Genomic DNA, 144,179 nt, shown 5'->3' on the forward strand with positions numbered 1-144,179 from the left:
CTGCTCCAAGAAGAAGCATTCACCCTTTCTCCTGGGATGTTTCAAGAATTGTAAAACTGAAAAGGATGTAACTGTTCCACGATTTTTGCTATCAGCAAGAAAATGTTATTTTGTTTAATGTAATCAGATTTGAGATATCAAACAATTATGCAAAATTTAATAGATATTGAAGACAACAGAAAGTCGTCAGTTTTGTTCTTTTGATTGTTAAACATTATGCAGAAAGATTATGATAAGGGATTTATTTATGGTTTTATCCACTTCAACACTGGAGAAGAGCCATTGGAAGAGTTTGATGGGAGTTAAAGACAGATTTTTCTTCAGCTGACATATCAGATCATGGTTTTACTGGAAGAGAAGCTATTAACACTTTTGAAAATTTTTGTGGAAGTTGGTCTGTGCCTACAGTTTCTGGCTGCTAGTGGCAAAGATCTGTTGCATTGATGGCAACATTACAACAGAATTAGTTACTATGGTTACTCTCATATGACAAACCCTTGAATCTGCTATCGTCATGCACAGCTAATTTCTGAAATTTCAACAGGTCATTTTTCATACAGTTTCAATGCTAATTTAGATTATATGGTTAAGTGTTGAGTCATTAAGTAGGACCAACTTAAGCAATTTTGTCTTTTGAGGTCTGTAACACAGTTTTCAACTTCATGTTAAAGTACTAGCTAATATTACTTTCACCCTTTGGTAGGAACATGTATTGTCAATTTTTAAATTGCAGTTAGGGCTTTTCATTTATGAACAATTAAGTAGCAAAAGAGGTACCAAATAAGCTGTAATTGCAATGTTTGAAACCTGTAACAACTCTGTTTATCATATTGTCAGCTTGCTATACTGTTGGGTAACATAACAATCTATAATTACCTTGTAATAACAGCAGTTCATAAAACAAAATCAGATCAACAATAAACAAAGCCTTTATTTGGCCTGCTGTATTATGTATTGAAATTATGTTTACACTAAAATTTAATACACTCATATCTGAAACAGAAACACTTGGGGTAATGTAGTTTCAGTGTATGCAATGGCAGTTAGCAAATTTACTATATGCAACAATACATAAATACACTCCTGGAAATGGAAAAAAGAACACATTGACACCGGTGTGTCAGACCCACCATACCTACTCCAGACACTGCGAGAGGGCTGTACAAGCAATGATCACACTCACAGCACAGCGGGCACACCAGGAACCGCGGTGTTGGCCGTCGAATGGCGCTAGCTGCGGAGCATTTGTGCGCCGCCACCGTCAGTGTCAGCCAGTTTGCCATGATATACGGAGCTCCATCGCAGTCTTTAACACTGGTAGCATGCCGCGACAGCGTGGACATGAACCGTATGTGCAGTTGACGGACTTTGAGCGAGGGCGTATAGTGGGCATGCCGGAGGCCGGGTGGACGTACCGCCGAATTGCTCAACACGTGGGGCGTGAGGTCTCCACAGTACATCGATATTGTCGCCAGTGGTCGGCGGAAGGTGCACGTGCCCGTCGACCTGGGACCGGACCGCAGTGACGCTTGGATGCACGCCAAGACCGTAGGATCCTATGCAGTGCCGTAGGGGACCACACCGCCACTTCCCAGCAAATTAGGGACACTGTTGCTCCTGGGGTATCGGCGAGGACCATTCACAACCGTCCCCATGAAGCTGGGCTACGGTCCCGCACACCGTTAGGCCGTCTTCCGCACACGCCCCAACATCGTACAGTCCACCTCCAGTGGTGTCGCGACAGGCGTGAATGGAGGGACGAATGGAGACGTGTCGTCTTCAGCGATGAGAGTCGCTTCTGCCTTGGTGCCAATGATGGTCGTACGCGTGTTTGGCACCGTGCAGGTGAGCGCCACAATCAGGACTGCATACGACCGAGGCACACAGGGCCAACACCCGGCATCATGGTGTGGGGAGCGATCTCCTACACTGGCCGTACACCTCTGGTGATCATCGAGGGGACACTGAATAGTGCACGATACATCCAAACCGTCATCGAACCCATCGTTCTACCATTCCTAGACCGGCAAGGGAACTTGCGTTCCAACAGGACAATGCACGTCTGCATGTATCCCGTGCCACCCAAAGTGCTCTAGAAGGTGTAAGTCAACTACCCTGGCCAGCAAGATCTCCGGATCTGTCCCCCATTGAGCATGTTTGGGACTGGATGAAGGGTCATCTCACGTGGTCTGCACGTCCAGCACGAACGCTGGTCCAACTGAGGTGCCAGGTGGAAATGGCATGGCAAGCCGTTCCACAGGACTGCATCCAGCATCTCTACGATCGTCCCCATGGGAGAATAGCAGACTGCATTGCTGCGAAAGGTGGATATACACTGTACTAGTGCCGACATTGTGCATGCTCTGTTGCCTGTGTCTATGTGCCTGTGGTTCTGTCAGTGTGATCATGTGATGTATCTGACCCCAGGAATGTGTCAATAAAGTTTCCCCTTCCTGGGCCAATGAATTCACGGTGTTCTTATTTCAATTTCCAGGAGTGTAGTAAGCAAAAGTATATGAGTCCCATGAGAAACCATGTGGGAGGTCTACTGTAATGCAAGATCTTGAGCAGTGATGTAATAAATTGTACACCTGGAATAATAACTGACTTTTCACTTCTTTTGAGAACCATGGTGTTCTCTGGCCTGTGTGCACTTAAGAAACAGGAAAAATCAATAGCAGTGAAGCAAAAAACTGAACATAAGTTCTAGTCAGCATTTATTATTTTTAACAAACTGAGGTACACTCACCAAATTCCATTAAGAAGGGTAGTAGGAGTAATCCATCGAACTACAGACCCATATCATTGACGTCGGTTTGCAGTAGGGTTTTGGAGCATTACTGTATTCAAACATTATGAATCAACTTGAAGGGAATGATACGTAATCAGCATGGTTTCAGAAAACATCGTTCTTGTGTAACGCAGCCAGCTCTTTATTCGCACAAAGTAATGGCCGCTATCGACAGGGTATCTCAAGTTGATTCTTTATTTTTTGATTTCCGGAAAGCTTTTGACACCATTCCTCACAAGTGACTTCTAATCAAGCCACAGGCCTATGGGGTATTGTCTCAGCTGTGCGACTGGATTCGTCATTTCCTGTCAGGAAGGTCGCAGTTCGTAGTAATAGACGGTAAATCATTGAGTAAAACTGTAGTGATATCAGGTGTTCCCCAGGGAAGTGTCCTGGGACCTTTGCTGTTCCTGATCTATATAAATGACCTGGGTGACAATCTGAGCAGCTCTCTTAGGTTGTTCGCAGATGATGCTGTAATTTACCGTCTAGTAAGGTCATCCGAAGACCAGTATCAGTTGCAAAGCGGTTTAGAAAAGATTGCTGTATGGTGTGGTAGGTGGCAGTTGATGCTAAATACCAAAAAGTGTGAGGTGATCCACATGAGTTCCAAAAGAAATCTGTTAGAATTCGATTACTCAATAAATAGTACAATTCTCAAGGCTGTCAGTTCAACTAAGTACCTGGGTGTTAAAATTACGAACAACTTCAGTTGGAAAGACCACATACATAATATTGTGAGAAAGGTGAGCCAAAGGTTGCGTTTCAGTGGCAGGACACTTAGAAGATGCAACAAGTCTACTAAAGAGACAGCTTACACTACACTCGTTTGTCCTCTGTTAGAATATTGCTGCATGGTGTGCGATCCTTACCAGGTGGGATTGATGGAGGACATCAAAAGGGTGCAAAAAAGGGCAGCTCATTTTGTATTATCATGTAATAGGTGAGAGATATGATATACGAGTTGGGATGGAAGTCATTAAAGCAAAGACGTTTTTTGTCGCAGCAAGATCTATTTACGAAATTTCAGTCACCAACTTCCTCTTCTGAGTGCGAAAATATTTTTTTGAGCCCAACCTACATGGGTAGGAATGATCATCAAAATAAAATATGAGAAATTAGAGCTTGAACAGAAAGGTTTAGGTGTTTGTTTTTCCCGTGCACTGTTTGGGAGTGGAATGGTAGAGAGATAGTATGATTGTGGTTCAATGAACCATCTGCCAAGCGCTTAAATGTGAATTGCAAAGTAATCTTGTAGATGTGGATGTAGATCATCTATTTCAGCTACCACTGACAAAATCAATATTTTGTAAATACATTTACTTTGAATTATCTTCTGCTGACAACATCTATTCTAGCAAGGTGGTTACATCACATTTTGAAAGGAGATTGAAAAGAATTGTCATACAATTTCAAGTGGCTCAGTTCATGAATGGACTGAATATCAGTGCAACATCACAAACCTGAGTTGTGTGAGTAATTCCTTGAAAATGTCAGTGAGTCCCAATTGTGAATCAATTAGGGCTTTTAGTTTGATCCTGCCAACTGTAACATTAACTGCTTTGTCGTCTTCAGGCAAGAACTGTTCACAGCCAAAATCTGGACAATCTGGTAAGGGAAGATCATTTCAGAAGTCTTGGTTCACCAAATACGCATGGCTAGAATATGAGGCATCTACTGAAAAATGTTTTTTGCAAAACTTGCAAAGAGGCATATGCTAAAAATCTATCACAATTTTCTTCAAAAAAAGGAGATTCATTTACTTCCATGCGGTTTTATAACTGGAAAAAGGCCTTGGAAAAATTCCATCTTCATGAAAATATGTTTACTCATAAAGAAGGTGTTCTGAAGCTAAAATCTGTCACTAACCGAAGTGTGGCCTCACAGTTGAATGAACAGTTACATAGTGATGTGATGAAAGGCCATTTAGATCTTGAGACAATTTTTACTACCATGCTGTTTCTATGCCAACAAGGACTAGCAATTAGAGGGGATGAAGATGTAAACTCAAAGTTTTTTCAATTGTTTGAACTCTGAAAGAATGACATACCTGAGTTTAAAGATTGGTTAGGACATTCGGGGTATAAGTGGATGTCCCACGATATTCAAAATGAGATCATTGATCTACTATGAACGTCTGTGTTGAGAAAGTTATTGGCTTCAATCAAGAAGACTGAACATTTTTCTATTATGGTTGATGAAACAAGTGATTCTTCGATTCACTAGCAAGTGTCATTTTGTATTTGTACTAAAGATGATTTCTTAATCATCAACGAAGACTTAATTGGCTTGTATGAGACCCCCAACACTGAATCACAAACTCTGTTTAGTTTTTTAAAAGACATATTTGCTTGTCTTCATTTGTCAATGGATAACTTAAGAGGAAAGTGCTATGTGGTGCCTGGAATACGAGAGGTAAGTTCAAACGAATAAAAAAGTTAGTTTCAGATATACAACGCATGTTATGTGCACTGCACTGCTCACAGTTTAGATTTGGAAGTTGTAGACAGTCTCCGCCATCTTATGTCTATGAGGGATGTTATGGCTTTAGCCAAGGACTCAATAAATACTGTAAGGGAATCCAACAAAAGGATGGGACTTTTCAGAAGCATACGCTGTGAGGGTGCCAACAACCAAGCTCGTCTGTGACCCCTTTGCCTGGCTCAGTGGACTATGTGAGCTTCTAGTATTTTGAGAATATTGACAAACTTTGAAGAACTTCTAGAGTTTTTTGAAACATTTTCTGCAGAGGACAAAACAGAGGCAGGTTGCAAATGTGCAGGCTACCTTGAGTCAATGTTACAATTCAAGACATTTGTTTTTATGTGCTTATTGCCATACAATGAACCCAATAGAGGATGTCAATGAAAAAATTCAGTGCCCTCATCTAAGTGTTGCTGATCTGGAAAAATATATGAGGGCTTGATTTATATATTGAATGGAAGGCATGATAGTTTTGAACACTTTTGGGAATTGTGTTTAAAAGAAAAACCTTCACAAGTTGATGATCCTTCACTTCCTCAGAATTGAAGTATACCAAAGAAGTATGAAAACAATGAAGTCAGCTTACCACACACTTTCAAAGCCCAAAAGGAATATTATAAGGCTATTTACATTGAAGTTTGTGAAATGGTGCAGTCTTGCATTACTGAGCGGTTTGTGTCAACTGGATTCACAAAGGTCACTGCAGCTGAACCGCAGTGCTTGCTTTTGGTAAACAGAGGTGCAACAAATTTGGAAAAATCAATTGAGTTTTTCAAAAATGACCTAGGCGTTGAGAGACTGCACTTACACTTGAATGTGTTAGCTAATATTGCTAGTAAAAAACAACTGGTCTTAAAAAACATGCATGATATAAGAAAGTACATTACACAAGAGCCTGCAGTTGGAGAAATATTATGTGAAGTAGTGAAGTGCATTAAGCTTCTTAAAGTAGTTACAATTATGACAGCAACAGAAGAATGGTAATTTAGTGCCCTTATACATCTGAAGTCATATCTATCATATCTCCAATCAACACTGGGACATAGGCGACTGAACAATTTGGCTGTTCTTCATGCCCACCGAGATATTTTGGATGAATTGGATGTCCAACCAGTCATCAATGACTTCATATTCAGTAATCCAGTCAGATGGTCGACTTTTGTACATTTATAAAGACACTCTAGCCCTAATATTAGCATTTAGAGCAATATTAAAAATCTTTATGAAATAGAGAATTCAATACATAAATAATGTTAAATTTTCAGTTTTGAAATATTAGTACTAGTTTAGTACTGTATTACTATAGTACTGTTTTAGTTATTTTGAAATACTTAATATTTTTAGGGAGTAAGACTCAATTAAAACTGCTATTTAGATACTTTTTGACTGAAAGTATTAAGCATACTGTATTAACTTTGTTAACTGTGTTAAAGCATTACCTTTGAGATATTGTTTTTATTTAATGAATTAAGCTTAAATCAGCAATTTCACTTATTAATCTAAGTGCTATTACTGTGTGACAGCAATATTTTATGTTTTATTCTTTTAATGATAGTTTAAGATTTATTTAAATATAATTTCAGTCTTTTCACAGCTATGTATTCACTGCGCTGTAATAGTCAATAAGCATGATTATTACTGTAAATTAAATTAGCTTTTTATGGAAATACCATGTGTGTTTATATTTTGTTTCTTTTTTCAAAGATAAAGAGTGTGTCAGGCTTGTTGAGTTCCCTGGAGTGTCAAGTTATTGAGAGTCCAGTTTTTGGGGTTCTAATGTTGATCATATGACTCTAAAATGGTTAAACAACTTTAAAACTCACTATTTTTCATCTAAAATTTAGAAAATTTCCTGGGGCAAGACTCCCAGTATGCACTCCCCCCCCCCCAAAAAAAAATCCATATTTTTTAGAAGTTGGCGTCCCTGATCTATTTATAAGAATGAAAAAACTTGAAAACAAAAATTTTCATTCCATAGCTACATGACTACTCTGCAACTCACACTTAAGTGCCTGGCAGAGGGTTCATCAAGCCATTTCAAACTATTTCTCTACCATTCCACTCCATAACAGTTCTTGGAAAAACGAACACATGAATCTTTCCATGTGAGGTCTGATTTCTCTTATGTTATTACAATGATAACTTCTCCCTATGTAGGTGGGTGTCAACAAAATATTTTCATATTCAGAGGAGATCACTGGTGATTGAAACTCCATAAAGAGATCTTGCCACAATGAATAACATATTTTTTCACTGATTGCCACCCAAACTCACACATCATATATGCCTCATTCTCTCCCCTATTTCACAATAAAACAAAACGAGTTGCTCTTCTTTGTATATTTATGATGTTCTCCATTAACCCCATCTGATGTGTGTGCAACACTGCACAGCTATACCCCAGAAGAAGATGGACAAGTGTAGTGCAGGTAGTCTCTTTACTAGGTCTGCTGCAAGCATTGTACCAATAAGACACAGTGTTTGGTTATCCTTCCCTGCAACATTTTCTGTGTGATTATTCCAATTTAAAACTGTTCTTAATTATCATCCCTGGGTATTTAATTGAATTAAGAGCCTTCAAATTTGTTATTTATCACATGAGTGAATTTAATGGATTCCTTTTGGAACTAGTTTCATGTGGAATACCTCATGCTTTTCATTATTTAGGGTCAATTGCAACGTTTACACCATGGAGATGTCTTGTCTAAATCGTTTTGCAATTATTCTTGATCTTCTGATGAGTTTACTACACAGTAAATGACAGCATTGTCTGCAAACAATCTGAGGATTGCTTAGTTTCTCCCCTAAATTGATTATATAGAGTAGGACCAGCAGCAAGCCCAAAACACTTCCTCAGTGAATGCCAGATATCAGTTCCATTTTTCCTGACGACTTTCCACCAGTTAACGTGAATTGTAAGCTTTCTGACAGGGAATCATGAATCCAGTCACGTAAGTGAGATTATACTCCATATAAGAGTGCCAATATGATAGTTTGTAGGGGAGGGGAGACCTGGTGGTATTAATACTTTTCATAATTTCAAAGATGAATGGTGACTAACTCTTATTAGTTTATTTGCTTTAAAACTCTCCACTTCTTTCAGTAATATTTCTCTGACTCTAAGCCACATCTGGTCTACACCTTCATAGTTAGTTCAGAAGGAATGGAGGCTCTCACTTAGGAAGGCGTCAACCAAATTTGATCTGTTTTTAGGTAGACATATTTTTCTTTTATTTTTGGTGGATTTGAATATTATGGCATTCAGTCTCGCTGCAATGGCCTTTTGGTCACAAGACCCGGTATTCATCATAACCTCCCTATTTTCTTGGAATTATTTTTTGCTAACATTTTGAATAGGCTCCTCAACCAGTTGTTCAAAAAATTTCTAGGTACCGAAATAAAGAAGTTCAAATTTTCTGATTATTGTACCAACAAAATACAGGCAAAGTTCTCAATAACTGGTCCTAGTGAACACTCATTAAGGATGGAAGTCACAGAGGAAGTAGTTTTCTTCTTCCTCAGCACTGGAATACTGTCCATAAACTCAACCATGACAAGGTACACGGCAGATCCATCCCTCCTTCAATAATGAGTCTGAACTCAGCTTATTAAAAATGTGCTTGCTTTATCTGGGTATTTTTCACCTGGTGAAATCAAAGAATATTCATTTTTCAAATTTTTTTTGATCTGGTCTAGTCTTCCCAGCTGTCATTTTCTTCATGGCTTGGCTGTTCTGGTTTTTCCTCCCCAAAAAATTTTTGATTCGAGTTTTTTTTCTTGTTGCTCTTTCCTGTTTTTTCTTCAGCTTAAAAATAATTTTTGTATGGAGAGGAGGTCAGTACTAGTGTTTTGTCCTTTTTCCTGTTAGTGGTTTTCTTTGAACTTTCTACTAATTAATTCCTTGGAGCAGCCATTATAGGTTTCAATGACACAACAAATAATGATGGCGTACCAGAAGTTCCAGCAACTGCAACCAATCCATCCAAAGTTATTTCTAAACTACAGGAACTATCACCAGTTCATCTTGTGATTCTATAAATTTTCCTGTTGTATAAGATTGAGAAACTTTGTCCTGGAGCACATTGACTTGATGGAAATCATCTTGAAATGTCTCAGCTACTGATACTTCCTCTTGTAGTGCTTTGCCTTGTGGTTCTCTTTTTTTTTCTGGTACTAGTATACCAGAACAAAACATGGTGTCAGAAAGTTATAATTCACATTATGTTCATCATACAGACATTGAAATAAGCTGAAAACATGCTTAATCAAATTAATTGTGAATCTAATTCTTTTCAGGAAATGTTTGCCTTCAAAATACTTTTCCAAGAAGCGTCAACATCAGAGAAAATTTCAGCAAAGACATTAAAAATATCTAGAAGTAAAGAAACAGGCATCCAAGAGTGATGATTACCTAAAAGTTCCCAAAATGGTGACTGCTAGTAATTCCAATCACTCTCAGACCAATGTCAGTGATACACAGTTTGACAGTGATACACAATGTCAGAGATACATAGTTTGACGTACACACCTGGCTTTACCCAGTTCTCACCTATTGAATAGGTACATGGCTGGTCCAAGTGTGTGTGCTGGAACTGAAGTGATGTAAGCAACATTCAGCTGTTTTGTCTTCCAATTGCATGTAAACAGAAGCAACTTTGAATTATTTCATGAAATGTATGGAGTGGGGATGGTTACTATGATGCAATTCTTTGAATTAACCTTCATGGTAATAATATCAAGAACAATGTTTGTCCACAAATTCAGTTCACAACTTTTATGGTTAAGTGAGTGCATTGTTTTTGACTTACTCAGAAATCAATTTTTTTGTCTGCTTTGGATTGGGCATATACTTCACTTTGGTAGCTTAGTCCAATTGATTGACTGTGGCTTACTCTGAGAACAGTATTGTTAAATGCCCAAAAGTAGCTTCACTATGAATTCTTATTTACTTCACTTGTGGTCTAAGTGTTAGTAAGATCAACATTCATTTGATTAATTTCAATGATGAACTTGTGAACATCTTGTTTTACTACACTGATGAGGCAAAACATTATGATCACCTGCTTAATAGTTTGTTTGTCCATCATTGGACCAAAATACATCACTGATTCTGTGTAGCAGGGATCTGACAGTTTGTTGGTAGGTATGAGTAGGTAGATGTCTAAGTAGATGTAATGTTATCCACATAAATAACGGGCTGCTTATTAGCGTATGTGGTGATGGCGCCCAGCAGCAATCCAGATGTGTTCCATAGGATTTACTTTTGGCAAATTTGGCAATCGAGACATCAATATGAGTTCGCTATAATGCTCTTCAAACTCAGTGACATTCCATTGGCGATGCAAAAAAAAAAAAAAAAAAAAAAAAAATGTTTGGTAGCATCGAAGGTATTACGGAATTTCGTCAATAGTTCATATATTTTATAAGACGTTATAATGAACAAAACGTACCGGTATGGGGTAATAGAAATAAAGAACTATTACAGTGGTGCCCTTTTTACACCCAGTAAGATTTTGATATATTCCTGGAGAACTTGATAGCAAGCGTTTGTATAAGACCAAGTTATTTGTGTGCTTTGCGCTAAGCTTGTTGGTTGTTTCCTAACCTTGTTTTCAACACAGGCACATACCCAGACATACAGAAAACAGAGTAGGCGCTCTGCAAATGTTGAATATGCGCGGTGGAGTCGATACAACTGAGTACAGTGCTATACTATGCCTCCCGATCAGTGCAATTGCGCTAGGTGTTGGCATCTGTACTACATTTACAAGCAATTTTAGAACACGGAACGAGAAGTTACGTCATTATCGCATGGGTAGAACTGATATAAAAATATCGGTAGAATTGTGGAAAATACGTAAAAATTGAGGGAACTTACACCAAAATGCGGGGTAATTGAGGAAGTACTTGCGTGTCTTCTGGTTGGCACAGAACAATTCTTGTACATGGGAACAAGTATACGACAGCAAGAAGAGTCCGAGAAAATGTTGACATGGAAGCGAAGGGATCCAGCGAAACACACATATTTTTTCCTTCGAGGCAGCATTCTACTGTATTTCTATTGAGGTAACAGTGATACACGTGAGTTGACTACTGTATTTGACGCTTTTCAGGAAGGCAGAGAACCATCTGCCTCTAAACTTACATGTATCTGCGTTAAAGTATGGAGTGGTCAATTGAGGTGGAGTTGTAACGAGGTATGATTTAATGGTAGATTGATGATGCATTCTAGAGAGAGAGAGAGGGGGGGGGGGGAGTTACTGCAGGTCATTTGACAATTTTTCTCCTGATGTTCTGTCGGGATGCATCATTTGTGTGCCGGACGCGGTAGCCAAGCGGTTCTAGGCGCATCAGTCTGGAACTGCGCGACTGCTACGTTCGCAGGTTCGAATCCTGCCTCAGGCATGGATGTGTGTGATGTCCTTAGGTTAGTTAGGTTTAAGTAGTTCTGAGTTCTAGATGTGATGTTTACAGGGTTAGTGGCGGCATGACTTGTAATTTCACACGTCAGGCGCTGTTGCTATGCATTTATCGGTTTCCATGTAAGAGGTATTCTCCATTACTAACGATCATTTTATATACCTAGGACTGATGTGGGCATAGTATAATTTATGAACCATGATTGGGTGTGAACAATGGACACTATGCATCTCAGGAAATCTACACTCCTGGAAATTGAAATAAAAACACCGTGAATTCATTGTCCCAGGAAGAGGAAACTTTATTGACACATTCCTGGGGTCAGATACATCACATGATCACACTGACAGAACCACAGGCACATAGACACAGGCAACAGAGCATGCACAATGTCGGCACTAGTACAGTGTATATCCACCTTTCGCAGCAATGCAGGCTGCTATTCTCCCATGGAGACGATGGTAGAGATGCTGGATGTAGTCCTGTGGAACGGCTTGCCATGCCATTTCCACCTGGCGCCTCCGTTGGACCACGTTCGTGCTGGACGTGCAGACTGCATGAGTCGACGCTTCATCCAGTCCCAAACATGCTCAATGGGGGACAGATTCGGAGATCTTGCTGGCCAGGGTAGTTGACTTACACCTTCTAGAGCACGTTGGGTGGCACGGGATACATGCGGACGTGCATTGTCCTGTTGGAACAACAAATTCCCTTGCCGGTCTAGGAATGGTAGAACGATGGGTTCGATGACGGTTTGGATGTACCGTGCACTATTCAGTGTCCCCTCGACGATCACCAGAGGTGTACGGCCAGTGTAGGAGATCGCTCCCCACACCATGATGCCGGGTGTTGGCCCTGTGTGCCTCGGTCGTATGCAGTCCTGATTGTGGCGCTCACCTGCACGGCGCCAAACACGCGTACGACCATCATTGGCACCAAGGCAGAAGCGAGTCTCATCGTTAAAGACGACACGTCTCCATTCGTCCCTCCATTCACGCCTGTCGCGACAACACTGGAGGCGGGCTGTACGATGTTGGGGCGTGAGCGGAAGACGGCCTAACGGTGTGCGGGACCGTATCCCAGATTCATGGAGACGGTTGCGAATGGTCCTCGCCGATACCCCAGGAGCAACAGTTCCCCTAATTTGCTGGGAAGTGGCGGTGTGGTCCCCTACGGCACTGCGTAGGATCCTACGGTCTTGGCTGCATCCGTGCGTCGCTGCGGTCCGATCCCAGGTCGACGGGCACATGCACCTTCCGCCGACCACGGGCGACAATATCGATGTACTGTGGAGACCTCACGCCCCACGTGTTGAGCAATTCGGCGGTACGTCCACCTGGCCTCCCGCATGCCCACTATACGCCCTCGATCAAAGTCCGTCAACTGCACATACGGTCCACGTCCACGCTGTCGCGGCATGCCACCAGTGTTAAAGACTGCGATGGAGCTCCGTATGCCACGGCAAACTGACTGACACTGACGGCGGCGGTGCACAAATGCTGCGCAGCTAGCGCCATTCGATGGCCAACACCGCGGTTCCTGGTGTGTCCGCTGTGCCGTGCGTGTGATCATTGCTTGTACAGCCATCTCGCAGTGTCCGGAGCAAGTATGGTGGGTCTGACACGCCGGTGTCAATGTGTTCTTTTTTCCATTTCCAAGAGTGTATATTGTGCATGTATCACACAGAGCCACTGTTTTAAGGAAGTATTTTTTTTCCTTTTACAGTTTGTTGCCATAGTAAATCGCAGGGAAACCTGCAAAAAGGAATATTAACAGGGCTGCATTCCACATGACTGATAGGTCAGTAACTCAAGTGCTCTAACATTATAGTCTGTTTTACTGGAAGTGCAGAACCGTGTAGCTTTAGGAGTGTGGGTGTTTATGCCCTCTCTTACCAGTGCCCTCCTCGTCCTGATCCCAGACACTGAATAATACTTTAAAATTGGTAGGGTAGTTGATTTACCTAAAATGCTTCGAACTCCATCCGTCTGGACCTCCATCATGCATAGAATTCACCTGTTTCTTGTTCGTCTTAACTGTCTGCTATTACTTCACAACAATTTCAAATCTGATAATATACATCGATAAGGAGTGCTAACCTCCCCGGCATGGGTTCATCTGGAGAAATCTTGTGCACTTGGATGGGCGAGGACTTGGCAAGCTCCACTCATTCACAAGACATGGAATGTAGCAATCTACTTCTGGTTGGCTGCAGATTAAATCGGTAATGGTGCTCTGCAGCACGAGTTGGTCAAAGCAGTGTGAGGGGAGATAATTTTAACCTAAGACTGCAAGAATGCTCTGGGACTCCCATCTGCATAGAGATATACGAGGGTCAGTCAAAAAGTAATGCCTCCTATTTTTTTTCTACGTTTAATTGTCAGGAAATTTAAATGCAATTACATAGGTTGAAAACCACAACATTGAGGATCATTTTGTCATTTTTCAATGTAATCTCCGCCCATCTCTACAGTTTTGGTCCATCTTTGAACAAGGGCATGTATCCCAGCACGGTAAAAATCACAGCTCTGCTTCCTAAGCCATTGACCCACGGATGTTTTGACGGCCTCCTCATCTTCAAAATGAATCCCACGATGAGCTTCTTTTAGTGGCCCGAACAGATGGAAGTCTGATGGTGCCTCGTCAGGGCTGTATGGGGGATGAGGCAAAACTTCCCATCCAATTTTGACAATCTCGTCAGAGGTGTGACGACTGGTGTGTGGTCTTGCATTGTCATGCAAAAGAAGAACATCTGCCATTGATTTTGTTGGGCGAACTCGCTGAAGACGTGCTTTAAGTTTTTTGAGGGTTGTGACGTATTGAACAGAATTTATTGTGCATCCCTGCTCCAAAAAATCAACCAGAATCACACCCTCTGTATCCCAGAAAACTGTTGCCATAACTTTCCCTGCCGATCGCACAGTTTTGAATTTTTTCTTCCTCGTCGAGCTTGTGTGACGCCACTCCATTGACTGCCTCTTTGATTTGGGTTCAAAAAAATGCACCCATGTTTCGTCCCCGGTCACAATTTTTTTCAGAAACTCATCTCCCTCCAAACGGAAGGGCTGCAAGTGTTGGGAGGCTATTGTTTTCCTTGCCTCTTTATTCTGATCGGTTAACATTCTTGGAACCCACCGTGCACAAACTTTTGAGTACCCCAATTGTTTAATAATCGTGATCACACTGCCTTTACTAAGAGAAATAATGCGACACACTTCATCTGCAGTCACCCGACGGTCACCACGAATGATGTCATCAACTTGCTGAATGTTGTGTGGAGTCACTGCACTCACCGGCCTGCCGCTCCGCTTTTCGTCAGTCAACGGTGTTTGCCCTTCAGCTTCCTTACAACGACGAACCCATCGTCTAACAGTGCTGACATCCACTGTCACAACACCATACACCTTCTTCAGTCTTTCATGAATGCGTATGGGCGTTTCACCTTCTGCATTCAAGAATTCAATCACACAACGCTGTCTCAAACGAACATCGATGTCGGCCATCTTACAAACTTCTGCTGTGCTGCCACCTGTTGACACAGAAAGTTACTACTGCAGTGGATTGCAGAAGGAGGTTTGAGGAATGGCGCCAAATTCAAATTTTTCACTTAACTTAATTTTTTTAAGTAGGAAAAAAATGGGAGGCATTACTTTTTGACCGACCCTCGTATCATAAATTAAGCACTATGCTCGAGGTACTAGAAATGTGTAGAGCGCTGTCTGGTATACTTTGATGATGTATGTGTTCAAGAATTAACAATGAATGGATATACTGCACAGTCATCTACCTATATTCGAAATGATACTAACCAAGTAGGAAAGGGGTGGTTTAGCTATGACACTGAAACTGGGAAACATGTTGTCACATCATTGGTTGGCGTTGACATTACTGTAAAATTGCTAAAATTGTTTACACTATCAACTGATGCTTATTATTACAGTACATCGACGGTGTCTTTTCCATCTCATCCGTCCATTGGTATGCTGTTAGTTACCACATAATAACTGACTGGCATAGCTTATTTGAGTTGGAGAAAGAGTTTTGGTGGAGGGGCAACACCTTCTGGGGATGGCTAGCACCAAAACAGTGATCGCGTACATGACTTTAATATGAGGAATCAGTCGAAATGGAATGCAAAGCCATCAGCTATTCCGTCACTGTCACAGATGAGTTTAATTGTAGAGGTCATCAATCACCTTCAGACAGCAGTTTGGAAACTCTCCACAACGCCACCAGACCCTTCCAGTTTCCTTACATTGTAACTTTCCTTTATTTAAAATCATCGTGTGTGTGTGTGTGTGTGTGTGTGTGTGTGTGTGTGTGTGTGTGTGTGTGTGTGTATGTGTGTGTGTGGTGTGTTATGGTAGTAGCAGTAACAGCATGACTTAAGCGTGCGACTTCTGCCTCTTCGACTTATAGCATAGTTTGTGTGATACGGTCATACTCCTACAGTACAGACGAAGCAACTTTACACTGGTCCATGCAGTGGATCAATAGCTGTATATTTAATAGAATCGTCACATGTGCTAGATGCCGGCATCCAGACGGAATTTATTTTCGATATATGGGAGCAGAGAGATGCAGTAAAAATCTTATCAAGTTCTCTATCGGATGAAGTTGTTGGAGCTTTTATAGTTCGTAATTTTTCTCTGTTGGATGGTACAGAATAACCAAGACAGCATGTTGGGGTGATAGATGTGAATGGGTCGTGAGGGACATGGATCTGTTTCGGAGACCAGTACTAGTATGTAGTTTGGGGATGTACCACAATGTAGTAACAAAATTTTCGTCCTTCTCCTAGTTCCTGTACTGTCTTTTATACTACTCCATGTTGCAGGAGCGGGCTTCATTTGGCGCTGACCTTACACAACCTGCACAGTTGGTGGAGCTACGACAATCTTTTCCTCTTTTCATTGAATGGTGAAAACACAGTCTTGTCGCACTAACTCAGCTTAGCCTGTTTCTACACAGGTTGCAGAAGGTGGTAGATATAGCTCTCTCTGACTTCTACTCAGTTCTGACTTAAATTGGAACGATCACATGTGTAAAGCTGCAGAAATGGCAGCAGTTGCAAATTACATTCCAACGATGTTAGAATTTTACTGTAGCAGATAGATTCGAGAAAGGTGACTCGTTTCGAGATATGAGGGTGCCAGAAATATGATTCACTAGTGGCTGTAATCATTTAAGGACTTCTCCATAGGATCCAATGCAGGCACGTGCTTGAATGGAGAGATTTGATTCTAAATCCCAGACAGCATATCTGGCGGATAGCGTAGCACTAGAGATCTGAAAAGCTAGTGTACATTTCTTACGATCTCAATCAGCACACCACCTACTGTTCATGATCCTTCTCAATCAACCATCGCCTATAACCCAGTCGATATATCACCGAACCTTTGACATCGCACCGAGACAGAATGCTTTACACATACTGGAGAAATATCCAGTGACGGCGGCGTGAGGGAGCTGCAAATACCGGTTTCACACCACTTTCCTTAGCCGAATCACTTTCTAAATTGGGAAATTTTATTACGAGGTTGCACTGTCAGTGATGCGTAGCTGCACTGTTGGTCTGATACTATACACTCCGGCGATCACCGTCTATATTCAGTGTCATGGGATTTGTCTGGGAAAAACCACTTCATTCACAGGTAATGCCATACCTCGATTTAGAAAGCCAGTATAGCTTTTAACATGGATACTTGTATGCATCTGTAGAACCAAGACCGCTTGTGATGGTAATATGGTTGCGTTTTTTAACATCTGGCAGTTTCCAAGACGATTACACCTTTCTTTCTAAGACACAGTGGTATCACTCGCAAGAAAAACTTATGAGACATGTCCACCGATCGCTGATTTTCATCCAGTATTATTTCGTATCACCGGCAATCAGTTATTGGAAAAATATTATAATTAGTAATAGGGGCTGTATGATAGGTTTGCCATGAGCAGAAGGCTTATAAAGTATGTGTGTGTGTTCTGACATGTGCCAAGAAAATGACTATGTCCAGTCATAAGGAAGGTCTGGATTTGACGTGGAATAGTGTGATAGCAAAGAGAAGAGTATGTCAAGTTATAAGAATGGTACAGATATTTCCATTTCCCGAGCCACAGCCATCAGCATGGTGTATTTCCGATACTTCTTTCATTGTCGAATGTTGTCCTATTGAGACTGCCATCGTAATATTTAATTGTATGTACAGGGATAAATATATAGGAGGCCGGTTTTTTCCTAGCATGATTCTGTCTATGCATGCTTGGCGTGCAGCGCCGGTGACCTGTGGCGGTAATGATTCATGATTCCCGCTATCGGTAGGAGCTGTCCGAATGGAGAGTCCTGTTGGTGTGTAGGAATGTAGCTGACTTAACTGTGTCGTTCTCTAGACGCCCGAATAGCGAACTAATACTTAGTATGTGTTGGACAGCTTTAGTAATCACATGGAAATTTGAGAAGATTCAATATGGACATGTGCTGGACCATTAATCCCCCCATGTAAATTGTTCAGTTGACTGTTTCCGCACATTTCGCGCCTTTATTTAGTTGAGGGAACATCGGTTGTGGTGTGTGCATCTTGCAGGTGAAAGACAGGTGGAAGACACGTTTGCTGCTTCTCTAGACACGAGAAACATCTTACTTGAGTTTGTAAATTATTGGGATGATTTGGAATCTCTTATATCACCGACATTGGTATCCGTGAGTGGAAATGTCAGTTTCCCCTATTTTTTTCGAGTTCTCATGTAAAGATCTTCGCAGACAGGATAAGTTTCTAGTTACTCAGTAGTTTACAGCACCCTCCACCTCGCTAAAGTTTCGGGTTTTTAGAGAAATAATTCCAGTCTATGTCTTTGGAATTTTGTTGCGTGAGCAATTGGTAGGATACTGCTATGTGCTTGATATCGAGAAGTATCGTGTAAATGGTATAATAATCTGGCAAACCATGCGAAAATACATGTGTTCTTGTAATCCCAGAGTCCGGAGATGTGTGTAAAAAAGCAAGCAAGCAAGCAAACAGGTCGGGTCCAGAAACAGTAACGCGTCTCTGCTGAGGGGACTCCGAATTTGTTGAACAGTTCTGAAACTGACTGATGACCTCAGATGTTAAGTCCCTTAGTGGTCAGAGCCCGTTGAACCATTTGAAATTCGGTCCACTGACGGTGCCCTTGTCACATGTCGGGAGCGGATTACTTGTGACCATCGGCTGCAGGAAAATATCTAGTGCTGCGAGGAGTATATACGGTGCTGTCTGTCTTCGTGGTATATGTACGAGTGTCTGATGGTCGATAGCTATAAGAATTATGTAAAACGGGCGATTTCTTATGGTGTAGGATACGAATTGTATGTTTACTACATTGACACAGTACATGGTGATGTATTTCCAGGTTGGAGATCGGTTTGATGCTCTAATACTCAAGCTCCCACCCTCACTGGCAGAACGGTGTAATTGAGTAAGAGCCTTTCTGTATTTGACGATCTGTAGGCCACTTTGCAGGGTTTAATTGTTGGTGCAATATGGTGATCTGTACAGAATAATTTTTTGCAGCTCAAAGACTTGTCTGCAGAAATGAAAAAAAAAGCTGGACACTGCTTCCACACCTGTGGCATCAGTAATTCCACGGATAAATTCAATAAGAACCAATCATAACGCTCCATTCATTACAAGACATCCTTTGTGCCAGGACATAAGAGTCACTACAAACTGATTCGAACAAGATGGAGGTAAGGTATCTACAGAGAGTCCTGAGAAAGCAAGTGTTCAAAGACAAGTTGAAGCAGACCATCAATCTCTGGCATGGATGCCGTCACTCATCTGCCACTGTGGCATTAGTAGATCTCCAGACCAGTAGCTGTAGGATACAGAAAATTCTTGCCAATTTTCTCTACTGTAGGACATTGCTTCGAATTCTGTTTGTGTAATTGTTCTGATTTCCCCCCGTCTTTGCTTAAATAGTGCTCTCTTTCCAAACAACAAGAATGCTTTTATGATTAACAGTGTTTCCATGAGCATGTACAGACATGGTGAAGGGTTTTAGCGGTGAGAGCATTTAACGTTTCTGAGACGTATGTTGACAGCAGCACGTCACGATTTACAGGAAGGGAACACATGGTGTCTCATTAGGGCCATTGGGAAGAATGTAATCGGTGTTATTCTGGGCTTTTTTCGTAAACAGGTCCTGGTCGTTACGTGAACATTTCGCAGTGGTGCCTCAGCCATGCTGGGCAGGTAAGCATGCGTGCATGGCTAGGCACAGGTCACATGTCTTGTTAGGATCGCTAGGAACAATGCAGCCTGTGCTATTCTGGAAAGCAATGGAATGGATTTCTGTAGCACCTGTGAGGGTGAGTCGCTCGGCAATTGGGTCTTTGCTGGATCACAGGTAGAAAGAGGGATTGTGCCAGCAACGGTGAACATGACTGTGGGTGACTTGGAGCTTATTTAAATAGACATGGGACATCAGTACAACACTCAAAGAACTCTAACTGGAGACGTGACTGTCACCTGCTGTCGGCAATGGCGTGACAGTGGTGTCTCGTGTCTGGCTGGTCCTGCAAAGCGCATGCACGTGTTGGAACAGTTTACTGATATCTTGTGTTTGTTATGTTCACTGAGTGTTTGTGCACACTACATTATTTTTTCGTGTTTAAGCGTTGTGAGAGTGCTTGAACAGCGTTACACGTGCATTATTTGTTGACAATTTACGAGTTGTTTGCGTGACTGCTGCATTATTTTGCGAGCAGGTTTGCAGGCTGTGCAGTGCATGATTTCGACACTTGATGATTAGCAAGCATGTCTGCAGAGCGTTTTACATGCATTATTTTGACAATTTAGGCGTTGTTTCCGTCTCTGCACATCAGTGTAATGCATTATTTCGGTGATTTTCGAGTAGTTTGTATGTCTGTAGACCTCAAGCACGTGAGAGTGAGTGTTTTGTACCAGTGTAAATTACGTGAAATCCTTCCCAAAGTATATTGTATGCATTATTTCGATAGTTTATAATTAGTGAGTATGTCTGCACATCAATGTACTGCATTATTTCGGTAATTTACGAGTTGTTTGTGTGTCCATATGCTCTGTATTGTCACCCCAAGCATGTCAGGACGAGTGTTTTGTATCAGTGTAATAAATATGCTATGTCAAATCCTCCCCTAAATAAACTGCTAGAAAATAAATTAAGTACATCCCTCCCTCTCTCCAGCAGCCCGGCACAGGCCAAGCCATTTTCCCTCCATTCCCCCCCCCCCCCCCCCCCCCCGACCTTCATCTTGGATTATGTCATGGAAGGGTGCCCTCTGGTGGCAGTACTGTGTACTAGGTCAGTTTAACTCCAGACCTCATGGTGAACACACTGTATGGAGCTACTGCCTCAAATTGTTTAAATAAAGACTGTTTAAATAAAGTCCTATGTCCATCATATCCAGAGACCTTTTCCCGCCAATTCCTAGGAAGAGGTTGCGGTCGGATGACTTAGGTTAGTGGAGGTAGCCTAAGTGACCTATTTCCCCGCCATTTTCTTAGGTTAGTGGAGGTAGCTGTGGTGTGTTGCATTGTCCTGCTGGAATTTGAGGTTCCCACCATTTTCTGGGGGAGGGGGTTAAGTTAGTGGAGGTAGCCCAGCTGACCTATTTTCCCATCAAAATTTGAACTTCCTGCCACAGTGTCATTGTGACATTGTCACATCTATCGTCGCCATCTTGCAGCCGCCATCTTGAATAAATCTGGCAACAATGCAATGTGGGGTGGTGCTCTCTTTGTTCTACTAATGAATCCAAACCGTCTACAGGGAAACACTGAGAATAATTATCGAACTGAGTAACATCTCCTAATTTAAGAAAGAGAAGGTTATGACGACGTGAAAGTCCTGTTTCCATCTTTGTTACAATAATATCCAATGCCTTGAAGTACATTTGTTTGTATTTTGACGTCAATCTATTGCAATGCATTTATCCATCATTTCATCTCTATTCATGGAAGCTACGCATTGCAAATTAGACGAGTGTTTCATGGAATTTAAAATGTCGATCAATTTATATTCAATTCTTAAGTATTTCATTGAGCTATGTGTTTCTTGCAGTCATTGGACTAGAGTCTGGGCTGTCAGTTACTTCATTTAAAATGTCAATTAGCACTAGATGATTTTTCTGGCGTTACAGTTCCATCTCGTTTCACTGTTAGAAGGAATGCGTTTACCAACAACACTGCTGAGAATTGCTGCATATTCGAAAGACTGGTGGGAGAAACCAGAAACACCCAGAACTGTGGAAAAAGGATCCTTACTGGTGTTTACAAGAACAGCTCGGCTGGAAAGCTAAATTTTGCAAAACAGTGAGTAAGAACAGCTTGGGGGGCTATTTCATGGACCTCAGTTTACAGGCCATTTAGTTCTCCATATTCACTGCACACGGGACAACAAAAGTAAGAGAAACCTAGAGAGGTGGCACCACAGCACTAATGCACATGGCAACATGGCTTTGACAGCCTGCACTCCCCTCCTCTGTTCCTTGGTAGTGACGTCAGGTTACCACAGCAACCACGAATTTGCAGTCACCCTGGAATGGCTCTGGCCTCCTCATCATATGCTTCACGCCTCTGGCTGCCTTAGGTTAGAGCTAAGCTTTTGCACTTTGACTTGCTTTCTTAGTGCTGGATGCTTAGAAGAAACAAATGCTAAAGTCTTTCGCTGTCTATGACAAAATTGCATGAAGTTTTACTGTACAAGAATTATCGCTGATACTACTACTACTAGTAACAATAATCATGAATAAAAGTGAGGAAGCCCTGCCTCCCTTTCCTCCTCTGATCAACACCACTGGAGTAAATACAGACTCTACTGTTGTGCAATATATGTACTGTTGTCTACTTAAGCGTGCTTGGGTCAGAAGCTTATCAGTACACTTGCTAGACGAGTACACTTGACTACTAAGAAACCCTGCACACAACTTATAAGTGTTCTGTTAATAGAGTTACATCAGCTTTATGGGGTCATTCTACCTTAGGTCGGTCTCATAAATATGTTTAAATATTTTAATGTTGTTACTATCTTCAGTGACTTATAAGCAATAGTATTTTCGAATGGTAATTGATCTTTTTCCCTATTTATGCACGATACTTACTTATGTAGTGGGTCAGATGCCTATCGCCGCACGAAGTATTGGATCTTTATAGATGTACCTGCATTTTATTGGTGTTTCCTGTTGGGTATCATGGATTCCAAGGGAACGAGCCGAGCACATGAGGAAACGCTGGCTCTACAATGTATAGTTTTCACCAATTCGGACCCTGGATCCACACTTTCTATATGGATGCTTCTATAGCATCATCGTCTGTTTCTCCCCAGGCACCACTAGGCGTTTTCCCTTGTTGATCAGAGACTTAAGGCGGTGCTCTTCGAAGAGGCTGATCTATTAATAAGACGGTTTTTCCGGACTTGTCTCCAAGGCTGTATGTGGAGCTGGCCCCTCTGACTTGAGCACCGACATGTTGATCGCCTGTCGACTGACTCAAGATTTTTTTTTGAGCACAGTAACGGTAGCAGTACTGTGGGCGAGTTATTCGTCCACCAAGGGCTGGTATGCAGAAGAGCTGAATTTTCTTGCTGGGCTGGTGCAAGTCAGTGGGTCGAGGATGTCACGTGACATCCGCAGGTGATCTCAGGTGCAGAGTCAAGGAGTGCGTTGCTGGAATCGCAAAGCTGGGAATTTGGATGACTATGGCTCTCCATGGCCTTTGTGCAGAAGGCAGTGTGTCAGACAAATGGAAAGATGGATTTTCACAGCTCTTTGAGAATCTATAGTAATTTACAAGTATTAACGTAAATCTGAATACACTTGAAATATCAGAAAAATAAGTCACATCCAATGAGACAACAATATGTTCAATACCTTTAAAACTACAGTAGTTAATATTTTGCAGTTAACAAATGTTTTCACCATGAACCTATGAACTAACAGCTTTTAAACGCTTCATGGCATTTCAGCATACGATATCTCAGACGACAGAATTACAGTACAGCTCTCATCTCTTCAGACAGATAGCTTAGCTGCAGGATAGTTTCAAAATAACGTCTGTAGGTGATGTACGTTATAAGCAATGTGCAGTCATTGAATTTCTCATTGCAGAGAAAATAACTGTAGCGAATATTTACAAACGCTTGCTCAATGTCTATGGAGCATCTGCTGTCGGCAGAAGTACAGTTAGTCTCTGGGCACGAAGGGTGGGGTCATCAGAAGGCGGTTCGGCGGAGCTCCACGATTTGCAGCGGTCGGAGAGACTAACGACGGCTGTCACACCTGACATGTTGCAGCGAGCTGATGTTGTCATTCCAGAGACGCATTACGACTCGGCAGTTGGCGCTGCATCTGTCAATCAGCAAAGGAAGTTCATACAGTGAAGCACTGGCGCCGCCACCAGGACAGGGATTGGTACAGACGGGGCAAAACGCCCTTGTTTTGCACTGTATTAAGGCCATAGAAAGGGATGGAGATTACGTGGAAAAACAGGATGTGTAGATAAAACACCATTCTTTTGTGCGTGTAATTCTCATTGTGTTCACTAAAGAATTGTTGAACAAAAAGATACAGTGCATTTCTTTATGGGCAACCCTAGTAACCTGATTGATCATGAAGGAAAACCTACTACCTAGATGCACTAAATGGAGAGACGACCGCTGCCCCAGAGTACAATCGACTTCTAAACCATAGTAGCGCCACTAAGGGGATGCACATCAAGTTTGCTTCAAAGACACGCTGTAACTGTCGTGAGTGTTATTTACCTTTGACATTGGATGTGGTGAGCTGATGGTAGTCCAGAATGCCTTTAAGGCGATTAAGACGCCACGATCAATACCTCACTGAGTTTGAACAAGGTCGTGTAATAGGACTACGAGAACCTGGATGATCTTCTGCAATATTGCAGAAAGACTTGACAAGAATGTAGCCTCTGTATATGAGTACTGGCTGCTGTAGTCACGGGAATGTGTGGTCGGAACAAGATCGGCCCCTCCATGGGTATAGTTCTCAGAATGATAGCGAAATTCCCTCCTTTTTGAAGAACAGACACTTCCTCTTCGACGAAGCGACAAATCAGAAAAAGAAATGTAGGATACGGCCTTTCTGCCATTCATTCCCAGAGTGACGGACCGAGTCGGTCGTATATTGCGGAAACATGGCGTAAAGATGATTTTCAAACCGACAAAGAAGATCAAAGAGTGTTTAGATCGGCAAAGGAGAAAAGGCATCCACTTGCAATGTCGGGAATATACCGCATACCATGAACATGCGGAAAAGTTTATGTCGGAATGACTCGACGAACCATCAACACCAGGATCAAAGCATATAAGCGACATTGCAGGCTGCGGCAGGTGGAGAAATCGGCCGTGGCACAGCACGCACTGTGTGATACCGACCACGTAATAAAATTCGCAGACACGGTAGTTATTGTTGTACAGAAGCACTATCACACCCGCTTGGTCAGAGAGGCTATAGACATACAAAAACACTGGAACAGCGTCAATAAGAAAGAAGAAAGTCTTAAGGTAAACAGATCCTGGTTTGCCATGCTGCAGCGAACGACCGTCGCAGGTAGCAAGAGGAGAACCACACCGAAATGACAGCGGAGAAGTCCTTGAACGTTGGCGCGTCAGGCACATATAGTCTGCGGCCGCGAGCTCGGCTCCAGTTAACCACCGGCTATGGAGGGTGAAGCTTTGAGAATGCCAGCTACTCGTGCTGGCGAAACGTCAGTAAAAACATCAGACGAATGTCGGCAGAAGAATCCGAAACAGAAGTTAATAGGCAGTTTGTTAATAAGTGGCCGCGAAAGCCTTAATAACTAGTGAAATACATTTACGTTTGCTTGCTTGCATTCAGCGTTTTGGGTGTTACGCCGGTTACTAGCGTTTCATATTTGCAGTGGTTTATCAATCTCTTACATTAACCTGTGATCTTGCAAAGTTAATCACTTAAATTTGTTATATAGACGAATGTATTTCCGAAATTTCATTACTCTTCATTAATTATTTTTTGAGTTTGCCTTACCTTTTCCCTCCAGTGTGTTTTACAGACACTATCCACACATGTCACTAACTGTACATTCACAAATATATTGTTGTATCACATACAGTTCTAGGGATACCTCTTAGTCTGGCGAATCTCCCCTTTCACTTCGAGACTGCAATTTTCAGTGAGACTTGCACTTGGTATCATAAGTAAAAGTCACAGGGGTAGTCTGTTAAATACTACGGAGTGGATTTGCTATCTCCATGTGTTTTTCATGGACTACTTTATTTGCTCAACACTGTACTCACCCAAGAATTTATTCATAGCTTCTGGACATTTAATTAGAAATATTGTTTATAATCCGCTCTGAGTTACATTAACATTACAGGAAATTTGTATTTTGCATACTACGTTTCTTAATTTGCATTCTATACTTATATATTTGCATGATATAGACATTTCTTTGTGTGACTGTTCCATAATTTCAAAGGTGCTTTCGCGAACACCAGGAAATGAAATTTTTAGGTATTGTACTGCAAACACAGCTCATTTTTGTTTTCGTATATAGTAAAAAATCGTCAAAATGAATGCTTTGACTATGGAGGGTTTGTCAGTTAATAAAAGCCGTTCTAGGTTAAGGTGGATTGCATGGGTTCTGATGAACAAACGACACCAATAGTTATCAAACCCTGTTTCTTCTGTAGACGTGATGCTAAAATTCAGCTGTACAGCCTGCAGGCGTGACCATTGGTTCATAAAGTGACAGTGGGACAGTTTAAAACTGATATGTTGACGGCGAGAAAAACGCTTTCACACGCCACTGCATCGTTGTGCTTTGTAACCTGTATTTGATAAACTCCGTTTCAGACTTTATATGCGATCTTAAAATTCAGCTACACAACGTGCAGGTGTGATTAGCGGCACTGCGACAGTTTCAAACGGACGACAGCGAGGAAAAGGCTTTCACGCGTCACGCTGCGTCATTTTGCTCTGTAGGCCGTATCTGACAGACTTCATTTCCTCCGCGCCGTTGGCAACGTTGACACCTGTGAGCACAGCAGGCAGCCGGCATTGACAGCCCGCGGTGCGTGCCACTTTGTGCTTTACGCGCCTGTTGACTTCAGGTGCTCTTGCACTGCTGCGTACGTGATTAATTGCGTCGCCTGTTCTCGGCGCTGCTGGTGTTTCTCTGCGGAGGTGGTCACGGGAACAATGCGACAGTACGGTTACAAACCTCGTGTCACGTAGAATTACGGTCAGAAGGCTCGCTGCGCTGTTTCGGATAACATTCGTAATATCCGAAGAGTATTGCAATGAGTGATAGGACGTCCCGTTTTTAGGTCACTCCATAGCAATGCGTGAAACATCGTCCACCATTTTTAATGGTAAGATATATCTTGACCTGTAATTTTCTGACAAAATAGAGCTGTGTCACCGAAAAGGGATTTTGACTTTTATCTACGATCTGAGGCTGAGCCCAATGGAGTATATTTGCTGATTCCTGTTGGACGGTAGTTATTTGTCATCATCTGCTATGTTGTGAACGTGTAACTCCGAATTACGGCGAAAGAGTAATCCCACGACACATACTGCGAATTATAACACTCCGCGAATACGACAAAAACATGTCGCCCTTGAGCCCTGTCGGATTTCATCTACATCGACATCTACATCAGCATCTACGTGGCTGCGTTGCAAATCACACTTAAGTGCCTGGCAGAGGGTTCATCGAACCACCTTAACAATAATTCTCTATTATTCCACTCTCGAAAAGAGCGCGAAAGAAAGGAACACCTATATCTTTCCGTGCGAGCTCTGATTTTCGTTATTGCATCATGATGATCGCTTCTCCCTCTGTAGGTCAGCGTCAAAAAAATATTTTCGCCTTCGGAGCAGAAATTTGGTGATTGAAATTTCGTGAGAAGGTCCAGCCGCGAAACGATATGCCTTGGTTTTAATGATGTTCACCGCAAATCCTGTACCATGGTTCTGGGATGGCTGTCTTTTACACAGAAAGTATCTTTTGGCGATTTGTTTGTATGTATTAGTTTTTATTATTTCGCAATGTCTCATAAGTGTTTTGGAAATTATTAAGTTTAGTTATACGCATTAGTTACAAAGGTGGGTAATAGCAATATTGATGTTATTCCAAACATTGCTTCAAGTATTTTGGCCGACAAAAAGTAAAGGAGAACATGGTAAAAAAAAGAATACGACAATTTCCGATGTTCTTACCAGTTGTCCGTGGTTGACTAGTTTGATATATCAGTATTTCATAATCATTTACATATTAAATCATTCACAAGGTAGATATTACTGGTTCTGACGTAATGAATATCTTGCTAGTTGGAACCTCGGGTATGACTTACTCTCAATGAACCGAGAGTTGCCCTCATCTCGTGGTCGTGCGGTAGCGTTCTCGCTTCCCACGCCCGGGTTCCCGGGCTCGATTCCCGGCGGGGTCAGGGATTTTCTTTGCCTCGTGATGGCTGGGTGTTGTGTGATGTCCTTAGGTTAGTTAGGTGTAAGTAGTTCTAAGTTCTAGGGGACTGATGACCATAGATGTTAAGTCCCATAGTGTTCAGAGCCATTTGAACCGAGAGTTGTGGTACCGATCTGTTAAATATGCTTTCCAAACTCGGCTGTTACGTAAGTTTTATATTGCAATTTTACCCAGGAGTGAAACAAAGAGAAAGAAATTCCACATCGACAGAAGGAGATCGCTAAGACTTTGCGCAAGCACTGGCACGATTGTTCGGTGAAAACTTCGTTTCACGTTAGAATACGCTGCTTATCCTGCTGTCAAAGAAATACGCCAAGGAAGTTGGTGCGTTCATGCTACGGCTAACAACAGCAGAGTGAAGAAGGTTGAACTATTCACGTAGAGAAGGCTGCTTCCAGTCGAATGGTGTCTACTAAATGCTTTCTCGATAAGGCAGAGTATCGCAGACTAGAAGTGGAATATGCCAGTAGGGCGAAAAGAAGAGCGATTACTCCTTGCTTTCCAAAGACGCGACATGATAGTGCAGCCTGAAGAACAGAAATCGTGTGCATCTCGAGCTCTCACTTTAAGGACACCTACGTGCTATCTCTTTCAAAAGCTAATGAGGATTCTAAGGTGGTCTAAGGGTCGTGGTTTAGCGCAAGTTCCGCTTCAAGCGCCGAGCGGGAATGTTCTTGTTTATTTCACTTGCCGCAGCGTTGCTTGTGTGAAGTTTTCCTCGTTAGTTTTGTTCTGTCTGCCGAATGAGTCCTAGCGTCTCCACTACACCTTACTGTCTGTGTTCGTCTACTTGCAGCCGGGTCGGCCGCACCGCTATAGCTACCATGGTTTCCACGTGTATTCTAAGAAAAGGTACTGTGAGTTTTACTTTCGATAAAACTACGCGACACATGCAGCCCGTGTCTCTAGAAATCCACGGTTAACTTGTCGATACAATTCATTTGAACTATGATCAGGTCCACACTGCTTATTCTGACGCAGACGAGTACGTGTTTTACGTGAAATCCCCTTCACGTTGAAAGATTACTGTCACGACATGGTTCTCAAGTCCTGTTCAAGCACCGCGATTATTCCGTTAGTATGGTGTCACTCGCAGATGCTGAAATGAACTATATCAATGTTCTAGTGTTCAACCTTCCACCGGAAGTTGTTGACAACTTTCTAAATGACACGTTGACTCCTAATGGGAACGTGACAAACGTCCATCGTGAACGCTGGTCTACTCAACACAGATTACAGTGTTTTAGTGGAATTAGTTCCGTGGAAATGCAACATTCCATCACATTTACGGTTATGTGGTTACCGCGTTCGTGTCATGTGGGTCAAGAGGGAACCTGCTTCCTATGTAATAAAAGTGGACGCGTTCGGTCTAATTGTACGCGGAGGGTTTTTGTATTAAAGCCGTCATTAGTGCAGCGTCGTAAATTGACGGCTGCTGATCTTGTTCCTCACACTCCCGCCGACGGACCTACTTCTACTTCGGATCATAATGAACAAAAATTCAAGTCTGATAATCATATCATTGAATTTCTGCCTTTCCCTCCGCGACAGGTTCAGAATCCTATCCCCCCCCCCCCCCCCCCCCCCCCCAGGACAGCACCAGTAACGGAGACAAACCAGCGACGTCGCACTCAAGATGGTGATGGTGAGGATTTGACTGTGCCTTCTGCGCCAGCCTCCTCCGCATCAAGTGTGTTCCCTGCTCCTCTCGATGCTACGGTACCTCCCGTCTGTGGTACGGTGGGTGGCGAAGAAGTTATCTCCAGGATCCCTCCTGCTCGCGAAGTGGCACCTTGTGAGCTGCTTGTGTGTGGAGAGGGAGCGGAATCCCCCGCTTCGTCTTTGCGTCCTCCGTTACAGTCTGAGACGATGCAAAGTCCTCCTGCTCCTTCGTCTTCAGCCGGCGAAAGTTTCCCGAATCTGCCGTCTACAGCAACTCCCGAGGAGAATAAAATTAGCGTCCACGTATTACCTGTTGCAATGGCAGTACCACAGAATGCTTCCGCCCTAGTGACTGAAACTGCATTATATGTTCCTTGTTCTGAGGGGCAAGAAACTGTGCCTTTGACCCTCCAACACCTTCGTCTGCAGAGGCCGCCCTGCCACGTAGCCGACAGAAACAGCTATACAGCCTGACAGTGCGGTGGCACGTAAGAAAAAGGTAGCTATTACAGGGGCTCTGGTCCCCCGATGTCTGATTCCTCTGTGGATTCCGCAGTGGGCCTTGACTCTCGGCTGTCTAACTAATTCTGCTAGAACGTTCCGTACATCCCTGTATAACTGTGACAATGACCCAAGCCTACACGTTCCTTTTCTTAGATGTTAATCGTGCGGAATCAGAATTGCGATTGGCTTCGCTGCGTCAGTTCATTTATGATTCATGTGCGGACATAGTCTTTTTACAAGAAATGCTATTTGGACGTTTCTCCTTACCTGGTTTTCGTGTGATCTTTAATGTAGCACCCGAATTTTCTATGGGGACCGCCTTGTTTTTTCGTGAAGGCATTCCTATTGCTGAGGTAGAAATGTTGGATTCTGGCAGGGGAATAGGTTGTCAACTTTTTAATCTTACTGGCACTAGTCGCGCAGTGGATCATTCGCGTTTCTATAAAGAGAATATTGTTTATCTGTTGCGTAAGAGTCCTCCGGGTATTCTGTTGGGTGGTGGTTTCAACTGTGTCTCGCGTCTTACAGATCAATCTCCAAATTTTAATTTCTGTCGCGAATTACATAAATTGGTCCGCTCCTTACGCCTGCAAGACGTCTGTATATGTAAATACCCGACGTTAGTTAAATTTACCCACTTTACTGCGACTTTTAATAGCAGGTTAGATAGGTTTTACTTATCAGACTGCCTGCGCGATTGTATTACTAATGTTGAAGTCATACCAGCTTCCTTTACGGATCAGTGTGCTGCGACTACAATCCTTAATCTAGAACAGCAACCAGTCAAATTATTTCGCACTTCGTGGATGTTAAACGTCGCTCATCTAGCTGACCCCTCTCTCGATGAGGTGATGTGAGCCGTGTGAGAACGTACTCTACGGTCTATTGGGAAGTACTCTTCCAAACCTTGACTGGTGTACATAGATGGATAAACCGAGGCTCAGGCAAACTTGATAATTTTCTGCGCTGCCAAAGCGCGAGGCTTTCGGTAAACTTACGAATGTTACTATTCCCTCTGCGAATTGCGGATTTTAAGCGTGTAAAGGCAAAATTGCTGACCTTGGATACAAATGGAAGGGTTCGAAATGCGAGCCATGCCACGATCATTGGTGACAGAAGAACTGACTTCCTTATGTCATTTGATTCGGCATCAGACCCATCGCCGACGTGCTTGTATTCACTCTCTCACGACAAATAATGGATGTATCGCATCGGTGCAAGCTGATATAATGCGTGTCTTACACCAATACTATGTAGACATCTGCGACATCGATGAGTCCAGTGAAACCTTTTGCGACCTTCTAGTCAGCGTCTTGGATACGGCAATTACGCCTGATTATAATGAAACGTTCTTAGCTGCATTTCACCCTGAGGAAGTTTACAAACTTATTGTGGGATCGCATTCTCAAAAGTCTCCGGTTCTGGATGGACTTCCCAAGGAATATTACATGCGCTTTTGGCCGTTGTTGGGAGTTGCCTTTACGTCCCTTTTGAATGAAGTGTTAGAGGGTAGAGTAGTGCCGACCTCTTTCAAAGTGGGAAAAATGGTTTTAATCCCGAAACCACCTGGACCGGCTTTCCCTGATAGCTTTCGCCCAATTATTTTGTTCAACTTTGATTATAAGACTGTGGCGAGGCAGTTAATAGTAGGATGTCGGCTCTGATGGAGATGATTGTTTCCAAATATCAAAGCTGCGTGCCTGGTCGTACCATTCTTACCCCCAATAGTCGACTGTCGTGGCGTGGTTTCGGTTGTAGCTATAACGTCCTTCGCTTGTACCCTTGCGTTCCTAGACTTTGATAAGGCTTTTGATCGTGTTAATCACGGCGTTTTGCTTTGGATGGTGGAGGCCATTGGTTTTACTTTTGACACACGGAAAGTGCTCTCAAATCTGTTTGCGGGGTATTTCAGCTTCGTTGGTTATTAATGGCCAACTGACGCCCTCGATAAATATTCGTTGAGGAGTGCCTCAAGGAATCCCGCTGTCAATAACTTTGTTTGTGTTGTCTCTGGAGCCGCTCAACGCATGTTGAAAGGTTGGGCGCTTTCCAAGGGACTATAGCTGTTCGTGCATACGCGGATGATGTGATGATTCTACTCTGCAATTCTGCGTAGATACCACAACTGAAGGCTGTAATCGATGGTTATTGTCGAAGTACACCTGCACTACTTAATGAAGGTAAATTCAGGCTTCTTACTTTGCGAGGTTTTAATGACGCCGTTGTTTCATGGGCTAATGCAGTGGATCGGCATATGTCTCTCGGTATCATCCTTCATCGCTGTCCACTCAAAATGGCGACGCTCAACTGGAAGTCTGTTACGGAAAAAAATCAGGGAGCGATACTGGAACATAAAAGGAATTCTCTTTCTCTGCTCCAGAAAGTCCGAATACTGGAAACGCATATCTTCTATAAAGCTTACTACGTGGTCCAAGTTTATTCGCTTACGTCGATGATGGCGAATAAGCTACAGCAATGGTCTGGTAGTTTCTTATGGAAAAGACATATCTTTCACTTACGATATGCGGTGGTCACGAAGCCTCGTTGCTTTGCGGGGGTTGGGCCTGGCTGATATACGAAGGAAGACGCAGATGCTAAATGTGCGTCGTACTGTTTCGATGATGACTCAAGAAACTCACACATTCACGTCTCGTTTATTTCTCACTGTCTGTTCTGCTAGTCTTGAGCCCCCTATTGATGTTGGTCGCATAAATTATAAGTTAAAACACATTCGTGGCTTCTATCTTGCGGTGAGCTATTGAGGGGCTGACATTTTATGGAGACCCGTCCTCACCATGAAATTCTTTCATACTCGTTGGAAAGCGGTTCCTTGCCCGAATCTAGTGAAAAGAGGATCGCCGCAAACAAACTGGATGATAGTTTGGTGCGTCCTCTTGGTATAAGGTAGTAAATAACTTGATTCCAACGAACAAGCGAGTTTTCCGTATTGGGCTTAGCGACACGGGTTCATGTATCGTTCTACGTCCCCATATACGATACGACCTCGCTTTACTTCTGGAAGTCATATGGCAAATTGGTCTTGGCTTAGGATGCAATTGGCCTTCCTTAGTCGATAGTCTGAGAATATACACTACGGACATCGTATTGGGCACAGATTGTTACTTCTTTCCACGGTCGAGAACCAATAACGTAATGTGGTTGCTAGGACACTTCGCTCATTATATTGTAGAAGATGAGGGGGTAGATCGCATGTACTTCATGCAGTACATGATCAACGCCTATTGGACATGCTTACGAATGCCTCGATATCGAGACCTCTTCGCCAACATGTTGTATCTTGTTTTCCTTCGGCAAGGCATTGGTTACTTTCATTTTATTGATTATAGGTGTTTACTTTGTTATGTATCCCATCTGATTAGTTTTGGCTTGTTCTTTCCTACTTTACCTGCTCGTTTTGGTTTTGCGTTTCGACTTAGTATCGCTCCAGTTCTATTGTAAACTGTGTATAGATCAAGTATATATGCACATGAGCGTATACAATCCTTGAAATCAGATTGCAATTTTTCTTAATTTGTTATTTCCAATATAATCTGAACTTGTTATCTTTCTGATTTTAAAAAATCAAATCGCTCTGAGCACTATGGGACTCAACTGCTGTGGTCATTAGTCCCCTAGAACTTAGAACTACTTAAACCTAACTAACCTAAGGACATCACACACATCCATGCCTGAGGCAGGATTCGAACCTGCGATCGTGGCAGTCGCACGGTTTCGGACTGCGCGCCTAGAACCGCGAGACCACCGCGGCCGGCTTCTGATTTTAGACGAAGTTTCACGATAGTACGAGGTCACTGTGATGATAAAAAAAGGGTAGCGTCTTTTATTAGTAATCGAAAGGTCGTTATTCCTGTGTTTGAACCCAACCACTGCTTAATTCTTGAAAAAAAAAAAAAAATTAATCAGCAACGGCAGCCGAAGACTTCGTCATAAGAAGTCATCCACATTCTGCCAACAGCGTTCTCAAAGAGGGCAGAGGAGGAGACAAAGGTTCAGGGCATTCCCTTGCCCTTGGGGTTGGAAACTGCCAATAAAAGGCGGAAGAATCAGCAGTGATCAACGGCATGAGGATCCAAAAGGCAATGCAAACTAAGTGCATCTTAGGGATGTAATTAAAAAAGTGTCGTGATGATCTCTATATTGGCAAAAGATTCGGGACTAGTCCGCCAGTCGTATTTCCAGGAGGGGACTGCCATCAGGGAGGTGATCATGAGAAAAAGATTTAATAACCAACGAATGGATAACGTTCTATGAGTCGGGGCGTGGAATGTCAAAAGCTTGAACGTGACAGGGAAGCTAGAAAATCTGAAAAGGGAAATGCAAAGGTTTAGTCTAGGGATATTAGGGGCCAGTGAAGTGAAATGGAAAGAAGACAAGGATTTCTGGTCAGATGAGTGTAGGGTAATACCAACATCAGTAGAAAATGGTATAACGGGAGTAGGATTCATTATGAACAGGAATGTAGGGCAGAGAGTGTGTTACTGTGAACATTTCATTGATACGGTTGTTCTTATCAGAACAGACACCAAACTAACACGGACGACAGCAGTTCAGGTGTACATGCCTACATCGCAAGCTGAAGATGAAGAAATAGAGAAAGTATATGAGGATATTATAAGGATAATACAGTATGAAAAGGGAGGTGAAAATCTAATAGTTTATGGGACAGTATGGCAATGGAAACCATTTACATCTACAAGACATGTGGCCTGTAACTGAAAAAGTGTCGTGATAAACTCTCCATTGGCAAAAGATTCCAGACTAGTCCCACGTTCGGATTTCTGGGAGGGGACTGCCAGTGGTAGGCGATCATGAGAAAAATGGAAGGTAGTTGTAGTGGATGGAGTAGAAGAAAGAGCGATGGTGAGAAAAGGATTGAATAACGCTCTACGTGTTGGGACATGAAATGTCAGAAATTTGAATGTGGCTCAAATGGCTCTGAGCACTACGGGACTTAACATCTATGGTCATCAGTCCCCTAGAACTTAGAACTACTTAAATCTAAATAGCCTAAGAACATCACACAACACCCAGTCACCCAGTCATCACGGTTTGAACGTGGTAGGGGAAACTAGGAAATATGAAAAGGGCAATGCTAGGGCTTAATCTAGATATAGTGGATATCAGTGGAGTGAAGTGGATAGACGACATTGATTTATGGTTAGAGGAGTATAGTGTAACATCAATAGCAACAGAAAGTGGTATAATGGCCATAGTTTGCCTTCAGTATTGGAGCAGCAAGGACATGTGCTTCGCATCCTGCCAGTATAGTGGTGTGCACGAGTTTGTTTACTTCCTGCACACAGGAGTGAATTACTACAAGTTAGTAGTGGAGTAATGGCATCATTAGTGCATTTTGTTTTTGTGGGTTGCATACATTCAGGAGCAAGCATACACCCAGGTACAAACCTATTGTTATGCTAATTGATTTGTGACACACAGGGTGTGGATGTATGACACACTGGCAGTAATCCGTCCTGAGAACCCCCCCCCCCCCCCATCTGCCCCACACTCCTATCCCCCAGCTCCTCCCTCATCCATCTGGGAAATCCTCAACTCTCCCCCTCCCCATCGCCGATATAAGCACATGTTTGATATCAAATTAATTGACTAATTAATTAAATTGGTGAATTAATTCCCCCTCCCCTCCTGGGAAATATCCAACTCTTCTCGCCACACACTCCACCTCCCCTCCCTATTTGGAAATTGGTGGGAAATTTACCCAGTATGTGCTGAGCTGTTGGAGAGAAAGGACAGAGGATAATTTGTTTTCTTCATTTAGGGTGATACCGTGTTAGAAATTGGAGGGAAAAGCTCAGACCCTCCTCTCCCCTCTCCTCCAGTCCCTAGGCCCCCACTGAAGAAATGACAGGAAACGCTCAATCTGTGCTCAGCTATTGGACTGGAATGTACAAATAGTACCTAGTCCAGCACTGCATGCTCTAATTGTGTAATAACACTCATACAAAATGGAGGTGTTGCCTTGTTGGAAAATTTTCGTGTGTGTGCTCTCCTTATGTGCAGGAATTGACTGAACAAGTGAACAATACCACCATCAGAGGATATTCCCCAGCCCTCATTCCTTCTCTCCCCACCCCACACAAGAAAAAGTGCCACGTAAAATTGTTGAGCTGGTGGATTGGAAGTGTCTCACAATAGGAAATTCAGTTACATTGAAGAGGACGTAATAAATAACAATAATAATATATTGTTTATCTATAAAATTCAATTTCTAGGGGCTGGATCTATTTTTTATTTGTTATGGAAATCTCATCATTCTCTGTTGTCATTTAATTTTGGAATATGCAGGCTTTCTTAAATACATCAAAAAAATTAATTATATACGTAAATAGATCTTTTTTCTGAACACGCAAGGAATGCTATCACGAAATCGACGTCAGTATAAGCCACTACACGTGATTACAGTTACAGATCGCTCTAAACATATATGGCGAATAAACAACTTTCTCATTGCACACATTTGCTTCTTCACACATGCTGTCAGCAGACAACTGGACGATGAGAAGGTCATGGCCGCATGTGTGTTAAACAGCAGCCAGTGACTGTGGGAGTGCTGGGGCGTCGTCAGTTGCAGCCCCTGGTTACCTGCATTGGGTGCCAGCATCCCTTTCATGCCTGATTAACTTCTTGTTTTGCTCCCAAACACACACCTTGTGCACCAGGTCAGCAGAAGCGATTGCTCTATATACTCGCTCTGCTGTGCAGATACTGACTGAGTTAGTTCACAATACCACTGGCAGAGTACACTGAGAGAGGCAACCTCCCCAACTCTCCTGCCTCCAATCGCCTCCTCCCTTTGCCCTCACCACTCCAGTTGCTTCATGTCAGACAAAGTATCAGGTGGTGGGGTCTCTTTGATATTCATACCTGGTAAAATTCCTGTCCTCTCTCTCCATCTCTCTCTCTCTCTCTCTCTCTCTCTCTCTCTCCCTCTCTCTCTCTCTTTCTGCATCTCTCTCTTTCTCTCCCCCCCCCCCCCCCCTCACTCTAACTCAAGCAGCTACTTCCTGACCAGCAAGTGTCTGTCGAGTGTCTGCACCAACCCCTATTTTGTCCTGAACGAATTAACAGATACATGGTAAACCCCAGCTGCGTTTCTCTTGGAAATAGGGTCCACATTCTGTTAAACTGATTGACTGTTTAAGTAAATTGATACCCTCTTGCAGGGCAGACTTTCCTTGATTCCTACCAAGTGAGTGGCGCAGTAGTTAGCACACTGGACTCGCATTCATCCTGGTTTAGGTTTTCTGTGATATCCCTATGTTGCTTCAGGCAAGTGTTGTGATTGTTCCTTTGAAACGGCGTGGCCAGTTTCCTTCCTCATCCTCCTCTAATCCAATGAAGCCAATGACCTCTCTTTTTGATACCTTCCCACATAACAACCAACCTTGATTCCTATTGGTGGATACAAGGACAGAAACATTTGGCAGAAAAGTTCTGGGATTCGATTCCACAACTGCCCAGTTTTTAAACCCTACTCTTCCTCCTTCCAGATTTTTTCCTTGAATCCTGTTGGTGCACACTGACACAGGTAGGTCCTTTGGCAGCAAGTCCATTACACTGGAGGCAGCTTAAAATTTTAAATTTCAGCTCAGTTGCATGCAATGTGCTTAAACAATTTTCAGGAGATAGGACAGGTGTTGGGCTAACGTGTATGCTTGCAATACCACTATCAGAAACAATAAACTGATCAGTCGGGAATTTGACGTTGCTATTCGTTTATAAAGAAATATATAATACCTAAGTTGGTTCTCTCAGCTACACCAGGACGAATAGTAATGAGGAGGAGGAGGAGGGGAAGGAGGCAGGGTCTACCACATGGCAGGATGGAGAAAACAACAAATACCAGAGCAAGATAGTGTCCTGTACAATGGACTGCATAGAGAAGCAATAAACACACACACTTAAACCACATTCCACTCCATTGTAGTAGCTGGACAGTTGGAGGTCAGAGATTGTGAAAGCTTCCATAGGCTACATCTGCATGTTGTCCATTCCAACAACTGTACACTCATCTTCCAGGAGCTACATGCTGTCCGTTCCAGAGATTAAGAGGCCATAGAAATTGTTTCTGCGACTGCCAAGCAGTCAACCAGTCAATTTGCGTGGGGGAGAACAATCGTCCAGGACAAACACCTATCATATTCAATCTTCTCACACAAGACACATATCCACATCTGTCGCCACTAATCCGGCATACTGGTTACTTTGCTGGTCAGTCATCCAGAGAGTGCCACCATCAGGACCTGTCCCTATGGCTGTGGGCTAGAGCCTACAGATCAGAGCATTCTTTGTAATTATCACCCTTCACAGGCTAAGCTAAGATACAACTTCCAGTCGACCAAAGCTCCATGCCCACTCATGCTGCTGGACACAGCCCACTGTGAGACAAGCAAGCATGGCTTGGACACACAGTTCTCATTGCAATTGTACTCTGATATAGACCCTCCCCAGTTTAAAAAATCGACTTTACTTAAACGGACACACGGATGTTGTTGACCATAAACTTCAAATTTCTCACATGAAATGTAGGTTTGTCTCTTTTGTACAAGATATTTTCGAAGACAGAAGAAATCAGGACATAACACACATTGTCACATCGCCAAAGCATCGTTACTTGTTGCGAAAAACCCATGACATAATCTACATTTCCTGTAAGTATTCTCTCATCAGGTAAAAAAATTCTGTTCTAATGAGCTCTGTTGTGTCACACATTACAGTACTAGAATATAACTCATTTTTGGCTCATGACGGAGTGCAAAGAGCATGCTTTCTTGATGTGGAATAGAAACACTACAACAATACTACAGGACTACTAGCACAAGTCTAGCACAAGTCTGTGTTTGTTCTTAATCGCCTGTTATATCACCACAACACTCTCAAATGTATCATATTTGTATCTACTACACGCCATAAAGGAGAGCTAACCTCCTCAGCATGCATGTATACAGAGAAAAAATGGATAGGTGATATGAGTAAGACTGGTACTGCACAGTCCTCGTGGGATGGTATTTATGGTACTGGTATGAGAATACCGTTCTACATCACAGGCGTTAGTTGGTAGTGCAAGTCTGGAACATGTGTTATGCTCTTTCTGAAAGCAAACTATCGAAGTGTATTAATGATGGAGTACTCAGCAAGTTCTGTGACGCCATATGCAATGGTTATAGCGCTCGCCTACTGCTGGTCAGTTAAAAATTAAATTGGAGACGAAGTTGCAGGGAAGGTAGGTTAAAAACGGAGGTACGGTTACAAGATGTATAGAGAGACAATCTAAAGTTTTACTCAGGATCCATAAATGCAAGAATACTTTGAGACTCCCAACCAAATAGGGAGAGATGTCCAATCACAATAAAATCTTAAAGAATTTATAAAGTGTTTCGGCTAAGTAACGTAGTTTTTTAACTTCCTTTATGTTGATAGTTTTTGCACTTCCTTTTTGTTGATGGCTATTCTCTACTCTAAGAAGAAGCGGGTGTTAGGGAGGGGAGGGGTGGAAAGGGACTGTGCTTTCCTTGCCAGTCCAGCAGTGTGGCACCCAAAATAAATACCCTATGTCCTTCCTCTCCAGCAGCTCAGCACAGTCTGAGTCATTTTCCCACCAATTTCCAACTAATTGGAAAATTTATTTATTTAGTCAAGTCATTTGATATCGAAAGTGTGCTTGCATTGGCAAGGGGAAGAAGGAAGGGTTTGAAATTTCTCAGAGGGGTGGGAGGAGGATGGGGAGAGGAAGGTTGGAGGTTCCTCAGAAGAACAGATTATTTCCAGGGGTCATCATCAATGTCCAGGGGTGCTTAAATCAATTATAATAACAATTATAATAACAATATCAATCAATTATAATAACAATAGGTTTGCTCCTGAATGTATGCTTGCCCCTGAATGTACACAACCTGCATAAACAAATTGTGCCTTTGCCACCGTTACCCCAGTACTCAAGTTCAGTGAAGTAACATGGCGCATTCCTACAGGAAGAGCACTGTGGAGATTATGTGCAAGGGCAAATATCCACGAAATCGAGAAGATGAAGTAGCAAACTTCTTGTGCGATAAACTACATCTAGACCAACACAACATCACTGGTATTCACTTTTCAATGACTGCCTGTTTCGTCAATGTTAAGATGATCAAAAAAGACGGGTGCACGGAGATGGTTACCATCTCTGCTGTCGAACTCCATTTCCGGCACTCAGATGGACATATTGTCGCCGTTGCCCTTGAACATGCAGGCCTAGGCATGAGGACCTTCTGTTTTTGAGCTTCCTTTTGAGGTAGCCACCAATTCTGGTTAGCTCCACTCTTAAGTCATGTGGTACTAGCATTAGCCATGTGGCTGAGAAGTACAGACTTTTACAACATATTCCATACTCACTGGAGTAAGACAGATCAAGCTTGAAGTCACAAAACATGTTACTTCACACTAAAACATCTCTAGTTGTCGTGCAGTTATCATGTACGATGGACAGCTGCGCACGTACTCGGGACATGGACAGGAGGGTCATGTCCACTCCAATTTCTTCCAACGGCAGATCACCCAGGTCAATCAGGCGAAGCGACACACCATGTTCCTCCTTCTTTGCTTTAATTACTTAAGCACGAATGAAGACGCCTACGGTGTGTTCTGAGTTTACTCTGTGTCAAGCTGCCTGAAAGGTATCCTATCTGAACTCCCTGTTTCTTTGTGAAACGATTAAATTACCGTACAAATGTGATACTTTGTTTTACCCAAGATATACTGTTCTACTGTGTCTTGTGTTTGCTTGCTGTATTTGCGCTTCATTTATCTATTTGCATCTTTTATTTTGAATTAAATTATTACATGTGTAGTAACGTAGTACTGAATCCGCCCTCAAAAGCTATTTGTTTGATAGCGTGTAATTTTGTTTACTTCCATGTTTTCTGTTTATTCTGTATTTTATGTATCTTAAACTAATTCGTTTGTGTGTCACTGGATGATATGACTGGCTGTGAATGGTAAAAATCTGTGGCGCAAGCATGTGACCAGCTATTAGCTTGACTGCAGGTAGAGATCGGCCTTTCTTCGTTGTGGCAACAGGGGGGGTAAAGCTGAAAGGCCCGAGCCACCCTTTAACCTGAGAAAAATCCCCTTTACGGATTTGACAGCAGGCTGAATGGATCTAGGAACATTCTGGAAGGACTGGAAAAGAGGAAAAATACCCGTTCCTTCCCGATATTGAACCTGTGACCTGCGTGGCCAGCAGCTAGTACCCTAACCGCTACATAACCACAGCTACGCTCGTGGATGGTGATGTTTAGGATTGCGTGTTTTTCTGTGTGGCGAGAGGTTGTGTGTTGTTTTTATTTTCTGTGACAACGTACAGAACCACATAAACTGGTAGCGAGGACTGCGGACTCCAAACTAAGATTAAGTGGAGGAGTATTGTGGAAGTGCAATTCATCCACTAAGGAGGTCCCTAATATGACACCATGTACTATACTAGAACAGCTCTAGGACTGCGAGCGCTCTTCGACGCGGAGGCAGGGAAGGTGCAGCTCCGGGTAAGGCTGTGGGAGGTGGGAGGTTGAAGAGACAAGATCTATGCTGATATGAGCGGTGATCCAGCAGTGCACGTTTACGGTGAAATAAATTTTTTCATCACCAGTTGCGACACTTAGAAATATTTCCGCGAGTTTATTGTGACTTAAGAGTTTTACTGAAATAGTGATGACTCTGATTTAGTTATTTTGGACTCTGAATTTGTGGACTGAGTCTGAACTCTATCTCAGTTTGTCAGCGTGAGACTTAGATTATTTCTGAGGCAATCGGTTATGCTCCTGTTATATGTGAGTTAGTGTGGAGTTAAGCTCCCATTAAATTTTACCTGTGAACACTGCGTTTTCCAACTATTTTATTTATTACCTATGCATTCGCTAATCACTATATTGGGGCTCGAGCTATTTTTAAATCACTTAATTCAGTAGATGTTTTCACCAGATTACAAATTACTATGTGATTTTTACAGATAATACACTCCATTAATTATACTTTTTACAGGTGTATTCCGGGTTCGTAAGCATCTATATTAAAGCTAGCAATTATTTGTCTGTCTGATTAAGGCATCAGAAGGGACTTCATTATTTATTTTATTTTAAAAAAACATAATAACTAGATAAAGACTTTATATTATCCCCAGATTAGACAACAAGGAGCCGCTGTTGTCGCACTTACTTAACCCTCGTTCAATCAACTGTTGAGTATTGGCCGCGACTTTAATATGTTGGATTAACGAGACACACACACCCACGCACAGAGAGAGAGAGAGAGAGAGAGAGAGAGAGAGAGAGAGAGAGAGAAAGAGAGAGAGAGAGAGGAGAGAGAGAGAGAGAGAGCTGTGCACTCCTCACGTATGTGTTAAGTATGCACGAGAGTGGGGAAGAAATGTTGAGTAGTGTCCACTGCAAGAAGACATTAAATTGTCTCCTGGTAGTAAGGATATGATGTCTAGCTATTTCCACGATCAGTTTCAGCGCGTGTGACATTCTCTAGGGCGTTTGAAGCGCGTTTGCACTTCATAATATTGAATTGAACCACAACGAGCCAGTTGTCGGTTTTAGATTATGGCACGCTTTCAAAACCACAAGAGTATCGAAGTAGAATAAATTGGACATGTGTTCCAGACAGAGAAGCAGTGTTCCTGCTGTAGCGCTCAGTCTATAGAACAAAGAGGCAATGATGTAAATAAGCGATAGGTTCAGAAGTGGGATCAAAATTCAGTGTGAAAGAATGCCAGTGACAAGATTCATTTGTGACATTTCTATTTTTTTTATTTATTTACCAGGTTACGAGGGGCACATGAGCCACAGCTACTTGGAGATGGAACGCATCAGTACATAGTTACAGAATGGAGAGTATCAAATTTGTAATCGAAATAATTAGTTAAATATCAAAAACTTATAAGAGAGTACACGAATAAATAACGCATTTAAGAGAGACGTCCACAACTACTATGAAAAATTCCTGTACAACGGAGAAGGTGTGAGCCACAAGGAAACTGTTCACGTCCTACCTGAAAACATGGTATTTATAAGTCAACCTTTTCAGTTATGCTGAAAGATATTGGAGAGGACGCCTGGTGAATAGTGCACATATTTCTCCATAATGATTAAAGAAATATTATCCAAATATATCGTTTTACGGTCTGGCATTCCACCTAACGACTGTTGTAGTGAAAGTTATCCCTGTGGGTACTATATAAAATGATTGAGAATGTATGCAAAAATTTAGTCTAATAACAACATTTATTTTCCCAAAAAAGACAGACATAAATTATGCAAAACAAGTTATTGACTGAATACTGTAAACAACTAACAGTCAGTTTAAAAGTACAGTGGACAAGGATCCTGGGTGGCAGAAGTGAGTCAAGTACTCTGGCCCTGAATTGATGTGATGCTGAGCAGACTTTGATTGATTAAATCTAGTGTGATTTCGCTACACAGGTGCAGCTAAGGGCAAGTGGCGGTTGAAATCTGTACGCCCTGACAACGCCGGAGCAGTTGTACGTTACCCTGTTTGCTTCGTGCGGCGATGTAGCTTGCAGCTGGCAAGATGGGTGCTGCAGAGGTGAGACGTGAGGCCGCACCTGTGAATACATCGCGCCCACGAAAGAAATGCAAAACGCTCACTGTCTAGCGATCAGGCAGATGGATCGCAATTTACTCTCTACCAGAGCCCTGAAATCATGGTAGATTTCAGTGTGTGACACACCCATTCACTGGTCATACCAAGGAGCAATTTGGCTCACTTATACGACAGAGCGCACAAGGATACCAAACGTCAAGACTGGTAAACCAAAAACGAATAAGTGTACCCACGGCAAATGAGTAGTCCAAGAGATTTGAAGTCACACTGCCGGTACAGTAAAAACTTCACCACAGACACTCCAGTCTAACTGCTCGCAAGTGAAGCCAGTCTCAGGACATGTCCCAAGCATCAACCACATATGCCAGAGCTTTGACCAGAAGTCTTCTTACCAGACCAAAGTTCAGCACCCAGTGCCTCGCACCTTTTCAGAAATAATTAAGTTTCCCGCAAAGTGCATGAACGACACCGCCTTCATGCCGTCTTGAGCGAATCACAGGGCTCTATAGGCGCTAAATCTCCCCTCCCACATGACAGCACAAACTCATGTCGAATTAGGGCAAGAGTTAAAAAATTTGCATCTCTGGAAAAAAAGGAATCTGCCAATTACAGTCTTTTTTTAAGTTTTCGTGGAGAGGGAAGATGATTTTTTCCAAAGTCGTGTTGCTTCCCACGGCTACAAGCGAACAGATACAATTTTAAAGATCTTTATCTAAATCGCCTGTGCCTTAGAGCTTGTTAGCCCTAGCTATGAGATGTAAGAAAGATTCTACCTACAAACGTTTTTCAGATGCCAGAGTTTCTTATACAACCAAAGCTGCCAGTTGAAGTGGGTCACAGGCCTATTTGCAATATCATTGAACACAAAAACCTGTGAATTTTTATTATGTGTGGCTCTGCACACAATGCCCAGTTTATGGCTCCACTGTGTAGATGCGTTCACTCAGTCAATCACCTCCAGCCCAGGCTTCAGCTGGCGCCAGTGCAGGTATTGTGGCATTGTTCTGCTGGAGATCTGTCTCAATGAGGGACTGCTCTGTCTGCCCTGTACAGCTGTAGGCCTATCTGACAAGATTTACTGAGGGATGGGCTCGTCGCCAATTGCTTCCAACTCCCAACATGCCGTTTCTACAAGCTAAGAACTATAAAAATACCTCATGCTTTTAGTGCCCTAGCAGGCTACATCAATGTCCACTCAGGCTATTAACTTTCTGCTCTCACTCAATGTGCATCAGGTTGCAATAAAATCTTTAATAATTTCATGTATACGAAAAATAGGTGAGAGAGTAACTTGTTCTCTCTCAGTAGTTGTCAACAAGGAATCCTGTGATGGAATGTTGTCAGAGACAATGACATAGATGTAGTTTGGCAAATGTCAGTGCAGATGAGGCAGACCACCCTTTTCTGAGCCAAGAATGGTCTTAATGAGTACATAGAATAGTCTAAAAAAAGAATAACTGTCCTGTCATATTAATGTGAAAGCAGTCAGGCACATAAAGAATCACCTTTCGCTGTGTGCACCACAGCAAGACGCGCAGGAAGTGTGTCAGTGAGGTTCAGGAAGGTACCAATGGGGATGTGGAGCCATGCCGACTCCAGTGCTGTGGACAGCTGCACTAGACTGCACTAGACTGATGATCCATGGCGCGAACAGACAAATCAAGGTGGTCCTGAGGCCCACCACATGGCGTTCATGGACATGAGGTGCTCGATTTAGCTTCAGTTAAGTCTTGGTGGTCACTTAGTACCTATGTACAGCTTTTTTAAAATGTGACTATGGCTATTCAGGCTGTTTTTTATTTCTAGACCATGCCCTCGTAGACATATTATAGAATCAGGTATATCTTCTGAAGAAGGCTAAATTACTTGGGCTGAAACCTAGGCAAAGGTTGGTTTCATTGCCGCAATCGAAGCTGATAGTTTCTTATATATTAAATCACGGAAAACCTGAATCAGGATGAACCATCGTCCTCCCGAATGCGAGTCCAGTGTGCTAAGTATGGCGCCACCTCGCTTGGTGTAGGGCTGGAGATTGTCCCCAAGAATAGAGGGAAACTTGTGTTGATCCATTGTGGTTTCCAAAAAGGAGAAGGAAGAATGAAGAAGGAATGTCTTCACCCTGGACCCTTCCCACGATTGTTACAGGATGTTTGCTTTAAGTCGTTCCACGCCATACACGCCAACGGCCACCTGTGCAATGGAGCATAAAGCGTGATTCATCTGAAAAGCCACCTGTCGCCACTCAATGGACGCCCTGTTACGGTACTGGCGTCCAAATTTCAGCCTTCGTCGCCGATGAGCAGCCTTAGCATGGGTGCATGAACCAGTGCTGGTCCAGTGACTTCACATCTGGAATGGGCTCTGCATAAAAAATGCTTTTGAGGTGGCTCTATAACCAGAAATCATACCGGTTGAGATCCAGTGAAGGAGCAGGCCATGCAACTGGAGCCCATCGTCTGATCCATTGACCAGGCAAAACTCAACTGAGATGCGTCCGGTCTTTAACGGCGAAGTGGGCTGGAGCCCCATCATGTAGGAGCCAGATATGTTGTGGTTGGCAGGAGAGCCAACACCGTGTTACTAGAGGAGGCCGAAAGGCACGCGTTTTAGCTCACACAGGCTGGCGTGAGGTCTGGAACAGGACAAGAAAATTAGAATTTAGAAAAACGGACGTAGCTGGTGGAATAATTAACTTTAATCCATTAATGACGAACGTCGGTCTTGACGGTACATGATTCATAATATCAATAGAAACTGATAATGGCGCCTTGCTAGGTCGTAGCAAATAACGTAGCTGAAGGCTATGCTAACTATCGTCTCGGCAAATGAGGGCGCAGAAGTCAGTGAACCATCGCTAGCAAAGTCGGCTGTCCAACTGGGACGAGTGCTAGGACGTCTCTCTAGACCTGCCGTGTGGCGGCGCTCGGTCTGCAATCACTGATAGTGGCGACACGCGGGTCCGACGTATACTACCGGACCACGGCCGATTTAAAGGCTACCACCTAGCAAGTGTAGTGTCTGGCGGTGACACCACAAGATAACCCTTCGAACCATTAATGGCACTTCTTCTAGCAGGGGAGGCAAAGTCAGCAGCAAGTAACGTCTATAGGTCGGGCCGTTTAGGCGACGTGGCAGGAAGACTGGTCCCAAAATACGGTTGCCAATTATCCGGGCCCACACATTCCGGCTGCACTGCACTGATGCTGATGATCCGCTGCCAGCATACCGTGGCGGTTCTGCATACTATCCCACATAAGATTGTTATGAAAGCTGAAGATACATTACCGCGTAAAGGTGGTCTCATCTGTCGATAGGATGGATGATACAAATCCCGGAATTGTGGTTGCCTGGTGAACAAACCAGAGGCAAAATTGCTCCCGACATGGAAAGTGTGTCGCTAGTAAGCCCTGCACACGCTGTGAGTGATAAGGATAGTAACAGTTGTCATGGAGAATGTACAACACGGTCGTCTGGCTTAACCTGCACTGCGGGGCCAAGTGCGTGGTACCGACATGACGGTCGCCTTCTACAATTTTTACTCGCAGTTTCTTCCAAGTATGGTGTCCGAACATTTCGGGTACGTCCTTCATGATTTCTTGCTTCCTGAAACGACTCTGTCTCAGACAAACGGCGAAAAACTATTGCAAACATTGAATGCTGTGGTTGTTTTTGGCGAAAATAGGTCTCCTAATACAACCTTGATGCCCGCCGCCCGTTGCCATTTGCCTTTCCGTAAGTAAACACCATGTCGGCAAGCTCTCGATTCGAGTATGGAACTACTGTGTGCAACGCTGTATCACATCTACTACACGGTCAGTCAGCAAGAGAAGCGAATCGCGGACAACACTACCAATTACTATGGCAGGAGAAGGTGCTGGGGAATGAAGTAAGAGGCAAAGTACCAGCCTGTAGGAGTAAACCAAGCATTCTGTAACTGTGGTTGCAAGGTACAGCAATCTCTGTAACAAAGTATGATTGAATACATGGTCTCTAGCATGGAAACCATGCACCTGAGGACATAAGTTCATTATTTTTTGTTCCGTATCATTTCATCGATCAATCCCTAGAGTTTGTACACGATGGAAAAAATCACTTTGTATAGGCATCGCCTCTCGTCTCCTATTATAAAAATAGAAAATCTATGTCCATCACGCTATGTATTAACATTTGGAAGTTTCAGATACACTTGATAGTGACGTGATACAAAGGCCGAAACCGGTTGTATCAACTTAATAAAGCTCTAAAAAAGCAGTTGCGTTATCAGCAGGGTCAGATGCGGAGAAACTAATAATTATAATTTGATCTCTCGTTTCGAATGTACAGTTTTCTGTAGAAAAGACTTTACTGCTTTAGTGAAGACTTTACTGCTTTATACACTACTGCTTTCAAAAGTGCAGCAACAGGTAGGAAAGCAAACAGCGAGTTTACTTATCGTGTGTATGTACTTTAGTAGGAAAGCTAATGATTAAACTTAACAGGCGACGTAGTGGTGTACACCTTGTGAAATTCAATATACACAGCTGTCACCTCTGACAACAGTAACTATCCACGCCGCGCAGCAAATTGAAGTGGGCTTGGATGCTGCTTACTGCGTGTGCCAGGGCTCGTCACTAGCAGCTGCTGGTGAGTAGTGGCGCGTCGGTATCCTGCCGACCCGTCACTGGGTGTCTCCACTGGCTGACATATCTGGAAAGGCACTGACCACACCAACAGTCCAGCACCCTGTGTTCTGTGGTAGGTCAGGTCAGCACTGACAACGTGACGCCTCACTCTGTCTTGTTGAAAGATAACGTCGTGGAGATGTCTGAGACGGAGCGCAGATACTGGCCTTAAAACATCATAAATTTAAGGGCTACTTTCTAAATTCCTAGCTATGTGAACCAGAGATGATCATGTTTTGTTTACAATGGCACACCTCGGGGGGGGGGGGGGGGGGGGGGGATATATGGATGGTGATGCTGTACGGAGAAATAAGAGTCGTCTGAAAGACAACGCGGTACCACTCTTGTGTCCAGTTTTCTGTATGTATGTACCACTGGCAGCTGTCGCCTCTCCGCAGCTATGGCGCACTGTCCATGTGGGTGCTAGTCTAACTGCAAACTAACCCTTTTCCTGATAACAGGATTGCGACATGGCTGTAGGGTCCTGCATGACCGAATGAACGATATGCAAGTTTTCTAGGTTGCAAGCGGCATAAGACCATTGCAATGGTGGCTTGTGCAACATTTTACCAATGTGCTACAGTGTGATGACCTATAACCTTATGACTTTACAATTGTAGTAACTATGACTAAATTATGTATTAGTTTTACATATACTAATTGAACAGTTTAAATATATTTAAATTTCATAATTAATCGTTTAATATCGCGAGGAATAAAGTGAAGTGATAAAAGAGTAGCAGTGGGACTCTAATCCCAGCTGGTGAATGGGCAGCCAATGCACTTGACCACGTGACCACGTGCTGTTACTGCTATATCAAACATAGTGAGATGCTTAAGAGACAACGCATTCCATATTAACAAGAGAAAGGTTTATTAAGGAAACACAACACTGACAAAACAAAAACTTCTTCTCAAAAAACTCTCTAACTCTTGTATCATGCGTGCATCTGGAAAACAACAAAGTGAATGAAGATGACGGGTCGTAGAGACTAATCCAATGATGTTTCCCGCGGAAGGGAAGTAGAGTGTATTTAGCGGAAGACTCTTCACGCAGGCAATGTTGGAGAGGACGGAAGTCCCACTGTGATGACTCCTATTGGGCTCTACAGGGCTAGGATTAACCGCCACATGAGTTGGTTCAGAACGTCGGTGGAGAACAGCTGACGAGTGGAACTGCGCCGCTGTAAATAGTCGGAGCGCGGAGTTACACTTGTGGATCCATTTCCGCACACGTGACTCGTCGGGGGCAAGTAGATTCCGAGTGAGGAAGAGCTCTGGTGGCGCTTGACACGTTGTGTACCGGTTTCGATGACTGTCATCGGCGGCCGAATTCTGGGAGGCGACGCTTTGGATGTATGTATGTATGTATGCGATGCCTGTGCGTCCGAAGGGTTGCCGATCCTTCAGGCGAACTGCTGGTAAATAAGAGTTAAAACTGCTCCTCAAGAATCTCTCTTACTCTACTTTTGCACAATGCGTTAGAAGTACTTTCAGAGAAAATTAGTGACCTGGTGCTTTGAGCAACATAGCACTCGTGGTACCGGAAGAAATGACGTCACATCAGAGCATGCACGGTGCAAAACAGATAACTAAGTACATTTTCTAAGTCGATCATAACGTGGCTGATCATCATTTCAGCACTCAACATTAGTTCCTAGTTATTGTGACGGGAGTACTACAAAATTTGTTTTCATCCGTATTATTTGTGTGCAATTATGCATTCAAAGAGATACGGCGTAATGTTAGTACTATTCTCGGTTCGCATTCGAAGAGAATTGCATGATTTTAGTGCGATATTTACAGTGTTCTGATAACTGGCAGCCGCTGGACCATTGAGGTCATACATGGCGTAGAGTGTGGCCCTCCTGAATTTATCGATTCCATATTCGCAGGACAGTCATGGGATTCTGACCAACACAAGCAACAATATTGCACAACAATTGGCCACAACACTGACACTGTTTGATTTCAACGTGCGCTGAAAGACGATTATCTTTCTCACTTAATCTTCTCACAAACAAATATTCATCTGGGATTTCTGAATCAGAAATCCGTAATCTTTCGTTACATATAGAATTTAGATGGCGCTACTCCTGCAGGCTCTGAGTATGCAGTTATGGTGCTATGCCAGTTATTTGTGTATCCAAACACATAGTATAATTCATGATAATTTAGCGTTTGTTGAATGCTGCTTTCACGGTGCTGTAGTTTTATTGACCAGCAATGTATGTGGTAGGTAAGTGAAGCTGGAATTAAATTTCATATGAAGAGGTAAGACGGACGCAAAAAGAGAAACTGCAAGTAGAGAATAAGGAAATAATGACCAAAAATTGCTCTAGAGTATCAATGGAAGATAGGTTTACAAAATGCAGCTTGTGAAATGGAGAATTTGTCTGTGAAACATTTGATATCTTCTATATACAAACAGACAGAAATATTTAAGTGAAAATAACGTAATTAATTTTCGTCTTTTAAGATCAGCACCTCTATACATTTACACTCTTCGCTTATGTTTCATTACAATTAGAGGAACACTACACTCAAGTGCAAGCGTCTCAAGCAGATTTCGTCAGACAACAGGAATAATATGTTTAATATTCATACCTTAATCGATACAGCAGTTGGATTGTTATTGTCACAGGATTATGATACACCTTTCGCATATAAGAGGTTCGCATGCCTGCTGCAAGAGCTGTTGACGGTTCAGCGAACTGGAAGCGACTGGGAAGATTAATACATCCGCCTCTACTGTGGTTAGTAGATCTTGGCGTCAGCAAGTGGCAGTAATGCGATTATTCGCTAAGTGCTCTCCGGCGGTACTCATCGTCTGTGTCATGAATAATGCAACCGCCAAGAGCTGCGTGCGATCAGTGTCTGACATTTGTTTATTTATGTTCTTCCTGATTCCCATCTGATGCCATTGCGCCAAATTATCATATTTTATTCGAAACTGTAGCTATATCTGCTGGTGACTTAAGTCTCGATCACAGTAGTGGTATTTCGTTATCGGTTATCGATGTAGACGATATGGTATGACTAAGCCACAAGTGGTCATCACAACGTTGGATGCAATTTTAATTTGGTGCAGCTTACCTATAAAAATTAATACAGCTGTGTATTTTATAGATATTAATTGTTTTGCGTGATGCAAAGAATATTAGAGGGGGTTCGCTAGAGTGCCTCAACGGAATTGTGGAGTCTCAGGAAGGAATGTGACCAGAACCATTACTGTAAGATAGATTTAGCTCTGTACTGAATGTCCAAGCTAGGCTGTTGAAGTCAGGATGAGAGGAAGATTTAGGGCTACAGACAATGAGTATTTAACACACGAGCAGTTTATTCAGAGATGAATATGAGGAATATATGTGTTGAAATAGGCGGGGGCACAATGGGAAACTTCAGTGTCTTCTAGTAGACCGAGACCAGTAGCAGATAGGGCGAGCAGTCTTCCACGCCTGCTATAGATAAACCTTACATGATTGAAATGTGCGAGGTGATTGGTTGCCTCTGTAACCCCACACCATCAGCGCTGACACCTCAGCATCACCGCTTTGGTATGTCACAGGGGACCCTTGACACTGGCTGGGTTAGAAGAATCAGAAGGTATCGAGACTCTTACAATTTAATTATTAATAATTACACAGTCTACAGCTATTTAGTTATTTACATCTTCCGTAGGTAGCGAATTAAGTAGCTGGTCTTATAAACTTCAAAACAGGTGGAAACGAAGTCTGTAGTCATTAATACATGGTCCAGTCGTATTAATCTGAACACTTCCTATGAACGACGTCAACGTGCAATAACCACTCACAGAGGCATGTGGCAGCACTAGCAGTGTGGGGTAGGGCCAGGGGGGGGGGGGGGGGGGGACGAGGAACTGGAGGACGAGGAACACAGTGCAGTCATTGTCATAATGCGGAAACGGAGTGATTTATCTGACGTCCAAAAGGTCATCATCATTGGTTTTATGGCCAAGGTTGGAATGATTTCCGAAACAACTAAGTTTGTAAACTGTTTGTCTGCCGCCTTGGTTGAAGTATGCCGTGGATGGAAAAACTGCCGCATCCAAAACGAGCGTCCAGGTAACTCTCGTACACCAGGGATCATGGATGACACGGGTTGATGATGGCTGTGGAGACGTGTAACTGTTAAGCAACTGACCACCCAGATGAACCAAGGGGCTACGAGCAGCGTCTCCTCAACAACCGTTCAGTGAACGTTGCTACGTATGGGCCTCCGCCAAAGGTGTCTGGTTCATGCAGTCATGGGAACTGCTGTTCATCAGCGACAGAGGCAGGAAGTAGCACGCCAGTACCGAAACTGGACGTCCACTGTGCAGCGACAGGTGACCTTTTTAGACAAATCCATCGGACTGATTGTAGTCGGCTTGTGTGGCCCTGCAACAAACTTCGGAAGAGTCCAGTCGGGAGGAGGGGGTGTTATAGCCTGGGGAATGTTTTCGTGGCATTCCTTGGGTGATTTTGTCATTCTAGAAGGCATAATGGGATCATTCGTATCACGTGGTGTAACCTCCCCCCTCATTTATCGACCTTAATGACAGTGAAAAATTAAACCGCGTGTACTTAATGGAAATTTGGGAAAAGCAATCGTCACCGAAGTTAATCTGTCGGTAAAGAGGGAGGAAAGAGCTACATCTAAATGAAAGGAAAAATGCAAATGAAAGTGGTGGAAATTAATTTTGAAAAGGGGTAAAGTTAATAAAGAAAGTAAATGTGCGGCCATTACGTTAACAATTAACTAGCGGTAATTATATATTTGAGTTTTGGGGGAAATTACGGTCGCAAGTCCTATGGACAATTGCTATAGTAACTGAAAGAGAAAGGTTATTACACACATAATTAGCACTATAACCGTGGCAACTGAAGATTGACACATGTATTGTGAAAACTGAAAGTTTGTCAGAAGTAATAAATTTCGCTACACTCTGACTTAATTTAGCGAAAGAATTAATAAAACCGGAAAATTAAAAGTTAATTTAGGGACTGAAATTAAAAGTGAGCTTTGTCTCTGAAGCACATCGAAATTCAGTAAAATACGGTTAGTCTTGGGCTACCTCAACAATCATTTCGAAAGCTACTTGAATCTACGCAATTTAGAAATAAGAGATTTAACTTTGAACTTGAATTAAATGATTCTGAACAATTAACAATAGTAAAATTTAGTACGTACCAAGCTGAGCTGCAGTCACAGGTAAGCTAAAATACGGTAACAAAACTCGCACTCTTAATTTGTGCTTGTGTTATCTAAATATTGTAGCCAGCTATGAATACCTTAACTGAACTTTGAAATTAAAGCAGTGAAATCGAATGGTATTACTTTAATGCTGGCGTTTGAATTTCAACGACACTCGGGTTCATTCCGGAAAAGAAAGGGATCCTGCTTGGTAATGCAATTGGGACAATAAGCAACAAAGGGTCATGCTACGTTGCTTTAATTTAGTAAGAAAAATTTAACAGTTTGAAAAGCTGAGGTCTGCCATACAGTTCTAAAACTTTAAGTGCTTTTAGTCTTCCTTGTTGGTTGATTGAAGGTTTGCAGTCGTCGATCGAGGACGTGGCGACAGTCACTCATTGTCGGCCGTCGCCGATGCAGAAGCTGGATGTTGGCGCGCCTTCTTCTCGACACGGTCCCCAGCCGAAACGGGCTCTTGGTGTGTGCCAGCTAACGCTTCCCATCCGCGACACCGTGTCAGAAACTAACATAGCAAGTCGAGCGCAATTACATGCTGCCAAACCCTGAAAGCGCGGCAACTCGCGGGAGCGTCACACAACACACCTGCTCCACTGCCCTCCTCCAGCCAGACTCTCCCTGCTCTGCCCGCGCTCTACGCGGCAGAGTTAACACTACCGAAGATCCTAAACACTTTGGTTCTCCACACGACCTGTCGATGTAATCGTTCGATAGCACAGTTTTCCCTAGGCAAGACCTAGCGTAAAAATACAAATAATATTTACAAAACAAAGCAATTATACATCGACATAAATGCATAAATATATGTATACAAATAGTAAAACAATTACAATATATAAAGACACAGAAACGTCATATCTTCAGGTAACAAAATAACGGAAAAAATTTATAGTACAATAGATGGAAATAGGAGGATATGCATTTCCTGCGTTACACGTGCCCCACATTGTCTGAGGATGTTTGTGTAACCTAAACAGACTCATAAAATGTCCCCCGCGCAAAAAAAAAAAAAAAAAAAAAAAAAAAAAAAACCGGCGGAAATGCATATGCTCAAAATATCAAGAAATTTTAGCATTAGGCTGATTAACCACACACCAATTTTTAGACCATAATAATGGAGTGGAGACACTCCTAATCTTATTCCACTCTGTCATCTTACACAAAAGAAAACAGGTTGACAACATATTAAAATTCATAGAAAACATAGAAAATGGTTTAGCTATTCTAAAATCATCAAAATTCCTAACAGTACCAAGAAATGGAAATCTATTTACAAAATTAACCAGAGTACATGGTCATAAAAACAGGTATATCAAAATACGCAAATTAATAATTAATTATATAGAATACACATTTTATATAAACTTTTCATAAATAATATTCTCGTCATGAGAGACCACTTAACGCTAAACAAGAAAATAACATACAGCCGATCGACAAAAACATAAATATTGACAGCAGAATTCTTTCACATCAGCTGTCCGGGAAGAAAAACTACTCCGCCTTCCATACCCGCAAGTACAAAGAATGCCGACTGCGGCACAAGAGCCGACAGCTGCTCCGCCTCGCCAGTATTGTTGCGCCCGCCTTTGCGGCACTCTTGATCTCACTGGCCTATGTAACGGCATTTCCAGAACGTCCGTTTCACTGAATTCTTACAGAAAAACTCACTCCCGAGTAATCTCAAGGAGACCATTAATACTATCACAGTGGATAACTCAACACAGTCCATCATCACACACACGTACTAGCCTGAAACTTACGACAGCGTCTAAGTACATCGGCAATGGCTAGTGAAACACACACTGATGAAACCTGACAGCTAGTTACAAAATCATATTTACATTCCTTAATCTACTGTGACTCAGCTGAAAACTTAAACTAGCAGCTTGGATTTTTCAATTGATTAATAATCAGTTATTCTTAAATCATTTAGTCAAAATTAATTACTTATTAATTACAACTTCTTTAATGTCCTCTTGGTCAGCAAAAGCATGGCAATCTAGCAAATCGTTAAAAATAACACTCTGTATTTACATACTGTACAAATTACCCTTTAATCCTTGATTGGTACAAGTTCAGGTCTACAATGTTCCGTATACCTAACAGTTTTCCAGAGCTTGGATATTCTAAGCAATATGCATTTGTGTGAGGTATACCAATGACTTTATATGGTCCATTATAAACAAACTTAAATTTAGAGATTTCATTGTCTATCTCGATCGATTTCTCATGAGCTTTTACAAGTACTAAGTCTCCGATTGCAAACTTAGCAAAACGGGCTTTAGCGTCATGACGACGTATGCGGGCATCCGCTTTTAGCTTCATTATTTCTTGCAAACGATCTGTTTTCACACCAATACTAATGTCAATCGGTGGAGGCAATTTGATTGTCTCTTCCACAAGTCCCGGTTTCTCTGAAAACACATTCTTATTCCTCATTATTACTTCATACAGGCCTCGTCTTTGTTCGTGTGTTACGTTTGACACACCGTCTACAATACTTTCCAATTCACTTTGTACACTATTGTCAATGCCGAGATTCCTCACGTTACAGTAGTTCAAATTCATACGTATGTCAAAGGCATCCGGCCAGTTAACAATGTGTATAGGCTGGTATTGCCTATGCACCCCGTCTCCTGCCTCGTCAAAACTACTATTGTGTTATCTTGTGACGTACATGTCAAAGTTTTGCTTTCGCAGTTAATCACTGCACGGTACTTTAATAGCCAATCTAACTGGATAATTACTTCCGTAGTTAAGTCTGGCACGACGACAAACTCTTGTTCAAATCGTGCCCCACGTATCTCGAAGGTGACAAAAATCTGTTTTGTGACCGGTTTACTAGCCTTCCCAGTAGCACCGATGATTTTCACTCCTGTTACTGGCATAACTACGATACCAGGTCTGCCTTTCAGTAACTCAAATATTTTCCCAGATACAGCACTCAATTCTGCACCGGTGTCAATCTACACGTTTAGTTGCAAGCCGTGCATATTAACAGACACTACTATCTGTCTACACTTGTCCTCGACTGTTTCTTTATTTTCCCACAATAAATCCTTGTCTATATCCAGGTCACTCCAGAAAAAACTATCCGGCTTTGATCGTAAATCCGGCTTATCTGGCGGCTTTTTCAGCCTCTGTTCACATACAGTTTTAATTTCAACACGTTTGTCCTGAGGCTTAGTCTGTTGCTTCGCCTCCAATACCGAAACCTTTTCCTGTAACCAGTCAACTAGTGAGTGTCGCTTTGCTATCAGTTCACTAATTGTCACCCTCGTTGATTCCTCTTTGGTCAGATTGATCTCATCTGCCAATGTACCTGGAGGAATGTGCCCAGTAGTATCAGCAATTACTTCCTCTGGATCTGCGCAACCCACACTGTTACCGCCCGACCGTGTAACGTCAGCTCTAACCTCAAACACGCTGTAATCTACGCGCTTTTCTACCAATCGTGTCTGGCTATCACTAAAATTTTCGTAACCTTTCTTCTTAATACTCTCGCAATGTTTAAACTGGTGGTTTGCGTCGGATGGGTCGGCTACTTCTGCCACTTTAACTTTCGGCAAGGTCTGCCGGTTAGGGCCAGAACTTCCCGTTACTACTTCAACATCCAACTCCTTCGGGGCGAAACACGACGAACCTTGCTCGAGCTCCCCATTAACATCAACTATTTCTGGTAAAGTCTGCCGGTTAGGGCCAGAACTTTCTATCACTTCACAAACACTATCTTCCCGTGGGACAAGACGCGGCAAATGCTGTCCGCGCTCCCCATAAACACTTCTCCCGTTCAGGCCCCTATAATCTCTTAGTTCGTCGTAAAAGCGACCGAACTGCCTTAACCAGACCTCATCCCTCTCTGCATCCCCTCGCTCGATGACGGACGTGTTATCCGACATCTGATCTTCTCTCAACAATTGCGAACCATTCTTAAACTCAATCTCCAGTTCCACTGTGGATGTTACAGCTGGCACTTTATAATAGATTTCCGGAACGCTACTTAAATTGTTCTCACTGACAGTGAATGTATTTTCTGCTGCCGTGTTTACAGCTGATCTACTACTTGTGGGCGCACTCCTTTCTCCTAGCACTGGCACACTCTCCAGCCGTTGATTATTCTATACGGAATTTTCATAACGACGACACCTCTGTTGTCTACTGTTATTGGGCCGCCAAAATTTCTCCACGCCCGGTCGGCCCCTCACCGGAGCGGCTAATGGTTTCCCTGTCTCGTCTCTGCAGATCCGCTCCCAGGATGCTGCTGAGGCGGCTGATCACACACTCTGGCGTTATTACTATTCTGCAAAGCCCGTATCACGCTAGTATGATACTGGTTTCCGTCATTCCTGTTATTATTTGCATTGTACCGATTGTCATTACGGCCCGAACCACTATTGTTATTGCTGCCAAGATTGCGGTGTGCATTATTCCCATAGTTATCATTGTTGTGATTGGTGTGGTACCCGTTGTTGTTACCACGGCCTCTACCACTGTCGTGATTATTGCGCCAATTGTCCTCGTCCTCAACTCTGTCCAGGAAACCATTGATTGTCCTATAATTGCTTCCTACGTAGCGTTTTGTATCATTTGGAAGCTTCTTGTAGGGTTCCCAGACTATTTCTGATTCCGTGCGGCGATCACGCAAATATTCCAACTTGCGGATCCAGCCCTCACAATACTCCTTCATCGAGCCGCGCGACTTCGCATCGAAAGGCCTCGATAACGACAAATTCGCGCCAGACACTTCGTTGTTTTTGCTCTGACCAGTATTCAGCCAGAAACAAATTTTTAAACTCGTCAAAAGTCAGGTTCGTAATGTTGAGGTTTAAGCCCCAACGCTTGGCATCACCAGCCAACACATCAATAACCGCATTAATTTTTCTTTCATTAGTCCATGATATGGTAAAACTGTTTCACAATTTTTAATGAAATCCGTGGCGTGTATGCCGCCTTTTTTCAAGGGGTCGAACAGCTCCTCTTTCGTCAGCAATTCCGAACTATGTGCACAGATTGGCACATAGCTCTGTTTTTCGTCAAGTTTCTTTTCTAATTCCGACACTCTCGTAATTACTTGGCAAGTGGTTGCCACAAGCGTTTTTACTTCCCTTTTTTTCTCTTCGCAGGTATTTCCTGCTTCGTCACTTTAGTATCTACTTCGGATACTAAAGCCGTTAAAGTTTCCACCTTCTTCTGATCATCTTTTTTCACTAATTGAATTTGTTCCGTCACCTTAGTCTCGATGATCGGAGCAACTGCTTCTCCTACACTTTTCTCGATTCTGCTAATTTCGGAATCAAAACGAGTATTTATGATCGCAATTTCCGCCTGTAATCCTATCATTTCCAGTTTGAGATTACAGATTTCGGTATTAATCATAACAATATCTTCTTTGATTTTATCAACTTTTGTGTTAACAACTCCAACATTGTTGATGACAACATTAATAGCTTTGTTCTGGTTGTCTAGCTTCCTGTCAATTTTTTCAGACTGTGCTTTAATTTCTACAGATTGACTCTTGATTTCATTAATCAAAACATTCAATAAATCAGTTAAATTCCCAGAAACTACCGGTTTTACTCCCGTACCTGGTTCCTCTATTATGTTCCCCCGTATTCGTCATCAAAAGATACAGATTTGATTTTCTCTTCCGATTCCCAAACATTTTCCAAAGTTGGGAATTCCATTTCTGCTCTTTGTTGCGTTTCGGAGGTCGCGTCTTTCATGCTAGCCCCCTGCCCCTGACCAATGTTTTCCTCGGTGCGTGTTTCCCACTGTTCGACCGATTGTTCCGTATCCAAGTCTACCAAATTTTGGTAATTGTTGCCTTTCTATACATTCATGGTGGTGTCTGATTGTTCTATATCGTGTCTCCCTACCACTTTCGCGCAACGACGCTCTGAGCGTGTTTTTTTAGGGAATTGACTAGTTTGAACCTGGGACCTGTTGCTGGTATGGAGACGCCAGACCACACATGACATGTAGAATTCAGAAGAGTTCAGTGAGACTAGCGATGATATAACCAAATACTAAATGATCTCAGCGTCAGCTCCGCTGCACTCCCTGTAAAAGAATCTTAATACTAACTAAATATAGTGGAAAGGGTTCAAGGCTTTCCTATTTTTAGTTAGCTGGTAAAATAACGTCGAAAAAGCAGTTAAGTTTACCATTGGAAATTTTATTCTACACTCAAAACATCATTTATAAATTGCACTATTGATAAAAGGAAATGTTTTAATACAGGATGGTAAAAACCAAATGCGTTCAACAAAAATGTGAACGAATATTCCCTGAATGGGTTTCCAAGTTCTACAATCGATCGAAGGATGACCTATGCCATATCACATCTATAATCTAGGTTTAATTTAAGTTTCACAAAAGAGAAAACTATCAAAATGGTCTACAGTGACCGTCAATTATCTTTAATTACTTATCTAACTTGTCGTAAATTACAGTGGCTGATGTGGCTTCTCAATAACTATAGAAAAGAAAAATCATCGCGTTTCAGATCTGTTCTTCAAGTGGCAAATGTGAGCACCATGAGTTTTAATTAACGATCGACACTAGTATTACGCAAAAAAGGAGGTGTAACAGATGAGACTTCTGCAGTTCTGAGTGAAGCCTTATGCGCTCAAAAATGCGGCATCGAATGCGTTCATTACCTTGTCGGTGTTCAGGCAACGTCAGGGCAGCGGCCAGCGCAGCGCAGCACAGAGACATTAAAAAGTCTCACGCTAAAATCTGCAGCTGGTGTGGTCCTTTTAGCATTATCATAAGATCTATACTGTTCTTCTGGACGGCTCTATCTTTTCACATGGGCTGGGGAGTGATACTAATGTAACAGAGACGCGAAAAAGTCTCATGCTAAAACGTGCGGGTGGTAGTCTTAGAGGTAGGCTGCCGCCGTGGGTGTCCAGTCCGTCCCTTATCGTAGGGCCTTCTAGCTTAACACGGTTCAACTCTCGGCTTCTGTTCACGTTTCTCCCCTCGGAACTGTGTCGGTCTCACGGCGGGAAGGTACGACATGCATTTAGGCATTCTTGTGTTAGTCTGTGGTATTCTATTTGGTCACTCGTTACTCGTATTACATTGGTTAATTTAATGTCACGATTTATTCGGAGCTATGTGACATACTACTGGATTTGCTTATCATGTCAGGGTTTTCATGGAAGGTGTTGGATTTGCCTGACACCTCACATATCACCACCCTTCGAACTTAATTTTTGCACTGAATTTAGGCAATGATTGAATCGTTGTCTAAGTCAGTCAAAAATTTTCTAATTTATCTGAATTTGGTTGCATACTGTTCAGACAAGTTATTCTGTTCTATGCTAGTTTGTATTACTAATTTATACTTTTATATTCTTCCACGCTATAATTAAAAATGACAAGAGAAAAATATTTTTATACTATTATTATTTTTTAATTATTTTCTTTATTTATTTAAGTGTGAAGTTTGTTTTTTTAAGAAGTTTGTTATCGAAAGTCAGGTGTCTGTCACATCGATTTTCTTAGAAATATTGTTTTTATAAATGTAATAATTAAGTAAAATCTATTCCTAACACATTTTCTAAATATCATGTGCAAGTAAAATGTTTTTGTTTCGAGACACTCATTTCAACATTGTTACACTAACAAATAAGAATTATTTCCAAGAATTGCTTTGACAAAGAAATATACATACACATGTATTGAGATATTATCCTAACAAATGGTATAAATGTTAAAGGAAGGGGAAACATCCAACAAGATAATTTTTTATTCTTTGTTTCTATAAGGAGAAAATAAGTAAAATATAGTTATTCTTTTATTTTTATGAGGAGAAAATAAGTGGTATATAGTTTCTTTATATACTGTCCATTTCAGAACTAATGACTTATTTTTATCGATAGTCCATTTTTTACTTAAGTCCATAGTCAATGACTGTTATTTTTTAGTTTATTAGCTGTCTGGTGTGATTAACTTATTTAGTTTTTCACACGTTTCTTTTGCACAATTCCTACATCTCATAATTTGATTTCACACATTCACACAATCCTATGAATGTTTAAGCATGAGGTTGGCGAATGTTTTTGCACGAACGTGATGGACCTGAGCGAGATTAATGTGGGCAAGTATTTGATGTACAGCTTCGTTCGTCGTTCCTTGTTGTCTTTGCAAGTGTGTTGCTGTTGTGGAGGTCCCATATTGGAATGGAGCTGTGAGTGCAGAATCTCGTGGTTTACTGGCTTTGTATGCGTGAAAGTCATCGTTATGTGTCGCTGAATGCGGTCGTTTTTCGTTTGTAATACTTCATAGACGACTAGTTTATAATAGGATAGGGATTTGGGAAGGTATGTCGTCTATTCTTCACCCATCTTCTTTCTTGGTTTCAATCTTGCGAATCTTCAACTTCTGTTCTTGCTGCTTTTTCTCTGCTTCTTACTTGCTTCTTGGTTCTTCTCTGGACAGGATATGGAAATATTTATTGATAACTAGTCGCTTTGAAGTTCTCCTCCTAGTAACAGTTTGATAAATTGTTTGGGCATGTCATTTTTAATTTGTGGAAATTCTTCTTCAGTTTTGTGCATCAGTGTGTTGTTTAATAGCAGTAGTGTGACTTTTACACATATTTTTTGCCAGCGGTGGCTTGCCCAAGCTGTCTTCTCGTCGGGCCGTATTTTGCTCGCTCCGCTGTGTCGAGGGCGCCCCGGGGTTTACGAGCGGCGAAAGTCGGGTGTCTGCTTGTCTGTCCGTGCACCCTTCTGACGTTCGACATCCCGACGTTTCTGCAGGGCTCTGTCACTGTCCATCCCAGCAGGGTTCCACCTAGCGGGAAAATTTATTGCCCACTTTCGCTACAAGGGCCTTCTGTTAGTTTCGCTGTCCCTTCCCTTCTCTCGATGCTCCTGCTATGTAGGAATCGTGTCTTGCTAATTACGTCCTTTTCTTTCTTGATACTTCTCGTGTTGCAACTTGTGGGTCGTTGCATCTCTTCCTTGCTGGAGTTTTTACAATGGTTCATATAAAAAGTTTTACTTACAATCATCTAACATATATCTAGTACCTACTTGTTTACGCCTTCTTAAAAAACTTTACAAATTTCGGCGCCCTTTCCATGTTACAATTCTAAGATATTTTGAGTCTTAACGTCTACTCAAGAATCCTCAAATTCGTTTTTATTTTTGTGTAGTGTCATGGTGTACAGCATTTTAGTATTTCATGCTGTTAGACTATCTACGCTTTATCCCTTCACCTTAATCCATGGTACTATTGGTGTTATTATTGAAACTACTTTCTTTTTTCCACCTTCCTCTCTCTTCATTCTTCTTTCTCCTGACGATCTTATCTGCAACATAATCTTGAAATATTGTGCTGATTATTTACGAGTAATAAAATTAATCTTCAAACTTGTACTGAAAGTGTTTAATACTGCCAGCCTTAGGTAAATGTACCTCTGCTTTATCTCGTAAAATACCCTCTAATTCTCTTTTACTGTATTTCGAAATACCTTGAACTTCTTGCAATTTTTCATCGATTTCTTTATGGACTTCTAACATGAGTTGATTCGATTCCCTCTTTTGTGCATACCATTCTAATTCTTCATCCTCTTTATCTAGTGTCATTCTTAATTGTTTGTTTATACCTGGTATTTCTACTAATTTTAGCTTTTGCTCAAGAGAAGTGTGACATTCCCGAATGTTACGCTACCTTTCCCCATAACTATTATCGCTCGTCTCTCATTTAAAAAATCCGCACCTATAATCAAACCTACAGTTAGTTTAGGTATAATCACGAAGTTGGCTTCGATCTTTTGACCTTGGCACGGAAGAGTTAACGTTGTTTGTCTTGTAACTTCCGCAGCATTGTTTCTAATAGGACCTCTGACTTTAATCTTACGTGTTTTCATAACTGGCAATTCCTCATTGCCATTACATTGCATGAATAAATTTTCTGAGATCGCAGTCAGTTCACTTCCGCTATCAATTACAATATTGACTGAAATATGCTTTACCATGGCCTTCACAATTGGTTGAATTTGAAAGGGTTGGTTCTGTTCTTCTTCTTCTTGCATCAACGAATCCTCCACTGAATCATACATGAGTCTCTTTAGGAATTTCCCTTGTGAATTCGAACTTTCAGTAGGATAAGCTTCGACTGCTACTTTTCTCTTTTTTATTTCCTCTTCTCTGTTTCTTCCTTCATTTACGCTTTCTTCAACATCCTCTACTTTTTCCTCATCCTCATCTATCTTCTCCTTCTTCGTCGCTACTTCCACATAATCGCATCTTAATGCTCTAATTATCGCTTCATAACTTCCATCATTATATACGTTGGGTTGTGTGCCCACTCGTAACTTATTTTCAACTTCTGTCGACTGCGCATTATCCTCATTGAATTCGCTTTCTCTGGTTTCCATCTCAAATAGCTCTGCAATACTCATTACTTCGTTCTTTCCTCCTACATTCGTTGTGCATGCCTCTGGTAATTCATCTTCCTCGTCAGTATTCTCCCAATTAATTTCGTCCCAACACGATATTGTTGTTTTCTTGTCTTCGTTTTCATCTGGTCCCTGCGGATTTGTTTCTTCCTTCTTCTCGTGATAAGAGTTTTACTTCTCTGTTCAAGGTGCTGCAATTGTCCTGGGTCAGTGCGTCATTCTCTTTGGCATGGGCACTTAGCTGTCAATTCGAACGTTTATCGGGGGTTTGGTGGTTTTACCTCCACCTCTTCTATCTGTATTCCTTTTTCTTGTTCAGCTTGTAGACAGTGGTTTCTTTGTTGATAATTTGTCGGTCTATTGGTTCTCCAGTACCCGTTCCAGTTGTCGTTATTCCCTCTGTAATAGTTGTTGCCGTTCCTGGGTGAATTATGGTTACTGCCATATTCTCTTCTAAATCCATAACCGGTTCTTTGTTGAAATCTATTGTCGTTTCTTGGTCCCAAGTCATCACACGGTTCGTAATTATTGTTTCTTCGTACTGTCTCTTGTGGGTTCCACTGCTTTTTGCTTTCGTTTTCACGTGCGCTTCGTCTTTTTCTTGCGTCATCTTCCAAAAATATGAAATCTAGTTCCCTTAGAATACCTTTAAATGCTTCAACGTCATTGCCTCCGCGACCTACTAATGATTGCTGATATTTCAATGGTAGCTTCGTCGCGCATAATTTAATCAACTCTCCGTCACTGTATGGTACATCTAAGCATTGATTTTTGTTTGCCATTACTTCGAAAAATTTCACGGGACTCTTCTCTCCTGAATTTTCAAAATATGGGTTCTGTAATAATTCGTACTTCACTCTGTTCTGTGCTTCGCTGGACCAATATCGTGAGAGAAACTTCTTTCTGAAATCTTCGTACGATCGACATGTCGCTGCAACATTTTGCATGATTTCTGCGACTGTTCCTGACATGTGTGCACATATAAAGTCTAATTTGTGTGTTAGCGTCCAGTGTTCTGGTAATCCTACTCGGAATTGATCAATAAAAGTTCGTGGATGTAATGAGTTTCCTTCTCGAAAGTGTTGAAATTTTCTGACTGTGAGGAAATGATCGTTGTCGTACTTCGTCATAGTTCCATATGAAATTCGCGATTCTTCGCCAGTTTCGTTTTTGATCATTTCTCTCGTCGTTCTTTCCTGTTGTGGTAGATCCATTGGATACTGTCCACTGTAACTTTCGCCTACCCTTTCGTAGTATCGTTGGAGTGGTACGCAATAATTTTCTTCCATCGGCTGTGAACGTGTAGCTGAATGCATTGCCCGCCTGTGATTGGAATCGCAAATGCGTAATATCTTCGTTAATTGCTTGTTTTTCCGGTGCTGTTACAGATACGGATGTGGTTGCAGATTCTGTGCTTGTTCGATCCTGTTCACTACGCTCTTCAACGGTTTGCAGCAACTCTATTCGCAATTTCTGAAATTGTCGCCTCGTTTGCGCTTCTATTTTGACGATGCGGTTATCATATCTTTTCAGCGCTGCTTTTGTGATACGTTTGTGTAAAACATTGTTTTCACCAATTTCATGAGCTGTACCTGCTGCTTGTCTAGTAATTTCGTTTATCTGTTTCTTTAGTTTCTTGACTTCTCCCTGGGTGTTGTTACGTAATGTTTTGATCTCGTCCTGAGTGTCATTACGCAATGTTTGTACGTCCTCTTGTACCTCGTCAATGTCTGTTCTCAATTGATTGTGACCTGTTATTAAGTTTCCTATTACTTCTCGAGATTCTTTTGCCTCGTATTCAATACGACTTAGGTGTAACTGAATTTGTTTGTTTTGTTCTTTAATCGCACGCATTTGTCTCGTGGTTTCTGCATTTTGTTTCGTCATTTCTGCATTCTGAATTTTAATTTGATTCGCAATTTCTTTACTTTGCCTTGTCATGGTTTCCGTCATTAATTGTAATAATTCTGCCAGATTGGTGGGTCCTATTGCGTTTTCTTCCGACGTCCTATGCTCTGTGTTTTCGCCTAAGTGTTGGTTCGCAACCGATTGCATTGAACTGTGCTGTGACACGTTTCTGCTCGCTTTCCTTGTACTCTGTGGTGAGGGAGCTCTGATTACTTGTACTATGGGTTCTACGTATTCAAGACGCAAGCTAGAATCCTCATCGACTGTATCTCTACTTTCCTGCTCCTCTGTCGTATGCTGACCTAGGCTTTCTGTGCCTTGGCGTACATTATCCTCGTTATGGTGCGTTAGCTGTCCTATTTCTCGCGATACTGCATCGTCTGTTGTACTGTCCTCTATTCTCTGTCCATTTTCATGCTGTGCCTCTACCTCAATTGGGTCAAGGTTTCGCTCTGCCATTGCTAATTTTTCCGAATCCCTTATTTTCTGTTTTAAAAGCAATTCACGCGCCCAACTTCGCGTCAACATGCGGTCATACGATCTCACGCGTTTCATAAACTATTTGTCCACACGACTTGACACTACCAACACTGACAATCCATTCACTTACTTGTTGGGTCAGAACCAACTTGTCAACGACGTATCCGCCACCTGCGCACTTGCATTGGAGAGAAAACTTAACTCTAACAATATTAAAATTCATAACTTAATTATGCTATTGTCTCTGATAGAATTCTCACTTTTTCTTGAATTCTTTTACTATATATCGCTGCAGCTACTGTTTTCGACTATTTATAACTTTAGGAAAAAAAATTTTTACTACGAAATTTTTTTGACAGGATGTTTTTCTGACCTAGTTAGGCATGTGGTCGACCTTCAATCATGGTATTTTACCATCCTGGCAGGGTCGCCATTTTCTAAACATTCATGGTGGTGTCTGATTGTTCTATATCGTGTCTCCCTACCACTTCCGCGCAACGACGCTCTGAGCGTGTTTTTTAGGGAATTGACTAGTTTGAACCTGGGACCTGTTGCTGGTAAGGAGACACCAGACCACACATGACATGTAGAATTCAGAAGAGTTCAGTGAGACTAGCGATGATATAACCAAATACTAAATGATCTCAGCGTCAGCTACACTGCACTCCCTGTAAAAGAATCTTAATACTAACTAAATATAGTGGAAAGGGTTCAAGGCTTTCCTATTTTTAAATAGCTGGTAAAATAACGTCGAAAAAGCAGTTAAGTTTACCACTGGAAATTTTATTCTACACACAAAACATCATTTATAAATTGCACTATTGATAAAAGGAAATGTTTTAATACAGGATGGTAAAAACCAACTGCGTTCAACAAAAATGTGAACGAATATTCCCTGAATGGGTTTCCAAGTTCTACAATCGATCGAAGGATGACCTATGCCATATCACATCTATAATCTAGGTTTAATTTAAGTTTCACAAAAGAGAAAACTATCAAAATGGTCTACAGTGACCGTCAATTTTCTTTAATTACTTATCTAACTTGTCGTAAATTACAGTGGCTGATGTGGCTTCTCAATAACTATATAAAAGAAAAATCATCGCGTTTCAGATCTGTTCTTCAAGTGGCAAATGTGAGCACCATGAGTTTTAATTAACGATCGACACTAGTATTACGCAAAAAAGGAGGTGTAACAGATGAGACTTCTGCAGTTCTGAGTGAAGCCTTATGCGCTCAAAAATGCGGCATCGAATGCGTTCATTACCTTGTCGGTGTTCAGGCAACGTCAGGGCAGCGGCCGGCGCAGCACAGCTCCGCTCACCTCGCCATCTCGGAAGCAACTCTTTCCTAATTTCTCCTTACTAAATTTACCGAAGTTGGTTTTTAAAAAAAGCTATCTGGCTGTGTTTTCATCTGACCAATCAGGGTCTCAGTGTTAAAAGCTCTGCCTACAAAAATTCTGTCTATCCAATGAGAAACGTTATACTTTTCGTGGTGGGGCGTTGTGTTTAAAATTTGCAACGTAACAGAGACGCTAAAAAGTCTCACGCTAAAACCTGCAGCTGGTGTGGTCCTTTTAGCATTATCTTAAGATCTATACTGTTCTTCTGGACGGCTCTACCTTTTAACACGGGCTGGGGAGTGATACTAATGTAACAGAGACGCGAAAAAGTCTCACGCTAAAACGTGCAGGTGGTAGTCTTAGAGGTAGGCTGCCGCCATGGGTGTCTAGTCTGTCCCTTATCGTAGGGCCTTCTAGCTTAACACAATTCTACTCTCGGCTTCTGTTCTCGTTTCTCCCCTCGGAACTGCGTCGGTTTCACAGTGGGAAGGTACGGCATGCATTTAGGCATTCTTGTGTTAGTCTGTGGTATTCCATTTGCTCACTCGTTACTCGTATTACTTTGGTTAATTTAATGTCACGGTTTATTCGGAGCTATGTGACATACTACTGGATTTGCTTATCATGCCAGGGTTTTCATAGAAGGTGTTGGATTTGCCTGACACCTTACACCTTCACTCATTTTAATAATTTTCAATATAATTGACAAATCTCAAATATAATTAGGATTACTCCCACTACTTATTCTGGCTGACGTAACGGCCTGTTCGTAACCAGTACTTTGTTATGAGATTTGCACAATGCAAAATTCTGGTCTAGAACAACCTCAAATTTGAGGATTGTCCTGTCACCAGGTCGGTCATGTGTAACCTCCCCCCTCACTTATCGACCTTAATGACAGTGAAAAATTAAACCGCGTGTACCTAATGGAAATTTGGTTAAAGCAATCGTCACTGAAGTTAATCTGTCGGTAAAGAGGGAGGAAAGGGTTACTTCTAAATGAATGGAAAAAAGCAAATGAAAGTGGTGGAAATTAATTTTGAAAAGGGGTAAAGTTAATAAAGAAAGTAAATGTGCGGCCGTTACGTTAACTATTAACTAGCGGTAATTAGATATTTGAGATTTGGTGGAAATTATGGTCGCCAGTTCCATGGACAATTGCTATAGTAACTGAAAAAGAAAGGATATTACACACATAACTAGCACTAGAAGCGTGGCAACTGAAGGAGTTGACACGAGTAGTGTGAAAACTGAAAGTTTGGCAGAAGTAATAAATTTCGCTACACTCTGACTTAATTTAGCTAAAGAACTAATAAAACCGGAAAATTAAAAGTTAATTTAGAGACTGAAATTAATAGTGAGCTTTGTTTCTGAAGTTCATCGAAATTCAGTAAAATACGGTTAGTCTTGGGCTACCTCAACAATCATTTCGAAAGCTACTTGAATCTACGCAATTTAGAAATAAGAGATTTAACTTTGAACTTGAATTGAATGATTCTGAACAATTAACAATAGTAAAATTTAGTACGTACCAAGCTGAGCTGCAGTCACAGGTAAGCTAAAATACGGTAACAAAACTCGCACTCTTAATTTGTGCTTGTGTTATCTAAATATTGTAGCCAGCTATGAATACCTTAACTGAACTTTGAAATTAAAGCAGTGAAATCGAATGGTATTACTTTAATGCTGGCGTTTGAATTTCAACGACACTCGGGTTCATTCCGGAAAAGAAAGGGATCCTGCTTGGTAATGCAATTGGGACAATAAGCAACAAAGGGTCATGCTACGTTGCTTTAATTTAGTAAGAAAAATTTAACAGTTTGAAAAGCTGAGGTCTGCCATACAGTTCTAAAACTTTAAGTGCTTTTAGTCTTCCTTGTTGGTTGATTGAAGGTTTGCAGTCGTCGATCGAGGACGTGGCGACAGTCACTCATTGTCGGCCGTCGCCGATGCAGAAGCTGGATGTTGGCGCGCCTTCTTCTCGACACGGTCCCCAGCCGAAACGGGCTCTTGGTGTGTGCCAGCTAACGCTTCCCATCCGCGACACCGTGTCAGAAACTAACATAGCAAGTCGAGCGCAATTACATGCTGCCAAACCCTGAAAGCGCGGCAACTCGCGGGAGCGTCACACAACACACCTGCTCCACTGCCCTCCTCCAGCCAGACTCTCCCTGCTCTGCCCGCGCTCTACGCGGCAGAGTTAACACTACCGAAGATCCTAAACACTTTGGTTCTCCACACGACCTGTCGATGTAATCGTTCGATAGCACAGTTTTCCTTAGGCAAGACCCAGCGTAAAAATACAAATAATATTTACAAAACAAAGCGATTATACATCGACATAAATGTTTAAATATATGTATACAAATAGTAAAACAATTACAATATATAAAGACACAGAAACGTCATATCTTCAGGTAGCAAAATAACGGAGAATATTTATAGTACAATAGATGGAAATAGGAGGATAGGCATTTCCGGTGTTACAGTGGCCATAAAAGGCAATCCTTTTTCGAATCAGGTGAATTTCCCTCTACATGTGCTCATTTAGGAGGCTGTGACGCCTTCAGCACTTGCTGCTTTCCTTGACGAGGCCCAGGAGTTTTCATGGAATCCTTTTTTCTTTCTTTGGAGTCAAGTTTCTCCGTATGACTTTTCTTGTTAATCGTAATAGTCTCTGCCGCCAGCAGTGTCTCCTGCCGATTAAGAGTGCAGTAGTATCTAATTTTGGCGTCTGAGGGTATCGATCTTACGGCAGATGCCTTTAGTTAGCTTATAGGCCATTTCCATTTTGTTACTGCAAAACACGAAGACTTCTTTCTCTGACACATTAGGCACTCTCTTCTCACGAATAAATATTTCTGTTTGGTTAACTTTTCCCAGTCTGTGGGCATAGTCTCTTGCTTGTCAAAAAAGTCCGTCTTCTCAAAGGCGGTTTGAATCCCAGTCTGTGAGGCCTGTCTCTTCAGTTGGTTATTTTGCTGCCGTATCTAAAGAGATTCGAGCGTGCACGGAGGCTTTCCAGCAGTCTTTCTTCCCGCGAACCATACGCGACTGGAACTGGTAAGGGAGGTAATGACAGTGGTACGTAAAGTGCCCTCCGCCACACACTGTTGGGTGGCTTGCGGAGTATAAATGTAGATGTGGCACACACGTATGCATCTATCTTCGGTGACCATGTCCAAACCTACGTGCAGTTTGTTTTTTCCTCGGCGCAAAGGCAACGTGTCACACAACTCGCAGTGTCCGTGTGCGACTCGAAGAGCACCAGCATGAGTTTGCCGTCCTGCCCTGGCCACCAAACGCCACGCACTTACGCCCAATCGAGAACCTGTTGGACCACCTGGATCGGGCTGTTCCCGCCACGGTCTTCAACAGAGAAACCTAGCACAGCTGGCCGCGACATTGCAGTCGGCATGGCTCTACATCTATTTCGATACCTTCTAGAACCTCCCCGACTCTCTTCCTGTACATTTGTGCTGCAAAAGGTGGTTATTCACGCCTTTGACAGGTGGTCACATCAATGTAACTGGTCCATGCAGATATAGTGAAGGAAAATCAAAAATGTAAATTCATTCCTTTGTGGTTTCCAGTTGCGAATGAAACTTTCTATTTTCAACATGTTTTGAGGTCAAATCCAACACTTTAATGACAAAATTAATTTCATCAGGCAGCGGAGTTATATTAGTTAAAGAAGTTCATTTTCCGATGGGCTATTTGAATACTGTATAGTAATTTAATAGTATGCTGCATTTGTTCGTTATGATGCAGCTGTAAAAAACTTCAGAGGAATCTAGTTTCCAAAGCTACGTTTGCTGACGTAACTGATATGTCTTTCCCTGCTTCAGAACAAGTAGATCCTTCAGGAAACGTATTTGGAAAAAAAGAATATAGCTTTTGAGTCCAAGTGATTTTAGATGTAAATTACTTCCTCGAACGCTTTTGGATTGATACTGAAATGTACTTTTGCAAAATTTCTGTAAGTATGCACTGTCATTATACACGTGTATCTTACATGTTCAGGTAACCAAAAGCAAATATTATGTTCTTTTTGCACGTCAGCACCATTTAGGCGATAACTATACGCCTAGGAAAATATTATTTATCACGTTAAATGAAGTTCATAATGTTACTGCCATCACGTAGGCTAAGGTCTGAGATTGATTTTTGATCGAGATTTTTACTTTAAGTCGTAACTGGTACCTGAATTTTGGTTGCTGCTTCCTTGAATGATCAGCTTCTGCACCAGTTGGTGACGTAATTTGGAAGAAGTTATTGTTCTTTTAGGTTTAAAATACGACTCTGTTAGTTACTTGGCCGTATTGTGGATAGCTTTGAGCCCAAGTTTTTATAGCTTTTCATACCTAAGGGACTACTGTTGTAAGTAAATAAGATCAAACAGCAATCTGCTTCTCGTGAGAAAAGGAGATTACTTAGCACACAAACTTCCTTCAAACTACACGTCCTGCGGCATCAAAATTGGTCAATGGAGTTCAGCGCAATACTATTATACAAGCACATAATTCAATCACTGCAATAAAGAAATTATGAGAGGTCGTTACGTATTGAATGAAAACTATAGAGAATGCGTCTCTTTTCCTATATTTTAGTGAACTTTGTACACTACGACACGACGACAATGAAGTTAACCTCCTTTTCCAAAAAGAAGATGTTTCTATTCTTCACTTCCAGAAAATTTGTATACATAAATGTTTGGCAACTATTACACATGCTTTACTCGGTTTTATCACTGAAATAGCAATTTTCATTAAATATAACATCAAGTTCTGAGGGACGGTCTAGCAACACGTCCTCTCTTTTTTAATAAATCAATTGTCTTTTTTTAGAGCCCATACTCAAAGCTTCACAACTACTATCGTTGCAGGGATTGCGCGCAAAAGAGTTTGTAGCTGTCCAGCTGCGCTTCACTTCACTTCAAGCACTTTTTGAATCAAATGTATATTTACTGTATTTACATATATTACTGAGCTTCGCAGAATAAAATCAGACACAAATTAGTTAAAAAAAGGGCAGTGAGGCTCACATAACATTACAAGGTTACTTTTTTGCTTATTAGTTTTCTTTCCCCCAGGAGGAAGCTGGCGTATTAAGAGATCTAAACTTAGTTAAAGCTTCTTTGCATTGGTTGGCGATCTGACATCAGATACAACTTCTGGCTTCTCAATTAATAAAACACGTAGTCCGAAAACTCCCCTTTATAATCACAATGTATGATTGTGACATCAAAATGGATTCATGGAAAAGGACACAAGAACCAGAACAGAACTGTACCGAATTTTGCTGTATTAGCAACCAGCACTTTAATCGCAGCGAGGCTTTGTCGGTAGCGGGCGATTGTGTCTGCTCTAAGACACTACCTTCGGTTACTTTCTGTCAGTGTTGACGCAGTATCTTTGTTTGCTGACATGCCATGACTAGCCATGATGGCAGTAGCATTATGCTTGCTCTTCTGCGTTACGCATTTTGAAGTAAAAAGTTTGAAAAAATATCTGAAAGATGAAAAAAAACATATTTAATGCATTAAAACACGTATTGTTGATACGGCGATAATGAAGTACACCCCATCAAACGTCCCTCATTTCAAAGACGCAGGGAAAAGAAACTGCAGTCGATATGATAATGAAATAGCACAGCATACTAGATCATATCAAAGAAGTTATAATTTCCGCATCAGAAGTGCCAGGTATTGTCGCCAGAGTGCACCATGATCGCATGGAGTGAAAATGGCGACTCGACAAGTAGTAATGTCGTTTGCAGAGACAAAACTGCCGGTTATTGTGGAAAAAAAATTATCGTAGGTTGTGTGGATGTGATTCACCGGACGTGAAGACACTCAAGGAACGATATAAATATTTTACATCTGGAAGTTTTTTGAAACGCCCTGGCAGTGCGCTTCGTAGTGTTTCGCAAAAGACAGTGGAGGATAAAGACAAGCGTTTCCGGTGGTCTCGCGGTTCTAGGCGAGCAGTCCGGAACCGTGCGACTGCTACGGTCGCAGGTTCGAATCCTGCCTCGGGCATGGATGTGTGTGATGGCCTTAGGTTAGTTAGGTTTAAGTAGTTCTAAGTTCTAGGGGACTGATGACCACAGCAGTTTAGTCCCATAGTACTCAGAGCCATTTGAACCATTTTTGAACAAGCGTTTCACAGAAGATCACGTAAGTCAATTCGGCAGGCAACTTAATGTGCTCCTAGCAATCCTGCATCTTGTAGTACTTTAGTGTCTTTATTTTTATGCTTACAAAGAGCAAATTCTGCAGCCTCTGATACCGAATGACAAAACACGTCGAGAACAATTTTCTACGGATATGTTGTAGTGTTCTGACGTTATTGACAGCTTCCTACAAATACCTTTATTCTCAGAAGAGTCAACCTTTCAGGTATCATGAACGATTAATCGGCATAATGTTCGGATTTGGGGCTACTAACCTCTGCACACGATAGTTGAACATGTTCGTGACAGCGCTAAACTGAACGTCTGTTGTGGCCAACGCACGGAAGGATTTTTTGATCACTCATCTTTGCAGAAAACACAGTGGATTTGTCAGTGTTTTTGGACATTTTGTGGTAGTATGCATATCCTCAGATACAAGACTTGAAACCCAACATCATCTTTCAAGAAGATGGGGCTCCACCCCATTTTTCGACGACTGTTCGCAAGTTCCTGGATACGAAATTTTCCAGTTGATGGATTGGTCGCGGAGGACCCATTACCTGGCACCATGTTTCCTCAGTATTATCCCACTGAATTTCTTCTTGTGAGGATTTGTGAAGTACCGCATGTATGCTACCAAAGTGGATAATATTCCTATTTGAAGACGTTGAATCATTGACGCTATTGCAACAATGACAGAGAATATGTTACGGAGAACACCGAAGGAACTGAATTCAGAAACGACGTTCTTCGTATTATAAATGATTCACATGTAGAAATGTATTGATGATTGTTAAATAAATTATTTGAGATGCTCAAGTATGTGGTGCAATTTCATTATCATGTTTACCGTAGTTCTCTTCCTGAGTCTTTTAAATGTGGGAGATCTCAAGGGGGCATCCCGTATAATGGTGATCGAATTGCCGTTGTTGTGTTACTAAGGATGTTGATGTTCGGGCCACTGTGACTCTATTGGAGGTGTTTGTCTCGGGCTTGGTGATGAGTTGTGGGTACATAGTTGGATGAGGAGGAAAGTGAAAATGGGCTGTAGATGAGGAGTTGTTGAGGGGATGTGTGTTGGTTCAGAAAATTCGGCAGGGAATGTTGCAAGCGTTGAGCTAATGGAACAGAATCTTTCTTTTCTTGTAGTGGGAGAGGGGTTTGTTTAGTAGAATTGCTGTTGCTGTGTAGAACAGGGAAAGGAAGGATGGAAGATAAAAGTTTAACAGTCCGTCGTCGATGAAGTCATTAGCAAAAGAGTATAAGCTCAGAGTGGAGCAAGGATGTGGAGAGAAACTGGCCATGTCCTCTCCAAGGATCCATCTCGCCATTTAACTTAAATGACTTGCTGAAGTTATTGAAAACCTAATCTGGATGGCATAGCGGGAGTTTGAACCGCCACCCTCCTGAATAGGCATCCACAATGTAAGGCACTGCACCACGTCACTCGACGTGGCAGAAAGGAGTAGGATTGGTGTTATAGAAGGCTATCAAGGGTCAAAAAATGCGATCTCAGTGGATCTGGGAAGTAAGAAACATTTAGATTTAACGTTTCGTCAAAGACGAAGTCATCAGAGAAAACTAACAGGCTTGAATTGGTGGAGACGGGCAAGGACAGCAGTCATGTCGTTTTAGAAGGAATTAGCCTGGTATATATACGAGTTGAGTGATTTAGACACCACGGGAAATTTCTATCTGGATGAGGAGCAGAACTCTAATCCTCCAGATAGGGAGTCTAGAGTTCTAACCACTGCACCACCTCACTTTTGCTTTGTGGTTCTGGGAGCAGATGCTGGAGACGCTTAGGTGAAATATAAAACGGGCATGTTTGAGAGTATGAAGCCCTTCAGTGAGATGGAAATTTTGTAAGTTAGTAAAGATAAAACGGTTTATATTCCGCAGGCATCCTAACGGTATGAAGAATGTAGTTTGGGGCACTGTTTTAAGATGGTGTTGGGTTTGCAGTAGAGACAATTAGGGATAATATAACAGATCTAGATTCACCAACTGAAGTAAATGAGATGTCTTTTCAACAAACATACCGACATACTGTAACTTCGCTGCATGTACATCTGCAGCTACACTTACGCTCTCCAGGTCACATTACTGTGGTCCAGTCGCGAATGCTTCGTGGTAAGAGCATATACTTGAATATATATTTGAGATTATGTCTTGAATTTCAACTTACGCTAAGCAGAACGAAGAAGTATCACTATCAGTAGTCGTTGGCAACATATCTTTTCAGGGTTCTTAAGATATTTGAATGACCATATTTACTTGCTTGAGAGACCTGCTATTTAGGACTAAAACAGTTTTCGTCCTAATTTTTGTAAATAAACTGACGGAAAAAATCCCAATAACAAAATTTTTTAATGTAGAACAACGTTACTTCGGGACTACATTTGTCTGGGTAAAGTGTTTAAACAGTTAACGTTACAAGGTCACAGGTGAATGTAAGAGCGAAATAAGCCATTGCAAATGTGAAATGCTGGTACATTCATAATCGGTGTAACTGCCAGAATACGCATGCAAGCTCGCAAACATGCATGCTTTATGTTTTACTGATTCCGCTTGTCAGTATGTGGGATGGAATTCCATACCTCTTGCGCTTGATCGGTCAACGCACGGACTGTTAATGCCGTTTGTAGATGACACTAGGATGGTTCAAATGGTTCAAATGGCTCTAAGCACTATGGGACTTAACATCTGCGGTAATCAGTCGACTAGACTTATAACTGCTTAAAGCTAACTAACCTAAGGACAACACACACATCCATGGCCGAGGCAGGATTCGAACCTGCGACCGTAGCAGCAGCGCTGTTCCGGACTGAAGCGCCTAGAACCGCTCGGCCACAGCGGCATCCGATGATGTGTCGTATGTGTTCTATTGGAGACAGATCTGGTGAAGGAGCATTCCAAGGCAACATATAGAGCATGTAGGGTTGCAACAGCAATATGTGGGGGAGCGTTATCCTATTGGAAAAGACCCCTTGGAATGCTGTTCGCGAATGGCAGCACGACAGGTCGAATCAATAGATTAACGCACAAATTTGCTGTCAGAGTGAGTGGAATAACCACGAGAGTGGTCCTGCTGTCATACGAAATCTCACCCCAGGCCATTTCTCCAGGTGTAGTCCAGTGTGTCTAGCACGCAGGCAGGTTGATTGCAGGCCTCTTTATAATCACTGGCCCCGAGATAGAACCAGTTTTCATCGGGAAACACAACAGACCTCCAGCCTGCCCTCAAACGAGCTCACGGTTGACACTACTGAAGTCACAAATGGCGGTGTTTTGGGGTCAGTGGAATGTACGCTCTTCAGGGCGTCTGTCTCGGAGTTTTCCTTGAAGGAACCGATTTATAACAGTTCATAATGTCAGTGTCGTGCCAACTGCTGCTCAAATTGCTGCTGCAGATGCCATACGCCGAACACGGTGATCTTCCCACTCGGTAGTGCCACATGGCCGTCCGAAGCCGGGTCTTCTTGCGACCGTACATTCTCTTGACCACCGCCGACCATCGTGACCAGCAGTCATGTACAGTGGCCATGTTCCTGCCAAGCAACATTCAGCTTCTCATAGCCCTATTGCTCGACCTTGTTCAAACTCAGTGAGGTATTGACAATGATGTCTGTGTTATCTTAAAGACATTCTTGACTAATATCAACTCACTATGCCCAGACTATCGCTCACGACTGTTACAGCGCGTATTTAAAGCAAACGAGAGACGGGAGCCCAACGTGCCGCCGACCACTTGACGTGTTCTGAAAGTTTAGGAGGCGCCTGCCAGTCCGCAACCCATCCGACGGCCAAGCGGTACTTACCACCTATCTAGCAGGGGGTGAGTAAACAAAATGTAACCACAGCTGATGACGGCTGATGAGTTGGAGTGTAAACGAAATTGCTCTGGTAAGAAGACAACCTCCAAGAGACGACCAGTTATCAAAAAGAGTAGTTATCTACGGAGGAAACTGTTACACAACGATTATTTTCAAAAACCTTTGTTGCACATAGTAGCTCTGTACTTTGATTGCCTTTATCCGAATTGAGAATTCGTCTGATGATTTAATACGTGATCAAAGTATGTGGTTTTATCCTCGAGGCAACCTGCTAAACGATGTTCTTTTTACGAGTGCCGAGGTTGACAAAGTGAGTGAAAAATGTATAAACGTATAACAAAGTCTAAAATTTTTATGGACCTTTTCGTGCATGAACTGGAGCTCTCGATTATGTCCCATAAATGTTTGATGGGAGTAATGTCGCACTATCTTCGTGGCCAAATCATTCATTAGAATTGTCCAGACTGTTCTTCAAACCAATTGCAAACAGTTGCAGCCTGGTAGCATGGCGCATAATTGTTTCGGAACATGATCTCCGTGAATGACTCCAAATGATCTCCAAGTAATCGCACATAATCATTTCCAGTCAATGATCGGTTCAGCTGGACCAGAAAATACAGTCCATTCCATGTAAACACAGATGACATCATGGAGACGCCACCAACTTGCACAGTTCCTTGTTAGCAATTGGGGTCCATAGCTTTGTGGGGTCTGCGTCACACTTGAATCCTACGATCAGTTCCTAAGAACTGAAATCTCAGCCCATCTGACCAACCCAGTCGCCTGACCCAACAGATATGGTGTCGAGCCCAGGAGAGGCGCTGCAGGCGATGTCGTGCTTTTAGCAAAGACATTCGTGTCGGCGTCTGCTGTCATAGCCTCTTAACGACAAATTTCGCTGCACTGTCTTAAGCGATTCGTTCGTCGTACATCCAGATTCATTTTTGTGCTTATTACACCCAATGTTGCTTGTCTGTTGACACTGGAACTCTACCAAACACCTCTGCTACCAGTTGTAAAGTGAAGGACGTTGGCCACTGCGTTGTCCGTGGTGAAGGGTAATGCCTGAAATGTGGTATTAGAGGCACCTTTTTGACACTTTACATCTTGGAATATTGAATTCTCCAACGATTTCAGTAACGGAATGTCCCATACTTCTAGCTCCAATTATTACTCTGCTTTCAACTTCTGTTAATTCCCATCGTTCGGTCATAATCACTTCGGAAACCTTTTCACATGAGTCAGCTGTATGCAGATGACAGCTCCGGCATTGCACTGCCGTTTTACACCCTGTGTATACGATACTACCGCCATTTGTATATGTGCATATCGCTATACCATGACTTCTATCACCTCACGGTATAGTCAGGCCATATTTGAAGCAAGAGGGACGCAAGTATGGCATCAAAAAGTTCAGATAGTGCTGCGGTAATGGATACTGCTATAGTTTTCGACTACACACTGGAAAAATACACGATAAAGAAAATACCACATCAACAAGTGTTGTGATGAATTTGTGTCAAGATGTATTCGAGAAAGGCATACACTCTGTACCGATAAGTGGCATACCCGTATAGATTTGGCAAGGAAACCCATAACAAAGAGTATGCATTTAGTAGTTACCCTTCAAATAAATCGTAAAGAAATGCCAAAAGGAATTGTAACGACGAAACTGAAATAAGAGAAAATGATTGCAAAAGATATCAGTCACGTAATTACAGTCTTGAAATAGGAAGGCAAAAGAGTCGTTCTGGTCATTTCCACAAAACATTCGAGAAAATGAGAAACAAAAAGAAGAGATTGTCAAAATTCAAAAGAGAGAATAATAAGGGAAAAACTGCTGTGACCTTTCCGGTCAGACGAGTGCATGGAGCAGTTAAAAAAGAAAGACAATAAAATGGTATCGAATATTAGCATTCGATCTTTTCTGATCGCCGCTGTTGTGGACATGCCTGTTGGGGACAAGGGAAGTAAAGTCGTATAAAGTGCGTAGATATAGTTCTGTATGTTACAAGACATACACAAAAATAGACGGTTACTTTTTATAATATGTCCGAATCTAAACACCATCTCTGTACTGAATGTTTTATTAAACTGCACTGAAATGCCGTTTGTTTTTTAACTTTCATACTACGGTTCCCACGCACTGATGTCCAAACGCAAAGTTCACTGTCAGGCCTAGAGGATTGATGATACCCAAACATGGGACTGTCGGCGCGCTTAACATGTTAACCGTGTCCACGAACCCCTCTCCCCGAAAGAAAAACAAAGAAAATCAAATTTGCTTCAACCCCCAATAAATGTGCTACAGATGGCTGTATGATAATAATAATAATAATAATAATAATAATAATAATAATAATAATTTGCTTAATTTGTTTATTTCAGTGCTTTGTACACAGTTTCAGCATTACTTCAAGAAATTGCTGTTCAGAGAGATATATCACTAGAAAAGCATTCGTCGAAAATTTGACAATTATATTTTCATGCAAGTGATTTAAAAACTGTAACAGCAACAAATCTGCACAATTTTGACAACATAAAAACTTGCAAAATATAAAATCGATGTACTAACTCATCATTATCAGTATTTCACATTGAACTATGATTGTAAAAGTACGTCTGCAGACTATGGCTCTTCTACCTCTTTTTCTTCTTTTGACTCATCGGTCTGCTGACTTCGCTGAGTCTACCTGCCACAAATTCCTCTCCTGTACAAACCTCTCCTCTCAGAGTAGCACTTGTACTCTAAGTCCTCAGTTACTTGCAGGATGTATTCCAATCTCTGCCTTCCCCTACAGTTTTTAGCCTCCACAGATCGCTTTAGTACCATAAAAATTATTCCCTGACGTCTTAACACATGTCTTATCATGATATTCCTAATTCTTGTCAGTATTATCCATATATTCCTTTCCTTGGCGATTCCGCTGAGAGCTTCATCATTCCTTACGTTACCAGTCTACCCGATTTTCAACGTTCTCCTGTAGCAGCACATCTCAGATCCTTCACTTCTCTTCTGTTCCAGTTTTCCTACATTCCATGTTTCATTAAAGTACAATGCTGTGCTCCATTCTCAGTAATTTCTTCCTGAGATTAAGGCCTATGTTTGATACCAGTAGACTTCTCTTACCCAGCAATGCCTTTTAGATTGTGCTAATGTGCTTGTTAAGTCCTACTTGCTCCGTCGTTCATGGGTTTTTTTGCTGCCTAGGATGCAGAATTCCTTAATTCATCCACATCGTGATTCCCAACTTTCTCGCTGTTCTCATTTCTGCTACTTCTCATTACTTTTGTTTTCCTTCGATTTACTCTAAATCCATATTCTGTGCTCATTAGACGTTTTCATTCAACAGATCCTGTAATTCTTCTTCACTTTCACTGAGGTTGCCCTCATCTCGTGGTCATGCGGTAGCGTTCTCTCTTCCCACGCCCGGGTTCCCGGGTTCGATTTCCGGAGGGGTCAGGGATTTTCTCTGCCTCGTGATGGCTGGGTGTTGTGTGATGTCCTTAGGTTAGTTAGGTTTAAGTAGCTCTAATATCTAGGGGACTGATGGCCATATATGTTAAGTCCCATAGTGCTCAGAGCCATTTTTGAACCACTGAGGTTGTCAATGCCATTAGTGAATCTTGTCACTGACATCCTTTCACCTAGTATTTTATTTCCACCACTGAACTTTTCTTTTATTTCCTTTTTTTCTTTTAAACATAAATACACCATATCGTCTCCACCTCTTTCCACATACCCTACTCTCTCTCTCTCTCTCTCTCTCTCTCTCTCTCTCTCTCTCTCTCTCTGTCATCATACTTCCCCTAAACTCCAGATTGTACTCACTGAGACATTACAGGTAGTTTCATTTCATTTCAACACATAACTAAATAATATGAAGTTATTACTACGTTACAACGTCAACAAGTACAAATTATACCCTTATCAACAGGAGAAGTAAATTTTAACGAGGATTTTGAGTCTCTCTGTATGTCAGCACGTCAAGTATCTTGTGGAATATGAAAGGATGTATAACGTTGTTAACTTTTAATTTTATTTTGTCGTTGAATGTAAACGGAAATAATACGAAATTCAGTGCTCTATCTATCTAATCTAATAACCTTGTTGTTTTGTTACTGAATTGAAGCAGATGTAACGCCAATTAAGTCCATAAATTCGTGAGAAAATAGAGTTTTAGTGGTGAAACGCGTTTGACGGTAATTACAAAATAAAAATATTGTGACTGAAGACGGAATGTTATTAATAAATATTGAAACCTTTCCGTCGAATAAATAAAAAAAAATAATTATTGCACTTAATGCGTTTAGACGATAACCGTCCCATCTAGAATAAAATAAATTAACTTACTTTCCGTTTAATGAAAGAAAGAGAGTTGAACTTTTTGTGCCTTGCAGGTTTCCTGTCTGGACTTGTTTTTGAGAACAAGTCTGATCTGATAGTCTTTAGGGTACACGATGTAGTACGCCTTGTGCCTCTATTGGTAACAATATTAATATGACTAATCAAAAGAAGATTATTTCGACGTGAACACATAGGCTTACGCCGTGGCCCTTTGTACTGGTTGTCTATGCAGTGAACCTGAAAACATACATATATATTTTCCTTACCTTTTATTTTGCTGGGTCGCCTCTGGATAACGTCATTTGACTGCATGTCTGAATATACTCACTCTGATCTATTGTGGATAATTATTCGGTTGGCATTCATTTACTGGTATTGCAAATATGTGAGCTGAAACTGTACTTATTATTCATTTGCTTTTTTGATTGAAGTTACTGGTGAAAAATTGAATGCCATTATTAAATTAAAAAATTGAGAAAACTCAGCAAAAGTTAAATTTTGTGGTTACTGGGTTCAATGAAAAATAGTACGATACTGACTGAGATAAACTGGTCTATTGTGAAAATGATTGAATATAAGTTTTTAGCTCTTTATAATGATTGAATTTATAAGACTTTAGTTTGGGGATCGTTTACATAAAACAGATGAAAAATGTAACAATGAACTTACAATACCTGTATGCAGTTGGCGCTTAAATACCTTTGATGTCTTCATGACGTCGATTTTTAATAATTCATGAGTAATCACCAATTATATAATTATAGTATTCTTCAAGAAATATATAGCTGGTGGCGAACAGGCACACCGCTCTGTCTCTACACACAACTTCACTGCACAAATGTTGCCTCAAGAGTGTTCTATCGACAATGCTGCGCGCTTCTCACCGCGCTCCCTATGTATCAATGCGCGGGCTCTCCCGCCAACAAAGAGCTTGGTGCGGATACTTCACTGTCACCATCGATATGCAAAAAACTTAAATAAATCTTACAAAACATTTTTCTTACACACTATAATTGTTATTTACGTATTTCAATATGTCCCTGACCTAGATGTTAATCATAGACACTCCACGAGTTAATGCCTATTTACAGCGTCAGCTGAAAAATTGGGAAATTGATATATCGCACCCTAGCAACGAAAGTGACACAAGTAAAAAAAAAAAAAAGAAACACTATGTGCGAAGCTGTCGAACGTGCACGTAAAATACACTCCTGGAAATGGAAAAAAGAACACATTGACACAGGTGTGTCAGACCCACCATAATTGCTCCGGACACTGCGAGAGGGCTGTACAAGCAATGATCACACGCACGGCACAGCGGACACACCAGGAACCGCGGTGTTGGCCGTCGAATGGCGCTAGCTGCGCAGCATTTGTGCACCGCCGCCGTCAGTGTCAGCCAGTTTGCCGTGGCATACGGAGATCCATCGCAGTCTTTAACACTGGTAGCATGCCGCGACTGCGTGGACGTGAACCGTATGTGCAGTTGAGGGACTTTGAGCGAGGGCGTATAGTGGGCATGCGGGAGGCCGGGTGGACGTACCGCCGAATTGCTCAACACGTGGGGCGTGAGGTCTCCACAGTACATCGATGTTGTCGCCAGTGGTCGGCGGAAGGTGCACGTGCCCGTCGACCTGGGACCGGACCGCAGCGACGCACGGATGCACGCCAAGACCGTAGGATCCTACGCAGTGCCGTAGGGGACCGCACCGCCACTTCCCAGCAAATTAGGGACACTGTTGCTCCTGGGGTATCGGCGAGGACCATTCGCAACCGTCTCCATGAAGCTGGGCTACGGTCCCGCACACCGTTACGCCGTCTTCCGCTAACGCCCCAACATCGTGCAGCCTGCCTCCAGTGGTGTCACGACAGGCGTGAATGGAGGGACGAATGGAGACGTGTCGTCTTCAGCGATGAGAGTCGCTTCTGCCTTGGTGCCAATGATGGTCGTATGCGTGTTTGGCGCCGTGCAGGTGAGCGCCACAATCAGGACTGCATACGACCAAGGCACACAGGGCCAACACCCGGCATCATGGTGTGGGGAGCGATCTCCTACACTGGCCGTACACCTCTGGTGATCGTCGAGGGGACACTGAATAGTGCACGGTACATCCAAACCGTCATCGAACCCATCGTTCTACCATTCCTAGACCGGCAAGGGAACTTGCTGTTCCAACAGGACAATGCTCGTCCGCATGTATCCCGTGCCACCCAACGTGCTCTAGAAGGTGTAAGTCAACTACCCTGGCCAGCAAGATCTCCAGATCTGTCCCCCATTGAGCATATTTGGGACTGGATGAAGCGTCGTCTCACGCTGTCTGCACGTCCAGCACGAACGCTGGTCCAACTGAGGCGCCAGGTGGAAATGGCATGGCAAGCCGTTCCACAGGACTACATCCAGCATCTCTACGATCGTCTCCACGGGAGAATAGCAGCCTGCATTGCTGCGAAAGGAGGATATACACTGTACTAGTGCCGACATTGTGCATGCTCTGTTGCCTGTGTCTATGTGCCTGTGGTTCTGTCAGTGTGATCATGTGATGTATCTGACCCCAGGAATGTGTCAATAAAGTTTCCCCTTCCTGGGACAATGAATTCACGGTGTTCTTATTTTAATTTCCAGGAGTGTATATCTCCATCTCACAATTTATCCACTTCAGTGTATTGTGTTAGTTTTGTTCTATGCCACTTCATGATTGACCATGGCAAAAACAGTATTGCTTCATCGCTTCTACTGGCATATGTATCTGGGTTATTCAAGAAGAGAGGTACGTTTGCAGTTATGTCACATTTAATGTATAATTGATTGTTACTACCTCTGTATTCATACGGTGTCAGCTGTTGTAAATACTACAAAATTTCGTGCGTACGAGAAAAAATGGAAATTTCTGCTGTAAAGGAAGTTCAAATCGAATTCCTTTTCTCGGCGAGAACTGTTCCTACATTACATAAACCCATTTATGATTCTACGGTTTCGTAAATTTTGTTCCTTAAAATATATGTAATTGCTGTTCCTTCTTAAATTGTATTAACTTTCATGAATTATAATTTTGCATTTTGTATTTTTCTAATAAAACAATTTCAACTTTTTTCATTTATTCTCACTTAAGTGACAATACTTGAGGTGGGAAAGGGGGAAAAGTGTTACAAGAGAGGTCATAACAAAAACAAACAAGTTTTTTTTACAAAAGCAAGAAATGTGACACCACTCAAAGAACTAATTAATAATTACCCGATAACACTTCGCATTCGACCAGAACAGACCAACTCGTCCATATTAGTGTCGAACAGAATATAATGGAATTTTACCTCAAAAATACACTCGGCAAACGTAAAGGAAACTTGTACTATTTCATTAAGAACTTAGTAGAATTCTTTAAGTCGATTTTTTTCAAGTAATGCACCTTTAACTTGTGTCACTGCTCTTGCCGGGGTGCGATATGTAAGTGTATGTAATCACTTTTAGTGAAACATACTTGGAGCAGGGGGGTCGTTGCACCCACCCCCTCCCCCGCGCTTCCCCCCTGCGACATGACGCGAATGGCGGGCGGCCAGTGCCGGGGCTACGTGTCCTGGAGCGCTGGCTGTCGCTTTACGTGCGCGTGCCGCTGGCTCGCTTCGCCAGACTAAGACAGCTATCCGCTGGTCGCAGCGCCGCCAAGCTGTGCGGAACTGCTCACAGGCGTGCCGAGTGCTCGTCTATTACGCCGATTTCCAGCGCTTTGGCTTCTATACTCTCCTGTTGTAGTTTCTCTGCAGGTATCCCATCTTTCTTTCGGCCTCTCTCAAAAAATCAGCACGGATTAAGAAGGAAACCACTCTTGTGAAACAGCCTGATTTACAGTGAGGTGACAAAAGACATGGAATAGCAATATGCACATATACAGACGGCGGTAGTACAGCGTCCGCAAGGTATAAAAGGGCAGTACATTGGCGGAGAGGTCATTTGTACCCAGGTGATGCATGTGAAAGAGTTTCCACTGTGATTCTGCCCGCATGACGGGACATAACCGACTTTGAACCCGTAACGGCATTTGGAGTAAGACACATAGGACATCCCATTTCAGAAATCGTTAAGGAACTGAATATTCCGAGATCCACTATGTGAAGAGAGTGCTGATAATATCACATTTTAAGTATCACGTCTCACCACGACAACACAGTGGCCGACGGCCTTCACTTAACGACCGAGAGCAGTGGCGTTTGCGTAGAGTTGTCAGTGTTAACATACAAGCAACAATACGGGAAATAACCAAATAATTCAGTGTGGGACGTATGACGAACGTTGTTGTTGTTGTTGTTGTTGTCTTCAGTCCTGAGACTGGTTTGATGCAGCTCTCCATGCTACTCTATCCTGTGCAAGCTGCTTCATCTCCCAGTACCTACTGCAACCTACATCCTTCTGAATCTGCTTAGTGTACTCATCTCTCGGTCTCCCTCTACGATTTTTACCCTCCACGCTGCCCTCCAATGCTAAATTTGTGATCCCTTGATGCCTCAAAACATGTCCTACCAACCGATCCCTTCTTCTAGTCAAGTTGTGCCACAAACTTCTCTTCTCCCCAATCCTATTCAATACCTCCTCATTAGTTACGTGATCTATCCACCTTATCTTCAGTATTCTTCTGTAGCACCACATTTCGAAAGCTTTTATTCTCTTCTTGTCCAAACTAGTTATCGTCCATGTTTCACTTCCATACATGGCTACACTCCAAACAAATACTTTCAGAAACGACTTCCTGATACATAAATCTATATTCGATGTTAACAAATTTCTCTTCTTCAGAAAGGCTTTCCTTGCCATTGCCAGTTTACATTTTATATCCTCTCTACTTCGACCATCATCAGTTATTTTACTTCCTAAATAGCAAAACTCCTTTACTACTTTAAGTGTCTCATTTCCTAATCTAATTCCCTCAGCATCACCCGATTTAATTTGACTACATTCCATTATCCTCGTTTTGCTTTTGTTAATGTTCATCTTATATCCTCCTTTCAAGACACTGTCCATTCCGTTCAACTGCTCTTCCAAGTCCTTTGCCGTCTCTGACAGAATTACAATGTCATCGGCGAACCTCAAAGTTTTTACTTTGTCTCCATGAATTTTAATACCTACTCCAAATTTTTCTTTTGTTTCCTTTACTGCTTGCTCAATATACAGATTGAATAACATCGGGGAGAGGCTACAACCCTGTCTCACTCCTTTCCCAACCACTGCTTCCCTTTCATGCCCCTCGACTCTTATTACTGCCATCTGGTTTCAGTACAAATTATAAATAGCCTTTCGCTCCCTGTATTTTACCCCTGCCACCTTTAGAATTTGAAAAAGAGTATTCCAGTCAACATTGTCAAAAGCTTTCTCTAAGTCTACAAATGCTAGAAACGTAGGTTTGCCTTTTCTTAATCTTTCTTCTAAGGTAAGTCGTAAGGTCAGTATTGCCTCACGTGTTCCAACATTTCGACGGAATCCAAACTGATCTTCCCCGAGGTCTGCATCTACCAGTTTTTCCATTCGTCTGTAAAGAATTCGCGTTAGTATTTTGCAGCCGTGGCTTATTAAACTGATAGTTCGGTAATTTTCACATCTGTCAGCACCTGCTTTCTTTGGGATTGGAATTATTATATTCTTCTTGAAGTCAGAGGGTATTTCGCCTGTCTCATACATCTTGCTCACCAGCTGGTAGAGTTTTGTCATGACTGGCTCTCCCAAGGCCGTCAGTAGTTCTAATGGAATGTTGTCTACTCCGGGGGCCTTGTTTCGACTCAGGTCTTTCAGTGCTCTGTCAAACTCTTCACGCAGTATCGTATCTCCCATTTCGTCTTCATCTACATCCTCTTCTATTTCCATAATATTGTCCTCAAGTACATCGCCCTTGTATAAACCTTCTATATACTCCTTCCACCTTTCTGCCTTCCCTTCTTTGCTTAGAACTGGGCTGCCATCTGAGCTCTTGATATTCATACACGTGGTTCTCTTCTCTCCAAAGGTCTCTTTAATTTTCCTGTAGGCAGTATCTATCTTACCCCTAGTGAGATAAGCTTCTACATCCTTACATTTGTCCTCTAGCCATCCCTGTTTAGCCATTTTACACTTCCTGTCGATCTCATTTTTGAGACGTTTGTATTCCTTTTTGCCTGCTTCATTTACTGCATTTTTATATTTTCTCCTTTCATCAATTAAATTCAATATTTCTTCTGTTACCCAAGGATTTCTAGCAGCCCTCGTCTTTGTACCTACTTTATCCTCTGCTACCTTCACTACTACATCCCTCAGAGCTACCCATTCTTCTTCTACTGTATTTCTTTCCCCTATTTCTGTCAATTGTTCCCTTATGCTCTCTCTGAAACTCTGTACAACCTCTGGTTCTTTCAGTTTATCCAGGTCCCATCTCCTTAATTTCCCACATTTTTGCAGTTTCTTCAGTTTTAATCTACAGGTCATAACCAATAGATTGTGGTCAGAGTCCACATCTGCCCCTGGAAATGTCTTACAACTTAAAACCTTGTTCCTAAATCTCTGTCTTACCATTATATAATCTATCTGATACCTTTTAGTATCTCCAGGGTTCTTCCACGTATACAACCTTCTTTCGTGATTCTTAAACCAAGTGTTAGCTATGATTAAGTTGTGCTCTGTGCAAAATTCTACTAGGAGGCTTCCTCTTTCATTTCTTAGCCCCAATCCATATTCACCTACTATGTTTCCTTCTCTCCCTTTTCCTACACTCGAATTCCAGTCACCCATTACTATTAAATTTTCGTCTCCCTTCACTATCTGAATAATTTCTTTTATTTCATCGTACATTTCTTCAATTTCTTCATCGTCTGCAGAGCTAGTTGGCATATAAACTTGTACTACTGTAGTAGGTGTGGGCTTCGTATCTATCTTGGCCACAATAATGCGTTCACTATGCTGTTTGTAGTAGCTTACCCGCATTCCTATTTTCCTATTCATTATTAAACCTACTCCTGCATTACCCCTATTTGATTTTGTGTTTATAACCCTGTAGTCACCTGACCAGAAGTCTTGTTCCTCCTGCCATCGAACTTCACTAATTCCCACTATATCTAACTTTAACCTATCCATTTCCCTTTTTAAATTTTCTAACCTACCTGCCCGATTAATGACGAACGTATACTCCAGGAAAGTACTGGGAAATGTGGCGTTGATGGGCTATGGCAGCAGAAGACTGACTCGAGTGCCTTTGCTAACAACACGAAGTCGACTGCAGCGCCTCTCCTGGGCTCGTGACCATGCCGATTGGACCCTAAACTACTGGGAAACAGTGATCTGGTTAGATGAGTCATGATTTCAGTTGATATGGTTCGAGTGTGGCGAAGACGCCACGAAGCCATGGACACAAATTATCAACACGCAAATGTGTGAGATGGCGGTGGATCCATAATGCTGTGGGCTTTACATGGAATGGATTGAGTCCATTGGATGTTAGGCTACTTGGAGACCATTTGGAGTCATTCACGGACGTCTTGTTTCCAAAAAAAAAAATGGAATTTTTATGGATGACAACGCGCCATGTCACCGGGACACAATTATTCGCGACTGGTTTGAAGAACATTCTAGAGAGTTCGGGCGAATGGTTCGGCTACTCATATCGCCAGACATAAATCGCTTTAAAAGTTTTTGTGGTGTAATCGAGAGATCACTTCGTGCACAAAATACTGCACCGGCAACATCTTTGCAAATATGGATGGCTATAGAGTCAGCACGGCTCAGTAATTCTGCAGGCGATTTGATACGACTTGTTGAGTCCATGCCACGTTGAGTTGCTGCACTACGGTGGGCAAAACGAGATTCAGCATTACATTAGGAGGTATCCTATGACTTTCGTTACCTCAGTGTATTCATATACGACATACTGTAGAAAACAGATGGAGCTGTAGAGGTATTCTCCATGTTCTTAGACTTTCGAAAGGCGTTCGACGCTATACCACATTCTCGACTACTAACCAAAATACGCATATTTGAAAACGCAAGTGCGAACAATTTTAGAACACTGAACCGGCATTTGGATTCTTTACGAAGTAGGTATGACGACAGACATCAAACTAATTCAGAGACGCGCTAGCGAGATCGTTATAGCCCATACGAAAGACGACAGAAATTCCAGTGGATTATTTGTAGGAACAAAGACGTTGAGCCGGCCGTTGTGGCCGAGCGGTTCTAGGCACTACAGTCTGGAGCCGCGCGACCGTTACGATCGCAGGTTCGAATCCTGCCTCGGGCATGGATGAGTGTGATGTTTTTAGGTTAGTTAGGTTTAAGTAATTCTAGGGGATTGATGACCTCAGAAGTTCAGTCCCATAGTGCTCAGAGACATTTGAACCATTTGTACATACTGTTTACATCGTGTTTGAGCAATATACGACTGATTCTGTCCGTCACTATGGGAATGTAGTGCAGAAAGGCCGTACTCAACATTTCTTTTTCTGACGTGTCACTTCGCCGACTGTTTGATTTTGTTATACGAGTATGTACAGTATCACATGTGGAGTACCCATCGATGCTCGGGTGTTGCATTTCGCTTCTGAGGTGCAGCGGCGCACGTGGTTCTTTTCCTCCCGTTACGACCGTATTAATCATGCCTTTTTTTGTGGCACTTGTGGTGATTTGACAGTTTGTGCACGTATCGGTCCCTGTGTGTCTGTTTTCGACACGCGTTGTGTCTCAGGTTTTCACCACCCCTTGTGACCAGCACATCTAGAAATGGTGGTTGTTTGTCCTTCCTACTTCCATGGTAGATTTTATGTTTATGGAAACTGTTCAAGTGTCTTGTGGCGTCATCGAGCTGTTCTTCACCATGGCTCCACACAACAAAGGTATCATCGACGTATCTGTACCACACCTTAGGTTTACAAGGTGCCAAGTCCAGTGTCTGTGCCTCGAAATGTTCCATGAAGAAGTTGGCCATCACTGGACTAAGAAGACTGCCAATGGCGACACTTCCAGCTGCTCATAGAAGTTGCCATTACACGTGAAATAGCTCGTGGTGAGACATGCATGAAAGACCTTGGCGATGTCTTATGGGAAAATGGAACCCATGTGTTCCGGAGAATCACTGAGTGGTACTTTCGTAAACAAAGAAACGACTTCAAAAGTGACAGGGATGTTGTTTGGTGCAAGTTTTAGTTTCTTCAGCTTCGCCAGTATTTACAAACCGGCAAAGAAAATCAAAGAGTGTCTCAGATCGGCAAAGGAGAAAAGGGACTCACTTGTAATGCCGGGAATATGCCACATACCATGTATATGAGGAAAAGTTTATTTTGAAAAGACTGGACGATCAGTCGACACAAGGACCACAGAACATAAGCGACGTTGCAGGTTGGGGCAGGTGGAGAAATCGGCGGTGGCAGAGCACGCGCTGTGTGAAAGAGACCATGCAGTAAAATTCGCCGACACGGAAGTACTGGCTGTAGAGAAGAGCTATCACATCTCTTGCTCAGAGAAGCTATAGAAATACAATTATACGTGAAGAGCTTCAACGAGAAAGAAGAAAGCCTCAAGGTAAACGGATCCTGGCTTTACGTGCTGCAGCGAACGACCCTTGCAGGTAGCAAGAGGAGAACCGCACCGGAAATAACCGCGCAGAAGCCCTTGCACGTTGGCGCGACCGGTGCATGCAGCCTGCGTCCGCGAGCTCGGCTCTAGTCCACCAGCAGCAGTGGAGGGTGAAGCCACTCGTGCTGACGAAACGTCGGAAAAATTATCAGACGAACGTCGGCCAAAGAACCCGAGACTGAAGCCAACAGGCAGTTTGTCAACAAGTCTCCACGAAAGCCTTAACAATTTTGTAAGTTCCGAGAGCCTTAAACACGCAAAGGAAGTAATAATTGTAGACATTCTAGAATTGTTACAAGTGGAGCGTTGTCACACTGTACAGTTCTATAAGCCAATGCTCTATATAATAAAAGAATTATCGCGCACTAACACTTCTACAGCATTTATTTAGATTGTAATGTATATTGATTCCCGTTTTGTGTGCATAAACCACAGGCTGCCGTAATTCTGATACTCCATTTATCTTAAAAATATAGTATTTAAAAACAATACCAAGTTGCACACTGTTCTCTAGTTACACTTGGGTAGTTCATTATCGGGTTATCTGCAAGTATGGTAGAAAATGGACATAAATAAACGGGCGTGGTCCTATCCTGAAATATCATACTCAAAAGTGAAATGGGAAAACGTTAATATAAAAGAAGAATATAGAAGATGGTGTACGAGCCACTGAGAATAAACCTATAGAAGAATAATTAAAAAGTGTAATCATCGGTTTACCTCTTGCTGTAGCAGGGTAGAGCAAGACCACGCTCATAAACTGTAAACACGACCGAGAACCTAATGCAAAGGGCCAATCGGCGCTCTCGCAGTGTGCACACAGTAATGACGGATTCAGAAGCAACTTATAGCGTTAGTAAAGTTAACAAATGCAGGTGCAAAGCCATCAATAAAAATGGTTACAGTAGAGAGAAAGAAATTCTCGTGAGCGAACTATATATACACAAAAACAGGAAATATGGTGTATAAATATTATTACAGAATTCTTATTAAATCGACGGCCACACTTTTCAAATGGCTCCTACAATGTTCTTCATGTTCGGTTACCGGGTATTCGCAAAATCTGTTTGTGACGTAGAGGGCATTCTTGCGTCTTACTGTTTCAACTTTTCCTACAACATTGCCGAAATATGGCAGAAGTTAGTTGTGTTTCACGCGAGGCAGTGCCTCCTTAACTTGAAGTGACATTACAAAACTCGTGGAAGGCCAAGAGAACGTTGGCTAACTGGTCTTGTGTGAGGGCAGGTCAACAACCGCATTTATTAACCACGAGCGGGACCAGTTTGCGGGGGCAGCAAACTCTAAGAGAGGTCGCGAAGTCAGCGACTTCAGTGTTGTCAGTTGCAAGCGTGTCGCCAACCATGGTGTGCTGCCTCTGTCCCTACACCTACACACACACACACACACACACACACACACACACACACACACGCAATATCCTAGCACAATCCAACTTCAACCGACACCCTCCTCCAAACAATGTATCCGTTCCAAAAATTATCTCTCGTACCAATTGAAAGTCTCCCCCACCTATTCCTCTCCACATCAAGGATTCTCTCTCCTTTCCCCTCTCCATCCACCCCTATCCCTTTCCTTTTGTAACCACTACCTTACACACACACACACACACACACACACACACACACACACACACACACACACACACACACACACAGTCAGTCCTCTGCCTTTCCCATTGTATGTATTCTCACTAACTGCCTCAACCCATACCTGTAATCTCCATAATTTTTCTACCTAACAGACCCCTATCTTTTTACCCATGCCCTTCAACACTATTGAACATATCCTTTCCTCCCACAATATTTATCTCCCAGTGCAGGTCTTTCAGTTTTTAAGTGAAACTGCAATGCTCCAGTGCTTTTCCCCAGAATAATATCACTACTTTGCAACCGTGTTTTCGTAAGTGGATATATTTTTCGTCCTTTTAGCTGTACGTCTTTAATCTTTTTAATTTAAAAACGTAAAAAGTCGTCAACTTTTTTTCTCGTGTTTGTTATATTTTTAATAATGTTCTTGACTGAAGAGCGGGGTATTGTGCCAATGACGGTCCAGCCCCCTCCAACATGAGGTAAGGAGGATGAAATACCAAAGAAAGAAAAAACACCGGTAACGTTTCTGCTCCGCTGGTTTGTGTGGACGCAAGTGACAGGACGTTTTATCACTACCCTTCCAAATGAGCACTATACACGATCTTGACTGCAGTAAGTGAAACATATTGCAATAAATAGTATTTCCGTAATGCCTCTCCCATCTATACAATACTACACAGACTATATCAGCTATCCTGCTCTTCACTACTTTTATAGTTAATTCTCATTGCTGCCACAGGTAATGATTCGTCAGGTAAGCTACACTGACAAGGGGAGGCCACGACACTGGAATCACACATTTACTTCACAGTTTGTACACCTTTAGTAAGCCATTAAAACAACATAATGTAAAATAGTAAGATGCACTACTGGGCCAGTTCCGCGAAAATCGCAAGAAAAGTTTTATGCGTCTATTATGTGGCGTATGTATTTGGGTGCAGGCGCTGAGCCTTAGAAATCATGGTTAAGCGACGATTCGACTTCCAGTCAGACTTAATTATTAATCTATTTTTCATGCCTGGTCGTATTATCTCATTTATATGACATTTGAGAAGTAATATACACACCTGGAAATTGAAATAAGAACACCGTGAATTCATTGTCCCAGGAAGGGGAAACTTTATTGACACATTCCTGGGGTCAGATACATCACATGATCACACTGACAGAACCACAGGCACATAGACGCAGGCAACAGAGCATGCACAATTTCGGCACTAGTACAGTGTATATCCTCCTTTCGCAGCAATGCAGGCTGCTATTCTCCCATGGAGACGATCGTAGAGATGCTGGATGTAGTCCTGTGGAACGGCTTGCCATGCCTTTTCCACCTGGCGCCTCAGTTGGACCAGCGTTCGTGCTGGACGTGCAGACCGCGTGAGACCACGCTTCATCCAGTCCCAAACAGGATCAATGGGGGACAGATCCGGAGATCTTGCTGGCCAGGGTAGTTGACTTACACCTTCTAGAGCACGTTGGGTGGCACTGGATACATGCGGACGTGCATTGTCCTGTTGGAACAGCAAGTTCCCTTGCCGGTCTAGGAATGGTAGAACGATGGGTTCGATGACGGTTTGGATGTACCGTGCACTATTCAGTGTCCCCTCGACGATCACCAGAGGTGTACGGCCAGTGTAGGAGATCGCTCCCCACAGCGTGATGCCGGGTGTTGGCCCTGTGTGCCTCGGTCGTATGCAGTCCTGATTGTGGCGCTCACCTGCACGGCGCCAAACACGCATACGACCATCATTGGCACCAAGGCAGAAGCGACTCTCATCGCTGAAGACGACACGTCTCCTTTCGTCTCTCCATTCACGCCTGTCGCGACACCACTGGAGGCGGGCTGCACGATGTTGGGGCGTGAGCGGAAGACGGCCTAACGGTGTGCGGGACCGTAGCCCAGCTTCATGGAGACGGTTGCGAATGCTCCTCGCCGTTACCCCAGGAGCAACAGTGTCCCTAATTTGCTGTGAAGTGGCGGTGGGGTCCCCTACGGCACTGTGTAGGATCCTACGGTCTTGGCGTGCATCCGTGCGTCGCTGCGGTCCGGTCCCAGGTCGACGGGCACGTGCACCTTCCGCCGACCACTGGCGACAACATCGATGTACTGTGGAGACCTCACGCCCCACGTGTTGAGCAATTCGGCGGTACGTCCACCCGGCCTCCCGCATGCCCGCTATACGCCCTCGCTCAAAGTCCGTCAACTGCACATACGGTTCACGTCCACGCTGTCGCGGCATGCTACCAGTGTTAAAGACTGCGATGGAGCTCCGTATGCCACGGCAAACTGGCTGACACTGACGGCGGCGGTGCACAAATGCTGCGCAGCTAGCGCCATTCGACGGCCAACACCGCGGTTCCTGGTGTGTCCGCTGTGCTGTGCGTGTGATCATTGCTTGTACAGCCATCTCGCAGTGTCCGGAGCAAGTATGGTGGGTCTGACACACCGGTGTCAATGTGTTCTTTTTTCCATTTCCAAGAGTGTAATTACAAAAAAAAAAAAAACCACTTGTATTTGCGTGAAGTTTTAGTGGATATCATGTTGTTTGACTACTTGCTAAAAAATTAAATTACATGGAGCATTATAACTATCGACAAGTAAACGAAGAAACGCATCCAGATTTATACGATGACATCTTTATCGATGACGGAGATCTTCCAACTTCACAGCTTAAGTCATACCACAAAAACATACTCCGATTTACCAACCATGCGACATTTATTTCTATCAGCAAGTAAAAAACTTTATCAAACGCTTTCAGAAATGCTGAAATCTTATTGACAACGAACGAGAGATTGCTTTTCGTGAAGATGCTAATAAAATCTGCTCCATCATATATCACCAACTGTTAGCAACTATATTTGCCAAAATGTTGCGTTACGCGTGGTTTGCATCCAAACTGTCGGAAGAAAGAGAAATTTTTCAAAATGACTACGAGATGCATTTTCCCTTAAAAACTGTGAACATTCCCTATAAATGCGGGAAAACTGCATTCATTCGATGTGCTAGACGCTGTTTCAATTTATAGTTTCCATGTCTGTATGGCAAATATCATCTTGCAAACGTGTGATGTCGAGCGCCCATCCGACGAGTAATTGTACATTACTCTTGTGGTCTGGCTCATTGTGACTTACTACATTACAGATTGTCAATAACATCATTTGCATACTTATTTACGGAGGTTTAATTTGGGCTTTTCAAGCTTGGCCCTCATCCTTGGCAATTTTATTAAAAATAGTAAATAGTCAAATAACATATGAAATTCACTACAACTTCATGAAATTTGTACGTGTTTTCTTTCATTACCTCTCAAATGTTATATAAATTAAATAATGTGATCAGTGTGTAACGTACGCAAGAGCATTTATTACACTCCTCTGCAGTACGGCTCGGAGCTTTGGAGCCGTTGGCGGTGATAGAAACAGCCGCTTTTGTCTTAGTATGACTCATTCGCACTTGTCACTAGTCTAGCCGTTGGAAGTGGGACATTTGTCAATTCGAGCGACAGAATATTCAAGCTCCTAATCATCTAAATAAACTGTATTAAATATTATTCAGTTTAGTTAAAAGTCAATATACTGCCCTTTGTTACTAAAAAGTCTCAGCTTTCTAGCTGGCATACTTTCAGAGTTAGGGAAAATTGCCTAAAATACCTCAAACCGACGCTTGTAAGAGTAAAGTAGTTAGGAATCATAAGTGTTTGTCTTTTAGTACCATTTGGAATCATTACTGATGTTCACAAAATGGCAGACAGTTTATTCAGATTTTCATAACTAAAAAACATTAACTACTTTTCATTTTTCGTAATATAAAGTTCAGAAAAGTTTATCATTTAGTTAAAATGGTGTTGCGTGTGTAAATGAGAATGAGTGAGAGTGTGTATGTGAGACACGTAAAGATGCAATGTTACATGATTTACGGCATTACGTAATTGTGTCATGGGAAAGCTGCGTTTTCTCCACCTTGCTGATGACGTATGTCTAAGGGTACTAGCTTTTGTGAGAAGGCAGCCAGAATAGTTGTTTGTAGAGTAATAGTTTTCTAAAGTTATTTCAAGATTAGTTTTCTTTTCGTTTGGTTTTGTTAAACATTTTATTAATATTGCATGATGAAGCGACGTAAATGTGTCTGTGAATAATGATTGGCGTAGGACAGTTTTAGTGCGAAAATGATCTCGAAGGATTGTTTTTATTGGCTGGTCATTTTGAACAACCATTCGGAGTTAAGCATTTCCCGGGCATTGGAAGTAGTTACAGGCTCTAGAAGGAACGGCATTAGGGAGTCGCAAGTCAGCTATCGGACGTGCAGGTCACGTTGAACGCTTCCGTCTCTGTTATGTGTAAAATGAAGAAATAATTGGCTACTCGCATCCAGATTGTGTGGCCGAAATAGGAGTTACATTTACGACAGCTTTGTGAACTTTGGAAGTTTTTGGATTGTTTTGTTGGAAAGAGAACCGCGTGTGAACTTTCGGCCTTTGTAAAATTCCGCGTGGCATGTTTCGTATTCGTCTATGGAACATTTGGCGAGCAATTTCTTTATTAGATATCCACTGAAAAAGGACCGAATATAAAACTCGTTTATTGTAGCAGAGTAATGACTGTAATTCGCTTGATAATTCGGGTTGGACTTAATACATTCCTGGCTGCCTTGTGTGTGTACTGGATTGTTTGAAGTGTGAACTGAGAACAGTAATATTATACTTTAATTAAATACGGGCTGATGGCATTTTTTTAACTTAAAGAAATAAGAGAACTTGGTGCAGAATTTTGTCATTCTTCGAAAGACATGAAGTAATCGCCCTCCAGCCGAAAATTGTTATAAGATATTTCAGGATAGTTTGCTACCAGAGTTTACACGGACTTTGAAAGCGTAGGTATTGACGCTTTTTTTTCTTCAACGCTGCTTTTAACACAGTCTGGAGAGTATCTACGTATACAGAGAAAAGGGGCTGGTGATCAGACGCCGTACTGAGGTAGGTGGAACTTGGGTAGTGCACAGTACGACGAGAGACAGTGATCAAACAATTACGCCAAATGTCTAACCTGCCCCGCCGCAAGTGATGAAAAAAATCTACATTAAAAAGCTAAGTGTTTGCGGATTCGAGCCTTCGCCTCGCTCACGACCTTCGTGTTAATAGCGAACTCTAAACATTTGACCACAATAACTTCTAAAGCCCGGCATCTTCGCACAGATACATCAGTTACATCGTAGACGCGTAAAAATTCTCTTGCTATTTTCTCGAAATGCCAGAGCAATGGGCCTCCCTACTTTCCCATTATGGTGTTTTAATGGGTTTCTAAAGGTGATCAAAGTTTGAAGTAAATCCGTGATCCCAACGTCATGGCATCCCCTTGTGAGTGGCAAAAAGTTGTGACAAGGGACTGTGATACTACTCGGTCTTTAGCTGCTCTATCCTAAGCAGTGTACAACGTGGCCATAAAGTCTCGATTCATTTCTAGGAAATCATGGATGCATTTACATAACAGACATGTATGTTTATCATCAGTCTACGCGCTTCAGCATAGCCTCCGTCCATTTCGTAGCGTAGCTCCCATTGTTGGCGAGCAGACCCGAATACATTTTGAAGCATATCTTGCGAAATAGCCGACGCTGCATCTCGCATTCGAGCTCTTAAATCCTGGAGATCCCTTACACCCTTGACTTTATGTATCCCTAAGCGAAGAAATCCACGGGCATCAAATCTTGTTTATGCGATGGCCACAGTCTTGTTGAACCTCAGCCTATCCATTTGTTAGCAACTCTTCGATTTTCGTGCTCCTTACTATGAGAGCAAAATGTTGGAACACATCTATGTCAGCAGTACCCTCTTGCTGAAGCTTTGGTTCCGGGAATTGCTCAGCCTATCAAGGTAAATGTTCTTGTAACTGTCTGTTCTGCAGGAAAGAAAGGTTCAGTGCCTGTAGTCTGTGTGAATACAAGCGACATATTCACTTTTGGTGTGTGTCTTTGCCATTCAGTGGTAGGGTGAAGTGGCTGGTTACCCTATATGCGGCAGTTGTGTTTGGTAACTTTTCCACAGGTGTGGAATGTGATCCATGAGATTGTCGTTGTGTGCAGCTTCGATCAAATAGTAACACGCAGTTGGAGAGCTGCATAATCTCCGTGGTCTAACCTGTGAAACGTCTGAATGTGGTGCTCTTTGTTTCTTTAGCGTGAACTGTAAAAACTTTCACAAAATCGTTGATTTTGGCACGTCTAAATCGTTGCTTGAACGACGAGTCGATACATTCGGACTTCTTTCGATTCGTGCTCCGATTCGTTGAAGAGTCTCATGTGGTGCAAGAATGTTTCCAGTTCTTTGGAGCGTATTGACAACTAACTGGATGTTTGTCCTTGGCGATGCTGGCTTGTGAAATTTCCGAGTGAGCTCCAGTTGCACTTCCAGGTAATACAAAACGCACAGTCACGTACTACCAGCAGCCACACGTTCTTCAATCGTAAGCATTCTTCTTCATTGTCCTAAAGAAAAAAAAAAAAAAACAGTAGACCGAAGATATCACGCAAATGTTTTCTATCCTGCATGGTGTAGGTAGAAACTGTTTATCGTTAGTTACACCGGTCGATACACCGAACCACACTGAAATGAACACTCTTGCCTACAAGTGAGCAATAGAGTGAGTTCAGAAAGCGAACGAACCACTAACAAGTCCGAGACGTGGCGAAATCGGCGTAGCAATACAATAGTTCTAGATCAGTAACCACTCGAGACTGGAAACAATGTCAACTTGACAGTGCAGTGGCGTGATTCGAACCAGCTACAAAGCACATCAAAGAGTGAGTCGCGTCGCGATTCCGGGCCACAGGTTCAGTGGCAGGCAGTCGCCACTGGGTGGCGACTCGCGGTGCGTTTATCTCGACGGTGGCTCTCCTTATGACGGCGATCATAGTGGGCCAGAAACCTGGAAAGCTGGGCAAAATTTCAAAATTTGCTCCAATATGGCCAAAAATTGGTTTAATGTTTTTCTGACCCTTCTAATAACGATTTTTATATCAAAGTTGAAACATTTAAAATGGCAGATCCAATAAGGCTCAAAGAATCTGGAAAAAAGATTGAAGTGGTAAAAAAGCTTACAGTGAACATCTATAATTTTAATGGTAAACCTTATTGCTGAGTACCTCTGTTGTTGTCTTCATTGCAAAAAATACACACTAGTAACAAAAACTGAATGTTTTGTAAGCCTCCGTAATCTTCTTCGTCCTGTGTTTCTTGATTTTCATCTTAATTTATTTATTCATCTTTGTTTTCACCGACATTTATATCTGCATCATGAACCTCAGAATCCGATTCCTCGTAATCCTCTGCTGTAGGTAACAAGATGGCAACAGCTCCCGACGAAAAAGTTTTCGCTTTCCTCGGAGATGGCTTCCGCAATGAAGAAATCTAGAAATCGGTTGTTGCTAGAAGTCTCCGAAACATATCTGAAGTGTCCCGGCTTTGGGGCACTTTCACATTAAGTCAGTTGATTACACTCAAAAATCAATTTATTGACACAATCAGTTTATTTTCAAGAATATAAATTCTGCAATCCGTTAGCAGTTCAAAACAAATAAGAAAAAGTCCTTCTTGAAAACAGAGGAATGACTTCTTAGGCTACTTGTAGTTCTTGGGAGACAACACAAGTAAATCTCTGCGTGAGGCTGTCTTCTGAAAAGTTCCCTTGCAAACGAAACAGACAATCTTCTTAGACGCCAACAGTAGGCAGAAAATTGAAGTCCCGTCTAACAAGCAGTACAGTTGTTTCCAGTATCAGAGTCCACGACTGGGGCAGCGAGTCGCGGTGCTCGGTGGTCTCGGGTGGCACGGGCGACGTCGAGTCCGGTCGGCGGTGTCGTGCTGGCGATCTTCTAATTCTGCTGGCGGAGACGAACTGCCTGCTGCTCGCCAGGCGAAGAAAGCTATACCCGCGTGGCTGATGACTACCAGATAGCTATTGGTCTAGCGATGTGGACTCGGATTGGATGAGGAAAATGGCGCTGCGGATGCAGCAAAAGGTCCGTAGATGCGGCATCCTCTACTGCTCTTGCGCGCGGCTCCTGAACTACACTCATGCTCATAAATTAAGGATAATTGCAGAATTTGGTGCCACACAACGTGGCGCTACACAAAACTGGCGCTAGTAGCATAGGCACATAGGGAACACACACGACGCAGATCTGTAAGTCCACGGTATTGGTGACAATGTGCTACAAAACGCCACTGTTTCCTGCGCATGTACCACGAAATAAATATGGGATATGATCACCATGCACACGAACACAGGCCGCACAACGGATTGTTACTCTGGATCATGTGGTGGAGCATCTGCTGGGGTATACCCTCCCATTCTAGCGCCAGTGCCTGTCGGAGGTCTTGAAATGTCCTAGGGGTTTGAAGACGTGCAGTGACACGCCGACCGAGAGCATGCCAGACGTGCTCGATGGGGTTTAGGTCTGGAGAACGGGCAGGCCACTCCATTCGCCTGATATCTGCTGTTTCAAGGTACTCCTTCACGATGGCAGCTCGGGGGGGGCGGGGGGGGCGGGGGGGGGGGGCGGGGGGGGGGACGTGCCTTATCATTCATTAGGAAGAAGGTGAGACCCACTGCTCTCCTGATAAGACGGACATACTGGTGCAAAATGACGTCCCCATACACCTGATCTGCTACAGTTCCTCTGTCAAAGACATGCAGGGGTGTACGTGCACCAATCATAATTCCACCCCACACCATCAAACCTCAACCTCCATACAGGTCCCTTTCAAGGACATTAAGGGGTTGGTATCTGTTTCCCGATTCATGCCAGATGAAAACGCGGCGTGAATCACTGTTCAGACTAGACCTGGACTTGTCCGTGAACATAACCTGGGGCCACTGTTCCAATGACCATGTGCTCTGTTCTTGACACCAGGTTTTACGGGCTCTCCTGTGACCAGAGGTCAGTGGAATGCACCTTGCAAGTCTTCGGGCGAATAATTCATGTGTCGTCTACAGACTGTATGTCTCGAGACAACTGTTCCACTGGCTGCTGTAAGGTGCCGCGCACATCTACCTGCAGTTTTTCCGTGGTCGTCTGTGGGCACTGATGGTGTGATATCAATCTTCTTGTGGTGTTTTACAGTGTGGACGTCCCGTACTGTAGCGCCTGGACACGTTTCCTGTCTGCTGAAATCGTTGCCATAATCTTGAGACCACACTGTGTGGCACACGGAAGGCCCGTGCTACGACCTGCTGTGTTTGATCAGCCTTCAGTCGCCCTAGTATTCTACCCTTCATAACGTCATCACTATATGTTATTTGAGCCATTTTCAAGACACAGTCACCATTAGCACGTCTGAAAACGTCTGCACACTAACTTGCTCCACCATACTCTAACATGCACCAACACACCTCTGCGTATGTGGACTGCTGCCAGCGCTACCATGCTACGACCGCAGGTCAACTGCACCGCATGGTCATGCCCCGAGGTGATTTAAACCCGCAAACCGTCCACCAGAGCGTTGTTTCCCTATGTATCAGCATTATCCTTAATTTATGAGTATGAGTCTAGTACCCTTCCTGCAGGTCAGGTAAATTTCGACTGACTTCGGCTGGTGCGCCTGTGGAGCGGGACCGATGACCCGCTTAGCGGTCTTACGTTGTGGGTTGACGGTTTTGCAGGAGACTCCGGACACATGCCAAACCTCTACATTTTTCACACGAGAGGACCTTGGGGCAAAGCTTAGGCAATGTTGCCTTATTAACTTGTTTTCAAAATCCTGCGGATCTTCCGACAGCTGACCGTTTGGTAAAACTGTAGAAGCAATTATGTCCGGTCCTTCGATCAACGACCTATGGACGCCTATTGGCATTTTATAGCATGAGTACTCTTGACATAATGCCTGACTATTGCACTAGCGTAGCTTTTCGACCTCATTTTCTATTTTCTCAGTGTACATAACGGTATTTTGCATCTGTTACTTAAAATACCTCAAAACTGGAGTTATGGCTAGTAGCTTGATGTTAAGGCTAATTCGCGAAAATAGAAGTCCATGCTTAAGGACGGAAAGAAAAAGAAGGCGGAATGTCATGGAGTCTAAAATTTATCTCCTTTTTCGCTCGCATTGTACCATTTCCTTGCTGCCATTCCGGTAAAAAGTTAGTGAACGAAAAACAGTTGTTGATTAACGGTTAAATAATGAACTAAGTGTTCGTAACTAAGTACATACCTTCTGGAACAACCTCCATTTAAAAAATCGGTCTTATTTCCCTGAACAAAAATATTTCTTTCGCACGACGCAGTACTTTTCCAGCCCGTCTAGTTCGGCGCGCGGCTCACAATTGAATGCTGTGTTGGACCTGAATCTCAACCATCGGACGATACAGCTGATCACTTCTAAGACCAGACTTCAATAGTCCTAGCATTGGCCAACCCAGTAAACGAGACCTCTTCACTCAGAACTCCTTTTTATTTACGGACAGTTTTTCGGGCTTCTGCCCAAATGTGCTGGTCAACAGCCTCTGATCGCAACCTTAGTATCTGTGACATGTCTACGTCCATGCTAGGCGGGAAATCCGAATCACTGACGGATACGAAGAAACGTATTATCATTGTGTAGTATGTAAATGCATCGATTATTTTTTAGTAATTGATCGCGACTTCGTGACAATCCTTTATTTTACTTCGCATAGTCGTGCTCGATGCGCCACATTCAAAATGGCGGCGTACGGCACTGCGGAGTGACGTGACTCTTGCGGTCGCTCTGTGAAGGGATTTATTCAAAATGGTTCAAATGGCTCTGAGCATTATGCGACTTAACTTCTGTGGTAATCAGTCACCTAGAACTTAGAACTAATTAAACCTAACCAACCTACGGACATCACACACATCCATACAAGAGGCAGGATTCGAACCTGCGACCGTAGCGTCACGCGGTTCCAGACTGAAGAGCCTAGAACCGCATGGCCACTCCGGTTGGTCAGGATTTATTCGTTTGGAGTGATTGTTCCTGCGGCACAACTTATTCACCTTAGATACTGTTGACTCTGAAAGCCGGAATTCTTTTGTAATTTCGCATAACCTAAAACCTATGTACAGTCGTGGACAAAACGAGCAATACCCCTCGCCTTTTCGTTATGCTGATCCGCACAGCTTTAAAGTCTGCTACACAGCATAACCGGCAAGGCGACGAAGTGCTACCAACATAGTATGCACAGGCATCCTAACTTTGTCAGACTGTTTTCAATCATGTCTAAGTCAATATTAATGCTGATTAGTGTGTTGAATTGTTGTAATTATAAGATGTAAATGAAATAAAAAACGCTAATTAGTGTGAACTGTACTAATAAAAATGAATTTCAGCTTATAGAGATAACATAACTGTTTTAGTAAGACAAAGTACTCCATATCGATACGAATTAGCAAAATATTACGCGCATTCGGCCGCGAAACGGTCTGTGTCAATGTTCAGACTAGTCATACTGGATTACCGTTGCTGACCTATCATGAAAGTGTGCAAATATAGCAATATGTGAAGATTCATAAGGAAATTCAGTTAAAAATCAATTTAATTATTGATAGAAGCGGAAAAAGTAGGCAGTAACAAGTAAGAAATTCTACAATTCCACAGGGCGCCGGTACAGAATAAAGGTAGCAAAAGAACGTATTGGGGGCGCGATAAATTCTTAAAATTGCTTTATTGATAGTCTATCTTCCGCCATCGAGATTAGAACCGAAAACAAATCAGATCTCCCTTGCAGTAGCAAACACCTGTCACTACGCTAGCAGACAATCCAGGCAAACAGCCCTCTATTATTACCCCAGACATGAATAATCCGGTAATTTCGCAATGAAAATGGCAAAATGATCTGCAGTTCTGTTGCATAGAGCTTTCTGGAATCAAAATCATTAATTTTCTACCTTTGTCACCGCTTATGTGACAATCATTCGGGAAGATTATCGAAATACCAAATACTGTTATTAGCGAGTAATTTAGTAGGATAATTCTGCACCACCCCAGGAAATAAACAGCGACACAGCTGCCAAACGTATTCTACAATGTTTCGAATTCTCCACTAGACTCGCCACAGCCAGGAAACGTTCATTAGCTGAAGTGTTTCTTAAGCTATGGGAATACTCGCATTTCTAAACGTGATTTGGATCGAAGGGGTAGCTACGATTAATATGCTGATGTATCGACTGCAACTAGAACATTTCTAATAAAGAGTAGGGGGAATTATTTATGCACTAACTGCCGTAGCTATTTTCGTTGTTAGGATTTAGTCACCTAAATCGTTAAAATGGAATCCTACTAGCCTCACTTTCTTGACCGTCTATCTGTCTACCCAGTCCTTAAAACCCATTAACCTCGAATACGGTTAGACATAATAAGCGGAAATGTATCGCACTTGCTGCGGTATACGGTCCCTTGATGGCGTAAAAAAAAGTGAGCTTCTATGTGAACGCAATCTAAAGACACGGCTGTTTATGTAAAGAAAATTTACACAACGGTAATCCAGTATGACTGGTCTAAACATTGACACAGACCGTTTCGCGGCCGAATGCGCATAATATTTTGCTAATTCGTAACGATCTGGGGTACTTTGTCTTACTAAAGCAGTTATGTTATCTCGATAATCTGAATTTTATTTTTATTAGTACAGTTCATACTAATTAGTCTTTATTCTTTCATTTATATCTTATAATTACGTGTTGTGTCTAACACACTAATCAGCATTAATATAGACTTAGACATGATTGAAAACTGTCTGACAAAGTTAGGACGCCTGTGCATAGTATGTTGGTAGCACTTCGTTGCCTTGCCTTGTATGCTGTGCAGCAGACCTTAAAGCTGTGCGGATCAGCATAACGAAAAGGCGCGGGGTCTCGCTCGTTTTGTCCACGACTGTATCTTGCACCGAATTGTCATGTCATGTGATTACTTTTTTAGAATGTTTTATTCTCTTTCAAATATTCATGTGTCAAAATGGTCACAATTATATTCAAAAATACTGAGTCACATTTAAAGTCTGAAAGGGCATCATAACTGTAATTCATTTGTGTGGGTGTCACCTCGTGGCTAGGCTGTTGGAAATTTTATCCTGGGTGTGTTTTAGAGAACCTAACCGAAGGTGACTGAGGGACTCAAGCGATGTCCGGGCTAAGGTCAAGGTCGTCACCGTATGTCACCGCCTGGCCGACAGCGAAATGTATTTATTTGAGCTCTTTGAACTTTGATACTGCCAATGTTATTATTGTCAATAATTTGTTAATATTGTTTCTCTTACTGTTTATCTTATTCAAAATTGTATGTACCAAACTTTAAAATTTTCTTTATGTGTTTAATGTTATTTTGCTTGCCAGGGACGTTCTTACAAGTCTCTCTTCTTTTGGGTTCAGCGCCTTACCACCCTCAACTTCAAGCTCCCTACCATTTCAACAGTGTTCCAAGATAATAATAACAATAATAAGTAAAAAGAAACACAAAGTAGAAATTAGTCAACGTACTATTTTGTAAGTTTGGGAAAAACTTTGATTGTCTATTAGGAAAGTAAGGACAGCCAGAAAATAAGAGGGCTGTTCGATACGTAATGCTACATACTTCTTTTTCCTGCGAAATTTGTTGTGGGGCATCTTGGAATATTCCCGCTTCAGCCCTTGTAGTTCCATGAAACTCCGATAGGTGTCGGCCCCATACGTAGCTTTGAGTTTTTTTCTAGCGGAAACCCAGAGTACCGCAGGTATTCATAGGCGCTTGCAGAATGTCTATGGAGATTTGACAGTGAACAAAAGCACAGCGAGTCGGCTGTCATCATCGCAGCAAGGTCGTCCAAAGCTGTCCAGTTTCCCAGGTGCCTTCCTGCCGCAACCAACTATGACACCAGCTGAGCCGCACCTTCAGCTGGTGAAGTTATAGCTACGGTCTTCTGGGACTCTGAAGGGATTATTATGTTTGATGTCCTCTCTTATGGTGCGATGATCAACTCTGAAGTGTACTATACTACCTTCAGGAAACTGAAGAAACACTTGCTCGTGTTCGTCACCACAAAAAAGCTAACAAACTTCTCCTTCTTCATGACAACGGAAGGCCTCACACAAAGCTGCGCACCCGACAGGAGCTCACAAATTTTCACTGGATTGTTGCTCCTCATGCACCCTACAGCCCGGATCTCGCGCCTTCCGACTTCTGTCTGTTTGACGCAATGAATGATGCAGACCTTTAGAAGCAGTACGCGGGTGTTGGGGAGGTTATTAATGCAGCAAGACTGTGGCTGCGACGTCTACCAGTGCAGTGCCACCACGCGAGCATGCAGGCTCTCCCAGTCAGAGGCCTAAGGCCATCACATTCAGGGGTTTTAAGGCCAAAGGGTGCGTAATAATATGGTGTACTGGACACCTCAATAAAACCAACCTGCTTAAAAAACAACAACAACAGTGCTGTATTACTTAATGAACGCCCCACGTAACTCCAACAAGGGAGATAGCAACCACACTTTCGAAGAAGCACACATTATAACAAAGTCGCCACGTGGTTGAATGAGGAAAGTTGTCCAGGCGTTTTCAGTCAACGAGGTCACCCGATGTTACAGATCGACGAAGACACTTGAACAACATAGAAAATCTACAAAAATCAACAAGGAGTAGAAAAGCTGAAGATTAAGAAAGAAAATTATTTTTAAGAAGATTGTAAGGCAGATTGCAATAAATGGTTCAAATGGCTCTGAGCACTATGGGACGTAACAGCTGAGGTCATCAGTCCCCTAGAACTTAGAACTACTTAAACCTAACTAACCTAACATCCATGCCCGAGGCAAGATTCGAACCTGCGACCGTAGCAGTTGCGCGGTTCCGGACTGAAGCGCCTACAAGAGCTCGGCCACAACGGCCGGCGTTGCAAATCATCACAGCTGTGCCCAACGTGTACCCTCTTTCTGCGCTTAACATTTCACTCAGTTTTTCAGGCTTCCTGCATTCTGCAAGAATTTGAAGAACTGAACTGCGTGACCTGTAATACATCGGTACGCGAAAAACTGCCTTATCTTATTTTTTTTCAAAGGATGCATTAACAAATTAAAATTTTGTTCTCTTCACTGTCCACGTAATAGTGCAAGTTGAGACAGTGCAGGTTCACCACAGTTATTTTTCGTCTAATAGTGAGGACAAGATTAATGAAATATTTATATATGAGGAGGAAAATTAGTTTTGAAAACATTACTCGAAAAATCAGCGGTCATTTTGAAATTAATTATAGCTGTGTAGATCGCAAGTCACATTTATTAAAAGGCGACCAGTTTCGATCATCACATGATTATCTTCAGACCTGCAACCATACTGCTGGGCTATGGCCGTGCATGCAGAAGGAACAGCTGAATGACGATAGTCAAGTGCATTTCACTATCATCATTCAGGGTTCTTACTCCATGCACGGCTGCAGTTGGCTATCGTCATTCAGCGGTCCTACTCCACGCGCAGCCATTGTCAATCAGTGTGGTTGTAGGTCTGAAGATGATCATGTGATGATCGAAACCGGTCACGTTTTAATAAACGTGCTTAGCGATCTAGAACGTGATAATTAATTTTAAAAGAATGGGAAAGTATTCTGCAGTTATATTTAATTCCTTTAACGACACAAAATTAAATCGAACTGATATGAACAATGACCTTTTCTCAGCACTGTCATATACCATAAAATTTACCTTTACACAGAAAATTTATATTATGTAACATTTAGTCTTTTCCTTCCTAGTGAAATACTTTAACTTATTAATAGAGGGAATAATACAAATAGAATACTGAGCACATGGCTGATAATTCACCCTGGTTGCCAACACTTGAATATTATGAGACACAATGAAATCTTTGCTCGGCTAGAGTTAGCAGCAAAATAAAACATTATAAGTGTTACCTTCTTGGAAAAGAGTCTTCTTTTTATGAAATAATCTCAAAATCATTCTCCGTTCTCAATCACACCAGAGAGCATCTCAAATACAATTTCATTCTCTTAGCGGCACGTCCGCGCTCCAAGACCTTCACTCTGCGTTGACTCAACTCTCCCTCTTTCTCTCTGACTGAAGATGATCTTTGGTTTGTGGGGCGCTCAACTGCGCAGTCATCAGCACCCGTAAAAAGTCCCAATTTTTACACAGTCCAATTTTTTACACAGCCCAAGCTAGCCGCTGTTACGAATGATGATGGTGATGATGAAATGATGAGGACAGCACAAATACCTAACCCCCGAGCAGATAAAATCCTCAACACGGCCGGGAATCGAACCGCGGACCCAGTTTCTCTCTGACTGATAACTGCATCCGACTCTCTCTCCCCAGCTCTACTCAGTAATATTACAATCTCTGGTAGCCAAAGAATACGTATCGCTCATGACATGCAAAGACGATCGTAGGGTAAACATTCCAAATAAACTGTCAGATATACCAAACAAACCGCCATTTCTGGTGATATGTATATAAATCGTTCATAACCATTTATCGTTCCATATACAGTTTTTTTACTTCTTTATTTATCGTTTGCATTGACTAAGAGGGGAGAAATTTAGTGCGTTGAGTGCGGAAGACTTGATAACGGACGTGACTGAAATGAAAAACCATTTTTACAAAATTTATATGTTTATCACGAATTAAAAGGTCAAATGATTCACCCGTTGTTTTGCACTTGGGAACGATACTGATTACACGGGGCACGTTGTTGCAGTCTTCACCCGCCGGTTCTCCGGTGCTGCACAGTATTCCCGCTATTTTGCCCCTTTCTCAGTCTCCAAGAGTCTTTTAACGTCAAACTCGACGGAAGGGTAGAGGGTAATTTTGTAACGTCGCTGTCCTAATGAAGAAGTTTATTAACTGCGATAGGCCGAGGAAAGTCAATTTGGAGCCGTTAAAAGTCGTCGCGGAGTGATCGAAGTTTCGACGTGCAGACGGTGTGGATGGAGCCCAGTGTGCAGCAGGACGCTGCTGGAGGGAGTAAACAAAAAAGCAATCAGATTCTGATGGCGGCTACTGAGCACTTCAGATAATCTTCAAGAAGTGGTAGTACGCACTTCCGCAAATGACATCATAAAAATTCAAGGAGTTCCAATAACAGCTTTATAGCTTTGACACCAATTTGGAATTTAATCACTTACCTTACTGTGTCAGCTGCTTTGGAGCAAAAAAAGCTAAGTTATCTCAGAAAACACTGGCGACCGTTGTAGTTAATGTGCTTATAAGCAGCCAAAGGCCTTGGGTTGTCTGATTTATTGCTAATTTCCCTCATCAACACGAGGATCCTTAGAGCTGTGGAAACCTATATCTAGACTTCAATGTAAAGACAAGTGGCTGTTAAACGTTTTTACCAAACACCTCGAAAAAATTACTTCACATTTCTACACGATACTTTAATAAACGTTCGGATAGACATAGGATACACACAGACACGCACATATACACCGAAGCGCCAAAGAAACTGGTATAGGCATGCGTATTCAAATACAGAACATGTACACAGGCAGAACACGGCGCTGCGGTCGGCAACGCCTATATAAAACAACAAGTGTATGGCACAGCTGTTACATCGGTTAATGCTGTTACAATGGCAAGTTATCAAGATGTAAGTGAGTCTGAACGAGCGATGGGACACAGTATCTCTGAGGTAGCGATGAAGTGGGAATTTTCCCGTACGACCATTTCACGAGTGTACCGTGAATATCAGGAATCCGGTAAAACATGGAATCTCCGACATCGCTGCGGCCGGAAAAAGATCCTGCAAGTACGGATCAACGACGACTGAAGAGAATTGTTCAGCGTAACAGAACTGCAGCCCTTCCGTAAATTGCTGCAGCTTTCAATGCTGGCCCATTAACAAGTGTCAGCGTACAAACCATTCAACGAAACATCATCGATATAGGCTTTCAGAGCCGAAGACCCACTCGTGTACCCTTGATGCCTGCACGACACAAGGCTTTACACCTCGCCTGGGACCGAGCGAGGTGGCGCAGTGGTTAGCACACTGGACTCGCATTCGGGAGGACGACGGTTCAATCCCTCGTCCGGCCATCCTGATGTAGGTTTTCCGTGATTTCCCTAAATCTCTCCAGGCAAATGCCGGGATGATTCCTTCGAAAGGGCACGGCCGACTTCCTTCCCCGTCCTTCCGTAATCCGCTGAGACCGATGACCTCACAGTTTGGTCTCTGCCCCCAACCAACCAACCAACCAACCAACCTCGCCTGGGCCCATCTACACCGACATCGGTCTGTTGATGTCTGCAAACATGTTGCCTGATCAGACAAGTCTCGTTTCAAATTATATCGAGCAGATGGACGTGTACGGGTACGGAGACAACCTCATGAATCCATGCATGTCAACAGGGGACTGTTCAAGCTGGTAGAGGCTCTGTAATGGTGTGGGGCGTGTGCAGTTGGAGTGATGTAGGACCCCTGATAAGTCTAGGTACGACTCTCACAGCTGACACGTACGTAAAATTCCTGCCTGATCACCTGCATCCATTCATGTCCATTGTGATTCCGACAGACATGGGGAATTCCAGGAGGACAATGCGACACCCCACACGTCCAGAATTACTACAGAGCAATTCTGAGTTTAAACACTTCAGCTGGACACAAAACTCCCCAGGCATGAACATTATTGAGCATATGTGGGATGCCTCGAAACGTTCTGTTCAGAGGAGTTCTCCACCCCCTCGCACTCTTACGAATTTATGGACAGCCCTGCAATTCCCTCCAGCACTACTTCAGACGTTAGTCGAGTCCATTCCACGTCGTGTTGCAGCACTTCTGCGTGCTCGCGGCGCCTACACGATACGGTAAAAGAACAGATCGATCACGATTTCCTGAAAAACAATCCCAGAGACTTCTATCAGACGTTGAAGTCGAATTTGAAAGGATACGAAGCTCTAGTCTGTTTTAGAGAAGAAAATGCAAAGCTCTGCCTGACCAAAAAAGAGAAGAGCACGATCATGGTTCGTTGTTTTGAAAACCTACTTAATTTGGGTGAACCGAAAGAAAGATTCCCTGCATGTTCCCCGATCCACAACCTACCCAACTCATCTCCTTCTGGTAAAGAGGAGATCAAAGAGATCATCAACAAGCTTAAGAATAATAAGGCAACTGGAGGGCATTCAATAGTGGCAGAACTACAGAAGCTGGCAAATAATGAAACTCTAGACATACTATTCCAAATTTTTGAGGAGATCTGGAGAACTGGGATGATACCAACTGAATGTTAGTCAGCTTTAATCTATCCTCTACACAAAAAAGGCGATAAAAAGAATGTCAATAACTATAAGCGCATCTCAGTAGTATCTGTTCTATATAATATTCTCTTCAAAGCAACACAGAACAGAATAGAAGGTCCTTTTTTATCAAAGCTGGTTTCCGAAAGGGCCATTCTTCCCCAGTACAGATCTTTACCTGAAGAACATCAGGCACAAAAAAATAAAAAACACTGTGTGAGATTTCAGAACCCTTTACAGTCATAACGGGCGTAAGATGAGATGGACTACCCCTACTCGTTTTCAAATGCTTCTTGGAAAAGGTCATTCGAGAGTGGAGAAAGTTGTTAGCCAAAGAAGCAACAAATGAAGAGCCGTTCAGGCTTGATCCTAAGAACAAAGGGGTGTACATTGGTTGCTTGGCCTTGCGGATGACCTGGCCATTTTTGCTAACAACATAGAGTCAGAAGTCAACAAGATTAATAGGCTGTCAGAAATTGCTGAAAAGTTGGACTCCAGATCTATATTCAATAGACAAAATATATGACGAACATCTGTGGTGAACCTGAACGGATGATAACAAATCTGGGAAAAATTGGACGAGTTTAGAATTTCAGGTATCTCGGTGAAGTCATCAAAGTGGTGGTGGTTAGTGTTTAACGTCCCGTCGACAACGAGGTCATTAGAGACGGAGAGCAAGCTCGGGTTAGGGAAGGATTGGGAAGGAAATCGGCCGTGCCCTTTTCAAAGGAACCATCCCGGCATTTGCCTGAACCGATTTAGGGAAATCACGGAAAATCTAAATCAGGATGGCCGGAGATGGGATTGAACCGTCGTCCTCCCGAATGCGAGTCCAGTGTGCTAACCACTGCGCCACCTCGCTCGGTAAGTCATCAAGGAGAATGTATCAGAAGAAGAAGCAATTAATTTCAGAATGAGGAAGTTAGGCTAGGCATACCAACTAACAAAGAATATCTACAACAAAAGGTCTATGAGTATAGGGGCCAAGTTCCGACATTATAATACAGTTGTGAAACCTGATATATGCGTCCGAAACTTTGGCAGTGACAAGGTAAAGCTGAGAGACTAGAAGAGCGAGAGCGTAGGATATTAAGGACAATCCTAGGTAATGGATGGGTTGATGGACAATGGCGAATGAGAGCAAATGAGGATATGAACAGCAAGAGAGAACCTATCACAGCATCCATTAGGAAGAGACGATTGTTGTTTTACGGTCATTTCATGAGGATGGACGGTGACCGACTAACAAAAAGAATATGAAGTTCCATCCGCTGTAAGAAAACAAGGCCAAGACGGTTCGAAGAATGTGAAAAAGATCGTAGGCAGGTTGGTATTTCGGGGAGAGCAATTCCTGACAGCAACAAATTTAGAAGATTGGTGACCGATTACCAACGTTTCAAAACAGCATGAACGTACAAAAGACAGAGAAGACATTTCTCCGGAGAGAATAAACAGGCACTTCTTGCTTGGATCATAAGGTACTGGTAGGAAGTTAAAGTTGGTACAAGAACAAGACTTGAACACTAAAATGAAATTGGTTGTTACCATGCAGTCCATAGACGCCTAACTCGAAATAATATACATATATTTGCACGGGGAAAGTACGCAGTTTAGTTTTCTTTTTCGCTTGTCAGTTTTAACTACGACAGCAAGGCATTTAAAGGATTAGACAACTTGTTTTTCCCATATATATTATTTGTCCTTGCATATAGTTTTAAGCAATAACTGTTTACACAACTATGCGCAGTTTTCTTTTCTTCCTCGCAGTTGATTTTAACAGAAAACGGGAAAGTTGTATTTACAGCTTATTAGGTTATGATTAGGATACTACTACGGAATCTGAAACGTCTGAAACTTCGTAATCCTGCAGATTAAGACTATGCAAAATACTTTTCTTGAAGTTACAGATACAAGGAAGGAAGCAACATCAGGGTATTACGTCCCATCGACTTAGAGGTCGTCAGAGACGGAGAATGGCCGTACATAGATTTGAATCGTAATCTTTCCGAATGCAAGTCCAGTGTGCCAACCACTGTGCCACCTCGCTCGGTTCAAAGGTCCAGCAGTAGGAGATGTATACCGCGTATATCAGTGTTTCAAAGCTATTTACCCATTATTTTAAGCTATCTCAATTCCAAATCAATATTTACTTGGTAACAACAATAAAAAAACCACATGGTCGGGGGGGGGGGGGGTGGAGGGAGGGGGACGAGATGGACCGTGATTGGGGGAGAGGGAAATGTACATAGAGACTGTAAAGGAGGAGATGGATAGAGAGAGGTGGGATGGTTCAAATGGCTCTGAGCACTATGGGACTTGACTTCTGAGGTCATCAGTCCTCTAGAACTTGGAACTACTTAAACATAACTAACATAAGGACATCACACACATTCATGCCCGAGGCAGGATTCGAACCTGCGACCGTAGTGGTCGCGCGGCTCCAGACTGTAGTGCCTAGAACCGCTCGGCCACCCCAGCCGGCGAGATGGGATGAATTGATGGACAGGAAAATGGGGTAGAAAGAGTTTAGAACGTTCCCATAACCATTCTAGTTATAGTGTCATTATTATCGCCCCATTGGCAAAAGATTCCGGGTTAGTTCGCCATTCGGATATCCGGGAGGGAACTGTCAAAGCGGAGCTGATCATGAGAAAAAAATTGATTAACTAACAAAAGGATAACGTTCTACGAGTCGGGACGTGGAATGTCAGGTTTTAACGTGGTAGCAAAGCTAGAAAATCAGAAGAAGGAAATGCAAAGGCCCAGTCAAGATGTAGCGGGTCCCAGTGATTTGGTGGTGGTGGTGGTTAGTGTTTAACGTCCCGTCGACAACGAGGTCATTAGAGACGGAGCGCAAGCTCGGGTTAGGGAAGGATTGGGAAGGAAATCGGCCGTACCCTTTCAAAGGAACCATCCCGGCATTTGCCTGAAACGATTTAGGGAAATCACGGAAAACCTAAATCAGGATGGCCGGAGACGGGATTGAACCGTCGTCCTCCCGAATGCGAGTCCAGTGTGCTAACCACTGCCCCACCTCGCTCGGTGGTCCCAGTGAAGTGAAATGGAAAGAAGACAAGCATTTTTGATCAGATGAGTATAGCTTAATATCAACAGCAGCAGAAAGCGGTATAACGGGAGTAGGATTCGTTATGAATAGGAAGGGAGGGCAGAGAGTGTGTTACTGTGAACAGTTCAGTGACTGTTTTGTTCTCATCAGAACAAGAAGCATACCAACACCGACAACAATAGTTTAGGTGTAAATGCCGAAGTCGTAATCTGAAGATCAAAAGATAGAGGAAGTATATGAGGATACTGAACCGTAATGCAATACGCGAGGGGAGATGAAAACCTAATAGTCGTAGGGGACTGGAATGCGGTTGTAGCGGAAGGAGCAGAAGATAGGGTTACTGGAGAATACGGCCTTGATACTAGGAATGGTAGAGAAGGGAAGACTAACTGAGGTCAGTAATGACATTAAGCTAGTAATAGGGATCTCTCCGTTCCAGGATCACAAGAATAGGAGGTATACTTGGACAAAGCCGGGAGGTACGGAAAGATTTGAGTTAGATTACATCATGGTCAGACAGAGATTTCGGAATCAGATCCAGGAGCAGACATAGAATCAGATCACAATGTAGTTGGGATGAAGAGTAGGCTGAATTTTAAGAGATTAGTCAGGAAGAATCAATACGCAAAGAAGTGGGATACGGAAGTACAAGGAATGAAAAGAAACGCTTGAAGTTCTCTGAGGCTACAGATACCGCAATAAGGAATAGCCTAGCACGCTGTACAGCTGAAGAGGAGTGGACATTTCTAAAATGAACAATCACAGAAATTGGAAAGAGAAACGTTAGTACAAAGGAGGTAACTGCGAAGAAACGATGGGTAAGAGGAACTACTTCAGTTGATAGATGCAAGAAGGATGTACAAAAATGTTCAGGGGAATTCAGGAATACAGAACTACAAGTCTCCGAGGAATGAAATAAGTAGCAAGTACAGGGAAGCTAAGAGGAATTATCTGCATGAAAAATGTGAAGAAACACAAAGGAAATGATTGTCGGATGGACTGATTCAGCATATGAAAAAGTGAAACAGCCTTCGGTGAAATTAAAAGCGAGGGTGGTAACATTAAGAGTACAAAGGAAATTCCACTATTAAATGCAGAGGAGAGAGCGGATAGGTGGAAAAAGTACACTGAAGGCTTCTGTGAGGATGATTTGTCTTGTCTGATATAAGAAGAAACTGGAATTGACTTAGAGGAGATAGGGAATCCAGTGTTAGAATCAGAATTTAAAAGAGCTTTGTAAGACTTAAGATCAAATAACGCATAAGGGGTAGGCAACATTCAATCAGAATTTTTAAAATCATGGTAGGAAGGGGCAACAAAACGACTATTCACATTGGTGCTTAAAATGTATGAGTCTGGTGATATACCATCTGACTTTCGGAAAAATATCATCCACACAATTCCGAAGGCTGCAAGACTTGACAAGTGCGGGAATTACAGCCAAATCAACTTAACAACTCATGCATGGGAAAGAAAGTTGAGGCTATGTTAGATGACGATAAGTTTGACTTTAGGAAAGGTAAAGGCACGAGTGAGGCAATTCTGAAGATGCAGTTAAAAATGGAAGCAAAACTAAAGAAAAATAAAGACACGTTCATAGGATTTGTCGACCTGTGAAAGTTTTCGACAATGTCAAATGGTGTAAGATTTGGAAATTCTGAGGCAAAATGGGGTAATTTACAGGGAGAGACAGGTAATATACAACATGTACAAGAGCCAATAGGGAATAATAAGAGTGAAAGAACAAGAACGAAGAGCTCTTATTAAAAGGGGTGTAAGACAGCGATGTAGTTTTTTACCCTCACTTTTCAGTCTATACATCGAAACAGCAACGATTGAAATAAAAGAATGGTTCCGGAGTGGAATTAAGATTCAAGGTGAAACGACATCAATGATACGATTCGCTAATGACATTGCCATCTGCAGTGAAAATGAAGAAGAATTACGTGATCTGATGAATGGAATGAACAGTTTAATGAGTACAAAACGTAGAATTGGAGAAAGACGAAAGTAATTAAAAATAACAGAAACGAGAACAGCGAGAAGGTTAATATCAGAATTGATGTCACGAAGTAGATGAAGTTAAGGAATTCCAATGACGGACGGGGCAAGGAGAACGCCAAATGTAGACTAGCAATGGCAAAAAGGCAATTTCTGGCTACGAGAAGTCTACTAGTATCAAACAGAGGCTTTAATTTGAGGAAAAAATTTCTGGGAATGTTCTTTTGGAACACAGCATTGTATGGTGGTGAAACAAGGACTGTGGGAAAACTGGAACAGAAGGGAATCGAAGCATTTGAGATGTGGTGCTACAGAAGAACGTTGAAAATTAGATGGACTGATAAGGTAAGGAATGAGGAGGTTTTGCGCAGAATTGAAAACGAAAAGTATATGTGGAAAACACTGACAAGAAGAAGGGACAGGATGATAGGTCACCTGTTACGACATCAGGGAATAACTTCCATGGCACTGGAGGGAACTGTAGAGCGTGAAAGCAGTAGAGGAAGTCAGACTGGAATACATCCAGGAAATGATTGAGGGCGTAGACTGCAGGTGCTACTCTGAGATGAAGAGGATAGCACAGGAGAGGAATTCGTGGCGGGCCTTATCCAGCCAGGCATAAGACTGAAGGCTCAAAAAAAGTAAGTAACAACAGCATCAGACAAAATTAAATATATTTTCTTCTGAATGGAGAGAGTGGCCTGATGAGAGTGCAAATGCTCTTTCCAGCCATGGATTTAGTTCTTTTCTGTTTTGGCATCATTTGTTGATAAATGGGGAGAAAGGAGAAATTCGAATACTTTTCTTTTTCGTTTTCTTTTCCTGATTTGTCGTTGGTTTTGATTTTTGTTTGAGGAGGTAAATTATAATCCCACCATTCAACTCACAGGCGAGAGAAACCGCTCTTAAACCACACCTATGAAAATATCTTACATAATAGATCTGTTCGTATTTTTGTTTTCTTTTAAGAAATGGCTGATATTGCTGTCTGGTCCTATCTGCAGTTTTGTTTCGATGTATTCTTCGTCTGTTTGCTTTATTTACTCGACCATTGTATGTAGCGGGTAACTGTACTCAAAGCTTGGAAAACTGAAAAAACTGATTTTATCCTTAAGTAGTTCCGTCGTCAGTAAATGGTGTTGTTTGGTGTACGTGTGCTAGATCTAGTAGCTATCCTGAATATTCTTCTTTCTGTACAGATAATATTTTTTGGTTTTTATTAGCTGTCTAGACACGCGTAGAGTATTTAAAAACTGCCCTAATGAAGGTTTCCTTTGAAACGCCTTGAACTGTTTGAAAGTGAAATGGCCTAGCCAGCATCACAATAAAATACATATACTCGTATATGTCAGTTTGTGATCTTTGGGAATCGTAAAGAGTAAAACTGCTAATTTTATTATGAGTTATGGGCCGGTAAATATTCATGTCACTGAATCAGGAACACAGATCGATAAGTGGTAGATTCACTGGTATGTCTGAACAAATCTGCACGAAATTACCAATATCAACTTCTATTAGTAAAGATATGCCCTCAGGAGAAAGACCTATAACGAAGGACGGGGGTTAAAATCAATATTAGACAATGCATATTAATCTATATTTCCAGCCACTTCAGTATCAGAGTCAGTTTCTCGACTTCTAAGAAGCACAGGCAAACAGTCAGCCCTACCTGATGTGTGTGTTCTAGACGTCCCTCTCAATGGTGCATTTGACACTGTGTTATGCAGACTACCATCAGTTACTGTAGTAGTGTTTCAAAGGATAAAGATAAATCATCTACATTAGAGTATCCTCCAAATTCTGAATCATCTGTGTGCTCTTCTGTAATTCCAGCAGCCAGAACTTCATTTGCGATGGACTTGTGCCACCTCCATGACGTTGTTGTTATAGATACAAAGGAAACATTCACGATGTCAATATGATCCCTTTAGCTATAAAAACCATCCAAATATGAATAAATAATATGCTTATTACATTCATGTATATGCATTAACTGTTTTGTTCATATATTTTCAGTAACCATAATACACGTGCATTGTCAGCGGAAATAATTTGTATTAACAGCTGCTAACATTTTCGAGGCAATTTGTAGAAAAAATTATCTGCAATCTTCATGCTCATGAGAAGCAGCATTTTACAGCACGTAATCAGTAGAATTGGATGTACCTAAAAACTGAATTCGTGAGAATCTAATCGTATTTGCGTCCATGTACGGCGTGGAAGAAAGTAGCTGTAAATATCCCCACACACGACTCCAGTCATGAGGAAATGTTACCCTGTATTACACATACCGTCGTTCATATCAGAAGAGATCAAAAGACTAAATCCACAGGTGACAAATGCTAGATGAGCACAAAACCAGCTCTGAAGATGGGTGCCTCAAAGACCATAGGTAAATATTCATACCAAGGTAACGCTAAGGTTCTTGAGGGTGGGGGTGAGGTTGATAGGACAGCCGTAGATAGTGAGATAGAAATCGAGGAGACGGAAGGAAGGGGTGGTTTTGCCTACAATGATCGCCTGGGTCTTGGAAGAAATTACCTTGCGCAGCCACTGGTTACACCAAGTGGTGAACCGGTCAAGATGGGTTCAAAATTGTTCAAATGGCTCTGAGCACTATGGGACTTAACATCTATGGCCATCAGTCCCCTAGAACTTAGAACTACTTAAACCTAACTAACCTAACGACAGCACACAACACCCAGTCATCACGTGGCAGAGAAAATCCTTGACTCCGACGGGAATCGAACACGGGATCCCGGGCGTGGGAAGCGAGAACGCTACTGCACGACCACGAGATGCGGACTTCAAGATGGGATTGGAGAAGATGATGGGAGCGTTCCAGGGTGGAGGCGAGGGCAAGGTAGGCGGTGTCATCGGCGTACTGGAGAAGTTGTAAGGGGGGTGAAGGAGGCGGCATGTCCGCCGTGTAAAGAAGATAGAGAAGAGGGGTGAGGACGGAACCTTAGGGGCACACCGGCAGAGGGGTAGAATATGTAGGAATCCGTGTTTTGGATGGTGACATAGGATGGACGGTGAGAAAGGAAAGAGGCGATCAGACGGACGTAGTTAATAGGAAGGGCGAAGGTTTGGAGCTTGAAGAGCAGACAGGAATACAAACGTCTCAAAAATGACATCGACAGGAAGTGCAAAACGGCTAAGCAGGGATGGCTAGAGGACAAATGTAAGGATGTAGAGGCTTATCTCACTAGGGGTAAGATAGATACTGCCTACAGTAAAATTAAAGAGACCTTTGGAGAAAAGAGGACCACTTGTATGAATATTAAGAGCTCAGATGGAAACCCAGTTCTAACCAAAGAAGAGAAAGCAGAAAGGTGGAAGGAGTATATAGAGGGTCTATACAAGGGCGATGTACTTAAGGACAATATTATGGAAATGGAAGAGGATGTAGATGAAGATGAAATGGGAGATACGATACTGCGTGAAGAGTTTGACAGAGCACTGAAAGACATGAGTCGAAACAAGGCCCTTGGAGTAGACAACATTCCATTAGAACTACTGACGGCCTTGGGAGAGCCAGTGGTGAGCAAGATGTATGAGACAGGCGAAATACCCTCAGGCTTCAAGAAATTCCAATCCCAAAGAAAGCAGGTGTTGACAGATGTGAAAATTACCGAAGTATCAGTTTAATAAGTCACAGCTGCAAAATACTAACGCGAGTTCTTTACAGACGAATGGAAAAACTAGTAGAAGCCGACCTCGGGGAAGATCAGTTTGGATTCCGTAGAAATGTTGGAACACGTGAGGCAATACTGACCCTAAGACTTATCTTAGAAGCTACTCGTAGATTAAGGAAGGGCAAACCTACGTTTCTAGCATTTGTAGACTTAGAGAAAGCTTTTGACAATGTTGACTGGAATACTCTCTTTCAAATTCTGAAGGTGGCAGGGGTAAAATACAGGGAGCGAAAGGCTATTTACAATTTGTACAGAAACGAGATGGCAATTATAGGAGTCGAGGGACATGAAAGGGAAGCAGTGGTTGGGAAGGGAGTGAGACAGGGCTGTAGTCTATCTCCGATGTTATTCAATCTGTATATTGAGCAAGCAGTGAAGGAAACAAAAGAAAAATTCGGAGTAGGTATTAAAGTCCATGGAGAAGAAATAAAAACTTTGAGGTTCGCCGATGACATCGTAATTCTGTCAGAGACAGCAAAGGACTTGGAAGAGCAGTTGAATGGAATGGACAGTGTCTTGAGAGGAGTATATAAGATGAACATCAACAAAAGCAAAACGAGGATAATGGAATGTAGTCGAATTAAGTAGGGTGATGCTGAAGGAATTCGATTAGGAAACGAGACACTTAAAGTAGTAAAGGAGTTTTGCTATTTGGGGAGCAAAATAACTGATGATGGTCGAAGTAGAGAGGATATAAAATGTAGACTGGCAATGGCAAGGAAAGCGTTTCTGAAGAAGAGAAGTTTGTTAACATCGAGTATAGATTTAAGTGTCAGGAAGTCATTTCTGAAAGTATTTGTATGGAGTGTAGCCATGTATGGAAGTGAATCATGGACGATAAATAGTTTGGACAAGAAGGGAATGGAAGCTTTCGAAATGTGGTGCTACAGAAGAATGCTGAAGATTAGATGGGTAGATCACATAACTAATGAGGAAGTATTGAATCTGATTGGGGAGAAGAGAAGTTTGTGGCACAACTTGACCAAAAGAAGGGATCGGTTGGTAGGACATGTTCTGAGGCAGCAAGGGATCACCAATTTTGTATTGGAGGGCAGCGTGGTGGGTAAAAATCGTAGAGGGAGACCAAGAGATGACTACAATAAGCAGATTCAGAAGGATGTAGGTTGCGGTAGGTACTGGGAGATGAACAAGCTTGCACAGGATAGAGTAGCGTGGAGAGCTGCATCAAACCAGTTTCAGGACTGAAGACCACAACAACAACAACAACAACAGTTTCTTCCATGCTCGTCAGAAATATTGATTTATTTGCTGTTAACTACAAAGTGTTGCTTTCTGTCACAGAATTAAAGTTTAAAACAGAATCAGATTAACATCAGACTTGTACTGTATGAACGCAGAGTCTCGCGGCGATAACATTGAATAAAATGTTCTCAGGTTTCCAAGCGCGTCAATTAGTGAAAACTACACGAACTTTCGGCCAAGCACTCCCTGGCTATTGTCAAGTGTTATGACTGCCAGTGGGCTGTTGGTGCGCCCTTATATACGCTAGCTGCCGGCTGTGACGTCACTGGTGCCCGTGACATTGCCATATATGGGCATGTTTTGAGTCGGCGTTCGATGTGCCCTCTTCAATCGCGCGATCGCTGGATCCCACGCAGCGCTGAGCTGTAAGCCACCCTCTCTATTCAGGGTGTTTGTGGTTATTTTTATTTTAATAGCTTCCTGTATTAAACTGTCCCAGAAGCCGTTAGTGCGAGCCACGACAGAGGTATCGTCAAATTTTATGTGGTGACCGTTTTCTAAAGCATGCTCAGCTAACGCAGATTTCTCTGGATACCGTAGGCGATAACGCCTCTCATGTTCTTTCCTGAGTTGTTTCACAGTGCGCCCTGTTTGTCCGATGTACTTCTGGCCACACTCACAAGGTATTTCGTAGACTCCAGGTGTTCTAAGACTTACAGCGTTAAGAAGATAAGGAGCTGTTCAAGTACAGGGCTTTCCTTCCATACGTCGGCAACTTTTCATCTATAGTAGGCAGGATCAGAGGCAAACATCAAGTTAAAGTAATCTTTCGGTCACCGGCGAAGATAAGTGCCTCTCTCGGTTCGGTAAAAGAGGATCTGTGCCTGCGGAAGGCCAGGATCTACAAAATTCCTTCCCATTGTGGTAAAGCTTACGTAGGTCAGACGATGCGCACAGTACATGAAAGATGCATTGAATATTACCGCCACAGACGCCTTTCACTGCCCAGTCACTCGGCCGTAGTTGATACACAGTCGACATGGGTTTAGAAAACATCGTTCTTGTGAAACACAACAGCTCTTTATTTGCATGAAGTGCTGAGTGCTATTGACAAAGGATTTCAGAATGATTCAGTATTTCTGGAAGGCTTTTGACACTGTACCACACAAACGGTTTGTAGCGAAACTGCTTGCTTATCGAAAAGCGTCTCAGATAAGTGACTGGATTTGTGATATCCTGTCAGAGCGATTACAGTTCGTAGTAACTGACAGAAAGTCATCAAGTAAAACAAAAGTGATTTCTGGTGTTCCCCAAGGTAATGTTATAGGTACTTTGCTGTTCCTTATCTATATAACGATTTTGGAGACAATCTGACCAGGCGTCTTACGTTGATGACGCTCTCGTTTATCGACTAATAGAGTCATCAGAAGATCAAAACAAATTTCAAAACGATTTAGAAAAGATATCTGAGTGGTGCAAAAATTGATAATTGACCCTAAATAACGAAAAGCATGAGGTCATCCACATGAGTGCCAAAAGGAATCTGTTAAACTTCGGTTACACGATAAATCAGTCAAGTCTATACGCCGTAAATTCAACTAAATACCTAGGAATTACAATTACGAACAACTTAAATTGGAAGGAACACATAGAAAACGTTGTGCGCTTGGCTGACCAAAGACTGCGTTTCATTAGTATGACACTTAGAAAATGTAACAGATCTACTAAGGAGACACTAAGCTCGTCTGTCCTCTTTTAGAATACTGCTGCGTGGTCTGGGATCCTTATTCGTGGTCTGGGATCCTTACCAGATAGGATTGACTAAAGTACATCGAAAAAGTTCAAAGAAGGGCAGCACGTTTTGTATTATTACTAAATATGGGAGAGAGTGTCACTGAAATGATACAGGATTTGGGCTGGACACCATTAAAACAAAGGCGTTTTTCGTTGCGACGAAACCTTCTGACGAAATTCCAATCACCAACTTTCTCTTCCGAATGTGAAAATATTTTGTTGACACCTACGTTTATAGGGAGGAACCATCACCACGATAAAATATGGGAAATAAGAGCTCGTACGGAAAGATATAGGTGTTCGTTCTTTCCGCTGTCTATACGAGATTGGAATAATAGAGAATTGTGCAGGTGGTTCGATGAACCTTCTGCCAGGCACTTAAATGTGATTCGCAGAGTGTCCGTGTAGATGTAGATGTAGATGAGCATTGTGTTACCACAGGACACTTTATGCATTCTTCTACCACAAAGATCCTTTTGGGTTAAGTAATTAAAGAATCTCTGGAAATACGTATAGCACAAGATGTTATAAATGGTGACGGCGGCTTTCAACCGGGCAGGTCTTGGGACGCGGTGATATCTTTAATTTCTTCTGAGAGACATGTCTCGCGACATCTGAAGTTTGTTTTTAGCACCGCAAGCACTCGTTCCGACAGAAGACGGACATGCAGTTTCAACTTTACACATGTGCCAGCGAGCCACAGATGGAACAATATTTGCAGAGGGAGCGGATTTCTGCAGAAGACGCTCCTGTGACAGCCGCCAATGCGCATGCGTCTCCGCGTCGGTTTTTGCTATAAGGCCGACACCTTGAAGTAGCAGTCTCAGTTGCGGACACTTATGTGAAGGTGGCTGAACGAATGGAAGGCGACTTATTGCGGCCAGAGGCAATATCATCCGGCTGCAGTCCCGAAACCTCGTAGAATATTCGGTTTCAAGGTGTTGCCATTTTCGCAGATGACAGTGCATTTCCATTTCTCGGCACTACGAGATAACATGGTATCGGTGAAATAAATATTCTGTCTATGATAAGCCACTATCAAGTTGAAATTTGGCTGTTAAATTGCCGCTTTTAACACTCAGTATAATTTTTCCTGTATGTTCGTTACTTGACGAAATAGTTTTTGCAGCATGAATGCAAAGACGATCCTCTACCAGTATCGACTACAGCCATTCCATATCTTTGAAACTTTTCTTTGAGACATTTACAGAAGACTGATCAGACGCTTTTGGAAGCCGCGAACCAATGTCCTACACCCCGTGATGTAGCTTTTCGGATGCTTCCTACTTCTTCTCAGTGACATGAGGGAGACTGTATCTTGTCGAATGCTGCATGACTATTTGGTGATCTGGTTTATATTATTGGAGTTATCCGAATTGTGTCTGCAAAATTGTTTTGTTAATCATTTGAGAGATACTCATATTTCATGACTAAATTTTCACGAATTCACATCGCGTAATTGTTATGAGCAAATGTAGTGAACTTGCATTCCACGCGCCATTATGAACTTCTTGTGCCTTTGTGAAGCCGGTAGACACAAGGCTAGGTTCAGAAAGTCATTTTAGTAACTTAATCTGAAGGCTTATACCGTCAAAGCAATCACTCTTCAGTCTAGCGTATTAAATCACCTGTGTCGCGTGTGGAACATCGTTCACATAATAAGTAAGTCTGCAGTTTACTTAATACGTCTCCCATGTATACTCAGAAGAAATGGATTGTCCTATTTTTTAGCATATGTATGAATCTACTCAACTAATTTTACAAACAAATTATGTGAAGAAGCTGCGTTCAAACGTTCTTGCTTATTTCGATATCCCTGGTAATTATTTCTTAACTGCGTTAACGAGACCGATACTTTGCACCCATTATACGATTATGTAGTTCAAGACGTACCTTTGGCTATATTGATTGACTCAGTCTACGACTATCATATAGAATTTTCACGTTAAAGATAGCACTCCCTATTTTGAACATTTCTTATCCCGTATTATACAGGTATTTGTAGTAAATAAGGTAGGTTCCATGCTGGCAAAACCAGAAGAGAAGAGAAGCTGTACGAACTTCTATAGTGGTTTTAATGTGTTGTAATCACAAATCGGCGTTACATTGCAGAATGATCGACTACAAGCAGAGTTACCAAAATACAATCACTATTGCTGGAATCATCGAGATGATTTTCAATGTTCATTTCTGTTCAGCTTTCTGTTCTGTGACTGCAAGCGCCTCTGGCAGCACTATCAACATAAGTGCGCCTGCACACTCTTGCTGTAATCAGACTGTGTTCATTAATTAGTGACATGAATCATAACTTTATCTATGATAGGGCATAGCTTTTTCAAGTCAATGCATGTAAGGAGTTAGTTACACTAGCAATCAATTCCAAACACCGCAGTCACTTTACAAGATGAAAAATTAGTTTATTGTCTGAAAGGCTTTTAATAGGATTCTGCGCTGTCAGTTAATTAATAAGGAACGCTCTTGCGGAAAATCATAGTATATGCGTCTGCAGCAAGAAAATTGTCTCAGATATAATTCAATAAACACTTTAGTATAGGAGACAACAAATGCCTTGGAAATAGTTGTCAAGCAGAAGGCAGTATTAAAAACCATAGTAGATTCCTTGGCATCGCATACGCAATGAGCAACTGGAGATAAAGCTTACCTTAACTAATGGGTGAAATCTTCGTATCAGTCAGTACGAGAAAGTCCATCTGTGAATAATCAAATATGCAAAACACTGACTTCTTTCAGACTTTATGCCTGTGTTGCTCAAGTCATATTCTAAACGATGATTTAAGAAAAAGGTTTGAATATATAAATTTCATTCAGAAAGCTACAGTACTGTTATGTTATTTTTCGTTTCCAGGCCCGTACATATTGTCATTACTACAGTTGAGGCAGCTAATTGACTATATAAGAAGCAAATAAAATAAGGAACAAAGAAAAAGTAAAACGGGAACAAAAGAATGCCTTTTTTGAACCTGATAAAATAAGTTGTTATCGATCAGACGCTACTGTTGTTTACAATTTCGCAACTACCTACTATTCATCAGTAATTAATTTCCGTCAGTAATTACAGTACCAAAAGCACATAAATGTCCTGTTGAAATCTTTAACTTCTGTTAACGACTTGTGGCTAAAAATATTCTCACGCATGAAATTTGAAGCTTCTGCACAAAGTTCTGATTGACGCGGAGCACTGGTTGACTCACTGACTTCGTTTCCGGAAAAGATGGAATCGGATTATTGTCAGTCGCGGTTTGTCTAAAGACCTACTGGCAGATGTCAGGCAACTTTGTTCAGCAAGGTCCACTTAGTACTCCGTCTGTAATGTCCTAGACGTCGGCGGGGGATTAATCTTAAATTAAACCTCCTTCCTTCTACTCGAAAGGTCTGCTGCGAACCGGGAGAGCTTTTGTAAAGTTTGAAAGGTCGGAGACGAGTTACTAGCAGAAGTGAAGCTGTGAGTACGGGGCGTGAGCCGTGATTGGGTATCTCAGATGGTAGAGCACTTGCCCGCGAAAGGCAAAGGTCCCGAGTTCGAGTTTCGGTCCGGCACACAGTTTTAATCTGCTAGAAAGTTTCATTCCGGTGCTGTTCGGACCACGCACGTACGCTGCTAGCTGTGTGACTCGTCGCAGTATCATGTTCGTAGATGCCATCGTGCCGAATAAGAAACAAACTGCATTTAGGGGTAGGCATGCTCCGCAAGGATAGATGTATACTTTCGTTGATACACTGGGCCTTCAGAATGACGAGATCACCCATGGAACGCCACGGAAACATTCCCCAGGCCGTAACGCCACCTTCTCCGGTCTGGACCCTTCCGATGGTTGTTGCAGGGCTGTACAAATTAACAGCCATCAGTCTTATGCGGCATAAAACCTGCCAGGATAGCCGAGAGCGCTACCGCGTTGCTTCCTGGACCCGGGTAGGTGCGCCGGCCCCGGATCGAATCCGCACGGCGGATTAACGACGACGGACGGTGTGCCGGCCAGCCTCGATGTGGTTTTTAGGCGGTTTTCCACATCCTACCAGGTGAATAACGGGCTGGTCCCCACGTCCCGCCTCAGTTACTCCACTCGCAGACATCTGAAACACATTCACACTATTCACGATCTACACTAGACGCAGATAGCTGGGGTGTACTAATTTCTTCCTGGGGGTATGGGGTGGCAGCAGGATGGGCATCCGGCCACCCCTTAAAATTAACCATGCCAATTCCGTACTCAGCCCTACCGACCCTGCACGCAATGCAGGATAAAGGCAGCAGCAAAAGAAAGAAAAAGAAGTCTGATGGGGCATAAAACGTGATTCATCTGAAAACGCTACTTGTCGCCACTCAGTGCACGTCCGGTTACGACACTGGCGTCCAAATCTCCGACGCCGTCGGCAATAAACAGCCGTCAGCATGTGTGCGTGAACCAGGCTGCTCCTGTGTAGGTCCATACGCAGCAAAGTTCACTGAACGGCCGTTGAAGAGACACTGTTGGTAGTCTCTTGGTTCATCCGGGCGGAGAGTTCCTTAACAGTTGCACGTCTGTTCGCCCGTACACGTCTCTGTAGTTTTCGTTCACACCTGTCATGTATGGCCCGTGGTGCACAGCCTGGTTTGGATAGCGCCATTTTACCACGCACAGTACACTTTAACTACAGCGGCATACGAACAATTTAAAAACTTAGTCGTTTCGAAAATGCTTCCACCCTTTTCCCGAAAGCAATTGGTGACGCCCTTTTGGACGTCAGATAAATCGTTTCGTCTCCGCAGTACGACAAATACTGTACTGTTTACCGCGTTCTCCAACAATCTACGTACGCTCTCCACCGCTAGTGCTGCCACGTCCCGTTTGTGAGTGTTTACTACTGGACGTTGACGTCGAACGTAGGCAGTGCTCACAATAATGTGAAAAGTGACTCGACGGTCTTCAAAAATGGCTCTGAACTCTATGCAACTTAACTTCTGAGGTTATTTAGAACTAATTAAACCTAAGGACATCACACACATCCATGCCCGGGGCAGGATTCGAACCTGCGACCGTAGCGGTCGTTCGGTTCCAGACTGTAGCGCCTAGAACCCCACGGCCATTCCGCCCTGCTACTCGACGGCGTGTTAATGTCTGTGGTTTTTCTGTTTACTTTCATAACCCGCCTTCTGTATTTTATGTCAACAGTGACTCATTCGACAACTGACTATATTTGGCTCAGTCACCTTCAGAATTACAGAAAGCAACCAAAAAAATCAGGTGCTTCAGTCCAAGGTGGCTGTATTCAAATTTATACGTTTCGTGTAATTGGATCTGAATTTGAAAAAATTTTTTTTGGAATAACTGAGTTTATATTGGTTGTTTACATTAATTTGGTTTGGTATTTCCGAATGATTTATTTTCTACTTATTTCTTTACCTTAGATAATCTGCAATTGGATCTTAATCCTGGGGAACACATAAGCTGCGTATAGTCACTGAGGAAAACAGACGATAATTTGGTGTCTCTGATAGTCCGTGTTAGATACTTCATGAAATCGTAACATTTTGAGCAACTGTTGTATTTCCTTCTTTACCGTAAGGAAGAATGTAGTGGATAGAGGCGAGCAGAGATAATTTGGCTGAACCGCTTGAATAATTTTCTTACTCGGTAATGGCAATGGAAACGGTTCGTGGAGCAGCTTTTGATTGCTTGGGTTCTATACTAAAATGGATCAAGTACATGTATCCCTTCAGTTGTATAGAGATAGAAGCACGCTACAGAGGGTGTATATCAAATATCACTTAGCCTGTCCTCTCTTGGCAGTCGGCGATTCTTTCACGCACTAGTACACTAGTGTTATTGCTTTTCTCTCGAGAGAGCCAAGAGATCATACATGTCGAAGTGGCGGCTTCCGACATCAAAGGGACCAGAAACGCCATTCCGAAAGGTGCGTCGACAGCTCGCGCCACCGGATTCCGTTGAGCTGTACGCTTCCAGTGGAATATCGAGGTCTTTCACGTGGAATCAGATAAAGTTTGGCCGTTTAGGCGGCTATGGCAGCAGATTCACAGCCTTTTGCTCGCTTTGCCATTTCGATATTGGTCAGCTGTGCATTCAGTAAATTGCTCGCCGCTGTGGCAGTTGTTTACTCCGGGAGGTTTCAGATGCCCTGAGGCAGAGTTCCAGGAATTGCAGACGTTAAACCGGAAGAACAAATTAACTTGCTCCTGTGATTGGTTTACTGTGTCCTAGATCTCTCTTTTAGCATGAGGGAGGGTAGAAAAAGCTGTTTTTTATACAGCTTATCAAGGGAGACGCTATATAGGATGTTTCAAAAATAGTTATACACGCTTCTAGAGTTCTTAGAGAGGACTTCTATACATCCAATGTCAGATTCCGATTTTTTATTAGTCATTAGGTATAAATATATGCAATAAACTTTATCAATACCCTTAATTAGCGGTATTAGTAGTTCTTAATATGAAATTTTATGTAAATACAGTAAAAAAAAGTTACGCACATACTGATAATATGAAGAAAACCTTTTAACGAACAAAATGGATTTGCTGTCAACTTTTCCTTACGAAATTTGACTGGAATACTTTGGGCCTTATTTGAAAATTTATTGGACAGTTTTGTTTCTATATAAACCTGACTAGTCGTTAGTTTTTGCTGGTGTGTTTTGCGCTACAGCTATTGAGATGCTCACTCGTAAGAACTTTTGATTAATGAAAGAAGGCTTACAATGTCGTCTGTTATGTACCCTTGCCATTACTCGGATTTCCTTCTTTTGGATTCCGAGAATATATTTTCTGTTTTTGCTGTTTACCACAGTGCTGACCCCTACCTTAACACAGATTGGAAAAAAATGAAAATACACTGCTCTTAGATTCTATGAAGCTGTACAGGCCACCAGTGTCCTTAGTGCGGACATCACTCTCGGTAACCTAATTGCTGCATTCAATAAGAGACCTCCTAGTCAGTTTACTGCAAAGTATAAATCTTAAAAATTTATGTTTTTTTTTTATATTGGTAGGTTCTGATAGGCTAAATCGTGTATTCAGGGTATTTTTTCCTTTAATATTGAACATTTGAACGAAACTAAAATCAATGCTTTCTTTCGCCAACTCAAGGTTTACAGTAACCAAGTTTTATCCTCTGGTTACATATATATTTTTACATCGGTATTTCCTGGTGAATTATTTATCTGTACAAGGAATTGAAGGAGGTCCTAGTTTTGATCCCACTGACAATTCATGTTAAATCTCAATGAGCTTGATAATTCACTCCGGAATTTTCTCTTATAAGCTTATGATTTGACTATGTTTAAACTATTGCCAAAATCCCAAATCACTCCTCTTTAACACCTCACGAACAGGTCATGAAAGCCCAACAGCACCGACGGGCCGCCGTGTCATCCTGGGCCCACAGGCGTCACTGGCTGCGGATATGAAGGGGCATGTGGTCTGCACACCGCTGTCCCGGCCGAATGTCAGTTCCCGAGACAGGAACCGCCACTTATCAATCAAGTGGCTCCTCAGTTTGCCTCACAAGGGCTGAGTGCACCCTGCTTGCCAACAGCACTCGGCAGAGCGGATGGCCACCCATACAAGTGCTAGCCCAGCCCGACAGCGCTCAACTTCGGTGATCAGATGGGAACCGATGTTACCACTGCGTCAAGGGCATTGGCGTTCCTGTTTATGGAGCAGAACAAAATAGTAAACACAATTAGAACAGTCTAGCTTAGATCACAGAAGGCGACATGATCAGTATGCGCCCATCAGTCCTGGGAACCCCTCCACCCTCAACCCCCACCCCGTTGTCTACTTTCAATTCCAGTTTTAGATCAGATTGTGATGTCCCAGGAGTGGTGGGTGCTTTTTTTAACCCATGATTCTTATATTTCCTGGGTCAATTCTATTTTTAGCCAGAGACCTACTTATTGCCTGGGATACATCCGGGTTTTAATTCTGTTTTTAGCTAATGGCCTACTCATTTTCCTGGTTTGATGTTTGCTCTCACAATTGGCACCCACTACTGACTGTCTTAATCATAATGGGTGCACAGTATCTGACAAGACTCCACAGTTAATCAGTGTAGGTTGTTTTCAAACAATGTTGATGTTCGTGAATACATTTTATGTGATCGCTTGCGGATCTTAATGCGTTAGTGTGAGATAGCACCAGACAAAAAATTTACGGTAGACATTCAATTGAAAAATGTTCACGAATGACGAAGTGATCGATTAAATCAAGTAGAGTGGCACTGCGTATGTGAGAATATGACTATATTGAAAGTCGGCTCACAACAGAATATAATCAATATGAGGTGGATATCAACATTTTCTTTTCTGGTTTGGAAAAGCACTAGAACTCCAAGCATTGAAGCTTAAATCGTTATACGTACGGAAAGCCAGCTAAAGCGGAGACAAGTTCAGCAGAATTTTTTTTCAAATGTTGTAACCGTGTTAAGAAAGGATGGATTAAATAAAGCTGGTGGTGATGTGTCACAAGTAGTTTATCTTATAGTGAAATGGAAGTAGATAGCTCGTTTGAGATATGTGGATAGTTATACTTGATAACCGAAATAAATAAAAAGAATTGTTTCTTTTTACCTACTCACTGACCAGATGATACAGCTGCTGAAAAGTTCAAAGAAAACTTTAGTCTCCTTTCAAATAGATTACGCACTCATAATTATAGTTGGTGGTGACTTCAATCTACCCTTGACTTGTTGGCGAAATTAAATGTTTGTAGTCGGAGATAGGCATAAAATGTCCGGAATCGTACTGAAGGCGTTCTCAGGAGTCCTCGCAGAGCGTAAAAGTTCGCGAAAACATACTTCATCTCTTAGCGACACACATTCCTGAGCAAATAGAGAGCATTATGACGGGTGCAATGATTAGCGGCCACAAGGTTGTTATAGTGTCACTGAATACCGTAACATCCAAGCCCACCAAAAATAAACACAAAGTACATCTATTAAAAAGAAAATAAAGAAACAAGTAAAGATAAAGAAACAAGTAAAAATTCGCTTGACGCCTTTCTAAGTGACAGCATCACTACTGCATACAGTATGACTATGTTATAGTAGACCAGATGTAGTCTGAATTATTAAGAAATAGTTTTAATATAATCCATTATGGAGTCGCGATAGCAGTTGTTATACTGGTTATCACTGTTAGCATTCAACCGCGATTCTTATACATATATTTTAACAACGCGTTTCAAGAGACGAGCTCTCATCATCAGGTTGTAAAGTCTATGTCATAAAATTAAAAGGACTAAAAAGGCAAAATACCATCACAAATAGTTGGGAAGGCAATAGAGTAAAACAGAATTAAAAATATATTGGACTGTGGGTCCTCGTCTTATATTGAAGTTGTTGACACAAGTCGATGGCCGTCCTATAGCTACCAAATATACTGTCGCACTGCGCCGGCTTGGGAGCTGTTGTGGACTGACGTGTCTAGGTGTTGTGGCGTGGTTACAGCCGTGTGCTTGACGGTAACGCTGTGTTATTGGGCGCCTGATTTCTTTATTGCATTGGACTGCCACCGTTAGCCTCTCGCAACTCCGTCAGTGACATGCTACGAGTTTAAAGTCGCATACCTGCCCTAAAATAATTCTAAAAAACCGATAAATATCTCATTTCTTTAAAATTATCTTGTACATTTAGAATATTGCTTTGTTTCTTTTCATGGATGGCTATCTCGAATTCCTCTAGTAAATCAAGTTTCCTCCCTTTCTTTTCTACATGCAATATTTCTATGTTGTTTTCTATGCTACCTGCCCCCATGAACCATGGACCTTGCCGTTGGTGGGGAGGCTTGCGTGCCTCAGCGATACAGATGGCCGTACCGTAGGTGCAACCACAATGGAGGGGTATCTGTTGAGAGGCCAGACAAACGTGTGGTTCCTGAAGAGGGGCAGCAGCCTTTTCAGTAGTTGCAGGGGCAACAGTCTGGATGATTGACTGATCTGGCCTTATAACATTAACCAAAACGGCCTTGCTGTGCTGGTACTGCGAACGGCTGAAAGCAAGGGGAAACTACAGACGTAATCTTTCCCGAGGGCATGCAGCTTTACTGTATGATTAAATGATGATGTCGTCCTCTTGGGTAAAATATTCCGGAGTTAAAATAGTCCCCCATTCGGATCTCCGGGCGGGGACTACCCACGAGGACGTCGTTATCAGGAGAAAGAAAACTGGCGTTCTACGGATCGGAGCCTGGAATGTCAGATCCCTTAATCGGGCAGGTAGGTTAGAAAATTTAAAAAGGGAAATGGATAGGTTAAAGTTAGATATAGTGGGAATTAGTGAAGTCCGGTGGCAGGAGGAACAAGACTTTTGGTCAGGTGAATACAGGGTTATAAATTTAAGGAGATGGGACCTGGATAAACTGAAAGAACCAGAGGTTGTAGAGAGTTTCAGGGAGAGCATAAGGGAACAAATGACAGGAATGGAGGAGAGAAATACAGTAGAAGAAGAATGGGTAGCTCTGAGGGATGAAGGCAGCAGAAGATAAAGTAGGTAAAAAGACGAGGGGTAATAGAAATCCGTGGGTAACAGAAAAAATATTGAATTTAATTGATGAAAAGAGAAAATATAAAAATGCAGTAAATGAAGCAGGCAAAAAGGAATACAAACGTCTAAAAAATGAGATCGACAGGAAGTGCAAAATGGCTAAGCAGGGATGGCTAGAGAACAAATGTAAGGATGTAGAGGCTTATTTCACTAGGGGTAAGACAGATACTGCCTACAGGAAAATTAAAGAGACCTTTGGAGAAAAGAGAGGCACTTGTATGAATATCAAGAGCTCAGATGGAAACCCAGTTCTAAGCAAAGAAGGGAAGGCGGAAAGGTGGAAGGAGTATATAGAAGGTTTATACAAGGGCGATGTACTGGAAATGGAAGAGGATGCAGATGAAGATGAAATGGGAGATACAATACTGCGGGAACAGTTTGACAGAGCACTGAAAGACCTGAGTCGAAACAAGGCCCCGGGAGTAGACAACATTCCATTAGAACTACTGACGACCTTGGGAGAGCCAGTCATGACAAAACTCTACCATCTGGTGAGCAAGATTTATGAGACAGGCGAAATACCCTCAGACTTCAAGAAGAATACACTCCTGGAAATGGAAAAAAGAACACATTGACACCGGTGTGTCAGACCCGCCATACTTGCTCCGGACACTGCGAGAGGGCTGTACAAGCAATGATCACACGCACGGCACAGCAGACCCACCAGGAACCGCGATTTTGGCCGTCGAATGGCGCTAGCTGCGCAGCATTTGTGCACCGCCGCCGTCAGTGTCAGCCAGTTTGCCGTGGCATACGGAGCTCCATCCCAGTCTTTAACACTGGTAGCATGCCGCGACAGCGTGGACGTCAACCGTATGTGCAGTTGACGGAATTTGAGCGAGGGCGTATAGTGGGCATGCGGGAGGCCGGGTGGACGTACCGCCGAATTGCTCTACACGTGGGGCGTGAGGTCTCCACAGTACATCGATGTTGTCGCCAGTGGTCGGTGGAAGGTGCACGTGCCCGTCGACCTGGGACCGGACCGCAGCGACGCACGGATGCATGCCAAGACCGTAGGATCCTACGCAGTGCCGTAGGGGACCGCACCGCCACTTCCCAGCAAATTAGGGACACTGTTGCTCCTGGGGTATCGGCGAGGACCATTCGCAACCGTCTCCATGAAGCTGGGCTACGGTCCCGCACACCGTTAGGCCGTCTTCCGCTCACGCCCCAATATCGTGCAGCCCGCCTCCAGTGGTGTCGCGACAGGCGTGAATGGAGGGACGAATGGAGACGTGTCGTCTTCAGCGATGAGAGTCGCTTCTGCCTTGGTGCCAATGATGGTTGTATGCGTGTTTGGCGCCGTGCAGGTGAGCGCCACAATCAGGACTGCATACGACCGAGGCACACAGGGCCAACACCCGGCATCATGGTGTGGGGAGCGATGTCCTACACTGGCCGTACACTTCTGGTGATCGTCGAGGGGACACTGAATAGTGCACGGTACATCCAAACCGTCATCGAACCCATCGTTCTACCATTCCTAGACCGGCAAGGGAACTTGCTGTTCCAACAGGACAATGCACGTCCGCATGTATCCCGTGCCACCCAACGTGCTCTAGGAGGTGTAAGTCAACTACCCTGCCCAGCAAGATCTCCGGATCTGTCCCCCATTGAGCATGTTTGGGACTGGATGAAGCGTCGTCTCACGCGGTCTGCACGTCCAGCACGAACGCTGGTCCAACTGAGGCGCCAGATGGAAATGGCATGACAAGCAGTTCCACAGGACTACATCCAGCATCTCAACGATCGTCTCCATGGGAGAATAGCAGCCTGCATTGCTGCGAAAGGTGAATATACACTGTACTAGTGCCGACGTTGTGCATGCTCTGTGGCCTGTGTCTATGTGCCTGTGGTTCTGTCAGTGTGATCATGTGATGTACCTGACCCCAGGAATGTGTCAATAAAGTTTCCCCTTCCTGGGACAATGAATTCACGGTGTTCTTATTTCAATTTCCAGGAGTGTATAATAATTCGAATCCCAAAGAAAGCAGGTGTTGACAGATGTGAAAATTACCGAACTATCAGTTTAATAAGTCACAGCTGCAAAATATTAACACGAATTCTTTACAGACGAATGGAAAAACTGGTAGAAGCGGACCTTGCGGAAGATCAGTTTGGATTCCGCAGAAATGTTGGAACACGTGAGGCAATACTAACCTTACGACTTATCTTAGAAGAAAGATTAAGAAAAGGCAAACCTACGTTTCTAGCATTTGTAGACTTAGAGAAAGCTTTTGACAATGTTGACTGGAATACTCTCTTTCAAATTCTAAAGGTGGCAGGGGTAAAATACAGGGAGCGTAAGGCTATTTACAATTTGTACAGAAACCAGATGGCTGTTATAAGAGTCAAGGGACATGAAAGGGAAGCAGTGGTTGGGAAGGGAGTGAGACAGTTTTGTAGCCTCTCCCCGATGTTATTCAATCTGTATATTGAGCAAGCAGTAAAGGAAACAAAAGAAAAATTGGGAGCAGGTATTAAAATTCACGGAGAAGAAATAAAACTTTGAGGATCACCGATGACATTGTAATTCTGTCAGAGACAGCAAAGGACTTGGAAGAGCAGTTGAACGGAATGGACAGTGTCTTAAAAGGAGGATATAAGATGAACATCAACAAAAGCAAAACGAGGATAATGGAATGTAGTCAAATTAACTCGAGTGATGCTGAGGGAATTCGATTAGGAAATGAGACACTTAAAGTAGTAAAGGAGTTTTGCTATTTGGGGAGTAAAATACCTGATGATGGTCGAAGTAGAGAGGATATAAAATGTAGACTGGCAATGGCAAGGAAAGCGTTTCTGAAGAAGAGAAATTTGTTAACATCGAGTATAGATTTAATGGTCAGGAAGTCGTTTCTGAAGTATTTGTATGGAGTGTAGCCATGTATGGAAGTGAAACATGGACAATAACTAGTTTGGACAAGAAGAGAATAGAAGCTTTCGAAATGTGGTGCTACAGAAGAATGCTGAAGATTAGATGGGTAGATCACATAACTAATGAGGAGATATTGAATAGTACTGGGCAGAAGAGGAGTTTGTGGCACAACTTGACAAAAAGAAGGGACCGGTTGGTAGGACATGTTTTGAGGCATCAAGAGATCACAAATTTAGTATTGGAGGGCAGCGTGGAGGGTAAAAATCGTAGAGGGAGACCAAGAGATGAATACACTAAGCATATTAAGAATGATGTAGGTTGCAGTAGGTACTGGGAGATGAAGAAGCTTGCACAGGATAGAGTAGCATGGAGAGCTGCATCAAACCAGTCTCAGGACTGAAGACCACAACAACAACAACTTCTATGCTAAGGGGATGGCCTGTTTCATATATTTGGTTCGCAACAGCTGATTTGTCATAATTTCCTAACCTGAACGCATCTTTATGTTCTTTATACCTGATCGCGAATGATCTTCCTGTCTGCCCTATATATTTTGCATCACAAGTTCTGCACTGAATCTTATAAACTCCCGATCTTTCAAACTTATTTCTCTTCTCGCCAATATCGTGCTTAAGGATATACCTCACTAGGTTATTAGTCTGAAAAGCTATTTTGACATCGTATGGCTTAAAAATATTTGCTATCTTTTGTGAGACTATTCCTTAGTATGGCATCGTGATAATTTTCAGTTTCTGTCCATCAGGATTATTCTTTTCACGCTTATTACTTTTCCGTAACAGTTTTTTAACCATATCTATTCTGTAACCGTTATTCATCGCTATTCTCTTAACGGTATTAATTTCAGGCTCTCTATCTTTTTCACTCATAGGTGTATTGACTGCCCTATGCACAAGACTACGGAAAGCAGTTTCTTTATAAGCCTGCGGATGGCATGAATCATTCGGGATCACGGCATCAGTCGTAGTTTCTTTTGTATAAACGGTGAACGCATTTTTGTTGCCCTGCTTTTTTATCTTCAGGTCCAGGAACTGTAAACAATTGTCAGTTTCATACTCCACGGTAAATTCTATGTTATTGTGTTCGTTGAACCTTTTTACTATTTACTCAATGTCCTCACGGGAACCATCGACAAGTAACAGTGTGTCGTCTACATAACGTTTGTAGTAAACAATTTTATCCATAATGCTATCGTCAGAATTTAGTACTTTTTCTTCAAGGTCATTGATAAAAATGTCCGCAATAGTTCCTGAAATACTGGACCCTATGGCTAACCCATCGTCCTGAACATAAAATTTGTTATTAAACGTAAAATAATTAAAACTTGTAATGAGCAGTAGGAGTTCAATAAATTCAATTGTCTCTTGTGTTGAAATTTTACCGTATTTAAGGAAATTTCTCTTAATGATTTCTATAGTTTCGTTAACCGGAACACTGGAGTATAAGTTCTTAACATCCAACGAAACCAAACGGGCAGTGTCAGTGACTGGCGTATCTTTAATTTCACCTATCATGGTCATACTACCACGCACCGAATAGTTATTTTTATACACGTAAGTCTTTTTCAAAATTTGGTCCAACATTTTCGTTATTTTATATGCTGGACTATTTAGACCGTTAACAATTGGAGGAACCGGATGCCTATCTTTATGTATCTTAATTTGGGGGCCGATGATTCATGATAACACATCTACTTTTTTCGGCTTCTGTCAGCAGGAAGTGTGTGCGTTTAAGAACATTTTTTAGTTTAATTTGGAAATTGGCAGTTATGTCTTTCGGAATTTCCTTAATGCTATTTTCGACAAAAAACGCTAAGGTCTTCGAAACGTACTCCTCCTCTTTTAATATTCCGACCGCATTCCTCTTATCCGCTTTCGTGTCAATAGCTTTCACTTCATTAAGCTTTTTATTTATAGAATCGACAATTAGTCGGTCTGCTCTAGTCTTATGATTAACACTATTTCGCTTATTTAGTTCATTTTTTACTATTTTATGTACCTTATGACCGACATGCCCTGTTTCATTATTATCTAATTTGGCAATTTCTGTTGTCATTTTAGTGAGGGCAATTACTTCTTTCGCGACCTTCTTGTTAAATAACGGCTCAATATTAAACTTTAATGCCTTATTCAACATTTCTACTTCTGTATTGTCAAATACAATATCCATTTTGTTAACCACCCGTGGATGAAAGTCTAAAAACGAAAGGCTCTGTTGTTGATCTTTTTCATCTTCGCGCGTGTTATTACTTAAATTACGAAGTTTTTTTATGTTGTTTTTCTTTTTTCTTTATAAACTCATTCTGTAGTATTTTGTGATGTCTACATGTAACCTCTTCCCATACGTTCACCGGTAATATTTCCTTGACCTTAGTCTCTGCTTGAACTATTTGTTTTTTTTTTTAATTAAGTCTTTCTTTTTATACAGATATTTCATTTCTGCGCGTATCCAAAACTGTTTTGCTTTTTCAACAGCTAGTCGTCCCGCCCATGACTTGCAATCACAAAGTTTCAACTTCACGTAATTCGGGATAGCATGATTCTTCACACATTCTTTGTTAAAGTTTATGTTCGCGGCATTTTTTAATAACTTACGTCTTAAATTTTTGTATTTATACACTAACCTCAATGTCTCGCCTGACACTAACGATTTAATATAATTCACTATGGAGTCGAGGTAGCAGTTGTTATACTGGTTATCACTGTTAGCACTCAACCGCGATTCTTATACATATATTTTAACAAATCGTTTCAAGAGACAATGCTCTCATCATCAGGTTGTAAAGTCTATGTCATAAAATTAAACGGACTAAAAAGGCATACACCTAGGCACGTCAGTCCACAACAGCTCCCAAGCCGGCGCAGTGCGACAGCATATTTGATAGCTATGGGAGGGCCATCGACTTGTGTCAACAACTTCAATGTAAGACGAGGACCCAAAGTCCAATATACTTTTAATTCTGTTTTACTCTATGGACTTCCCAACTATTTGTGATGGTATTTTGCCTTTTTAGTCCGTTTAATTTTAGGACATAGACTTTACAATCTGATGATGAGAGCATTGTCTCTTGAAACGCGTTGTTAAAATTTATGTATAAGAATCACGGTTGAATGCTAACAGTGATAACCAAAAAGAAATAGTGTTGATGATTACTGAGAGATACAAACTAAATAAATTAACGAATGATGGTATTGATCCCCCATGGTACACAAAATATGTCAGAACACTATTGCAGAAGCAATGAAAAAAGAATAACAAATTTAATAGAACGAAAACGCCCTAGATTTGCTAAGTTTTACAGAAGCTTGAAATTTAACTCCAACTTAAATGCAAGATACTTTTAATCACAACGAAAATCTATCTCTAAATCCGTCTGAAAACCCAAAAATATTCTGGTCTTATGTACAGTACGCCATCGGCAAGACGCAATCAGTACCTTCACTACGCGACAAAAGTGGCTATGTTACTGATAGCATTGCCATCAAAGCAGAGTTACTAAACAGTTTTCTGAAATTCCTTCACTAAAGAAGACGAAGTAGATATTTTCAAAAACGACTGAAAACATGGGTAACTGAAAAGAAGATATCTTCGGTGTAGCGAAGCAGCTTAAATCACTTAACGAAGCCATGGTTTTGGGTCCTGGTTATCTACCATTCTGGTTTCTTTCAGAGTATGCTGAAATAATAGCTCCATACTTAGCAATCATATACAACCTCTCGCTCCTCGAAAGATCGGTACCTCAAGATTAGAGAGTTACACAAGTCAACCCATACACAAGAAAGGAAAGAGGAGTAATCTGCTGAATTACAGACCCACATAGGTAACGTCAACGTACAGTAGGGTTTTGGAACATATACAGTACTGTGCTTGAACATTATGTATTGCGTCGAAGAAAACGATTGACAAATAGCAACACCGATTCAGAAAGTGTCGTTCTTGTGAAACACAACTATCTTTTCATTCTCACGAAGTAATGAGTGTTATCGACAGGGAGTATCAAATTGATTCCATATTTTTAGATTTCCAGAAGGCTTTTGACACTATTCCTCAAAAGCGACTTCTAATCAAATTGTACGGCTGTGGATTATCATCTCAGTTGTACGACTGCATTCGTGATTTTCTGTCAGAAAGTCACAGTTTGTAGCAATTGACGGAATGCCATCGAGTAGAACGGAAGTAATCTCTGTCGTTCCCCAAGTAAGCGTTATAATTACTCTGCTGTTTCTGGACCACATAAGTGGTTTAGCAGACAACCTGAGAAGCTCACCTAGATTCTTTGCAATAACTCGGTCATTTACCGTCTGGTAAAATAACCCGATAATCAAAACCAGTTGCAAAATGATTTAGACAACGTATGTGCATCATGTGAAAAGTGGCAATTGATTCTAAGTAATGAAAAATGTGAAGTCGTCAACATGAATAGTCCAAAGAACTCCCATAAATTTAAGTTAAAACACAAATCACGCATCTCTAAAGGCTGCAAATTCAACTAAATACTTACGGATTACAATCACAAATAACTTAAACTCGAATGATCACATTAGAATGTTATGGGGAAGGCAAACCAAAGACTGCGATTTATTGACAGAGAACTTAGAAAGCGCAACAGGTCTACTAAAGACACCACCTAAAGTACGCTTCTCCGCCCTATTCTGGAGTATTTCTGTGTGGTGTGGGATCCGCATCAGTTATGACTGACAGAGGACATCGAAAAGTCCAAAGAAGGGCAACTCCTTTTCTATTATAGCGAAATCGGGTAGAGAGTTCCACGGATATGATACGCGAGTTGGGGTGGCAGTCATTAAAACAAAAGCGTTTTTCGTTGGGCCAGGATCTTGTAACGCCGGAAATGCATATGCATAATTGATTTGTTTTGTAAATATTATTTGTATTTTTAGGCTGGGTCTTGCCTAGGGAAATCTATGCTATCGAACGATTACATCGATAGGTCGTGTGGAGAATCAAAGTATTTAGGATCTCTGCCTCGTGGAGCGCGGGCAGAGCAGAGGGGAGTCTGGCTGGAGTAGGGAGTGGAGCAGGATGTTGTGTGACGCTCCCGCGAGTTGCCGCGCTTTCAGGGTTTGGCAGCATGAAATTGCGCTCGACTTGCTATGATAGTTTCTGACACGGTGTCGCGGACGGGAAGCATTAGCTGGCGCACATCAAGAGCCCGTTTCGCCTGGTGACAGTGCTGAGAAGAAGGCGCGCCAACATCTAGCTTCTGCAACAGCGACGGCCGACAATGAGTGACAGTCGCCACCTCCTTGACCGACGACTTCAAACCTTCAATCAACCAAAAGGGAAGACTGGAAGCACGTAAAGTTTTAGAACCGTATGGCAGACCTCAGCTTTTAAAATTGTTCCATTCACAAAATTACATCCACTTAGCATGAACTTTTGTTGCTTATTGTCCCAATTGCATTCCCAACCAGGGTGCCTTCCTTTTCCGGAATGAACCCGAGTGTCGTTGAAATTCAAATTATGAGTGCGAGTTTTGTTACCATATTTTAGCTTACCTGTGACTACAGCTCAGCTTGGTACGTACTAAATTTTACTATTGTTAATTGCTCAGAATCATTACATTCAAGTTCAAAGTTAAATCTCTTATTTCTAAATTGCATAGATTCAAGTAGCTTTTGAAATGATTATTGAGGTAGCCCAAGACTAACCTTATTTTATTGAATTTCGTAGTGCTTCAGAAACAAAGCTCACTATTAATTTCAGTCACTAAATTAACTTTCAATTTTCCGGTTTTATTAATTCCTTTGCTAAATTAAGTCAGAGTGTAGCGAAATTTATTACTTCTGACAAACTTTCAGTTTTCACACTACACATGTCAACCTTCAGTTGCCACGCTTCTAGTGCTAATTATATGTGTAATAACCTTTCTTTTTCAGTTACTATAGTAATTGTCCATAGGACTGGCGACCGTAATTTCCCCAAATCTCAAATATCTAATTACCGCTAGTTAATTGTTAACGTAACGGCCGCACATTTACTTTCTTTATTGACTTTACCCCTTTTCAAAATTAATTTTCACCAGTTTTATTTTCTCTTTTCCTTTCATTTAGATGTAGTCCTTTACTGCCTCTTTACCGACAGATTAACTTCGGTGAAGATTGCTTTTCCCAAATTTCCATTAGGTACACGCGGTTTAATTTTCCACTGTCAT

This window comes from Schistocerca gregaria, chromosome 3, assembly GCF_023897955.1.
Source record: "Schistocerca gregaria isolate iqSchGreg1 chromosome 3, iqSchGreg1.2, whole genome shotgun sequence".
Lineage (NCBI taxonomy): Eukaryota > Metazoa > Arthropoda > Insecta > Orthoptera > Acrididae > Schistocerca > Schistocerca gregaria.